At 35.4% G+C, this 144,179-nt stretch overlaps 4 protein-coding genes across 7 annotated transcripts; 3 read left to right on the forward strand and 1 right to left on the reverse strand.

Annotated features, from left to right (window-relative positions):
- Positions 1 to 25,357: 25,357 nt before the first annotated feature.
- On the reverse strand, positions 25,358 to 31,000 carry LOC126720688 (CRM-domain containing factor CFM3A, chloroplastic/mitochondrial). The gene is made up of 9 exons (XM_050423436.1): positions 29,903 to 31,000; positions 28,530 to 29,022; positions 28,321 to 28,451; positions 27,652 to 28,002; positions 27,169 to 27,325; positions 26,749 to 27,041; positions 26,086 to 26,145; positions 25,876 to 25,962; positions 25,358 to 25,774 (listed from the first exon to the last, which is right to left on the reverse strand). Exons 1-9 carry the CDS (start codon positions 30,791 to 30,793, stop codon positions 25,532 to 25,534), a joined length of 2,706 nt encoding a protein of 901 aa, XP_050279393.1. The 5' UTR covers positions 30,794 to 31,000; the 3' UTR covers positions 25,358 to 25,531.
- Positions 31,001 to 56,051: 25,051 nt separating this feature from the next.
- LOC126720689 (molybdenum cofactor sulfurase) lies at positions 56,052 to 92,261 on the forward strand. 4 transcript variants are annotated; one of them, XM_050423438.1, is made up of 22 exons: positions 56,055 to 56,371; positions 58,000 to 58,098; positions 58,775 to 58,833; positions 59,114 to 59,274; positions 59,467 to 59,621; positions 60,439 to 60,565; positions 62,169 to 62,271; positions 62,366 to 62,411; positions 62,947 to 62,985; positions 63,061 to 63,217; positions 64,560 to 64,662; positions 66,647 to 66,763; positions 71,037 to 71,114; positions 71,243 to 71,344; positions 71,856 to 71,955; positions 77,141 to 77,248; positions 78,935 to 78,999; positions 80,374 to 80,525; positions 89,714 to 89,946; positions 90,478 to 90,617; positions 91,417 to 91,527; positions 91,617 to 92,261. In XM_050423438.1, exons 1-22 carry the CDS (start codon positions 56,260 to 56,262, stop codon positions 91,728 to 91,730), a joined length of 2,481 nt encoding a protein of 826 aa, XP_050279395.1. In that variant the 5' UTR covers positions 56,055 to 56,259; the 3' UTR covers positions 91,731 to 92,261. The 4 variants fall into 4 exon arrangements, with proteins under 4 accessions (XP_050279398.1, XP_050279397.1, XP_050279395.1 ...); XM_050423439.1 differs by having other exon boundaries at positions 90,481 to 90,617; XM_050423440.1 differs by lacking the exons at positions 91,417 to 91,527; positions 91,617 to 92,261 and adding an exon at positions 91,024 to 91,261 and having other exon boundaries at positions 56,053 to 56,371.
- A 22,238-nt stretch (positions 92,262 to 114,499) lies between these two features.
- LOC126721457 (zinc finger BED domain-containing protein RICESLEEPER 2-like) lies at positions 114,500 to 118,707 on the forward strand. Its single transcript, XM_050424493.1, has 6 exons — positions 114,500 to 114,677; positions 114,908 to 114,984; positions 116,146 to 116,329; positions 116,428 to 117,117; positions 117,209 to 118,506; positions 118,607 to 118,707. Exons 3-6 carry the CDS (start codon positions 116,160 to 116,162, stop codon positions 118,705 to 118,707), a joined length of 2,259 nt encoding a protein of 752 aa, XP_050280450.1. The 5' UTR covers positions 114,500 to 114,677; positions 114,908 to 114,984; positions 116,146 to 116,159.
- An 8,496-nt stretch (positions 118,708 to 127,203) lies between these two features.
- LOC126720690 (transcription factor JUNGBRUNNEN 1) lies at positions 127,204 to 130,226 on the forward strand. The gene is made up of 3 exons (XM_050423442.1): positions 127,204 to 127,496; positions 128,373 to 128,692; positions 129,396 to 130,226. The coding sequence occupies exons 1-3, from the start codon at positions 127,313 to 127,315 to the stop codon at positions 129,843 to 129,845; spliced, it is 954 nt and encodes a 317-aa protein (XP_050279399.1). The 5' UTR covers positions 127,204 to 127,312; the 3' UTR covers positions 129,846 to 130,226.
- The last annotated feature ends 13,953 nt before the right edge of the window (positions 130,227 to 144,179 follow it).

A 144,179-nucleotide genomic window follows, 5' to 3' on the forward strand; every position in this document is an offset into this window, starting at 1 on the left:
ATATCCGTCACCCAGGTTGCCCCAAACGCCTGGAGGACTTTTATAGGAGCTGAAATCCTGTGGGGCAGCTTTAGTGGAGGGCACCGTCAGCTTACACTCGGAGAATTTTTTTATTGCTATAGGCCTCATCACATTGCCTCGTCTAAGGGGACTTATCATTTTAATGCCCGAGAGAAAGGGCTACGGTTAGTGTCAGATATGCCTGACTCAAATAGGAATTGGAAGAGTAGGTATTTTTTCGTTGAAGGGACGGACTGGGTGTGCCGTCAGGAGGAGTGGGCGACGATGCCCAGTGGTTACTTTGACAATACCTGGGCCTTTGTCAAGGATTCAGGTTAATCCCGTCACCCATGAGGCTCGTGCGTTTTTTGAAGTGACGGTGCTAACACTTGTTATTTTTTTTCTTTTTCCAGCTTATACCCGTCCGCATATAACTGACGAGCAGGAGGAGTTCATCCATCGGATTCTAGAAATTCCTTTGGAGGACCGTAAGTGCAGGGATTTGATTACCCTTGACACCCTCCACCTATACTGTGGGGGCCCAAATCCGTCAGCGGAAGCTCGTAGGTTGGAGGAGTTTGCGCGACGTCGTAAGTAGACTTTTATTTTTCCGTCAGTTTCATTGTTTCCGTCACTTTTCCTAAAGTGTTTTTTTTTTTGTGTTGTAGAGATGGATTCTGCGAAGCAAAGGATACGGGCTGCCGCAGCTCGTCAGAAGGAGGAGAGGAAGGCCAAGGAAGCAGGGGGGGAGGCCTCGTCAACCCCCACGGCCGTCGCCAAAGTGGCGAAGAGGAAACCTGACGGGAGTGACAGCCGTCCCTCAAAAAAGCCTGCCGTCACTCCGTCAGTCGAACCATTGAAGGAAAAGTCCCCTCCGACGTCTGGCCATGGTGCGCGAAAGGGGGTGATGACTTCCGCTGGTCTCGTCACTGAGGGTCCGTACCGTCTCCTAACCCACAAAGAATATGCCGTCGGGGAGGTTGAGTCCCTGATAAAACCAACGGACATGGAGCCCTGTGATCAAGTAGGGACGGAGGATTTAGGGGCGTCGGCCCTCTTTGATCTCTCCAGGGTAAGTTTCTCACATTTTTGGGTTGAACATACCGTATCTTGTTTTGGCGTACTTTTTATCTGACGGATATGCTCTTTCAGGCCTTGGTTCGTGTCAAAGCCCTCCGTGACCGTTGCGTGGCGAAGGAGGGGGTCGTCAGTCGAGTTCGCAGCCATAACAAGAACTTGCTGAATCAGCAGGCTCAGTATAAGGAAGCCGTCCGTCTCCTTAACCAGGAGCTGCAGGAAGTCAAGGAGAAACTGACGACGGTCAGTGGCGAGAACGTCAAGCTCCAAGGAGAGGTGACGGCTCTGGAGGAGAAGTTACAGACGGCGGGGGCTGACGCGATTGGACACTTCAAAACGTCGCAGTCATTCATCGACTCATGTGGTCAATATTACGGCACTGGGTTCGATGACTGCCTTCGACAGGTCGCGTCGGCCTTCCCGGAGCTGGACTTATCTGGGATTTCAATGGATGATGGAGACGACGTCTCTCTTCAGCCAGAACCCACTCCGGAACGTGACGGCTTGGTAGTCCTGGCTCAGCCTGCTGCTAATCCTACAGCTTCAGATTCTCCAACCGTTATCGTGGATGTTGAAGATCATCAGGCTGACGGAAATCCTGCTGACGCTCCTCCTGCTTAACCATGGCTATGTAAAATTTTTTGAAAATAGTTGTAATCTTTAGACGGTTTTTTGGAGAACAGTTGTAATTTTTTAAACAGATGTAGTTTTAACCAGTTGTAATTTTAAACAATTGTAGTTTTAAACAATTGTAATGTTTAAGTGCCCTTGACGTTTATGCATAGTTGTACGTATTTCATTTCCGTCGCTTTTATCTCTATCTCAGACAAATGTTGGAAATTCCCGTCTGTTTTTAATACGTCGGCTTTTTAAACTGTTTGAATTGCCGTCAGCTTTACGATCGTCGGTTTACAAGTGTTGTCTTTTGACATCTTTGTTGGTCCGTCAGTTTTGAGGACCTTGCCTCTAAGATGGTTATTCCACCTTATCGGACCGTCAGCTCTTAGGCTGTTAGTCTTTTTGGGCCGTCACCTTCTTGGCCTTGGCCCTGATGTCATTTGACATCCCTTTGGTCCGTCAGTTTTGAGGACTTTGTCCCTACGATTGTTAGACCGTCAGTATTTTGGCTTTTAGCCTTTTTGGGCCGTCACCTTCTTGGCTTTGGCCTTGACGTCATTTGACCTCGTTTTGGCCCGTCAGCTTTTTAGGTGTTGATGTCTTTTGACATCATTGTCGATCCGTCGGCTTTTTAGCCTTTTCGGACCACTGTTTTCTTGGCTTTTTTAGCCTTGATGCCTTGACATCTTTCATTAGTCCGTCAACTATTAAGGCCTGGGTCCTGTGATGGTTACTCCATCTTATTGGACCGTCGGCTTTTTCTTTAGTCCGTGTGTTATGGACTTAGTCGTTTTTTGGGCTGCAAACTTAGTGGACCGTCGGAAGGAAAATACACTTCAACAATTTCTGAATAAAACTCCTCTTATTGCCATGCATTTAAATAAAAGTAATTAAAACCAAGTCCTGCCCCTTGGGCTAAAAAAGTTGTTGCAAAAAAAAACTAAAATAAACGATAAATCTGAGGAGTTAAACTATAATGTGCTGAAAAAATATAAAAGGAGTTGGTCTTCATGCTGCTGCTCCTATTGGTAGTACTTCCGTAGGTGCTCGGTGTTCCATGGATGTGGTAGTTTCTGTCCCTCCAATGTTTCAAGGTGGTAAGTACCTTTTCTCTGCCACGACGAAACTCGGTAAGGACCTTCCCAATTGGGGCCGAGTTTCCCTTGGGTAGGGTCCCTAGCGGCGCCCATGACTTTTCTAAGAACAAGGTCTCCGACTTGGAAGTCTCTGTGTCGGACCCGAGAGTTGTAGCATTTGGCCATGCGATCCTGGTACCTAGCGAGCCTTTGTTCTGTTGCTGCCCTGATCTCGTCCACTAGGTCGAGCTGTAGTCGCATAGCCTCGTCGTTTCTGCTCTCATCGTGGTTGTGTACCCTGTAGCTTGCGAGTCCAACTTCGGCCGGGATGACTGCTTCGCTTCCGTACGTCAGGCGGAACGGAGTCTCTCCTGTGGGTGTTCTTGCCGTCGTCCTGTACGCCCATAGTACACTTGGCAATTCTTCGGGCCATATACCTTTTGCCCCCTCGAGCCGAGTCTTGATGATCTTTAGCAAGGATCGGTTCGTGACTTCGACCTATCCATTAGCTTGAGGGTGGGCGGGGGAGGAGTAGTGGTTCTTTATTCCCAACTGTGAGCAAAAGTCCCGGAAGTGATCGTTGTCGAACTGTCTCCCGTTATCCGAGACAAAGACTCTAGGAATGCCAAACCTGCATACGATGCATCTCCAGACGAAGCTCCGAACGTTTTTCTCCGTAATCGTGGCTAAAGCTTCAGCTTCCACCCATTTCGTGAAATAGTCGATGCCTACTACCAGGAATTTCAGCTGCCGTATAGCTGTAGGGAATGGTCCCATAATGTCTAATCCCCATTGTGCGAACGGCCATGGGGCTGTCATTGGGGTCAGCTCTTCGGTCGGTTGTCTGATGATATTGCTGAACCGTTGGCATTTGTCGCAGATCCTGACATAGGCTTCGGCGTCCTTCTGCATGGTGGGCCAATAATACCCTGCTCGTACAAGCTTGTGTACCAATGATCTGGACCCTGAGTGGTTTCCGCAGATTCCTTCATGTACTTCTCTCATGATGTAGTCTGCTTCTTCCGCACCCAAGCACCTCAGATACGGTCGGGAGAAACCTCTCTTGTATAGGACGTCTTTTATCAGGACGAACCTTGCCGCCTGGACTTTAAGTTTCCTTGCGGCGTCCTTCTCGTCTGGTAAGACCCCGTCTTTTAAGTACGAAACTAACGGTGCTGCCCAGCTGCTGTCGGAACATATTTCCTGCATGTTGCTGAGATCTATTAGCAGGGAAAGCTGTACAAAAGAGAGTACATTACCAGGGATGACCATTTGTTCAGCTGAAGCGGCCTTCGCGAGACGGTCGGCTCTCTGGTTTTCTTCTCTGGGAATCTGGACGACTTTGGCTTCTAGGTCTCCCACCCTTGTCTTTACTTCGCCAAGGTACCTTTTCATCTTTTCGCCCTTGCAATCGTAGTCTCCGTTTATTTGGTTAGTGATGACCTGTGAGTCGCAGTAGATGACTACCCTGGCGGCTCCTGCTGCTTTGGCAAGGTCAAGTCCTGCTATCAGAGCCTCATACTCTGATTCATTGTTGGTGGCAGGGAAGTCGAAACGGACCATACATTCGATGGTGTCTCCCTCGGGCGATAGCAGCACGATGCCGGCCCCTGCGGCTTGTCTGTTGGACGATCCGTCCGTATATATGCTCCATTGGGGGGACTCTGCTGCCCCCTCATCTTCCCCATGGGTGAACTCAGCTATAAAGTCGGCGACGATCTGTCCCTTGATGGCGGTCCGCGGGCGATATTGAATGTCAAATTCGCTTAGTTCTATGGCCCAGAGTGCTAATCGTCCCGCCGTCTCAGGGCTGCTCATCGCCCGTCGTAAGGGCTTGTCCGTTAGGACGTTTATAGTATGAGCTTGGAAGTATGGCTTGAGTTTACGGGCTGCCGTAATCAATGCGAAGGCAAGTTTCTCCATGGGCGGGTATCTCTCTTCGGCACCGTGAAGCGCTCGGCTTGCGTAGTACACGGGTTTCTGCACCTTCTCTTCCTCTCTGACCAAGGCCGCGCTAACGGCTGCGGGGGAGACGGCTAGATAGAGGAAAAGTTCCTCTCCTGGCTGCGACGGGCTTAGCAGTGGTGGGGAGGAGAGGTAAGCCTTCAATCTTTCGAACGCTTGTTGGCACTCGTCAGTCCACTCGAAGGATTTCTTCAATGTTCGGAAGAAGGGCAAGCATTTGTCCGTCGCCCTTGACACGAACCTATTCAGTGCCGCTATCTTTCCATTGAGGCTTTGCACCTCCTTCACATTTCTTGGTGGTGCCATATCCATAATGGCCCGGATCTTGTCCGGGTTTGCCTCGATCCCTCTTTGAGACACCATGAATCCCAAGAATTTTCCTGCCGTCACTCCAAAGGCACATTTCCCCGGATTGAGTTTCATGTTGTAAGAGCGAAGGGTGTCGAATGTTTCTTTGAGATCTCCTAGATGATCTTCCTCCCTTCGGCTTTTGACTAGCATGTCGTCTACGTAGACCTGGACATTCCTCCCAATTTGTTGCGCGAACATTTTGTTCATGAGCCTTTGGTATGTTGCGCCCGCGTTCTTTAGGCCGAAGGGCATGACCTTGTAGCAGAATAGGCCTTGGCTGGTCACGAACGACGTTTTCTCCTGGTCGGCTTCGTGCATCCGGATTTGGTTGTATCCTGAGAAAGCGTCCATGAAGCTCAGCAACTGATGTCGGGCCGTAGAGTCTACTAGGACATCGACCCTGGGAAGGGGGTAGCTGTCCTTGGGGCAGGCCTTGTTAAGGTCGGTGAAGTCCACACACATTCGCCATTTTCCGCTCGCTTTCTTCACCATCACTACATTTGCCAACCAGTCGGGATAGTACACTTCCCTGATGAAGTTTGCATCCCGTAGTTTTCTGACTTCCTCTGCTATGGCTCGGTCCCGCTCCGGGGCAAACACCCTCTTCTTTTGTCTGACGGGTGAAAAGGCGGGCGACACATTTAGCTTATGCACCATGATTGAAGGATCTATTCCTGGCATATCTTCATGACCCCATGCGAATACGTCTTGGTTTTGCCTAAGGAATGTTATGAGCTCTTGACGGGTCGTGATGTTAGCGAGTGTTCCAATTCTGGTCGTTCGGCCAGGATCGGAACTGTCAAGGGGTATTTCTTCTAGCTTCTCAACCGGCTCCGTTACCGTCCGGTGCTCTTCTATACTTAAAGTCTGAACCTGATCCTCCATTTCCACCATGGCTATGTAACATTCGCGCGCGGCCATCTGATTCCCGCGCAACTCCCCTACTCCGTAGTCAGTTGGGAACTTAATCATCAGGTGGTAGGTGGAGGTTACTGCCTTCCATGAGTTGAGTGTGGGTCGCCCGAGGATAGCGTTGTAGGCTGATGAGCAATCAACAACCAAGAATGTCACGTCCCTGGCTATCTGTTGGGGGTAATCACCCACAACTACGGATAAGGTAACTGCGCCCAGTGGGAATACTCGGCTCCCACCGAAGCCGACAAGCGGGGCATTTGTTGGGATCAGTCGCCCCCTGTCGATCCTCATCTGCTGGAACGCGGTGTAGTATAAGATATCTGCTGAACTGCCGTTGTCGACGAGCACCCGGTGCATATTGTAATCTCCTACACGCAAGCTGACGACGAGTGCGTCGTCATGTGGATGGTGAAGGCGTCGTGCGTCTTCTTCTGAGAATCCGATCACGGGACCTTCTCTTCTTGCTATCTTCGGCACGGCTCCCGTCAGTTGAACATTCTGTATCAGCCGGAGATAGGTCTTACGGGCCTTCTTGGATGACCCGGCAGCGGTTATCCCTCCTACGATCATCCTTATATCCCCAATTGGGGGCCTTGGTCGCTCATTGTCCCGTCGGGGGTGCTGGTCTTGTGCGGGGGGATCCGCCCTCTCCTTGCTAACGAATCTCTGCAGCTTTCCTTGTCTAATAAGGGCTTCAATCTGCTGCTTGAGGTCATAGCAATCTGCTGTGTCGTGGCCGTGGTCGCGGTGGAATCGGCAGTACTTATCCCGTGAACGTTTGTTGGGGTCACTCTTCAGCTTCCCTGGGAACGTCAGCGATTCCTCGTCCTTGATCTGCATAAGGACTTGATCTATCGGGGCTGTTAGCGGAGTGAAGCTTGTGAACCTTCCCCCCAGGGGCTTAGGGCGTCTTTCGTCCCTTCGGTCCGCGGTTCTTGCCTTCTTTCGGCTTTGGTCCTGCCGACCGTCTTCCTGCCGTTCTCTTTTTCTAGGCCTCTCTTCCCGAGCTAAGAGTGCATCTTCAGCGTTCATATATTTTGTGGCACGATAAAGTACTTCTGACATGGTTTTTGGGTCGTTTTTGTATATGGAAAACAAAAACTTGCCCTTCTTCAAACCATTTGTAAATGCCGCGACAAGTATCTTGTCGTCCGCTTCGTCGATTGAGAGCGCCTCTTTATTGAAACAGGAGATGTAGGCTCTTAGAGTTTCGTCTTCTCGCTGCTTCATACTCATCAAGCAAGCCGTAGACTTCTTGTACCGATGGCCTCCAATAAAGTGTGCGGTAAACTGAGCGCTGAGTTCCTTGAAGGTGCTGATGGAGTTTGGGGTCAGTCGACTGAACCAAATTCTTGCCGCGCCCTTTAGCGTTGTAGGGAAGGCCCTACACAGGATGGCGTCCGCTACTCCTTGAAGGTGCATTAAGGTTTTGAAGGTCTCCAGGTGGTCCAGTGGGTCCTTGACCCCGTCATAACTGTCTATCTGCGGCATGCGGAACTTGCTCGGCAACGGGTAGGAGTTGACGGTAGGGGTGAACGGTGAGTCCGTTCGGTTGACAAGGTCGTCAAGGTCGCTCGATACTCGTCCCTTAAGAGCATTCATCATAACCTCCATTTGTTCCTTCATGGCTTGCATCTCCGCGAGAACGAGGGGCGGAGTGGTTTCCGCGAGGGAGGGGATGCTCGTGTTCTGTCGTTCAGGTTTGCTCGGGGCGTTGCTGGCCTGGGGTCCTTCCTGGTTTCTCCTGTCAGCGCTGGTTCCTTCCTGCTCTGCTCCTTGGTTATTGGGAGCTGCATTCTTCTGTCTCAGTTGCTCTTCTAGGTCGTGATTTTGCTTTGTGAGGCGCTCTACGGCGGCGGCGAGCGTTCTCACTTGTCTTTCAAGCGCGGTTGTAGGGGTTTCTTCTTCCTGAATGTCGTTGTTGGTCGCCATTGAGCGAGTGAGTACCATGTAACTCTCTTGTCTTGAAAGCGAGAACGTGCTAAAGCGAGTTCCCACAGACGGCGCCAACTGATGATACCGAAAACAATACCACCAATGAGTCACACGTTCCTCGTACGATCACTAATGGCACCTGCACAACGAAAACGAATAACCTAGCGGGGAGTACCGGTGTGGTACCGGCCAAGTACCCTCCGAAGGTCAAATTAGAATTATTCTCGCTGCTCTAGAGTGCTAGAAAGGGTAAATTACGCGTACCTTGGTTTGTGAGAGTGCTTGGGTTTTTATAATAGAGAGGGTTGACCCTCTTTTCCTTGGAGTAGAAGTCTTTTCCTTATCGGAGTCTTCCTGGGCGTATTTTACGGGATCCTTTCCATATAGGAGTCCTTAGGTTCCATGAAACGTGGGGAGCAAGTTGTTTATTTGTACATGTAAATATGTAGAATAGGCGTTTCATAGACTGACGCCGTCAGTCTATGTATCCCGTCAGTCTACACATCCTGTGATCTTCAGGATGTTCGGCTTTGTGTCCTTTTGCCTTAGGTCACCGTCAGCATTGAAGGTATGCTGACGGCAATACCGTCTCGTCACCCTTGCAAGGCATTCACCGTCTCCCTTGTTAAGTATGTGCCGTCATCCCTTTTTAGGTCTCCACCGTCGCTATTATCCGTTATGTACCGTCACGCTGGCCAGCATAATTTTATCCTCATCAACATATTTTCGTGATGACTATATTGAGTAGGAGGATAAGAGAAGAGAGATATTGTGAAAATGTTTTAGGAGTAAACACAGATATGGGAATTCAAAAAATAAGGGATTGTTAGGATACTTTTCTTTTACACCTAACTTTATTTGAGTACCACCTATTCATACCACTATAAATCATTGGGTTTTTCCAAATATTTTTTGGCTCTATTATTATGTTAATCACAAATATTTCATATCTCATTATCTAAATTGAGTCATGATATAAACTATCACAAAAGCCCAAAAAACTCATAATTTATCCAATTTTATTATCATTATTTAGCTAAGCCCAAAACCGACCCTATAAACCCAATACACACATCTTATTCTATTTAAAGCCCAAGAATACTTATGCTTGGCAATATCTAAAAAGCCAATGATTCAAATCCATGGCAAAATAATTTTATCAATGGAATTCAAATCCATAATTAAAGCCCATGGTTTAAAACCCCAATTCTCATTGGCAATATCAAAAGCCCAACTCACGTTGGCACTATTGAAAGCCCAAGCTAACTACTTGGTACTATTTATCGAAAGCCCAAGGTTATCAATACTTGGAAAAATACTATATCATAATTATATCACATAAAAGTCCAAAAATGAACAATACTTTAGATTCTTAAACCCATTACTATAATATTACAAACTCATGAAATTTATGAATTATCTACTCTCAAAACTCATGTCGATCATCTTATAAAAGCCCATGGAAAGTTATGATTATTAGACCCATGACATTTATTTATTTCATATTATAAACTCATGTTCACTATCTATCTTACACCACAACATTCATAATATTTATTACCAAAACTCATGGTAATTATTCATTCTATATGTCCATTATGATTATCTATAGAGAAACTCATGAGAACATCACATTATTTCATTATAGTGGTTGTTACCATATTTATTTAAAACCCATGGTAAATATTATTCTCAAGAAAAAATATTGGAGGTCATTATCATTTACAAAGTAATCCATAGCAAAAATTATGAGAAACTATGCAAGTTGTTATTTACAGCCCATGGAAATTAATACCCAAAATCTATCATAGATATTTATTAAAGCTCATGAATTCATTTTATTTCCACTAACAACTAAAGCCCACGAGGAGTAAAAAACTTATGGCAAAGCATGTCTTTAATGTCCATTTTGTAAGCCCAAGATTCTCATGGAATAAGGAACAAGCCCAAGCAAAGAAAGGGCCATGTGGCCCAACTAAAAGTGTTGAAATGTAACAAAGTTCCAACCCAAAAAGGTCCCCAGCATGAGGCTTGAAAGTGGGTAACTAGCCCTTGTTCATCCCTAACCAAAGTACAACTAGAGACCCCTACAAGAGAACTAAGCCTTTAAGGATGAACTAGGGGTTGTCCCATCAGTTTTCTGCCACCCTCTACCTGACGTGTACAGTGCTAAAGGGCTGTCATATCAGCTGAAGTCTAAAGAATAATGGAACTCCATCATCTTCCTCAAGATTGTACCTCCAGCGAAAGGGAAGCTAAAACCAAATTGTCCAAACCTCAACAAATTGGTGCTATAAATGTTAAAAACATTCAAGACATGATTCATGTGCCAAGCCCATGAATCCTAAAGGGGAAAATTTGGGAACATGTGATTTGGAAGGCATAAAGGGATCTCCAACAGAACCCTCTGAAGTGGTCTTAAAGTTTGACATCTGGCTTAGGGTGTTGAATCCTACTTCCTAAGGTCTAAATCTTAGTTGCAGCACTAGGGTTCTTCCTTAATATTTGCCTTAATCCCATTGGCTGAACACAATCTCAGCAATCTTAGCATTTAATGCAAGATTACACCAAATACTACCCATGTATAACATTGCCCAAAGAAGCAAAATAACCCCAAAAGCAAATCTCTCATTTTTAGGCCAAATCCAGGTTATTAATTCAACTAACCTGCTTCCCTGAATCAGACCTACGTTTTTTTGGATTCTTGTTAACTAATGCTTCTCTAAACTCCATTATAAAAGTATAAGCACCTCAGCCCACAAGGGGACAGCCACTCCCTCTGAAACTCTTGGTTTGTTTACTACTTTGCTCGTGGTTTAGCTTTCCTTAAGCTCACCACTCATCATCTTTAGCCCACACTCATCTAATCTCAGATACTCTTTTCCCCTTTCACACAATCACAGCCCATAAATGTCTCTCAACTAGTCATAAACCGCCCACCACTCACAAAAAGCCTTAACCTTAGTGTTAATCTCATTCCACTCACTCAAAGCAACCCACATTACCTCATTCATGCCTTATGCACACATGGTCACCGAAATCTTAGTTTAATACTTGCTGCTCTAAGCTGGGATCTCTCTCTCCCTTCATTCCATCCTATTTTTCCTCTTTTATTTGTAACTATAAAGCCTTTAAGCCTCGTTTATTATTATTATTATGAAGGCCATAATGTTTTGGATACTATGAAAGTTTTCTCTTATGTTGATTTAATAATAATAAGGAAAACATATGATTTTTATCATGTAAACACATTTATTAACCTGAAATTACCCTACTGCTGGAGATAATACCGTATCGCTAAAAGACTGATTTGGACTATGATGCTGTAAAAGGACTAATAATATAACAAACTAACAACAGTAACTTGTTTATTGTACTTTATTGTTGTCTTCTTATTAGGGTGCAGCCTCTATCTCTTACTTGGGCGGACTTACACAACACCGAAAGCCTTTGGGCTTTATTTCAAGGGCCCATCGTCAAGTTTCAACTTGGCTATCCCATATTCTATTTGGGAAGATCAAAATTTTCCCCTCAACAGGGATAATAAATGATATGGTAATCAACATTAATGGATTCATATTTTTGACCGTTAGATATACTTAAATCTAACGGTGTAGAAAGAGTGTAACTCTAAAAAGTTACACCATATGTAACTTGAACCTATCTCAGAAATGGGTTCAAGTTACACTTGGTGCAACTTCACAAGAGTTACACATTTTTTGGACCATTGATTACTATATATACATATGAAGTTATACTAGGTGTAACTTGAACTCATCTCTCTCTCTCTCTCTCTCTCTCTCTCTATATATATATATATATATATTTGACTTCAAATCATTGTTATTTTACTGCAAGTGATCTCCCTGATTCTAATTTTAAATTACAATTTTGTTACAAAAACAAAAAAAAATTCACAAACTTGTTAAAATGGCAAGTTATGAGTAGTTAACAATCATAGTCATATAGATTCACCACTAGCCCAATAACACCACTTTTATTCTCCACTATTCACGATCTGCTACTTCAACAAGTTGTAGTAAAATTTGTGTCATTGAACCTATTCTTTATGTTAAAGAGTAAAGACAATGGTAAAGATTAAGCAAATCCACAATTTTATTTATATGAAATTCAGACCATATATTATAAAGTAATTGCCAATGACTTTAGGTGATCTAAATGGCATATTCTAATGTGTGTTCAACAAAGACATCTAAATTCAAATCCTCCCTCTCCCATGCTAATGATACATCAAACAAAAATTTTATAAAATTATTGTATTTCTCTAAATAAAATTTTTTATTAGTCCTTTTGTCAATTAAAGTTAGTGTTAATACCTACGTAATAATGACATGTATCTCTTTAAGTGATGTATCATTTTTTTATTAAAAAATTACAAAACTGAATTGACAATTTTTTATTAGTCCTTTTGTCAATTATAGTTAGTGTTAATACCTACGTAATAATGACATGTATCTCTTTAAGTGATGTATCATTTTTTTATTAAAAAATTACAAAACTGAATTGACACATTATAAACTCGTAATCCACCTAACCTACTTCTCAATGGGTAATACAAAGTCAAATATAAAATCCCCAATCTGAAACGCGTAAGGATTAAGAGAGAGAGAGAGAGATGAATAATATGTCAATGTCATCCTAATTAGATTTCACATACTCTAATTTTATGTTAAGGCTAGGGTCTCTCCAATTTTTTTTTTTTTTTTTTTTTTTTTTGAGAAAGAATGATCTCTCCAGTTTAAACAATTTTTTTTTTCTTTTTTGGGTAATATTTTAAAACTATTTATAGTGTAATATCCATCACGCTCCATAAAATGGTATCAAAACAATATCTTACTGTTTTTCAAAAAATAAAATAAAATCTTACTCGTAAGTGGGACCAGGGCACACATGTTTAGATTATAAATTCTGAGCACCCCTTCCCTATTTGGGCTAGCCTTGTTGAGCTTTGAGAGTCCATTTTAAATTACTTCAACCCATTTATAACTACTCTCAACCCATTCAAAATTAATCATAATTTCTTACCGAAACTGATTATTAATTCAATTATAAACTTCAATAATAATACAATTACAAAAAAATGGTTGTTCCTATTCAAAAAATTTTCATAATTTATTTGAAAAAAAATGGAAACACTAAACAGATTAGTCACGTCAAATTATGTTAAGAAAAAAAATAAGTACTAAGTTGCACCACTGTGTGTTTCTGCTTTTCATTAATTTCATAAATTTACTTATTTAAGACAGAAAAAGGAAAACAACAACAACCAATAATAGACTACAACCCTTCAACTATTAAAACCTAGATAAGTCTTGTATCAGAAAGAGAACTTTGGTACTGAGAGGAGAAATTCAGTGAGGAGATTAGAGAAACCTTGCCTCACTAGTCACTACCTTCAACAATCCAACACCTTTCACATGAAATTAAAGACAAACTTAACCAGCTGGATAGCTGTAATCTAAAATTGTAAGTGTGAAAAGTAGTACTTTCAGCAAGAAAATTTTGAAAAATAATTTAAAATGAGAAGAAGAATAAATGAACTATATATATCATGGCATTATATAGAAAAAGAAGTAACAAATTTCTGGCACTTGAAAGCAACTTCACATCTTATTCAACATTTGTGAGATGATCATAGTATCATACATTATAAATGGAGAAATCTTTTAAACCACCATGATATAATATTTTTTAAAAATTATCAATCTTTCAGCATCAAATGCTTACCATTTCAGGTAATGAGAGCACCAAGTCCAGTTGGATGGTCAAATGGCTTTACAAAAGCAATATGGAGACAAAGAAATAAATAGCCAAAGGTAGTTGTTTCTCAGGATACTTATGGTAGAATAGAGCATTCATACCGTCGGATCCTGGAGCTTTTGTTGGTCCCATTTGGAACAATGCCGCTTTTGTGGGTGACAATATGGTTAATGCAGTCTTAGAATTTTTGAATACGGGATATATGGAACCTGATCTTAACTACACTCATATAGTCCTTATTCCTAAAATAAAATCACCGGAGAAAATGTATGATTTTAGGCGAATAAGCCTATGTAATGTCATCTATAAAATTATCTCTAAGGTCCTTGCAAATAGGCTGAAGCTAATTCTCCCACAGTTGATTGCTCCTTCCCAAAGGATACTTATGGTAGGAAATGACAAAAATATCCGCGGGATTCTTTAATAAATCTTGCGGTTCTAATGTTCCACATCCTTTTGCCATATCAACCAATACCTTCTTTTTTTTTCTTTTTCTTTTTAAAGTTCATCCTAGTGCCCTTTGTCATCAAACTAATTCACTAATTGGTTTTTGGTGTAGACGGGGATTGAATCTCAGATCCTTTACCAATCGAGCTAATTGGCTAGTAGTGAAAGGAGACATATAAACCAATACTTTATATATATACACACACACATTAATATTTAAGGGGTCTTCCCTGTTTGGGATCTTCATTTTTTTGGTTCAAAAAAGCCCCTACACCCTTATGTTACTAAAAGACAATCTTGTAAAAATACAACTTTAACTCCTACTAAAACATTACCTAAAAAATAGATTCACTTTCCTGTTGATTTTCAAATTACTTTATCCACTTATAAATTAGATTCTCAAAATAAAAATTATATATAAAAAATAAAAACATAGGTTTTTTTTTTTTTTGGCCACAAAATAGGACCACTAAACCCAACGTTTTCACTTTTTTTTCTCCCCTTCTCCTTTTTTCCCCCCTTTATATCTATATATCTCTTCATATCTGTATATATTATCTGTATATATTAAGAGGATTCAAAAAGTTAGTTATTGCTTTTTTTCCTATCAAAAATACCCTTAAATTAATTAACTAACAACTTAAAAATGGGGTTAAAATAGTAAATTGGAAAAAGAAAGTTAGTTATTGCTTTTTTTACTAACAAAAATATCCCTACCTAAAACTAAAAAATGGGGTTAAAATAGTAAATTGACAAAAATAATAAATTTCTACTTCTATGTTGAAATGCTTTCCTACTTCTAAAAACTCCTACTTTTACGTTGATTTAAATTCCTACTTCTACTCATTAACTTCCTACAAAATATGATTACTCTTTTGTTAGTTTTAAAACTTCTCCAATCTACAAAACTCACCCAACGTTTTTTTTTTTTTTTTTTTTTGCCTTCATCACAATGTATTTGTTTCTTTACCCAAAAAATGAAAATTATTAATAAATGTAAATTATTAATCTTTACTCAAAAAATAGAAGAGCCTCTGAGCACGCGTATGAGCGCGTGCTTAGAGGCTAGTATATATTAAGATTATTCAGAAAGTTAGTTATTGTTTTTTTTACTTCCAAAATTACCCCTAATTTAATTAACTTATCTTTATTCCTAAAACATAAAAAATGAGGATAAAACCGTAAATTGGAAAGGAAAAAAATTTTAATTGACAAATAAAAACAAAAAATAAAAAATAAAAACTAACAGATAAATCTCTCTATGTCCTAAACAGATACAAACTTCCCTCTAAAATGCAGGAAAACTTGCCACCCCACGTCTCACAAGTTACAACTTCTCAAATCTCCCATCCCACATATCAACGTATCACAAGTCAAACTACCACATCTCACAAACTTCCCACTAAAACCAAAAAAATCAACAGCCTTCTAATACTTTTTAATCATAGCCACTGCAATCTGTCTATTGATGAGATTTTCACAATTGGTTTTTGTTGAATTTGGTACATTACTCTGCATTTTCTTCATTATTTCTAAAAGCTTACATTACTCTGTTGAATTTGGTAAGTTTGCTTTTCTTTGCTACAAGGAGGGAACCTACAACAAATTATGTTTTCTTTTCTTTTTATGAGTTGCCCTTCTATATTCGTTTTCTTGTATTTGGTTTCCTTACTTTGTTATCATTATCCTTTCCATATTATTCTTTTTTCTATTCTTTTTTGTTTTTTTTTTTGGTCTATTTGATTGATTCCATTATTTTCCTATCACTCACATGTGGTTTGAACCAATGGAGGTATGTGCCACCCACATTCTCTCTCCAATTGTTTCATATGCTCTTTCTTCCCCCTATTTTTTTTCTTCTTGATGTTTGTTGTTTTTCTTATATTTAAGCCTTATTCTTTATTTTTTGTCTTTTTTTTAGGGTGACATATCAACAATTTTGTTAAATTGCATAGCAGACACATTGGATGAATTTAGTGAGAGACTTTACAAAAATTATTGTATGATTCAAGGCTCACTTAAAATGGTAGTCAATCTATCAAGCGGTTGTTAAAGATCATTTTTTGTAAATATCCTACTTTTGCCTATATTTATCAATTTGTGTAACACTAAGTTTTCAATTAATTGAAACTGCTAAACTTTAGCTTCATTTTTCTCAACCTCATCTCTTTCATATGAAATTTAATATTGTCCTTTGTTGTGCCTTTCATGCTTTCACTACAATTTTTTTATAAAGAAAATACTCTTTTTTTTATTATTATTAAAGGATTTATTGTTGATTTAATAGTAGATGCTAACATTGAGAGACTTTCTTAGTGTTTTTTTGTGGCTTTTTAAGCATCCTAAACTTTAGCTATGGATGTGTATTAAGAGTCTATCTTTTAGAATACTTTATAACTACATACCTACCTTTAAAATAAAAAAATAAAAAATGACTACGCGTGAGTTTTTAGCATTTTAAACTTTAGTTTTGGTTGTGTACGTAGTAAGTGGCTACCATTAAATATAACTTCATAAGAATCATAACTACCATTTAAAAAAATTAAAAATAAAAATAAAATAAAAACTGTTGTCAACGTGATAGCCTAGCCTTTTTAGCATTTGAAATTTTTGGATGTGCACTGACTGACTCCTTTTAGGACTAAATAGCTACCTTTTAGGATTTTTTTTTTTTTTTTTTTTTTTTTTTTTTTTAAGAAAACCTTGATAACTCATAACTCTCATTTAAAAAAAAATGATAATTGTGAGACTCTTTCCTACAATTATGGTTAGTTTCCTACAATTTCTGTTTAGTGAATCCCACAAGATGTATGAGCTGTGTATCTTTTCTGTCATTAGAAAGTTCACAATCTAAGAGGAATAATTTTCATTCATTAAACTTTTGGGCTTGGGTTCAAAAATATAATAGATGGACCAAATAAAATTGCGTCGTTTGATATTAAACTTAGAGAATAGGTGAACTTCTCAAATGGTATTTTTGGTGTTTTAAAAAATTAATACTATTTTTCTGTTATAAAAAAAATTAATAATTTTTTTTTAATTCAACTAAGCCTTAATCCTATTTCCAGTATGAGTTTATAGATGTCCAGATTTCAAAATAAATCTACAGCTTTGTGAAAATTAAATTTGATTATCTACGACAACGAAAACCACAACAAAAAATAATCTAATTATCAAGTAGTGAAGAACAACACAACCATGCAACAATAAATAATCCACGCGTCCAAACTCTTGACAGATACGTGCCACTGATGCATAAAACCCCGAATTCTAAAAAACCTCTTAATACCCGAGACTATAAATTGTGGTAATATCCAAGTACTCAACCTAATAATAAGAAACAACTATCAAAACCCATGCAATTAAATTCTAAAAAATAAGTAATGTGAACTAGCTTCTGAACACGCGCTTATGCGTGTGTTCAGGGCTCTTCTATTTTTTGGATAAAAGTTAATATTTTACATCTATTATAATCTAGGATTACTACATTTTCCAATCACAAAAAAAAAAAAAAAAAAAAAAAAAAAAAAAAAACCTAGGGTGTAATGAGTATTATGCATTTGTACGTAGGTGAAATAATTTTTTCATCACATCCCTAGGTATTTTGTAATTGGAAAATAGAGTAATCTCAAATTATAATGGATACAAATTATTAACATTTACCCAAAAATAGAAGAGCCTCTAAGCACGCACATGAGCGCATGTTTAGATGCTAATATAATAAAAGTTGGTTTATATCTGATTTAAATTTTTATTTTAGTGGTTAAAAAAAATATTTAAAAATATTATATATAAAAAAAAATGAAAAATAAAAGTTTTGGTTAGGTCATGAACCCTCTAAATTGAACCTATATAGCTGCACCCCTAGTTACATTTCTCAATTAAACTCTAACACATAGTAGTATTAAATTTAATTATCCTCGAAAAATATAATACTATTTGTATTTTATTGATCAGTACAAATATGTTTAAATTTAATTGTAGAAACTAATATACAATACTTAAGGAATTGCAGTAAATATATTTGAATTGTGAAGTTAAGACTTAAGATTTAGATTGACTCAGCAAAGGTTGGCTTGAAAAAAGAGAGGAATTGATGAGTCCTTAGTCAAAAATACAATATATTTGAATTGTGAAGTTAAGACTTAAGATTGAGATTAACTCAGTAAAGGTTGGCTTGAAAAAAGAGAGGAATTGATGAGTCCTTAGTCACAAACACGAGCATAGGAGTACAGAACAGACCCAAAATAAATTCCTTAGTACAGTCAACAACATGACATGAGCGTAGAACACACCATAACAATACCAACAAACACCACTCATCAAGTCATCATCTATCATTCACCAAACTAGAGACAAGGTTGAAAACTTGAAAGTATGTCGCTTGGTTGGAAGTTAGTGTTTTGAAAATTCATCGATTTAGTCATAATTTTCCATTAAAAAATATTTGTCAATAATATTGAAAAATTCGGGCCATTATTGTCAATGATTTAGTCATAATTTTCTATTAAAAAAAATTAGTCAATAATATTGAAAAATTAGGGCCAATATTGTCAATGATTTAGTCATAATTTTCCATTAAAAAAAAAATTAGTCAATAATATTGAAAAATTTGGGCCAATATTGTCAATGACATATGATTAATTTCCTTTTCCAAATTCAATGCAAAATACGTCATTGAGTTGTTAAAAATGATACTCCATGTATATATTCGACTCCAAATCAATTTTATTTTTGTGCAAGTGATCTCCCTAACAGTGACTTGCATATCTTTAAGTGATGTGACATTTTTTTTAATTAAAAATTTTCAAAACTAATTGACACATTAGACACTCATGACCCCATACCTAACCCGCTTCCTAATGGGTAATACCAAATCAAACATAAAATCTCCAATCTGAAATGCGTTAGGTGAGAGAGAGAGAGAGAGAGATGATTATGCCAAACGTCATCCTAATTAACCTTCACGTGCTCTAATTTTATGTTAAGGTAAGGGTCTCTCCAATTTAAACTTTTGCTTCTTCTTTTTTTTTTTTTTTTTTTTTAAGATAATTACAACATATTGCTAACTCCCCAAAACCCCCAAACACTTTGTATATAGAAATGTATCAATTCAGCTAAACCCCCTAAACATAGCTTTTTATTTTTTGAGTGTAATATTTTATAACTATTTCCAGTGTAATGTTCATCACGCTTCATAAATGGTTTCAAAACAATATCTTACTCACGGGTGGGACCACACACGCTCACAAAGTCACACATGTATGGGAAATGATGAAATAACATACGGACTTAACTTTGTTTCCTTTCAACGTTAATGTTTTTTAGAAAATGAGTAGCTTTCCAAAAAGGTATTTTCTATAAATGAGTTGAAAAAAAAAATTTTAACTTCCCTTATTCAGCTTACCGTAAGAGAGTTGTTTTCCAAAAAAATATTAATTGAAAACAATCTCTACAAAAATAAGTCATACTTCATTTATTAATCAAAGATAATTTTTATTCGGCTCAGTTTTTCTAATGTTACCAAACACTAGATAAAGTCGAAAACTATCTTCGCACAAGGTTTTTTTATCTAAACAAATAGAGAACTTCTGAGCATCTCTTTCCGATCGAGCTAGCCCTTTTGAGCTTTAAGAGTCCATTTAAAATTACTTCGACCCATTTAAAACTACTCCCAACCCATTCGAAAATATTCATAATTTCTTACAAAACTGATTATTAATTCAAATATAAACTTATTCAATGAAAGTGTTGCGCCACTGTTTGTTTCTGCTTTTCATTGATTTTATAGATTTACTTACTTGAAAAAGAAAAGGGAAATCAAGAACTAACATTGTGAAATTTTAAAGTACTTACAAGTGTACGAATCGTACCAAAGTATAGTTTGATAAGAACAAGATCGAACCCACAAGGACTTATATGAATGTAAGAAAATTAATCAAATCTTAACCAAATTAACCCTAATCTAGTTTAATAAAAATTGGTTTTTTTGAAATTAAATAAACTAAACAAATAATTAAACTAAGCAAAGATATAATATAAAGCAATAAAGAGATGTAAATAGACTACAATTACAATCTTTCAATAATTAAAACCTCTACGACAAGCCTTGTAGGGTTATGAACTGACATATTGTGTCAAAAGGAGTACCAAACGATACAAAGAGATTAGAAAGCTTGCCCTTTACTACCTTCAACAATACAACACCTTTTAGATGAAATTAAAGACAAACTTAACCAGCTTGATAGCCATAATCTAAAATTGTGAGTCAAGTATTACTTTCAGCAAGAAAATTTTAAAAAGAAAACAATAATAAATGAACTATATATATCATGACATTAAATTGATACAAATTTTTGGCACTTGAAAGCAACTTCACATATCTGGGAGATGATCATACATTATAAATGGAGAAACCTATTAAACCACCATCACATAATATTTTCAGAGTATCAATCTTTCAGAATCAAATGCTTATCATTTCAGGTGATGAGAGCTCCAGGTCCAGTTGGATAGCCGAATGGCTTTACAAAAGCAATATGGAGACAAAGAAACAAATATGAAATACCCAAAGACAGTAGTTTCTCACAGGTGAATTTTCAATACACACACCCTATGGGAGGAAAAGACAGACAAAATCCGCTGGATACTTTTGATAAATCCAGCGGTTCTAATGTTCCACATCCTTTTCACATATCAACCAATACCAACCAGTGCCCACTGTCATGAAATAAGAGAGAATTTGAATTCATAGAGTGATATTCCAAATTATTAAAATCATTACCTTGAGGAACCAATAAAGTAGCAAAGTGCCATCCCCCCTATCATCAGATGCACCAACAATAACAATAAAAATATGACAACAATCGGGTATGACATTTCTAACTTAAGTTTCATGCCTTTCTTGGCATTGCCACCTTTATCAAAGATTCTGCAAAAGGGGTTAACTTGTGGCTATACCAGAAGTTTTTGTTTCCCTCACATTACACATACCCCCTGCAAGCCAAATCATCTCCTTTTCTTATCTTTAGCATTTAAAGTAATTTCACTATTTTAGACGTTTAAGAATTTCTGTCAACCAAAAGAAAAGGTCAAGAAATTAATTATACATATTTTCTAGTCACTATGGCAGCCCTATAAACACAGACAGCAATATTCCATATATGTGATGGGAATCATTTAGAAAAGCTTTTTTTTTTTAAATAGAAGAATGGAATATTCCAAAATCCTCAGTATAAATGTAAACATTCTGCATTCTGGTTTGCAGATATAAAAGCATCATATGCATAGAACTTGAAAAGGTTCACAAAATATAGCCATGCACAATATCTCACAATAAATAATATAGTCTGCCAGTAAATTGTTCAACTAAGAAAAAGAACAATATATATACATGGGTGATTATAGAGAGAGAGTAAGACATGCTATGCTGCCCAAAACGTTAGAATGGGGCACAGACTCAACCACCAGTGCTGCAAAAACGTGCTTGTCCTTACGTATGTTATTAGTTATATCAGTTTTATCATATACTTCTTTACCAGAAACAAGCCATGGACACGTCAAGGACATAGTATACTTTATATTATATTATATTATATTATATTATATATATATATAGTTTCATTAAAAATGCACCAGAAGGGGCACATTCCTAGTACACAGAAAGTTAATAGGAAGTGTTTAAAAATAAAATATGGTATGCTAAAATACTTATAAATCACGTACAAGCAGCAGTAACTTCATCCATCAAAAGCTACACCCAAATCAGTTCATATTGCTCGAACACAAGTTATCATGTTAAGAACATCATAATTGAAAATTTTCTGATTACATCAATTAAAATGTGTATCATTTATTCAAACTAAACTAGTACATCAATGTTATGAGTTATGTAGTTGCAAAATGGAGTTCCTTCCAAATCTTTCTAACTAATCTTCACCAAGTGAGAGCTGAATCTCAAACCTGTTGAATTGCACTCCTGAGGGAAAGGCAAATAAGTTATATGCATCACCTGCATCAGATGAAGTACATGATAAACTAAAGTGAGATGGTGTCAAATCTACGTTTAAGCAACAACCGACCTTCAAATTCACCTATCATCATATGTTCTACAGATCCAACATCATGAAAAGGAGTTGCTTTTCTGCATACATAATCTTCATCCACAAAATTACCTTCTCATCTAGCTGCTCAGCTAAAGTTAGACTTCAATCTTTTCTTCTCTTTCAAGTTTTACAATCTAATTTGTCATGAAGCAGACAAGCAATTTTATTTTGAAAAACTTTAATCCCATTTAATCCTATCTAATTTAAACAGCAACACCCATTTAATCCTAGACAAGATTTGAAAATAGGCTTAGGTATTAAGCGGTGAAACAATTAATTAATTAATCCCTAAACCTATATTCAAATCTTTCTGTATGTTTATTCTTCTCTCCCTTCTTCCATATATTAAAACTCAACTAGCACAATGAGATCAGGATTTACTTCGATTTTCCATTGAAGCTTAAGTTTTTAGATGGAAACACCATGAAAACCTTGTTAAGGCGTTAAATTAAGCAAAACCCTAGAGTTCTCAAGAGAGAACTAGAAAAACCAAAGTCCTTAGGTAATTTTTTTTTTTATAAGTAATTAATATTTTATTGAAAAATAGAATTACTTTATGTTCGCGATGATGAACACAAAGTATATTAAAAAAATTAAAAAATAAAATAAAAACTCAAATTGAAATCTAAGAGAATTGTGAAACTCAAGAATGGAAGTACAATGTGTAAAACCCCATGCCCTAAACCACTCAAACAAAGTATGTATCAATAAGGATTTCAATTGATCTAGAGATCTCTCAATATCCTTGAACGTAAGAGAGTGGCGTTCCTTCCACACTAACCACATCAAACATCGTAGCCCCATATTCTAAATCTCAAAATATTGTTTCCCAAACCAATTCCTCCACCCAAATAAAAAAGATGTTACTGTAATAGGCATCATCCATTGAACTCCAAACATGTTAAAAACTTCACACCACAAGGCATAAGTAACATCATAATGAAGCAATAAATGGTTCACCATTTCCCCACCACAATGACACAAGCAGCACCATCCTACTTAATAAAACCTTCTTAATAAGGTTATCAATAGTTAGAATTTTACCCCAAGATGCGGTCCACAAAAAGAAAGCCTCCCTCTTATGGGCTTGACACACCATATACTCTTCCAAGGGAACATATTTCCATTGGCACCACAGATGACCTTGTAGTAGGATCAAATATCAAACTGCCACTCCCTTCTAAACACCATCTCATCCTATCACCCCCCTAGGCACTTGAGAGTAAATGGCTTAAGAAGGAATTCACAATCTCCACCTCCCAATCATGTAAATCCCTGAGAATGAGAATCTTCCAGCTCATAGCCTCCCCATCCAACCAATACTCCAATAACTGAGACTGAGGCTTTCCTATCAACTAAGCAGACTAACTCATCCTATCACCCCCCTAGGCACTTGAGAGTAAATGGCTTAAGAAGGAATTCACAATCTCCACCTCCCAATCATGTAAATCCCTGAGAATGAGAACCTTCCAGCTCATAACCTCCCCATCCAACTAATACTCCAATAACTGAGAGACTGAGGCTTTCCTATCAACTAAGCAGACTAACAGATCAGGATACAAATCCTTCAAAGGAGTCGTTAGATAGTTTTATACAATTCACCTAAGTCTGAAACCAGTGTAACAACTAACAAGAGCACTCTTTGGTTTGGATGTCTGTTAAAGACCCTAAGAAGCACTAATAATCATTACATTCAAATCACAACCCATTAAAGGCCATGAAAATTGTTACAATTAAGTAAAAATTATATGCTGATGGTGTATTTTTGACATGGAACACCAAACGTGTCCATAAAGAACTTTAGAGTTACCTGTCGACTCTTCCTTAAGGAAACTTTTTTCATTTCTCCTTTGTATTTGATGCTGGGATAACCTGACAGCTGTTGCAATGCCTTCTGATACTCCATCATGTACAGCCTCTTCAATATCTACTGCAAAGGATGCAGCTCCTTGACCCAGAGCATATCTAAACATTAAAAAGGATTGTATAGACATGGAATTATAAGGAAAAAAGAAAGAATTGTAATGAGTTCAGACACTACAGTATGTTTATTAAAAATTTCACCTACAAATGGGACAGATCTGAGGATTTACTTGAAACTAAAGAGAATGCAGAAACACATGATCCATGAGCAGAATTACCATATCAGCAAAATATTTAAGGTCATATGTAATATTAGCATACCGTGGTCTAACATCATTTAGAAATGGCTCAAGTGAGCGGTCCTACAAAACTGTTCATGTACAATTCTTAACATCAACTTCGTGATTGTGACTGAAATGTAAAATATGACAAACCCTTTCATATTCTACAAATATATCACACTGCACCACATGAACATCTAGAACAAAACAAAATGGCTGTCCAAGAATAAATTTCCTTCAATTTTAGAATTCATGAGTTGTGAGAATTGCAGTCATGTACCAACATAAACCCAGAGACGCCAACACCCTTCTAATTCAAATGAAGAAAAACTCACAGATCATAAATATATACCTCTAACTTTATATACCTAGATACATGCATATATACATTACATAAATATGTATTTTATACATATATGTATATACATGGGTATGTATGCTTGTGTGCATGCATCATATTCCTTTTTATCATTTCTTTTCTCTTTTTTTTTTTCAACAGCCATTATAACATGCTCACAAATAATATGCAAATAAAATTACAACAAATGGTAGCATGAATCTTCACATTAGCCAATCCATAGATACCACTCTATTCAGAATATATTTTTTAATTAAATGAACCATCCAATTCTATGCACTAAAAATCAAAATAATCAATGCCAATAAAAAATTCTGTCACAAGGTCAAAGCATTGAATACATCCATTGGTCTTAATTTAAACTTTGTAACCTGCAGTAGAGTCAGAATGCTTACCATTAAAACCATTTATGTTTCTATAGTGCTTGTTAAATAAAATCAATTTACAATTTTCAGATTCTGAGTACATTGTTTGAAAATTAGCAAGCCATCTTGGTTATGAGCTCTAACTCCTCCCAGAAATGAAGTAAAAATTCATCTGCCGTATGAAAAATGTGCAACTAAAGAATTTAGAAATGAGAAGAGATGAGACCAAGACACCAACTTGAATTCTGAGAAGACAAAAATAATGTATCTACAAATGGTCTTGCTAATATGATTTGTACAGAGTGACAGTCTATCTGGAAAATTATGATTTTTTTTTACATAACTCCTTGACAATGTCATAGTTCTGTCTCACCAACTGATATTCTTATCTGTTTCATTGACTCAATCTAGTTAATCTATTGTCTTCTTCCTCTACTTCATCAGATTCAACACACAATGAATCGGGCACTGCATACTCATGTGGCTCAGGAACCTCAGATTTTGTTTCAGACTCTAGATTTTGGAAATCATAAGAAAAAATTGTCTCAGACTGGGGGTTGCGAATTGAGCTTCTTCTGCCATCTCCAACATCATTTTCACTGTAATAAGTCTCTAGATAAGCCTCATCTCCTTCCTCCTATAGCGGGGTGAAAAAGGGATGATATACAATGTTAGACTGGCTCTTATTTAAGAGAAAAATTAGCATTTCTAGAAAATAAAACAAAAAATAATATAGACCTCTGTGTCATCATCAGTAGAATATGCAGAATCTAGTTTGTCATACAAAGCTTCATCTCCATGGTCTTTCACAACCTCCATTTGTTCCTATAAATGTAAAACATGAACCAAATCAGATTTTATTGCAAACATGAGGGTTATGCATATTTCTCAGCCAAATTAGATGATTCACTTTCAATAAAAAGAAGTCTAATATATAAGAGGCCATACAATCTCAGATCTTATTCTGTCCACTTTTCTCTGAAGAGCTGAAATATGGATTAGGAGAGCCTGTTTGACAAAATAAAGACAAAAATTAGCCATTGATCTCCGCGTGTATGTCAAGTAATAATTTAAAAGACCTTCTACATATAAAAGGAGTCCATCAATGAGGCATAAAAGACCTTTATGCTTACATATGTTTGCATGTACATATGTATACTGAACATGATAAGGTTCACCACCAGGACCAATCAGCTGCCATGCCAGAAATGGCAACAGGCAAGGCCCACTCCAGTTTTTTTTTTTTTTTTTTTTTTTTTGGGGGGATAATTTGATAGTTGCAATAACAGGCAGGGGGGACTTGAACCCTAGTTATCTCTATTGGAAACATCCAGAAAGTGCCAGTTAAGCTATAAGGCTCTTGGCAACTACTCCAGTTTTTACACAATTGTAGCTTGAGGAGCCCAAAAATCCAATTACAAAGGGGCGCTGACATCCACATCTGCTGGCACAGATCAGACCCCTACCCAGAACTACTCAGGGCTAGACTACTTATTGGTGAACTTCAGAGATTTAAACAAAATCTCAAAATGCACATGAGACATTTTTTTTAGCTCCATGTCTGAAAAGGCAGTAGATTTGGGTAAAAAATATACAAATTTGTTGACATACCTCACGTCTTTGTAGCTCAATTGAACGTGCCAAAGCCTTCCTCTTTGTCAAAAGATTCTTTGGCCTCAACATAGCAGGTCGCTTATATTTATTTCCCCGGAATACAATAATTGCATATCCTTTGGAAACTTTATCTACTGAAACCAACACACCTCCGCTCTCAGCTTCTAGTGCCAATGCAATTTTTTTTACATGGTCAAAAGTTTTAGCCTTCACCAAGACCTTAACCAATTCGCGGTACTTCCAATGCAGGTGCATGTTCTCCACCGTACCATCAAATACTCCACGTCTACCTGAAAGATGAAATCACATTTCCATAAATTTTGCTCTCTCTCTCTCTCTCTCTCTCTCTCTCTCACACACACACACAGATTGTATACTCTGCAATAAAATCTTGATAAATATGATAGAGTGTTTTACCAAGAAGTAAGAAAGCTTTCATCCGCAAACCTAATTTGCGAAACATAAACCTCTCCTCGTCAGTTAAGCTCTCTGGGTCAGCTTGCTGCTCTGCTGGTTTTAAAGACTCCTCTACTTTAGAAAGGGCTCTCTCTGCTCTCGCTACCTTTCGTTCAGCCTGACAGACAAAAGTCCTAAGAGTTTTATTGAAGGAGACTAGAAAGGGACTATGTGATATAATGTTATTTGGTTTTTGAACTACTATGAATTACTCTTACAACATAATATCAATAGAAGGTAACATAAAACATGTAGCAAAGCTTGGGCATCAATAACACACATCACAATTCATATTTATACAAATTGCAAATTAAAGAAGAAATTCAGAGTGAAATTTTTTTTTTTTACAAATAAATTCACAGTGACTAAGAACTGAAAATCACGGCATCCAGTCATGAGATATCTGATATTAAAACCATTGAGCCTGAGTTTTAAGGAACTCACAGCAGTGAGCTTGTGTTCAAGCTTTCTAACAAGGTCGGCGTGCCTTATTACTTCTGCTTCCTTCATCATTTTTTTCTCATGATGATCATCCAGAGTCCTACCCCACCTAGCATCTGCATCCAAAGTTTCCCCAAGTGTACCAGCAATTCCAGATTGCTCAGTTATTTCAACTCTTGGTATGATCAAGGCCGAAGCTCTCAACCGTGCCTGCTCCTCTTCATCTTGCAGTGACTTTGCCAATGTCTCCCTTTCTAGTAAGGCTTCAGTGACATCTGGTGACAAAAAATTCTTTCCTCTATAGAAAACCAAGAAGTCCTTGTTTCTTGACAGCAGAATGCCTCCTGTCAATTTCTGCAGCCAAGGATCAAGATATTACTACCGATCACTCTACAAGGCATGACTACATAACTAATATGGAATAAATGCATATAATCTGAGAAAGTTACTAGTAACTGTCTACATAATCAAGCCATGTGTGCATTTGATCTTAGGTGGAAATAATTAGTTAAGGATCTACATCTGACTGGTCAGATTTCTCATATTAGTATACAAAATATGAGTCCAAAACTCTCAAAAAAAAAAAAAAAAAACAGAAGTGAGCTAACAGGTGCATATTAGGGAAGAAGTACTTCCTAAAGTCAGAAAGGTTGACTAGGTATATTTTATTACCTTGATCTCTTCAGCCATCCTCTCACTAGTAGTCAGTTGTACACCACGCTTAAGTGCAATCTTTGCAATTGAACTTCTTTCCCACAATTTAATCATAGCCATAGCTAGACCTTGGAGCTGCCTGTTTCTACCTGGAGACAGAATATTTCATACACAATTAAAAGAACATTTTCAATTTGATGTTAAGGAAAGCAAGAAAAGAGGCAAACCTAATGCAAAATGTGGAGGAAGAACCCTGGCAAGCCTTCGTAAATTTGTTGCATCCTTTGCTCCAAGCGTTGATCTCACTCCATAAGGAAGTACTCTGAATGGAGGTTGGTAACCAGAAACAACTGCTGGGAGCATATCTGCATCTACGGGTAATGGATCACACCCAGGCCAATCTGTGTACCTAGGACCCAGACCATCTAAAAGTTTGTCTACTTCATCCTCATACTTCACTTCTGGCAACGGTTCCCTGACTTTCTTCTCTACAGCTGTTGAATTTGAATTTGCTTTAGGTGCATGCACGTTACCATCAGTACCAAATTCAGAAGGACCCCTAGTAGTTTTTTCAGTTGCTGTTGGTAAGGAATTAGAAGGAAACTCTTTTTTCTTAAGTATTCGTTTGTTCAATTTCACCTCAGGAACCTCAAAGCTCACTCCTCTATACAGAGAAAGGGAAGTGCCAGACCTCCAAATCACCAGCCCACCAGTCTTTCTCTGCAACATGAAAAAGAAAATTGTTCCAGGAATTTTTTTTAATGAAATATGCAAATGACGATAATTCTTGCAATGAATAATTCTAGTATGTCTTAATTATTTTTCTAAAATTTTTTGTATGATATATACACAAAAAATAATTGTAATACTAGCAAGGTAGCTGAGCAAACATAAATAAAAGAACACACAAAAGGAAGTTTTAAATATTTGAATTAAACTATATATGAATATGCAACTACTCTAACACCAGTGCTTAAAAATAAAAAAGTAAAAAATCTGGTATAGGACCTATACCTTTATCATTTACAAAACCATAACAATTTCCTAGCATCAATCAATATTTAACCAACTTCAAAGCAGGGCATAGGGAAAGACCCTCTAAAAAATCTCTTAAATCAAATTGTCATGTCATGTCCAGTATGGCCTTCTTTCACTGCATGTCTATTTTGAGTAAATGTTTTTTTTTTTGCGGGGGTGGAGGGAGAAAGTCCTTGAGTGACTATTTAACTATAACAGAGCTTGAATTATAAGGTACATCTTCTTCTCAACAGAATGTAACATAAGCACTTCTATTTTCTACTTTTGATATGCTTCAATTCAACCTATAAGGGTTTGTGAGGCACACAGTTCTTGCCAGACTATACCTATCAAAAAAAAAAAAAAGTTCTTGCCAGACTATGATTCTATGAAGAGCAAGGCAGGAAAAGCCTTGAACTTTGGTCTCTTTACTCTTCCTTTTCTCTTTTCATTTTCCCCAAAAAGTTAAAATGGAAACAATTTTTTTATAATTAAAATAGAAACAGTATTCTTAAAAATAAAAAAAAAGAGAAGATGAAATTATAAGAACACAAACTTATAAGAAAATTTACAAGAAGCAAACCTCCAATATCTCATGCATTCTCTTCATATTCAGTGCAGCCGCACCTTCAAATTTCAGCCTTACAATCTCTGATGTCTTCCACCTCTCACGAATCATGTCCACGACCTCTTGAGTAACACCGGCACCCCCAATCCTTGTCTTGTGCTTCTTCTGAAATGTCAAAATCCTCAGCCTCCTCAACTCTGACTCTGGCAGAGTCAATTCAGCCAATGAAGTCCTACTCTTTCTCCTCGCCATAATCCCACCTTCCTCTTCCTTCTCCTTCTCCTTCGGCTTTTCCCACGGAAACCTTACCTCTCCATCACCTCCAAACATACTCTCAACCCCCAATGGAGATTCTGGCGAAAACCCACCTCTCGAATTCGGCAACATTCCTTCCTCAACATAAAATATATCCTCCACAGACCCTTTTTCAATAACTCTCTCATGACCCTTCTCTTTACCCTCATTACCATCATCAATGTACCCAAATTTCTTCAACTTTTCCACAATCTTCTCCATTGTACTACTACTACCACCACTACTACCATCACTCTTCACAGAGCTTGAATTCAACACATTGCCACTCACACTCCCACTCCCACTCCCACTACTACTACGATAATTCAACACGTCCCGGGGCTGTTTCGGTCCATTTTGTTTGTGGGTTTCATTCCATTTATCTATCCAACTACTACTATTGCTAGAAACGGGTCGGTCTGTGCTTAAAATATGTGATTTCCTATGTGGGTCTTGTACAGAATTTGCATGGAAAGTGTGCTTTTTGTAAGGAATGGAGGAACTGTACCTGAAGAACTGGATAGAGGTGCCATGGAATTTGGAGAAGGAGCTCTGAAACGAGTCAAAGAAACTTGTTGCTGGGTGGAATTGACGACCAGGTGCAAGAGCCATAGCAGCAGCACCTTAGAACTATTACATCAATCAAAGCAGCAAAACCCAAGTAGTTGATTTGTGAGCTTTTTCAGATTTTTTTTGGAGGCGTTTTGATATAATAAAGCAAAACCCAACTGATAAATATATTTCTTAAGTTTCTCTCTCAGCTTCTTGATTATTATCCATGGCGGGGGAGGAGTAATATCTAGAGTCACGTTTGGCTGCGTGGGAATCCACACTCCATGCGTTTTAGGACATCCTCACACCAGCATAAAATCTTTTCCTTCTTGTTTGGCAGCATTAGAGCATTCACATCAGATCATCTAAAGTCTTCTAAAATAGATCTACAGTGCAAATTTTACACATTTTGGGCCAAAAAACATCCACATCAGTGGATGTAAAAATGTGTAAAATTGTGTATATATTTCCATGAGCTTCAGTACCCGTGTAAATATACACGGGTACTGTAGCTCGTTTATAATTATTTTATTAATATCTTCTCTCTCTCCTGCATCTGACTCTCTCATCTCAACTCTCTCTTTCTCATTTCATCACTTTTCTCTCATCTCAAGTTCTCAACTCTGCAAAGCCGATTCCCATAAAAAAAAAAAGAAAAACCTCTGCAAAGCCGATCAGCTTCTCCTTCTACTTCAAAATCTCAAGCTTCGAAGACGAAACGACGCTAGCTCTCAACTCTGCAAAGCCGATTCCCATCAAAAAAAAAAAAAAAACCTTTGCAAAGCCGATCAACTTCTCCTTCTGCTTCAAAATCTCAGGCTTCGAAGACGAAGACGACGCTAGCTCGGCGGAGATCTCGCGTGGCACGGACTGAGTCCGATCGGCGAGTTTGGGCGGCAAGTGAGTTGGGAACGCCGATCAGCCTCTCCGATCCAACAATCCGTTTGGAAACGAAGACGGTGACGGAGAATTGATCGGACATGGAGGGTGAGTGGGTCAAATTTGTTGTGATTGTGTCGTTGTTGTTGTGATTGTTGTTGTGGAAGATCGGTGAATCATTGTTGTTGTGATTGTTGTTGTGTCGTTGTTGTTGTGATTGTTGTTGTGGAAGATCGGTGAATCAATGGCCGGATTTTGTTGAAGGGTAGCTGGCTGGGTGTGGGTGTGGACGGAGAAGACGAGGTGATAAGTCTGTGACGAGGTGATGAGTCTGTGCCAGAGAGGAGAGGGAATGAAATAATAAAAAATGTAAAAAAAAATGAATATTTTATTAAATAAATGTGTAGAATAGATAAACTGATGTGGGTATTTTATAAAAGTAGATGTGTAAAATAGAAAAAGTAGGTTTTTTCTTGCAAAATAGACAGAAAATTTGCACAAGCTGATGTGGTTGCTCTTACACTTTCTTTTTTATTTAATATTTGAAATTACACTGTTTTTACCGTAAAAAAAATTGAAAAATAGACTCTTTTTTTTAGGCAAACTACAAATTTTTTACTCTAAACTATCACTCAAATTACATTTAATATTTGTGTTAAAAAAAATTACATTTAATATTTGTAAATTCCAAATACCTCAACTAGTAAAGTCTTTAATGGCTGAATAAGAAATCTGGAGTTCAATCCCTACCTACATCAAAAACCGATTAGTATCTTGGTTTGATGATAAAAAGTATCATAAAAAACGGACACTATAAGTTGAAACTCTCTCAAAAAAAAATTACATTTAATATTTGGCACAATTGACATTTCAAATTTATAACTTTGTTTCAATGTCCACATTGTCATTTGTCATGGTGTTATGTTTAAAATTTTAACATTGAAATATTAATTTACCTCTCTCTTCAAAATAGACATTTGATGTGTAAATTGGTCTTTCATGCTAAATGTTATCATACTTAGTAGCAAAATAGATAACAACGAATTGTGTAACTTATTTTTGAAATTGAAGGGTTTGTAATACATTTCGATAGTTCAAAAGGTTAAGTGTAATTACTAATTAAGGTGATAATTTAGGGTGAAAATGTAATACCCCATATTTGATTATGTATTCATTGAGTGTGTGTTGTATAGGTGTGTGATGAGTCTCACATAGGGGTATATATTGGGTTAATATGGGCTTTGTGACCAACGTTTTTCCTTAGGTTTTTACCCAAAAAAAAAAGTGTAATTTGCCCTTTTAAAAAGCTCACTTTTTTTTAATACACTTCTTTTTTTTTCTTTTTCTGTTTTTGCAAACATTACTTTTTCAAAGACAAAATGAAGTTGTTGTTTAAAGGGGTTTATATATATATATATATATATATATATATGACCAACTTAGAGTTCATTATACATTTTTTCAAAATCGCATTTTCAAAGACAAAATAAATTTGTCTTTGAAATTTTTTTTATAAATATGATATGATGAACTTAGTGTTAGAATTAGTAACCTTAAATCCTATTGTATGATATTATGTATGACATTATGTATAACTTAATGTTGTAATTAATAAAGTTATTATATTATTATCTAAAATAACGGTAACATGAATATTTGGACATTATCATATAGTCTATTAGATGCATAATATGTGATTTAGTCACAGAAGATATAAGTCACAAGTTCTTTGTAAACTCATAATTTTAATTCGTAGTCGGTAATGAAATTGGGCATTTCATCTGCGAAGACTATAACATATCAACTAAGATGCTTTGTCTTGATCATGGAAATGAAGACTTCTAGTTGGTATATTGATATGTTTTAAGAGTTAAAACATATTAAACTAAACCGCTGTAATATTTATTATTCTCCTAACGATTATTAAATGAATAATAAATCTCACGACTTCTATTTACATGAACTCTTAATCGTGAGAGAATAATGGACCTGATCGTGAAGTGTAGGTTACTTTTATATATCAAGAGTGAGATTTAAAGTTACGATCAAAATCTCAGTATGTTAGGCAGTCACATTTAGTGTTGATGGAACATATATTCTCAAGATGGAATTCATTATCTCTTAACAGAGATATAAAATATTCCCTTGAGATAAATTTAATAGGTTCGGTTATTTAGATTGTTACGCCTAACCACTTTAGTAAGGAATTACTAAAGTATATATTTATGAAATTGGATTTCATAAATATATGATGAATAACTTAAAGGATTAAACCGGGTACTCAAGTGTGATATCCCAATTTGATTGATTGTGTAATGTGTGTGGGTGTGTGATGAGTCCCACATCGGGTATTTACTAGGTAGATCTGGGCTTTATTAACAACTACAAGGAGTCTCAATTGTGACTAGTCCTTTTGAGGTATAATGCAAATGTAGCTAACGCTTTTCCTTGGGTCATTACATATGGTATCAAAGTCGGGCCAGTAATCCCATGTAGGCTCAAAGACATTACCCCACAAAATGAGCCCTAATGAGGACGTTAGGGAATTAAATGGGGGAGATTATGATACCCCAATTTGATTGATTGTGTGATGTGTGTGGGTGTGTAATAAGTCCCACATCGGGTATTTATTAAGTAGATCTGGGTTTTATTAATAACTATAAGGAGTCTTAATTGTGACTAGTCCTTTTGAGGTATAGCGTAGATGTAGCTAGTGCTTTTCCTTATGTCGTTATATCAAGGATTAAGATGTAGTAATCTTCAAAATGGCAGCCTACATTCATGACTTTGTAATTTAGAGGTGTGCGTAGTTCAATCAGCTCGGTTTTTTCTCAAATTTGTTACCAAACCAATAAGGGTTGGTTTTCTCATAATTAAAACCGATGCATACCGCTTAGGGTCGGTTTTCCGACCTTTAGCGGTGCGGTTTTTTGCAATCGGTTTAATCAGTATGGTCGGTTTTTTGTGCTTGTTCTTTTTATATTTTGGCTAGCACTTGAACCAATCTACAAGACCAGTCAAAGAAGTAAAGATAAAGAGCTCAATTCTAGTTTGTTTGTACTTCATAATTTTTTTAACTTATAGAAAATAAATAAATAAAAATGATTGAAGAGTGAGAGAACTCTCTCAATCTCAGTCTCCCCTCCCTAACAATCAAAGTGCAAAAAAAACCAAAACACAAAACATGAAAAGTGAAAACACTACTGAATTAGTGAAAGAAACAGAACGAAACAAACTAATATCACCATATCGGTTGGTTTGGTAACCAACTCGGTTTGGAGTTGCAGTTCCAACGACAACACCGCATCGATATCGGAGCGGGATTCTCCATCTAATCGCCTGCCTCAGCTCAGTCAGTCGGTGCTAGAGGCAGTATGGTTGGGTCGGCGCCGATCGGTTGGATCGGCTCTGGTATCACTCTGCTTACCCTTACTTTGTATTACTACAGATATTTTATGAAGAGTCTGCATGTACAATAAAGTTTTGGGATATAATTTATTAATAAGGCCTAGAGTGAAATTATATTTATATAGTGATATTAAATATAATTAATGGTAATTTTGGACTTTTCAAAAGTTAACAGAAAAGCCCAAGGCTCATTGTAGCTAGAGTCTTATTTGTTCCCTTTTGGTCTCACTCCAAGCCATATACTAAAACCCAATTGGAATGGTCCAAAAGACTAGCCCAATTAGATAATCAATTATAAGGAGAAAAACATATAGAATTTTATAAGAGTATGAAATTGTTTGTATGTAAGTGTTGGACACTTTCTTATTCTCTCTTGAACGCATTCATATAAACTGATTGAGAGACCACACTTATTGGGTATTAAGTGGAATTGGAGTGAAGATTAAAAGTGTTCCCAAGTACTTCTAATATTTGGGTTTGAATTTCACCGCACCAAGATACACTTTCTTGTTCTGAAATTTACATAGTACATGTTATTAATTGCGAATGAAGTAGATCCGTTAATTTTTCGTTGCGTATGTTTTGTATACGATATAAACATGTGTTTTTCCAACACTTAGCGTTTATGATGTGTGCTAATTCATTAGTTCTTACCACTAAATCAAACACTATAAAACCCTTTATTATCAAGGCAAAACAATAATGGCTATTTTTATTTTTGTAAGCTAACCAAATTTTTGAGTCCTTAGAGTATTTGCAACAGGCTCAACAAAGAGCCTACTTCACCAAAATATAGCAAATTTTCTTTAAAACACTCACACATCAGCCTCACCAAAACTAACAACCAAATTAGTTTTTGAGCAGTGGCTCATTGCTTGGAGCGAGCACACTATAGCTTGTTACACCAAATTAATTATGTTTTTAATCTCTCTCTCTCTCTTCATGCTAGAATACACGGAGGTCGCACTTTCTTAAGCTCAATTGTAATGAAATTAGGAAAACTGTCTTGAGTTGATTGATTTCACCATTGATGTCATCGTTGGCCTTCTAAAGGGTTGATCATTCGATGGTGGGGGTGGAGTATTCAAGCTAGCTGGGTTACGATCTGCGAGGAGGAGGTGGTTGGGCGTGTCTCACCATCGTGGGTTGTTAGGTCACACCAGTGTTGTGTCCTCATTGTGGTCATCGTTGAGGGTTCGTGTGGTTTTTTTTTTTTTTTTTTTGGGTTTGTTTGATTTGTGGTTGGGTTGATCTATGTTTCTTTTGTTTTGGTTTGGTTTGGTTTGTTGATGTTGTATTCTAAAGCTTCGTTTGGGTAGTGAGCGTTCGCGTCTGTGTTTAGAGTAGTTGCGTCCTTTTTTTTTTTTTTTTTTTTTAAGTCCAACGCCTGTCCCATGAACAGTGCAATCAGGCCAATGAACAGTAAATTCATTAATGAATTGTAACCAAAATATTTTTTTTTTATTGTTTTCAGTTTTCAGCAAAATAAGCAGTATCCAAACGCACATTAATTGTTTGATTTGGGTATGAGGCATGGTTGAGATTTTTTTTATTTACCATAGCAAGGATGGAGGAAGGGGGGGGGGGGGGCTAAGAGGGGCCATGGCCCCTTTGACTTTTCAAAAATCCTCCTTCCCTCTTGTATTTTTTGTTAAAAAAAAATAATTTTGGACATAAATTTCAATATTGGCCCCCCTAAATTTTTACTAAAAACATGTAAAATATTTATATAGTTGACTACTGTTTTTTTTCTTTTTCTTTTTTATTCCCTCTAAATGCTCATATATCATACATAACTCATTATATAAAAGTGTATTTAACGTATACCATATATAATTTAATTATATTTTATTTTTATTAAATTGATTTGTATTTTTTTAGAAATGTCATGACTTACGTTTTTTCTGCAAAGATGTTGTAAGGTTGAATTTAATCAACCATCGTATTGGCTTTATTCCGTGCCAAATTTGCTTGTATTTCAGCATTTAGTAACCCTGTATTTAGGTGGGTTTGTTGTAAGGGTAGAGAGTGAGATAGAGTGTTGATTGCTCAAGAGTGTGCAAGAAAACAGAGACTCGCGGCTTGATCTCGCGGGTGACTCGCAACTGCAAGCCGCCAGATGCAGCACATGTGCCAAGCATGCTAGAAGGTGAACAGTCATGCTAGCTGGAGCACTACAGGACAAAACAGGACAACTAGCCATATGGTTATCTCGCAACTAGATCTCGTGACTCAGTAAAGTCGCGAGGCCAAGCCGCGAGCCACCTCTGTTTTGAAAAACCTGACGTTTCACATTCTCCTCTCACCTTAGTATAAATACCCCTTATACCCACAAATGAAAGAGAGGTTCCAGAGAGAATTTTGAGAGGGAAACCCTAGAGTAAAACCAGATTGATTCACCTACAATCTATACATTAGAGTCTCTTCAAATTCCTCAACTCTCTTCCTCTCCATTGTCAAACCCTTGAGAGGCTTTTTACCAAAACCTTGTTCTCACCATATTCATTACTGTGAGAGGGCTATTTGGTGTTCTGGGAAGCAGTTAGGAAGGAACCAATCTACATTGGTTGATGCTATGGTCTAATAGCGGAATCCGGGAAGCTAGAAAAGAAAAAGGTTCGGCGCAACCTCGTTGGAGCAAGAAACTTGGAGGGCTTAGGTGCACTGGGTAGATTAGGCTTGGAGGGTCTATTGCTGTCCATGTATCCTAACTACATTTTCTAGTGGATTGTTTACCGCTTGGAGGGCGACAGAAAGGTTTTACGCCGAGAGTTTCGGTTTCCTCTTCGATAACATATCGCGTGTTGTCTTAGTATTTGCATCTTCCTTCCCTTTTATCTTTGCCTTTTATTATCTACTGTGGGTTGTGATTTTAATTTGGCTTAGATAGTTTTTCCAATTCTATATTATAGCTTTTGTTCATTTTCCGCACACTAATAATTTGACATAAAGCTTGAATTGGTTAATTTGTAAATTGGGGGTCTAAACGTTTGTGAGAGTGTCTTTTTCGGGATACTCAGGCCCAAGGATCCCGAGCCTGAGTGAAAAGGAAAGGATTTGGTGGACCGGGCCTTGACTCACCGCAGCTAACAAGCTGTTTAAGAATCAAGTGAATACAGAGAATACTCCTGACAACATACAGAAAAAAATGACAAACAAGGATATCGAAAAGTGCCAAAAATTAACAACGTAAGTTCAAAAAGAAAGAAAGACAGGATTAGCAAGACGATAAAAAAGAGTGCTGTGGGGATCCTGGGAGTTATGAAACGGTATTTCATTAAGACATTATCTGTTTGATTACAGAAAGCTCACTAGGACGTGATACAAGGTCCAATCAAGCTCAAAAATTGCAGCCTTGAATGGCTATTTCAGCCTTCAAAACTTGCGAAGTTTGATTCTCGTTGGATCCGAGTATGTGCCATAGTGGCCTTTACAGGATATCGGGAAGCAGTATTTGTTTTCCCTTAGTATTTTCTTTCTGCACAGATTTTTCTGATAGTTTTTCATGGAGAATTTCTTCTTTCTTGTGTTTCTTTCTTTTTTCTCGCTGCCTTCTTCACAACCTATCCCCTCCTTTTATAGTGGAGTTTTCTGGGCGTCCCGGGGAACCGTTGGTTCCCCTGTTTTGTTCTTTTGCAAACAGAGCATGCTCTGTCTCCATCGCCTCGGTAAGTCCTTTTTCCGTTTTCTCTCATTCTTTCCTTCTCTTGGTTCTGATTCCTTCGAAAGCTTTTGGTTGGCCATCCTCTTTGGGACGTGCTGAGGTATGCCCTTCTCGGCATCCCCATTTCTAGCGTCTTCCTCTTTTCCCTTTCTTTCCTTTTTGGGCGGAATCCTATTCTGCCATTTTTGAAAGTCATTTGTTACCATTCTTCTTCCCTATCCTGGTTCCCCGAGGTCCTTTTCTGTCTGTGCCATTGAGAGGTCGCTCGCGTCTTTTATTTCTTGTTTTTCTTCTTCTGTCTTCTTTCTATCGATTTGTCCCAGTCTTTCTTTTTATTTGTGCTTGAAGGGATCTGCGCTTATTGAGGATCCTTGCTTCTTTACACTCTGCCGTGTTTTTTTTTTTTTTTTGGACGCTTCTTTCTTTTCTGGGCTCCAGGATCCTCTGGGCCTTCCTTTTATTCCCCCATGAGTCATCCGTATCTATTGCTTTGGGCTTAGCCTGAATTTTTTCTTTTGGGCTTGACTTGTTCTTCTGTTTTGGGCTTATTTTATTATGGCCCTTTCTTTTTCGGACCTCAACAACGTTCAAGGGTGTTTTTACACTATTTGAACTTTCAAATGTAAACACTTATTTGATGTAATTTTTGTTTATATAATAAAATATCATATGTTAAATCAAAATTACAAACATTCCATGTATAAGTAATAAATAAATATTATACATATATATATATATATATATTTATTTATTTATAGCTTCCCTCCCCCCCCCCCCCCCCCCCCAAAAAAAATTCTAGCTCCACCACTGCTATAATGATTTGGAAAGAAATGGGTTTGATGCAAAAAAAAAAAAAAAAAAAAAAAAAAAAAAAAAAATTCTAATGTAGAGTTTTTTTTTTTACAAAGAAAGGTATCCAAACCTTCTCAAATATCTTATTATGACATTATATTTTACTCGTGAATTAATGCAAACTCATTAGATGAACTTATTTTAATGGTATGTAATCCATCAAATTTCCATTTTAAACAATGGTAATTGAAAGAATAGTTAGTAACTATACGTCTAGATGGAAGAGGTAAAGGAAGGGTTAACACAAAATATTGTGACTGATAATGCAAAAAATCTTCAGTAAGTCAAACGGTCCTCACGTGCTCTTGATGGGACTTGCGAAACAAAAACACAGAAAAGACCTTACAAAGAGTACCGATGTGGCACCGGCCAAATACCCTCCCAAAGTTAAGTTAAAAAGAAAATTTCTACAACTCTAGAGTGCCAGAGCTAGGGAATCATGCATACCTCGATTTATGAGGTCTTTAGGATTTTTATAGTAGTATAGAGCTGACCTCCACTTCTTGGTGGAGAAGGTATTTCCTTGTAGAGAAGATTCTTATTAATACTCGTATTTTATGAGATCCTTTCCTTGTAGAGATTCCTCTGATTATGGTTGGGCGTAGAATGCAAGGTATTTCCATACTAGGATTCTTGGAGACCACTCATGCCACGTAAGTGCCACGTGGTTTCAACAAACCGTCTCCCTTGGATCCATCTACTTTAAGGAGTCCATCTGTCGCCCTGCCTCTTTGTCCAGGTGATGAACCCGTCTACTAGTTCTTTGGTTAGTAGAATAACTAGGCCATCTCTTTTGGCGACTCCGTTACTTATGATCGCCTCCGTTAATTGAATCCATCTGCTTTGGGATTTATCCCTATCAGTGACCATAATGAAATTGCTTGCAAAGGCTATAAACATGAAATTTAGGATTTACGTTTTTAAATGGTTTTAGATAAATTATTCAAATACTATAACGCACAAGTCACAACTTTAGTAAAGGAGATTCAAAGTTGGAGACCTAGCATTTTGAGAAATAAACCAAGCCACCAAGGTTCTAAGAAAAGAAAAGTATGACCAAACTTGAAAGGATCACACTGAGTGGTAAGGTGAAACCGACTAAGCACATGGTATCTTGAAACGATAGAAAGAAAGACACTCCCACATCTATGAAACTCCCTACACGTCATGAGATATTATTAGTAAACTATCCCAAACTCCAAAGTAATGAATCCATTTCATCCAAAAAAAAAAATGAATTCATCTTTTTGTGATTTTTTTTTTCCTTGTAAACATAATATTATGTAAAAAAAAAAAAAAAATGTATGCAGGAAAGATTGAATATCTAAAGTCCTTTAAAAATGGCTTATCAAACCATAAGATTCACAAGGGATCTTCATTAAGTCTTGATACTATAACTCAATCTAAAGTCCTTTAAAAAATGGCTTATCGTACCATAAGATTGAACCACTAGATTATAAAAATGACCCCAAGGTAAAAAATCTCTAAGGCCTTAAAGTAAAATTCACCAGAGATCTTCATTAATTCTTGATACAATAACTCTCTGCATAGGGTGGCAAAATTTGACACGACCAATAAACCCGACATGACACATAAACCAAACATGACACGACACAAAATTAGCAAGTTATGAGTTAAGACTTAACGAGTTCGTATCATATTTGAATTAACACAATTGACCCATTAAATAAATGTATCGGGTTCGTGTCCAACCCATAGAACACACTTGACCTGTTTGACCCATTTAATTAAATGACATTTTACCAATATACCCTTCAAACCTTTGGTATATAAACTTATTAGTTGTTGTGGTTTATTAACATATTGTGATTGATTATTTGTGATATTAAGATATTCTTTGGTTTTGAATCATTATTTGTAGTGCAGTTACTCGTTAGTTCTGAATTTTATATTACAAAAATTCATCTGTTTGGTTTTTCCTAGTTTAGATCAATTTGGTTAATACTAAAATAGCGAAAATGCACTTTTGGTCCCTACATTTTGGGCCTATTTACATTATGGTCCCTAATTTGATTTTGCATCTATCTCACTTCCTAAAAATGAAAAATCACATCCATTTTGGTTCCTGCCATCAACCCACTAACAGAAGTTGCTTATGTGGCACACGAAGTGTTCAATTAGGCTTTGCAATTAAAAAAATAAATAATTGATCCTACATGTCATCAGCCCCACATCCACGTCAGCAAAATATGACACGTCAAAAAACAAAATAATGAACTTATAATTTAAAAATAATTAATTAATTTTTTTTTCATGTCATTAGTTTTTTGCAAGAACATGTTCTTGTTCATGTTTTTGTGTTCTTCCTCATTGCTGTTCAAGTTCTTCATGTTCTTTCCCAAGAACTTGGTTGCCCAGAAAATTAAAAAATAAATCATGATTTGATTTTTTTTTTACTTGCATTTTCTTAGTGTGGGGACTATGGCCCAAAATAATGTATTGGGCCTTGGGCCTTGGGCCTTGTCCAAGGACACTAACAAGTCCGAGGAGAGAAACATGACTTAGGTGATCTACTGTACAAGCCTCATCATTGGGAGACAAATGGAAGAAAGTCCGAGGAGGAACTTCTCCTCGGACACGGCAAACCCAGACCAAGTGTATATTCAAGCGATTGAAGTATGCTCCCTAAACACGTGAAAGAGAAGAAAACTCAAAAGATCTAAGGAAAGGCTGCCAGCACCACATTAAATGCATTGCAGCTGCTTTTCTAACCGCATTAATGTGAAGAAGACCCCTGAACAGTGTTGCCTTGGCTGCCGCAACTCACAAAGGACTGAAAGGGGTGTCTGATAGGATGGGTGCTCAAGTGGAGGTCCAGATGATCAACAAGTGTAAGGCCCAGATGATCAAAAAGAGCCTATATAATGTAAAGAAGCCCCCATGAAGTAGTGGCGGAAAAAGAAAGAGGATAATACTGTAGCATGCAAAAGAACTCTAATGTGGTGATCTGTACTCATAAATAAAATCCCAAGTCTCCTCGGATAGAGGTCCTTGGACCATAATAGCTTTATTCTTGTCTGTTTGTTCCTCACTTCCATGCAAGCCATTGCTTAACTCATCTAAACTAAGTTCTTTGACCCATACTCTACAAAATTCATTGTATTGGGCTTTTTGGACCAGGATTCCGTGCAGTTCGGGCCTGGGCTCCAAACTTTATCCTTACAATTGGAGACGTCTGTAGGGAGAACTTGGGTGTTAGTGAGTGCGACGGTTAAACATGGTAGGGTTAAGTCCACACCAAGAAAACCCATGCCAAACCGATCCCCAGCGGACAGAACCCATTGGGCCTCAGCGGCAAAGTAATCCTCCTAACCTTGAGCAAAATCAGGGCAATGAAAGGAATCGAGAGGGGAGTGTACATACTACCCAGATGAGCCAAAGCCATTCCCAAGTAAGTAGTCGCATATCCCAAAGACAAAACAATTATCAGGCCATGCAGCGAGAGATCAATGACTTGAAAAGGAGATTGCGCCATGCACAACAAAGGCGGTCCCCTACTAGTTCTGACATATCCTTTAATGAGAAGGAGGACGTCAGTTACAGGCGGAGATCAAGAACTCCCCCAAGCGAAACCTTCTCTTATGAAACAAAGCTGCGTCATGAATGGAGACATAAGAGCCCATCTGGTAAGGGCTTGGGTAATGATGCCATGAATAAAACTCTGGATCAGATCTCTAAGTCACCCTTCACGTACAAGATAGAAGGGGCTAGACTACCCCGGCATTTCCACCAACCTACGTTCACCATTTATAATGGCCGAACAAACCCTGTGGAGCATGTGAGCCAGTTTAACCAAAGAATGGTCATCCATTCTCAAAACGAGGCTTTGATGTGCAAAGTTTTCCCGGCCAGTCTAGGACCCGTGGCGATGAGGTGGTTCAACAGCTTGAAAACGAACTCCATAGATTCCTACAAGCAACTCACCCAAGCTTTTGGCTCTCGTTTCATTACGAACAGTAGGGTTCCTCGGCCTCTGAGTTCATTGTTGTCATTGTCCATGCACGAAAAGGAAACTTTAAAAGCGTACTCAGACAGATATTAGGAAATGTACAACGAGATGGATGGTAACTACGACGACGTCGCCATCAGTACGTTTAAAAGCGGTCTCCCTACCGAGCATTGTTTAAGGAAATCCCTAACTGGTAAACCTGTTACCAGCGTTCATCAACTTATGGACCGGATTGACAAATACAAAAAGGTGGAAGAGGACCAACTACAAGGGAAAGGAAATGAGAAGATCATCCCTCACAAGAGGAATGATTTCAGGTCGGAACGATACAACAATAACCATCCGAGAAGAGATTTTGCGAGGCAATCTGGATCAACTAACACGCAAGCGGTTAACGCCGTATTCAGAGAACCGATACAACAGGTTTTGGAGAAGGTCAAGAATGAGCCATTCTTCAAATGGCCTGGCCGGAGACTCCTCAAAGCGCAATCAGAGTCTATATTGTCAGTACCACCAAGACCACGGACATACCACCGAAGACTGTAGGAACCTATGGAACCACCTGGATCAGTTGGTCCGAGAAGGAAAATTGCAGCACCTGTTACATCCTTCCAGCAGTCATCCGGGTTAGGCAAACCAAGAACCCCGTAGAGACATATCTCTAAGACCTCCCATGGGTACGATAAATGTTATCCTTGCCGCTTCGGGAAGAACCGGCTCTTTTCCCTTCAGGGTAATGTCTGTGGCTTGACTATCCGCCGAGGACAATGATAGGGAGTCCAAAAGCTCTAAGAAGGGAGCTACACCTGTGCTGGGATTCTCGGATGTGGATAAGATTGGAACCGTCCAACCCCATGATGATGCTTTAGTAGTTACACTTAGGATTGGAGGCTTTGACGTGAAGAGAGTACTGGTAGACCAGGGCAGTGCTGTGGAAGTAATGTACCCTGATCTGTACAAGGGGCTAAACCTAAAGCCTGAGGACCTAACAGCATATAACTCCCCTTTGGTAAGTTTCGAAGGGAAGGCTGTTACACCAAAAGGACAAATCAGACTGCCCATACAGACTGGTTCAGACGTGGTGGAGGTGGATTTCATCGTGGTTGATGCCTACTTACCGTACACAGCCATAGTGGCCAAACCTTGGCTCCACGCCCTAGGAGCCGTTTCTTCTACACTTCACCAAAAGGTGAAATACCTGTCAGAGGGATAAGTAGAGGAGATTGTAGGAAATCAAGCCATGGCTAGACAATGCATGGTGGCTGCCATCTCACGCCAATCCAATGTAAAACCCTCGGCTTCTGTAAGAAAGGACTTATAGCAATCAGCCACCTCGACAATACCCGTCGATAAGCCAACCGAGGAGATAAAATGCGAAAGTCTAGAAAGGGTTACTGTTGACAACGACCTAGAGAGATTCTTTCAAGTCAGCTCGGAACTACCCCTCCAAGAGAGAGAGGAGTTGATTGGGTTTCTGAGAGAAAATGTTGACGTATTTGCATAGGACGCCTACGATGCCCCAGAGGTTGATCCGAATCTCATTTGCCACTACCTAAACGTTAACCCATCCTCTATTCCCAAAAAGCAACCACCCCGACACCCGTCAAAAGAACATGCCAACGTTGTTAAGGACGAAATGACAAAGCTGAAAAAGGCAGGTGCTATCAAAGAAATCTTTTACCCTGAGTGGTTGGCGAATATAGTGGTGGTAAAAAAGAAGACTGGGAAGTGGCGAGTCTGCGTGGATTTCACAGACTTGAACAAGGCGTGCCCAAAAGACCCGTTTTCAATGCCTCGAATAGACCGGTTGGTAGACACAACTGTAGGCCACCCTCGAATGAGCTTCTTAGATGCCTTCTAGGGTTATCATCAAATACCACTGGCCCCGAGAGATCAAGAAAAAACAGCATTCATAACTCCTGTCGGAAACTACCACTACAAAGTAATGCCTTTCGGTTTAAAGAATGCAGGGTCTACCTACCAAAGGATGATGACCAGAATGTTTGAACCACAATTAGGCAAGAGTATTAAAGTCTACATAGACGATATGGTAGTAAAGAGTAAAGTGGTATTCGAGCATGTGAGAGATCTCGAAGTCATCTTTGGCATCTTAAGAAAACAGAAACTGCGTCTCAATGCCTCTAAGTGCTTATTCGGTGTCGGGTCCGACAAATTTTTGGGCTATATGGTAACTCACAGGGGAATAGAGGTGAGCCCAGATCAAATCAAAGCAATTCATAACTTACAAGCTCCTCGGAACCCAAAAGAAGTCCAGAAACTCACTAGAATGATCGCGACATTTAATCGGTTTATCTCCCGATCTGCAAACTGATGCCATCCTTTCTACCTCCTAACGAACAAGTGGAAAGGATTTGAGTGGTCCGAGGACTGTGCCTTAGCCTTCCAGTAACTTAAAGAGTACCTATCGCGGCCGCCCATCATGTCTAGCCCTGAGGCCGACGAAGTTCTATTCGCCTACATAGCAGTGGCCCCTCACGCTGTGAGCTTGGTGTTAATATGGGTTGACAACGGCATACAACGACCAGTTTACTATGTGAGTAAATCGTTACATGAAGTCAAGGTGCATTACTTACCATTGGAGAAGGCAATTCTTGCAGTAATGCATGCTACACAGAAACTCCCCCACTACTTCCAGGCACACACAGTCGTTGTCCTAACTCAACTTCCCCTCAGGTCGGTACTCCGGAGCGCCGATTACATAGGAAGAATTGCCATGTGGAGCACGCTCCTAGGGGCTTTCGATATTAAATACATGCCTCGGACCTCCGTCAAGGGCCAAGTTCTCGTTGATTTAATAGCCGAATTTACTAAACCCCTAGTAGAAGCTATAGCAAAGGAGGAAAACATGGATGGAAAATTGGTTTGCACAATCTTTACACAAGGAGTCTCACGGTGGAAAGTCTACGTTGATGGCGCGGCAAACCAAAAGGGATCCAGGGTAGGGTTGGTTTTAATATCCCCCGAGAGGATTACCATCAAAAAGTCATTGAGACTAGGGTTCTCGACTACAAACAATGAAGCCGAGTATGAAGCTTTATTGCAGGGAATGGCCATGGTGCAGAAAATGGGGGGGAAGGCCTTAGAAGTGTTCTCGGATTCCAGACTGGTTGTAGGCTAGGTGAAGGGTGAGTTGGAAGCTAGGGATATAAGAATGCAGGAATACCTTGGACAAGTCAAGCGCTTGCAGTCGGACTTTGAATTTTTCAACGATAAAAAAAGGACATGGTTCGAATCCATCAAGTCAGAGTAAGTCCGAGCTGGATGGATCCCCTAGTGAGCTTTCTCAAGGATGATAAATTGCCCGAAGAGAAATTGGAAGCCGAGAAAATACGAAGAAAAACTCCTTGGTTCTGGCTGTCAGGGGATCACAAGTTGTACAAGTGCTACTATTCAGGGCTATATCTATTATGTGTGCACCCAGAAGCATCAGAGATGTTACTCAAAGAATTGCATAAGGGAATTTGTGGTAGCCACACAGGAGGAAGGTCGCTGGCACACAGAGCCCTCACTCAAGGGTACTGGTGGCCGGGCATGAAGAAAGAGGTCCAAGAATATGTCAAGAAGTGCGACCAATGCCAAAGGTTTGCCCTAAGTATCCACCAACCAGGAGGGGTCCTTAATCCCCTCTCCAGTCCTTGGTCGTTCGCTCAATGGGGTCTGGATATTGTGGGCCATTTCCCGAAAGCAGCAGGAAACAAGCGATACTTGATGGTCGGCACAGATTACTTCACCAAATGGGTCGAAGCTGAGCCTCTAGCCAACATCAGGGACGTGGATGCAAAGAAATTCATCTGGAAAAATATCATTACACGCTTCGGAATTCCTCGTACCCTCATCTCGGATAACGGCCTTCAATTTGATAGTAAGACTTTCAGGAAATACTGCTGCAACCTGGGAATTACGAACTGATATTCCACTCCAGCCTATCCTCAAGGAAACGGGCAAGCCGAGGCTGTAAATAAGATCATAGTTAATGGGATAAAGAAGAGATTGGATGATACAACAGGAAGATGGGTGGAAGAACTGCCACACATCCTATGGATCTATCGGACTATGCCACAACGGTCAACGGGAGAGACTCCTTTTTCTATGACTTACGAGGCTAAGGCTATACTCCCCTTAGAAACTAGCTTTCCAATATTGAAAGCAGGCACCTTTACCCCAAGCAACAACGACGAACTACTAGAAAGAAGTTTAGACTTAATTGAGGAGAAAAGAAAAAAGGCAATGATCCAACTGGCCTATTACCACCAGAAGCTCAAGTAGGGGTATGATGCCAATGTAAGATTGCGGCCACTAGGGCCAGGAAACCTAGTGCTGAGAAAAATTTTGGGTAACGCCAAGAACCCATCATGGGGAAAGCTGGGACCTAACTGGGAAGGCCCGTACCGCATCACTTCAGTGGCAGGAATAGGTGTATATTATTTGGAAGACTTAGATGAGAGAGTTGTACCCCGCCCATGGAATGTAAATAACCTAAGAATGTATTATTATTAATAAAAGTGGTTTTGCCTACACTATATTTCATGATAACTGCACGTCTTCCGGCTCATTACTATCTAAGTTTTAAACAGAACCTAAGTCCTGCATGGCTCCTCGGAACATAGGCTTAGGGGAAATTAATAACTTACGGAATCTATCCAAGTTTTAAACAGAACCTAAGTCCTGCATGGCTCCTCAGACCACAGGCTTAAGGGGAAATTAATAACTTACGGCATCTATCCAAGTTTTAAATAGAATCTAAGTCCTGCATGGTTCCTCGAACCACAGGCTTAGGGAAAATTAATAACTTACGACATCTATCCAAGTTTTAAACAGAACCTAAGTCCTGCATGGCTCCTCGGACCACAAGTTTAGAGGAAATTAATAACTTATGACATCTATCCAAGATTTAAACATAACCTAAGTCCTGCATGGCTCCTCGGACCACAGGCTTAGGGGAAATTAATAACTTATGGCATCTATCCAAGTTTTAAACAGAACCTAAGTCTTGCATGGCTCCTCAGACCACAAGCTTAGGTTAAATTAATAACTTAGGGCATCTATCCAATTTTAAACAAAATCAAAGTCTTGCACGGCAGCCTTTACTACCTAAAGTTCATTGCACAGTCCTACTCTTATCACTTGATTATATCGGTAAAATGTTGTTGTAATACAATACAATAAAATCTCATCAACATCAAACAAAAAAATAAAGAATGAGAGAAAGAGCATTTATATTAATAAACGGAAATAATACAATACTGTTGGATGAGAAGTCTTTGAAAACAAAAATATAATACAACTTCTCTTCAAAATGATACAAAAAAAAGAAAAAAAAAAAAGAGAAAAACCCTAGGTGTTAAGCCTCAGCAGGGGGGTCTTCTTTTTGCTCTGGCTAAGGAGGAGGAACATCCTTGGTTTTTGGGTCAACCCCATAACCCTCGGCCTCAATAACTGTCTCCTTAGAGGGATCCTTAGACTTGGAGGAGGGCTTCTTCCCTTTGCCCTTACCTTTGCCCTTCTCCCCCTCAGCATCCTCATTTTGGACGGTGACCTGGCTAGAGCCCTTAGTAGTTTCGGCTATGGGGATGGCCTCAAGGATAGCCGCAGGTTGCTTAGAAGCTTCAGGGGCATCGGCAGGGACCTCCCGGATCTCTGGAGGGTAGAAGACGTTTTCGAGTAGCCTCCAAGCGGAATCTGCAGGGACACCCGCAGCATTGAGAGCCTGACCCCATGTAATGCTGCAGTAGTCCCTGCATACTTCTGACAATTCCTCAGTGAGCCTTGCTTCCGTCTCCTTCACTCCAAGCTGGTAAACAGCTTTCTTCTCGACTTCGGCTGCTTCCTTGGCTAGTTGTACCTCTTCCTTAGCTTTCTGCAATGCGGTTTTAAGATACAGAACAACCTGCTTTTTAGTGGCAAGTTTGGTCTCAGTCACGTACAGCAGCGGGCGTCACGACACCACTCCTCGGCCACAAAGACCTGCTGAGTAATCTGCCCAAAAATCACAAAATGACATGAGTTAGAATATAGTATGGCTCAATAATTATGCCTGTAAAAGGATAAGTTGCCTTACCATCGCAAGATCCTTCTTTAGAGACAGGAAGAGTTTATTCTGCAAAAAGCGCCTGTAAGCTTCCATTTCCTAGGAAGGAGCATGGGCTGCTCCAAGGCTTCAGCGATGTACCCTACTCGGCCCCTCTAGTACTCTCGGACTGAGGCATTATAAGCAATTGCTGCTCCGTCCACCTCGAGCTGAGGGCTCCAAGTACGCGGAGGGATGTACACTCCAGCCCTTTCCAGCTTATCTCGGCTCTCCACCGATGAAGCCCTTTTGTCCTGAGGCTCTTGGGTCACTTTTTGTTGTTTTGCGCCCTGGCAAGGACCCACCTCGCCTTCCTCAAGGGACTCGACCAGCCTTTTCTTCTTCAGGTCAGGGTTGACTTTCAGGCTGAGGTCGGCGGGGACTTATGGAGGAGCATGAGGAAGGTTGGAGGGAGTCTGGGACTTATTGGGTGCCTTCGAGGTTTGCCCCTTACCCCGAACAGCCATGAGCTCTCGTAAACTCTTATTGCCTTTGTTTGAGGCTATGTTGTCTGCCTCTTCGTCAGAGGAATCGTCCGGGTAGGAAATAATAAAAGGAGGAACACAAATTGCCAAGTTTCTATCAGGCTCACCCTCGGCGTCCGAGAGTTCAATTAGGGGAGCTTTTGGGTTATCCTCCTCAAAATAGAACTCGTCTATCTCCTCCTCTAATGAAAGACGAGATGATTTGGTCTCCTCTTCAACAAGTGCTGCAGCTTCGGGATTGTCTTGTAGAGGTAGTTGTACAGCTGGTTGAGGATTCTGAGGAATGGGTAGGGTAACCGGTGGAAGGTCCCTTCGAGCCAAGAATCCTGGCTTTGACACGTCAATCCAGAATAATCTTGTACTACCCGCTCTTATTGATTGGCCGACGTCCAAAAAAGCGCGGGATAAGGGCTCGTAACCCAAGATCAAGTGGGCGGCACGCAATTATCTGTCCTCGTGAACAAAGATCTCCGACCTCAGGAGATAGTTGAGGGCTTGAACGTTTGTATGGCTTAGCCAAGGAGCAATGTGGGTTCTATCTGCAAAACAGTCGAGAATGAAATTGAAGTCAGATTGTTAAAAGGACATTTTCTAAATTAAAAAAAAAAGAGAAAAAAAGAAAAGAAAAGAAAAGTTTGAATTTCCAAGCGAAAGGAATAAAACTAAAGGGTTAAATCCCATTCTCAAGGGATTGATCCTAGAGGTACCGCACCTGGATCTCCTGCCCAAGTTGGACAATGAAGACCGTCGCTCCATTCCCCCGAGGCAATCAAGTAGTCATCCTTCATACCCTTATTGGACTTAGGAAGACAAGAGATTAGCCTAACGACCTCGGACCGAGATTTAAGATAGTATCCCGCCTTGGCAAGATGGTGACACTAGTACATGTGAACCATGTCGTGCCATGTGAGACCTAAGCCCATTTGCTCGTTCGGGGCATCTATGCTGCCCAAGACCCTAAATAGGTTAGGGGTGCACTGGTGAGGTGTCAATCTATGGTTAAGCAAATAATCTCAGGTGATCCTACGCATGGGAAGCGTCATTTCTCCCTCTATGAAAGCAATCATGGGAATGACAACTTCACCCACATCTCTATCGGTCAGTACTCGGTCCTTGGGACAATACGTCAAAACCACCCCCTGCGGGATGCGGTACCTAGCTCTAAAAGCCTCCATGGCAGCTGGTGTATCTACTAAACGCTGGAATTTACCCATCTAGATGAATTGAAGGGCCGAGGAGGAATGTCGAGATGAAAATGGGGAAATGTAAAAGAATGAGAACTTACGGGTATTCGTACAATAATCTCTGAAGCCTTCAGAGATCCTCTCAAGGAAAAACTTCTTATAGGAATGACTATGGGAACTCAAAGGTCTGGTGCGTTTTAGGAAGACTGGACGCTGAAGTTCTCTAAAGTTCTTGGATGTTCGTAAAAAAGAAAGGGAAAAGAGTTTCTTCAAGGCTTTATATAGCAGGAAGGGAGGGGAAAGGTTGCTCCCTAAACACGTGAAAGAGAAGAAAACTCAAAATATCTAAGGAAAGGTTGCCAGCACCACATTAAATGCATTGCAGCTGTTTTTCTGGCCACATTAATGTGGAGAAGACCCCTGAACAATGTTGCCTTGGCTGCCGCAACTCACAAAGGACTGAAAGGAGTGTCTGATGGGATGGGTGCTCAAGTGGAGGTCTAGATGATCAACAAGTATAAGACCCAAATGATCAGAAAGAGCCTATATAATGTAAAGAAGCCCTCATGAAGTAGTGGCGGAAAAAGAAAGAGGATAATACTGTAGCATGCAAAAGAACCCTAATGTGGTGATCTGTACTCATAAATAAAATCTCAAGTCTCCTCGGACAGAGGTCCTTGGACCATAATAGCTTTATTCTTGTCTGTTTGTTCCTCACTTCCATGCAAGCCATTGTTCAACTCATCTAAACCAAGTTCTTTGACCCATACTCTACAAAATTCATTGTATTGGGCTTTTTGGACTAGGATTCCGTGCAGTTCGGGTCTGGGCTCCAAACTTTATCCTTACACTTAGCAACCAACCTACAAAAACATATAAATCTAAAAAAAGCTCATAAATCTTAAAGAACAAACCAAGAACCCAAAAACACAAAAAACCGAGCAAGAATTGGAAATTAACATTGTTTTCCAAACAATATAGTTAGTAGACATTGTTTTCCAACCATATATATTACTAACATCTCGAGTTTGAAAGACTCGATTTAGAGCTATAAATCGAGTCTCAAAAACTCAGTTTTCATGGTTTGATCACGTCTGATGTAACGTTTTTTCCATGTGGCATCCATTTGGAAATCGAGTCTCTAAGACTCGATTTATAAGTGGACCTCTTTTTTTTTTTTTTTGACCGAAACAAGGTAGAATATTATATTTAAATAAAACATACGAAAGGTGTAAGGAAGGGTCCTGAGCCATGCAGACCTACCCAATAGCATGGGCACAAGGACAAGGACAAACTACCCATTGCCAAAAGCAAAAAAAAAAAAGAAAGTATAAAATACAAAACAAAAGTTGGGTAGTCACAAAAAAATGTATAAATACAACTAAAAGTTGAGTAGTCACAATCATATCATAATTAATTTAATAATTATTTAAAATATAAATAAATATAATAAATTAGTAAAAATTGGAAATTTAACTAAACTAGTTCAAATAAATATAGAAATTTATTTTGCAAATGAACATTTTCAACTTAAGATTTATGGTGAATTTATTATAGAATTAACGTTTTTTTAAATATTAATTCGATATAAGAATTTATTTTAAAAATATTATAAAAATATTGTCTAAAAATATCTTAATTTCTAACCCAAACAAATTTAAAACCTTTTTCTTTTTATTCCCTTCATTCACCTGACAGCATCACGTTTGGTCTCATCATGACATCGACTTCACCCTTTTTTATTTTTATTTCCCCAAGGCTTCCATTTCCCAAAGTTTACTCTTGTACCACACCTTTTAAAACAATCTCTACAATAAGTCATCCATTTTTACTTCTAGTCTTCTTCCTATCTTTTTCTTCTTTCATCTAAGTTTCCTTCGTTTCTCCCGTCACTCCAACTTTTCACACTTTTTTTTTTTTTTTACCTTTCTTAAGTTTTCTTAAACCAGTTCAATTTCTATATTTATTTGAACTATTTTAGTTAAATTTTCAATTTTTACTAATTTATTATATTTAAATAATTATTAAATTAATTATGACATGATTGTGACTACTCAACTTTTAGTTGTATTTTATACATTTTTCTGTGACTACCCAACTTTTGTTTTGTATTTTATACATATTTTTTTGCTTTTGGCAGTGGGTAGTCTATCCTTGTTCTTGTGCCCAGGCTATTGGGTAGGCCTGCATGGCTTATAACCCTTCTTTACACCTTTTGTATTTGTTTTATTTAAATATACTATTCTACCTTGTTTCGGTCATAAATCGAGTCTTAGAGACTCAATTTCCAAGTGGACGTCACGTGGAAAAAACGCCACATTAGACGTGATCAGACCATAGAAACCGAGTTTTTGAGACTTGATTTATAGCCCTAAATCGAGTCTTTTAAACTTGAGATTTTAGTAATATATATAGTTTGAAAATAGTGCCTACTAATTATATAGTTTGAAAATAGTGCCTACTAATTATATTGTTTGATAAACAGTGCTAATTTCCAATTTTGGTCCAAAAAACCCAAGAACTCAAAAATCCCATAAATCTCAAAGAATAAACCCAACCAACAATTGGCAGATCAGACCATCATCAACCATCGTGACAGATCAAACCCCTACAACAATCAAAAGTGCGAAAAAAACCCAACCGACCACTGTGACCTACATCAACAACAAATCCAACTGACCACCATGACCCACACTAGCAAAAAACCCAATTGACCCATCTTGAATCACCCAAGCCTCTGTTCCTAAATCACGCCAAGTCGTTGATTTGTGTGTTCACAACACCCTCCAACAACTGATTGCAACTTGCAAATCCAAACCGATCCAAAACCACCATTGATCTGGGGTTTCACAACAACATACAACACCCACCAACAATCGATACATAACCTATAAATCCAAACCGACCGACCACCCAAACCAATCATGTCGCCTTCACTGATCCATAAAAGCTCCATGGTCAAGCTTGAGAACTCGATTGACCAAGCTCCATGGTTGAGCTTAAGAACTCGAGTTAGACCAAGCCACCATCTAAGGTGTTGGTTGTCGTGGAGAAGCTCCAGGTTGTCATCTCCCTTGTCGAGAGAGTGAGATCGAGAGGTAGAGATAGAGGTTTAGAGAGATTTGATGGGGACCATGGAATAGCTCAAAGAGAGAAGAAGAGATTTTTTATTTTTTATTTTTATTTTAAGAGGAGAAGAGAAATTAATATAAGACTTGGGGAAGATGCTTAAGGCCAAATTTGTATTTTCAGTTTAAATTAAAATTTTAAATATTTTATAATTAAAATGCTGACATGGCATTTAAAAATGCCAAATAATTTTTATTTTATTTTATTAGTCACGTCAACATTTACAGTGCCAATTGGGCACTTCGTGTGCCATGTAAGCAACTTCCATTAATGGGTTGACAGGAGGAATCAAAATGGATGTGATTTTCCATTTTTTGGGAATGAGGTAGGTGCAAAATCAAATTAAGGACCAAAATGAGAATATGCCCAAAATGTAGGGATCAAAAGTGCATTTTTGCCTACTAAAATTTGTATTATTATTATTATTATTATTATTATTATTATTACTTTGACGAAATCTGATAAACATGTTGACACGACTGACCCATTTAATAAACATTTCGTGTTAGGATTGAGGAATCACGACCCGTTTAATAAACGTGTCGAGTTAGTGTTCCCTTATATAGTCGAATACTCATAAATTGGCACGACATAAACTTGACACGTGAATACGAATTACCACTCCTATCTCTATGGTTGCAACATGACAACACCCAAAAAACTTTTCCCTTAAAAAAAAAAATCTAAAAATTATCATTTTTCATGTATGTCTCACAATTAAAGAATGAACCACTGGTTTTTTTTATTTATTTATTTATTTTCATCATTGTTTTTTCTCTCTTCTGTCCCTCACAATTTTTTTTTTTTTTTTTTAACCCTAACCTACTATTTTCTTAACACAGGCAGGTATTGCTTAGGATTGAATGTACTCTTTTTTAATTTGTCTATTTTAGTATAAGAATCTACTTTTATTTTTATTTTTTTATATACTCATTTTTTAAAATACTCTACATCAGATTATCTATTTTACATTATATTTTATTAAAATATAAAATTTTCTTGATTTTATCAACTATTTTTTTCAACCCTCTTTTTCTTCATTCTTAGGACCCGTTTGGTGAATATGTTTAAAAACTAAAAATTGTTATTTAAAAATACGTGGAAATACATATTATTAAAAAAGTGTGTGAAAATACGTGTAATATCATTTAAAAACTAAAAATTGTTATTTGAAAACACAAACCAAACACCTCCTTAGTCTCGGGATCGTAAAGTAAGAAATGCAAAATACAAATTTTGGACTCAATTGGCTAAGACTTGCTTTATCTCTTTTAACTTTTTGATTTCACTTCAAAATCAATTAAAGCACCATCCAGTATCCACTCACACGTTTTATAACCCTTTTTTCTTTTTTGCTGCAAAAAGAAAACTACATGTGTTATAACTAAAAACGTAGGTTCACCCAATATCATACTAAACAAAAAAGGAAAAAAGAAAAAAAATGGTATTTGATACCTTATTTGGACTGCATGGTCTTAAATTGTGGGTTTTATTTTCTCAATTGATAAAATTTTTAATATTTAAATAAAAAATTTTGGGTTCAATCTACGCATACACCTTAAGAAAAAAAAAATTCACTTTTTATTTTATTTTATTTTAAATTTTATTTTATTTTAAAGAGAAAAGAGTTTGAATTAAGTCTAGTTCTCCGGTGCACTTAACCCTGTCGGATGCTGACCTGAGTGAAAACTGCCCAAAAAAAAGACAGCCTCACATTCATTCGGCTCACGAACACAAAAAAAGAAAAAAAGTAGTCCTACCGTCCTACGTTATTTCAATTCCCACTTCTCACGTTCACACGTGATTCTCGTTCTCTCTTTCTCTAGCGCGCGCTTTCGCAGTCGTAGAAAATATCTACACCAAAAAAATGGACCCAGAAAAGGAAGAGTTTCTCAAGGAATTTGGCGCCGATTATGGGTACCCCAGTGGCCCCAAGTCTATTGATCAAATCCGAGCTACTGAGTTCAAAAGATTAGATGGTCAGATTTTCTCTCTCTCTTTTCAAAGAAGATTTCAATACTTTTTATTTATTTCTTTATTATTATTATTATTATTTTTTTGGTTTTAGTCAAACTTTCTGTTTGGCTGCTGAGAAAGTTAAAGAAAACTATTGCTGTAAATGAATCTAGCTGTTCATAAACAGGTTGCTTATCTGCTAAATGAGCCAAGTTCAGCATAAGTTTAGGCTCCGAGTGTTAAACGAGTCGAGTTTTAAAATATAATAATATGTTTGTGAACAAGATCGTTGCTTGAGGCTTGATTAAAGTATGTATAACATTATATGTTTATAGCTAGAATGTACTTTTGTAGATAGGAGATTAGATTATGTAAGTTTGTAAGCAATTTCATTGAAAAAAAAAAATTAGATATGGGTGGGCCCACACGTGAGACCCACCATAGGGCCCATCCCTATATGAGAGCTCGCACTACTTTAGAGAACTACCTAAGAATTTCGCATAAGTGCGTGCTTGGCATTGATTATTTTTGCCAGCTTATTTTACTATTCAACTTATTTTTCCTACTATGAATCTTATTGCCTTTTAAAGTACTATTCATAGGTCCAACTGGACTATTTCAGCTAACTTTTACTTTTACTTTCAGCAAAAAGTTTTCAGTTTCAGCTAAATAAGTTATTTCCAAATGGACACAAAGTTCATAAGATATAAGATTTTTTTTTTTTAATAAGTTCATAAGATATAAGATATCAAATTCTTATTATTAACTTATTGAAAATACTATCCAATACAAGGTTTAGAATCTAATTTTTATAAGTTCATAACTGAGGATCTTTCTATCTAGTAATTAGCATATATTTGTAAACATGTAAACAATTTTAGTTGTAGGTTTTATTGAGTAAGTTGAACTCCTTACTTTTGTTTGTGTCTTTTCCCCCATACCCGGGGTGCCTTAGCGGTGAGGGAGAGTGCTTGGACTAACTGGAAAGCCAAAAGTCTCTTATTATACTCCTAGTTGAGGCATTTTGCGATTTATCTGATGCCTGCTCAATGGGGATGTGTAGGCATCTTGGGTTTGTCCCTCTGGCTCATATCCACGGGGGGGGGGGGGGGGGGGGGGGTTCCTTTTTTTTAAAAAGAATAAGTTTTGCTCAAATTTGTTTAACAATAAAATGAACCAAGTTTGAACATATACTCTAGTTTGGTGATGAGGTTGAACTCGGCTTGTGTTCAAAATAAAATTAAATGAAAAATCTTGAACTTTCAATCTTTAGCTCAACTTGACTTGTTTACATTCCCAAAGAAAACATAAAAGGAAGTTAAGAAAGGATCTGATTTGTGTTTTTCATATCGTTTTTGGCATCGAGAAATGATGAATTTAGATTGATTAAAGTACTTGCTCTTTGTTTGGTTGCTGAGAAAAGTGAAGGGAAATGAATTTAGCTTGATCAAGGTACTTGCTGAGGAGTTGAAAGGAAATGAAAGAAACTATATAAGTATTTCATTGTGTCATTTTGGTTTTTTTTTGGTAAACAAAGAAAAAAAAAAATCAATGTTTAAGGGGGAAAAAAGACTTGCTCTATATGTGTGCTGAGAAAGTTAGAGCGAACACTAAAGGAACTTAAGATAGTATTTGATTTTTGTAATGTTAGGTCTTGTATACTTGGATCATGCTGGGTCAACTTTGTACTCTGAGTTGCAGATGGAAGCAGTCTTTAGAGATCTCACCACTAATGTTTATGGAAATCCTCGTATCCTGTTATGCAAATTAAAATGCTTTTGTATATTTTTGTAAGGTTTGCAATATTAGCTGAATCTTGAATTATTGTGGAATTGCTTAATTGACTTTGTTTTTGTTGAAGTCTTTGGTAGTGTGTTGTTACCTTTTAAAATTGCTTTTGTAGCTTTAGGGGAATTTTGCCTGGAGAAGTAGCTTGAAGTCCCCTTGTTGTTTTACACTACTTAATTTTGATATGGCTATCTGCTTTTAATTTTGTTTCCATGGTTCTGTTTAGAGCCTTCGCAATAATTTGGGTTGCATTGTGATTTGAGAGAGCATACCCTATCTGTTGGGAGGGTTTGACTAACCCAAAAAAGAGAGAGTAATACTTCAGCTCCTACTACGGATTCTGTGTGATCAATATCAAATAAAAAACCAATTGAGAGAGAAGTAGAAGCTCTTCTTCCATCTGTGTCTTCTCTTAACTATTTCAAATTTCATAATTTAATAAAATTTTCATGGTGATGACTTGTATTGCTCCTTCCGTACTATTTTTTATATATAGTGTTTTCTGACCTTTATTTCAAGAATATGGGATGTTCTATTTACCTTTTTGCGTTACCCTCTTGTTACATGCAAAACATATTTGTATATTTGATTGTTCATAATTGCATTTCATCGAGTAAGCTTCCTTAATATAAGCTTAGACAGCCAAAGTGACTCCAGCTCTGCCACTTGTGAAATTGTGAGGGAAGCTCGCCAACAGGTACTATATGTTATCTTAGCAGCCTTTAATACTTTGATATCTGCCCATAAGGTTTTGTGAACATCAGACTTTCAGATTTATCATAGCTATTCTTTAACGGTTTCACAACATTCAATTTCCAAGTTATCTGCAAACATTAATGAATTCTTTGTAGATAATGGTATTTTCTCAATCAGTTTGACTGCTATCTTGTTTCAGTGTTTCATGTGTAAGCAAGTGATACTTTGTTCCAAATTCTAAAATTTCCATCAGTTGTTGAATGACCTGTTGTGAGTATCAGGTCCTTGAATATTTCAATGCATCCCCAAAGGACTACAAATGTATATTCACTTCTGGGGCATCAGCGGCACTGAAGCTGGTTGGGGAGGCCTTTCCATGGAGTCAAAAGAGCTGTTTTATGTATACAATGGAGAATCACAATAGTGTCCTTGGTATTAGAGAGTATCCTACTGTAGTAGCTTCCTTTGGTTGCTATTGAATAGTCACACTTTTTGATGCCTTGAGTATCTTCTGTATATTTTTGCTTCAATTTTTAGCTTATTAATTAATTTCCTGAATGGTCTCATTATAATTTTTTTTTTCTTCTTTCTTCCTTATAATTCCATGGCTATGCAATCCTTATTGAAATTTTAGATATGCTCTCAGTCAAGGGGCTGCAGCCTTTGCAGTAGATATTGAAGAGACTGTGCATCATGGTGTATCAAATGGCATAGCTGCATCTGTCAGTTTATCCCAGCACCAAATACAAAGGAGAAATGAAGAAAAGTTCCTTGAGGAGGAGCTGATAGGTAGCTATGATGTTTATAATATGTTCAGAATTCATTAGAAATATTTTTGCTATTTTAAAATTTTGATTGTGCTGTGCAAAATGGACGTTAGTGTCCCTTGTCATATCTTAGAAGAACTTGTTTATACCTCGTCCAGCATATAAATTTTACATGGTTGCAATAATTTTATGGTCCTTAAAGATTTCTGATATGGATATAATGATTATTAGTGCATCTTAGACCTCTTAAAGTCTCTTCTTTTTGGTACTTTGTTTCTATGGGCTTGTACTTGGGGTTGTACGAGTTGTATTTCATTGTCTGAGTTTTTACCCTCCCTTTCTTTTAGCTCTTGATTTGGTTGTATTTTTTCCTTGTTCAGAGTGTTCACTATCGTGAACATGATGTTCAGTTTCAATAAAAGTTTTATTACCTATAAAAAATAAAAAAAATTTAGTTTTTAAAGGGTCTTGTATTGTACCATAATTTGAGTTCCATTTAGTTAATTGAAGTTATTTGTAAGTTTCCATGTTGTATAAACCATTAAAATTCTTGTAGGTGAATATCCTTAAGGTCTTTTGTGGGATTGAAATTTCTTCTTGCATAAAATTTCTGCCCTCCTATGCAGTGATTATGGCAATGACTGAAAATAAATCATTCCTAACGCTAATACTCTGTTACAAACTCTAATCTTACCTTTATATAATCCTTAGGATATTATATTGTATTTTAGTTAGAAAAATAAACAATTGCAAAATGATATGTGCTTAAGAATTCATGACCATGTACATATATTTGACACTATCTCACTTTCTTTTATCATGTACTTCACTTAATGCAGGTGATGCATATAACTTATTTGCCTTCCCCTCAGAGTGCAATTTCTCAGGTTTGAGATTCAGCCTTGACTTGGTGAAGATTATTAAGGAAGATTCAGAAAAAATTTTGGAAGGCTCCCCGTTTTGCAAGTATATAACCCATATCATGTCATGCATCCTTTAGTTAACTTAGGCCACATTCTACCATTGATATACAGAAATTTTGCAATTATGAAATTCATAACTACATAACTTGTGTATGAACTATATGAACTGATTTGGGTGTAGCTTTTGATGGATGAAGTTACTGCTAGTTTGTATGTGATTTGTGAGTAATTTAGTATACCATGTCAATGCCATGTCCATGGCTTGCTTCTGGTAAAGAGGATCATGATAAAATGGAGACCATGTCCATGAGCATAAAGAAACTAGTAAGTAATAACATGCATGATGACGTGCAAGCATGTGTGTTGTTTGTGCCTTGTTTTGTTGTTTTCGTTTTATGTCCATGTCTTGTCTCTACAAGAGCTCGCAGAATTGGTGGTTGAGTCTGTGCCCATTCTAGTATTTGTACAACATAACATGTCAAATTTTATTGTTGGTCCTTGAAATTTGGGGTAAATTTTACCTGTCAAAAAAAAAAAAAAAATTTGGGGTAAATTTAATTTTGGTCCTTAAAAAGTTTGGATTTATTCCTGAAGTATCAGAAAGGGAACATTTCATCCCTTCGTCTATGGGGTCAGTTTGATTTTGGTCTCATAAATATGGGATGTTCGGTCTCTTAAATATGTTGGTTCAATTTTGTTCCCTTAAATACGTGGTTGGTTTGATTTATTCCCTCGTAAATTGGGTCGGGGGGACCACATTGTCCACTTTTTTGAAATTTCAGGAACCAAATCCTAACTTTTTAAATTTGAGGGACTAAAATCAAACCTAAACGAAATTTCTGGGATGGAAAGATACATACACACATATATATATATATATATATAGAGAGAGAGAGAGAGAGAGAGAGAGAGAGAGAGAGAGAGAGAGAGAGAGAGAGAGAGAGAGAGAGAGAGAGAGAGAGAGATTTTGATCTTAATGATTTTCTGGCGGACAAAATTACTTCTTGTGCAATGTTTGTTACAGTACATGGCTATATTCTATGAACCTACTAAATTTTATGTGTATAATGCTTTTATATCTTCAAACAAGAATCTTTGAATTTATATTATAAAAAAAAAGAATGATTCCCAGTATTTCCTCATATTTTGAATATTTCCATCTAGGTTTATAGTTCTGCCATAATGAATGGAAATATTTATAAATGATTTCTTGACCTTTTCTTTTGATTGACTAGAAAGACTTAAAGCTATCTAAATACCATAAAATTAACTATTTTTTTTTTCCCAAAACTTTTTGTACTGCTTCTGTTTTACTTATCAAAACAAGACTTAAAGGTATCTAAAATAGTGAAATTATTTTAGATGATTTGGCTTTCTGAATGCATGTATAATGTGAAGGAAACAATAACTTCAGGTATATCCACAAGTCAACCCCTTTTGTAGAATCTTTGATCAGGCTGTGCTAGCCAAGAAACTTATGAAACTTAAGTTATAAATGTTACCTGATTGTTAGCAGATTTTATTGTTATTGTTGTTGCATCTGGATGATAGAGGAGATTTCTCTTTGCTGGTTCCTCAAAGTAATGATTTCAATAATTTGTATATCACTCATGAATGCAAATATTGTCTTCTTAATGTCATAACAGTGGGAGATGGATGGTATTGGTTGATGCGGCAAAAGGATGTGCAACAGAACCACCAGATTTATCAAAATATCCTGTGGATTTTGTCGTCATCTCCTTCTATAAGGTGTGCGATGTGTGTGTGTGTAGAAATTTCATCTGTAAGAAACAACTACCTTTGGATGTTGATGTCTTTTTGTCTTCATATTGTTTTTGTGAAGATATTTGGCTATCCAACTGGACTTGGAGCTCTCATCGCTCGAAATGGTAAGCATTTGATTCTGAAAATGTATAATTTTTTGAAATTATTATGTGATTTGTGGTTTGAAAGGTTTCTCCATTTATCATGTGTGATCATCATCCCATATCTATTTAATGGCATGATATGTATTTAGAATTCATTTTTTCTTCTTTTATTTTTCGTTTTATATTTTACTCCTGATTCTTCCTGAAAGTACTACTTTACAGTTACACTTACAATTTGGATAGTTAAGTAGATGATTACAGCTATTCGGGTAATTAATTCTGTCTTTAATTTAAAGTCAAAGGTGTCAGATTATAACAGAATTCCAGCTCTTGTAATTAGTTTTTCAATTGTAACAGAATTTCATTACCAATTTCAGAGCATGGGCTCAGTTATACCCTGATTTCTTGATAAGCTATTCTTGTCTAAACCCTAAGTTTCTCTCTTTCTTCTCCTATCTGAAGGTTTTAAAGATCATAATTTTATTAGGTCTATTGATCTTTGAGGGAAAAAAAAAATTATTTTCCTCATTTTCTTTTTGATTATTTTGTTCTGCAGATGCAGCAAAGTTATTGAAGAAAACCTACTTCAGTGGAGGTTTGTGCTTGGGTGTATAATTGCAACCAGTATTCAATGTGGTTGTTACATTGTTTCACTATAAGAACTTTACAGGCACAGTTGCTGCCTCAATTGCTGACATTGACTTTGTTAAAAGAAGAGAAGGGATTGAGGAACTTTTTGAGGATGGCACTGCTTCATTCTTGAGCATAGCATCAATCTGTCATGGATTCAAAATTCTGAATTCCCTGACTATCTCTGCAATAGGCCGGTATGTGAAATTGGCTTCCTTTATAATGTGAATATTGTTTCTCTTGATGATGATAATGGAATTATCTTTATTTGTTTAACGAATTTCTATGTGTGCTTATTTGGTGTGGTTTATCCTTAGTAGAAAAAGAAAAAGGACATTCATGATCATCATATTTTATTTCAAAAATTTAAATAGTTTTGTTTGTGATCCTTCTCGAAACTTTCTTTTGTTGGAGATATTATAAATACCTTCTTTTATTAAAAAATACATGCAAGTACAATGATGGGATTCCATTCACTTTTTTTCTAGTGTATTGTTGGAATAGATAGCGGGAATGAGAAAGAGACTTTCATTTACAGTTTCCTATAATAAATTCAATGCAATATTTGATAATGAGAAAGTCATTCTCTCTCTCTCTCTATCTATCTATATATATACACATATATAATTTAATGGAAGATTCAAAGTGCATTTCTTGCTTTAACGTATGGGAAGATATACAGGGAAAAAAGAAAGAGGGAAATACACAATAGAGAACACAAAAGAGAATAAAATTGTTGAAGTGTATGGTAATAAAACATATGATACTCTATTAGTTTAATACACAATAAAACTAGAAGAATACATAAAACATTTATTTTCATCAACTCTCACAGATAAAATTAGTTGATGGAATGAGAGGAATATGTTTGATCAACTGGTAGTGAGCAAATTATCAATTGTTTGTTGATCAGTTTTTTTTTTTTTTTTTTTTCAAAGAAGTTATAGCTCATCTATTTAATTGAGACTCATAAGATAATTCACGGTTCATGTGGTTATTCAGACTAGGAAGGAATAAGGAATAACTGAAGTGAGTTCAAAAAGTAACCCTGGTGAGGTTAAGGACCCATAATTTAATGCCTATTGGTTTTCCTTAGTACCTTTTCAATGTCTGTAGAGGAAGATGTGCCTTGGGTTGACAAGGACCCATAATTTAATGCCTATTGGTTTTCCTTAGTACCTTTTCAATGTCTGTAGAGGAAGATGTGCCTTGGGTTGACGTATGGAGCTACTCTTAGTACTTCTGTTGTAAATGCTGCTAGTTCTTGTAACTGGATATTGATAAATAATAATAAAAAAATCGTTATATCCCTCTTATTTAATTTACATGTCTTGTTCCCACATTTGCCGGCAGAGGTTAAGAAAAAAATGTGTGCCAACTTTTGTATTATTTTGTAATGTGCACACATAAGATTTCATGTTAGTCAGGAAAATTTATGTTCTCCTTGCCGTTTATACTCTTTCTTTTCCTTGCTCTTTTAATTGAACATTCACGCTTTAGATTAATATGCAATGTTCTAAAGTGCATATCACCTTTCAGGCATACAGCAGCGCTTGCTACATATCTGAGGAAGATGCTTTTGGCCTTAAGGCATGAAAATGGAGCCAGTGTGTGCAAAGTTTACAAAAGTGACAGTTTGAAGGTTAGTTTTGTTTTGCTTTTTTTTTTTGTTTTTGTTTTTGTAAGTAAAGAAAATGGAGAAAAAGTTAGTTTGTTATTGAAGTTAATTGCTAATTTTATTCAGAGAAGATGCCTCATTCTGCACCTTCTCATTTACTACAACCAAGAATGCTTCACAATTTCAGTGCTTATGATACTCTAGCTTCATATTTATATTAAGTAAAAAAGTTGGCTTGAGGATTTTGTGGGTATTATGTATCAGGTTGGGTCAGTTCTGTGGGTCTTAAGGGTTTGCTTTTGGGTCCAAGCGTTTTGATTCAGAAAACTTGGTGTGTGAGTTTGGTTGGTAGCATATTGATTCTAGTTCCTTTTGTCTTCTTCCTTCTATCTTTTTTGTTAGTATTTTCCAGCCTGCAAGTGCAACCCAGAGTCTCATTGTTTAGCCTTATCCTGATCATTTCCCTTCAGAACAGCCTCAGTCCACAAGCTCATTGCTTTCCTGGTTCGTTGGTGATGAATGTGAAGGCCCTGCACCAGATTTGATATCAGAGGCATCAAGTTTTGTCTGAGTTGCGGTCCTTCATCAGTTTTGATCTTAGAGCTGTCCTATGTCTATTATAGTGTCTTTTTGATTGTTAGAGTTATTGTTATTTTTCTATTCCCCTGATGTATTATATCAGCATAGGGGTAGTCTTGTATTCTTGCTGTATCCCTATAATATAAATATGTGCTCAGGTTAGGGACTGATTGATCAAGCCCTAAACCTTTTTTACCTTTCTTCTCTGTGTCTCCCTCTCAATTCTTCTCTCTTAACCCTAATTTTTTATACTTTATAACTCTTAACTGTGATGTATTCATGCTTCAAAGTGTATTGTGTCATAGTGATAGTAATTATTTAAGGCTGTCTATTTTCAAAATCTGGGTCCAAATTTATTAATAGGATGTTGTGAATATGATGCAGGAGGCAGTGAGAAGACAGATTTCCTATATTTTATTTGATTTTATGTATCAAGGGCAATTTTGTAATTTCATAATATTATGGAATGGGCTGTGCTAACAGTCTATTAGATCTTCTTTTGGGCTTTATTTTAAGTTTGTTTATTTACTTGGGCTTAGTAGTAAAAGCCTAAGGATTTCTTAGGCTTTTAAGAAATCCTAGTTCAACTAGGATTAGGTATTAGTCTTCTATTTAAAGAGTTGTAATACTTTCTATTGAGGTAGAGATCAATGAATGTTTTTAGAATTTAAGAGCTATGCTTTCTTTTATGGTTTGTGTGATGCAACCTTCTCCGAGGTGTGATGCCAAGGAACCCTAGGAGTGATGCTTAGGAAGTCTAGGTGTGATTCCTAGAGTTTATCTATTTTCTTTAAATTTACCATTCACGGTTACTATTCACATCACTGTTTACAGTAACCCAAATCTTGATTTTTACCTTTGTTTTCATTCCAAAACCCTATTAATCCTTGTCCCCTTTGAAAGCCCTATAATCCCTATTATTTTCTAGCCTATTCCCCACCAAAACCTAACCCTAATTCTTCAAAATCCAAGCTATACCGGATCTGCCCCTGGTGTTCTAAATCAGATTTTGTTGTTCCCCCTTGTCCTACTTCAGAATATGGTTGGGTCAAGGCCAAAAACACAATTCTCTTGGCGGAACAACTAACAAGGATGCCTTATTTTACAGAATGCATGTTTTCTTCCTTTTTTTTGGTTTTGTTTGTTGACATTCTTGTGAGAAGTGAAAACTAGATATCATATTCCATTTTAGCTTAAGCCAATTATACAAATTGGATTAAGATTCTTTTGGAGCTCCTAAATGATATTATGTATGTAAAGTGATCACTTTGGAATGCCTGCCTTTAGGCGAGTCACATCATGCTAAGACATGTACTTATCTCAAAAACAAAAAAAATTACGATAACATATGCATAGGCATGTTCTTTTCTAACTTATTCCAGAATCTGTTGAAAAAGATCTGACAAGTGTTATGGTATTTCTCCCCTAGGTATTATGTCGTGAATGGGGTCCTATTGTCTCATTCAACTTGAAAAGGCCTGATGGTTCTTGGTTTGGATACCGTGAAGTGGAAAAACTGTCATCCTTATCTGGAATTCAGTTACGGGTAAATTTTTTGAAATAAACATGCATATTTATGTTTTATTCTTGTACATTACATCATATTTTAAATATATTTTTGTTACTTTGTTTTTATGATTGAATTTTTCTGCATAATAAATGGCTGAATTGATGTTTTCACTCCATAAAGATTGGGAAGATTCATTTTATTTGAGTTGCAAAAGCATATAATTGATTTCTTGAAGTAGCTTCTATCTCAAGTCGAGAACTTTTTATTTTTTATTTTTATAAGTAATAAAATTATTATTGATATAAAAAAAGGTCACCCAAGAATACAGGGATCAAACAATCAATTGCATAAATTACATAAATCTATTAAATTAACAACAAAAAATAAAGTGTGACTTTGCCCAGCTGACAACCAATCCAATAGGGTTCTTAAAAAGTATAACTTAAGATCAGGGATGATTCTTTCTGTATCTTCAAAGCTCCTATTATTTCTTTCCCTCCAAAGGCACCACATCAAACAATAGGGCATAGCCATCCATATATCACCCTTCCTATGGTGACCAAATCTACCTTGCCAGCAAGCTAACAACTCAATAGCAGACCTTGCCATCACCCAATGCACTCCAAACAAACCCAATACCATGGACCACAAATCAGTAGCAATAGAGCAATGAAGTAACAGGTGATTGACCGATTCCCCATTTCATTTGCACGTATAACACCAATCTGAAATTCAAACCTTTTTCCTCAAATTATCAATCATCAGAATTTTCCCCAAAGCTGCCGTCAATACAAAGAAAGTAACTCTAGGAGAGATTTTTGGTTTCCAAATGCTTTTCCAAAGGAATGGCTGATCACTAGGACCAATCAAGAGATGATAGTAACCTTGCAGCAGATCTGCAGATCATAACCCACCAATTTCTCTTTAAAATGACTAAATGTCTTCAAAATCGACAATATTATTTAGTTCTTGAAAAAACACAATTTCTTAGAAATACTCCTAGAATTTATTGATTGTACTACTAATAATTTTATTCTCAATAGTTTCCACCAATTCAGGTAGGATTTTGATTATAGTCTCTCCTATTAGTATTGTGTTAATGTAAATTTCCATGCATATAGTAGCAGTACTAAGCAAAAATCAAGATGTCATTTCCACACAGTTTTCCAAGAAGAAGACATGAGAAGGGGATGGTAAGACTTTATTTTTTTTTATAGGTAATAAAGATTATATTCAAAAACACTATCTTATGCAAAAAAAACGTAAGGCAGAGAGAAAAATACATAGGGAAAAGAAAGAGAGAAAAGAAAAAGAAAAGGAAAGATACTAAGTACAAAGGAGGGAGCTAAGGAATATAGGAAGAGAATCACTAGAGGTGAGTCCCCACGCCCTAGACCAGTCAAACAAAGTGCCATTGAAAGAGGCCAATAGCTGGTCATCTGAGCTATCCATGTCCTCAAACGTCCTCCTATTTCGCTCCCTCCAAAGACACCACGTCAAGCATAATGGAGCTAAATTCCAAATGTTAGACGAATACTTTCCAAGCCAATTCCACCAACCAAAAAGAGTATCCGCAATCGATTTTGGCAGACCCAAGAGAACCCAAAGGATCTAAACACCAAAGTCCACAACTGATAAGCCTTTTCATAATGTGGTAACAAATGATCCACCGTCTCCCCATTACTGCGGCACATGATACACCAGTCGACAAAATCCAACCTTCTACCCCTCAAATTATCACCTGTAAGGATCCTATCCCATACAACAGTCCACACAAAGAAGGAAACACGCCGAGAAGCCTTAACCTTCCAAACACCTTTCCAAGGAAAAATAATGGGCAAGGGGCTTCTTAACTTATTGTAGAACGATCGAATATCAAAGACCCCATTCTTTGTCAACTTCCATCACATACGATCTCCGTTCTCAGTGGGAGGAAGATTTGAGCCCAAGGTACGGAGAAAATCATCCACACCACCCATTTCCCAATCATTTGGTCTCCGAGAAAAATGAACATCCCAGCTTCTCCGCTCCTCTATCCCCAACCGTTCAAGAGAAGAGGCCACCGATGCCCCTTTATCGGAGACCATCCCATACACAATCGGAAAAATCAATTGAAGAGGAGAATTTCCACACCATAGATCTGTTCAAAGCTTCACTCTATCCCCCACCCCTACCTCAAAACGAATATTCTTGCTAAAATCCTCCCATCCCATGCGAATACTTCTCCACAAGCCACATCCATGAACCCCTCTACCTAGCTTGGAAGTCCATCCCCCCCATTCTTCCCCAAACTTGAGAGCTACAACCCTTCTCCAAGCCTTGTCTCCTCAATCCCAAACCTCCATAACCACTTCCCTAGTAAGACTTTATTAAATGTAGTTAATTTCCTTACTCCTAACCCACAATTTTCCAAAGGTGCACACACCTTATCCCATCCCACCAAGTGTAGCTTGGAATCCCCCCACAAGAAATCCCTTTGCAACCTCTCAATTTTATTGGCCACATGCGTAGGGATGGTAAAAAGAGACAAGAAATAAATGTGGGCGATCTGATTGTTGCTCGTCCACATTTATTTATTTATATTTTTTGGTAAGACTTTATAATAGGATCTAACTTCAAACACCCCCTGGGATGATAGTTTCCAGCACAACTTGTCCACTCCATCCCCCCTCCACACTCCAAAATATAGTAATTCCATAAAAGAGAAAACCGATTCCAACTTCCAATCTTGAACCGCTTGGTTAAAACTGATATTCCAATGGTAGCTATCCCCTGAGAAAGATAAAAGCTCTGCATAGAATCATCTTTATTATGTTCAATACTATATAATTCTGGCAGTTCTCCTTTGGAGGATGTCCCCCACACCAATGATCTTGCCAAAATTTAATAGAAGAACCATCCCCCGCCTTAAAGTTAACAAAGCAATGAAAAGTATCCCACCCCTTCCTTATACTCTTCCACAGGAAAACCTCATAAGGGTCCTGTATGATATTAGAGCACCAGCCCCACCATATACTACCATATTTGTGTCAATAACCCTTCTCCTCAAAGCTTCTCTCTCCAAAGCATACCGCCGCAACCACTTCCCCATCAATGCCTGATTAAGAAAATCAAATTTCGTATACCTAAACCCCCATTATGAAGTGGTACAGAAACATTCCTCTAGCCAACCAAGTGATACTTAAATTCATCTCCTATCCCTCCCCACAAAAAAAATCCCTCTGTACTTTTGCAATACATCTAGCAACACTCATAGGAACAAGAAAAAATAATAATCACTTAACCATTATTCTAGCACTTTCCCTCACATGGGGTCAAATTCCTTCTTACTAAGTGGGGTTCCACATGTTAGAGACAAGGCTCAAACGCAAGACCACTTGTTTTAGTACCATGATAAATTACTATTTGTCCCAAAAGCTTTATCTATTAGGAAATTGTGGATATAATCACTCCAAATATTCCATATCAAGCATGATGAACTATGTTCCATACCCTATTTCTGAAAGAATTGAGTCTACATTGCCAACATTGAAGCACTCCCACACACCATCTTCAGCACCATCCATTTAACTTGAAACACTAAAAACACAAACCCCCATAACTCCCTTGCTATTGGGCAATGCAATAGCAAATGATCAACAATCTCACCCTGTTATACACATACAATAAAAATTCACTATAAATTTACCCCGTTTAATGAGATTTCCTATATCGCGTATCTTCTTCCATGATGCTGTCCACAAGAAAAAGTACTCTTGAAGGAGCCTTCACCCTCCATATTGCCATCCAAGGAAAATATGATATAGTGGACCCTCTTAATGCCTTATAGTATGAATGGACGTTATACAATCATTTTTATTTAATTTCCAGCAATTGATGATCCAATTTTTTAATTATATATATACACACACACACTCTCACACACACTTTTCTTAGCTTTGGTATGTATTTTACTTTTTGGTAATTTTCTTTTCATATTCTTCTTTTTCATCATAGAATGCAACCAAGGTGATGATTAGTTACTAGAATACGTGTAAAATGCTATCTTTTGTTGCTTACAATGGCAACACTTAAGCATGCTCTGTTGGACATTTTCACTGTCCCTAACAATGCACGTGCACTTTACATTGCTGTATTTTTTTGATGTCTTTGTATCGTTTACAAGTTTGATTGTATGATTTGATGTCTTCTAATACACATCTAGTTCTTGATGACATGGGAGGAGCAGAATGAAATAAATGGTTCAACTTCTTAATTTTTGATAGGATGCTGATTGGTATGGTATCTCTTTGCCTGCTTTCTTGTGTAGACAGGATGCTTTTGCAATCCTGGAGCATGTGCAAAATATCTTGGCTTGTCTCACTTGGATCTTCGTTCAAATATGGAGGTATTTCTTATTTTATGGCTGATACTTGCCCACCTTTATATGACAATAATTGCTTTGTATCTGTTTCTTTGGTTTCCGCAAGTCGAATGTCTGCAATACATCCTTGACAATTGCACATTTGAGTTTAGGCTGGCCATGTTTGCTGGGATGACTATGATGTACTTAATGGAAAACCAACGGGAGCTGTTAGAGTGTCCTTTGGTTATATGTCATCATATGAAGATGCCAAGGTAGATTTTCTTTTTGCTACTGTTCAAATTTTGAGGGATAAAAAACTCTTTTTTATGGTTCTGCAGTTTATTGCATTTTCAGCATGAGTGTGACAACATATTTTAGGTAAAAATATACTGAGATAATTTCAAGATTCATCTAATTAAAGAATTTCTTTTGAAAATATGTTGATGGCTCTCTTAATTTTAATTGGGAAATGTTAATGGGTGCCCTAAGGGTATTGGTTTAGGAAATATTTAGAAAAATTTTATGGGAAAAGAAAAATGTAATTGATTTTTTTAACAGCTTTTTATATTTCCCATAAAAGTGGTATCAAAACTTTCCTAAAATGACCAATTAATAAATGTCCTAAGGGCACCCATTAACAGAACCCTTCTTTTTTTAATGAATTTTCAGTTGATGGCTTATTTATTGTAGATGTAAGGGGTTGCAACTAAGAATAAATTTTTTTAAAAATTTTGTTGTGCCTTTCTTTTCAGTCTTATTTTTCTTTCTTGTTATAATATGCAGAAATTTATTGACTTCGTGAAAAGTTCCTTTGTATCATTGCCAAATCAAACTGGACTTGGGTATCACTTGAGAGAAAGGTCCATCCCCTTTCCAGACAAAGGTCACCCCTCTTTGCTGCTTAATACAATATTATTATAGATGGTCTTGGAACTTCTCAACATGCTATAGCACTAACAGGAAAAAAATATTTCTTTGTGTCTCTCTCTTAAACAGTTCTTACACATCAAGCACTAGTTTTGTATATGCTTCATTTTATAAGACGTAATTAACTTCGGTTAGGAAATTGGCAGTTAGAGAAAAATGTGCTCTCTGAGAGGCCTGACTACCTCAAATTAGTCAGAAATATTGTTTTCGGTTATTTTTTACATTTGTCTTGGATCGGTATGGGTGGATTTTGCATTTTTTTATTGAGGAAGGGGGGAATTTTTTCTCCCTTAAGATTTTTGAATAGGGAAAGTATTTCATGCAATCAGTTTTTATGGGTAAGAATGCAGCACGTTGGTTAATGCATAGCTTGGAACACATTGTGATTGGGGTCAACCCCAAGCACTTTTTCACGCTCAAGGAAGGAGATGCTGCTTACACGTTGCAACGGGGTTCTAATTTGTTTGGCCAATATTTATCAGTGACAGAGCTCAAAGTAGGCGGGATGAGGAGATCTTTCATTATTCCTGCAGGCAAGGTACAACAAGGTTGGAGGGCCTTGGGATTGAATAAAGGAGAATGTTGGAACCTTCTCATTATGCGTTGGGTGGTCCAAAATTTTTACCATACAAGCCTAAGCAGTTTTCAGAGAATCATTCTTCTAGGTCCTTTGTTGAAACGATAAAAGCTCTTGTGTAGGCAAGGAAGCACTCACAACAGCCCTCCGTTAGAGAGAAGGAGAAGAATTGAGTAGTGGAGAATAAAGTGGAGCCTTTGAGAGACAAATCTTGTATAGAGGTGGTGGTTTTTGAAGCTCCAGCTGAAAACGCTATCTCGACAGCCATGGGTGGTGTGGAGTGTAGAAACCGTGGTATTAATGGGCAGAATAAGATTAAGGAGAAAATTTTGGAACGAAATAAATTCAGATTTCCTTTAAATAATTTAAATTCAAAAGATGTTGATTTTGGAATGGAGTGACAATTAGGAGGTCACGTTGGCTAGGGATTGTGGAAGTGAATGATTTTGGAAAGGGTATCTTGGGATTGTTATAAGTGTGATAAGCAAGCTGTTAATTGGGTAGCACGGGAGGCCAAATTTGCTCAAATTGATATTATGGGAATGGGCCCTTGGCCTTTGGAAGCCCATGCACCTCTATTGAGTAATTATAAGAGTTACTCAGGCCCAATTTTGACAAGCCCAAGTAACTTTGAGGCAGGCGACTGTTCCAAGCATACCTAGGCGGGAGTGGCTATGGCGGTCAGTTGAGTCCGAGTGGCGATGGATAAGGATGAGGAATCTGTGGGTTCGGAGGTAATGGTTACAATACATGAGTCTTCTGATTTTAAGGGGGTACATCACTCTTGTCCCACTATTATTGACTTGGTTGGAGATTTGGATAAATCATGGGGTAACTCCAAAGAGTGGATGTTACAATTGCATGATGGTTGGCAAATAGTGCTTCCTCTGTCTCTATATTGATCTCTAGAGAGCGTGTCGGATTACTCAGTCATGGAGGGAGAAGTTGTAACAGGTAATGATTCTCTTGTCAATGAAGGTCAGATGGTTAGTTGGGCAGATGAATGTGATGGGTTAGTAGATTCTTTGTCTGTTGTTATTGGGTTAAAGGATGAGATTTGGGAATTTGATGAGAGGTCGATGACTTGGGAGAGAGGTGGCGAGCCTCTAGTTGTGGTACTTTTGGCCATAGAAGTTCCCTTGGAGTTGGAGTATAGTTTTGTGAAGGAGTTTGGGTGTAAGGAGAATGTTGATAGCAATCAGTTATCACAATGGGTAACCAATCGGATTTAGGCTTTTAGAAAATCGGTGGGAACTTCATTGGAAGGTTTTGAGGAGCAAATTACAGGATTGTTGTTAGCTATAAAGGCCAGGAAAAAGAATAAACAGCATCATGTAGTAGGTGATCAAATGAAACAGGTCAAGTCGGGGCAAAAAGGTTAGCAGGAGTTGAAAAATTTATTGACCTCTATGAATGTTGAGTATGGTTCAACTAAACTAAGCAGTGCAAGGAAGGAGCAGGCTGTTATGTTTCATCAATGAATTTGAAGATTATTTCTTGGAATGTTAGAGGGTTGAATGAGTAGGATAAAAGGCTGCGGGTTAGAAATTTGGTTAGGAAATGGGGGCCAGATGTTGTTTTTCTTCAAGAAACTAAAATGGAGTTGATAACTAGAGTTGTGATTTGCAGTTTGTGGGGTGGTCAACATGTTGATTGGTCTTACTTAGGCTCTTATGGAGCTTCTAGAGGGGTGTTAATGACGTGGGACACACACACGTTGTGAATAAAGTGGAGGAAGCAATGGAGCGATTTTCAATTTCTTGCAAATTTACAAGTGTGTCAAATCAGTTTGTTTGGGCGTTTATTGGTGTTTATGGTCCTAATTCATTGAGAGATAGAAGGTTCTTATGGGAGGAATTATTTGATTTGAGCAGTTGGTGGAATGTTCCATGGTGTGTGGGTGGTGACTTTAATGTGGTTAGGTTTCCTTCTGAATGCTCTGGTTCTACTTCTTTTACTGCTGCTATGCGGGAATTCTCTAATTTTATTTCTAAGCAAGGCCTCTTTGATCTTCCGTTACAAGGGGGATCTTTCACTTGGTTGAATTCTTGCGAAGTTGCTTTGAAGGCTAGGCTGGACAGATTTTTGTTTTCTCCAGATTGAGAGGATAATTTTTCAACTATTTCTCAACGACGGATGTCTAGGTTGTTATTTGATCACTTTTCGATTGTCCTTGAGGGGTTTAGATTTGAGAATATGTGGCTTGCGGATGAGGGTTTCGTGGCGAATCTAAATTACACTCGGTTAATTGGGCTGAGGTTTGTAAGCCGTTGCAGGTTGGGGGGTTAGGTATTAGACGATTGAGGAGTTTTAATTTTGCCTTGTTAGGAAAATGGTTGTGGAGGTATGGTATAGAGATTGATGCTTTATGGAGGAGGGTTATAGAGGCGAAATATGGGAATGTTTGGGGTGGTGATTGCACAAAAAAGGTGACAAGTACTTATGGTGTTAGCTTGTGGAGATTCATTAGAAGTGGTTTGCTGAATTTTTCTGAACTCCTTTTGTATGATGTGGGGGATGGTACTAGAGTGAAGTTTTGGAAGCATGTGTGGTGTGGAGATCGTTTTCTCTAAGAGGCTTTTCCAAAACTTTATTGTATTAGTAGGACAAAGGATTCTTCATTAGCGGAGGTTATGTGTTGGTCTTGTGGGAGGATTCATTGAGATGCTAAATTTCATCGTCCACCACAAGATTGGGAACAAAAATCTTTTGATCTGTTTGTGGATATGGTCTACTCTTCGACTGCACAGGGGTTGGGTCTTGATAAGGTTTGTTGGAAGCCAACAAGGAGTAGAGGTTTCGAGGTTAGAGGATTCTATCTTCCCTTGGAGAATGACATGGCAATCGATGGTTCCTCCAAGGGTAGCTTTCTTTTCATGTTCTGCTTCCTTAGGTAAGATTTTAACAACAGATAACCTTCGCAAAAGACGTGTGCTAGTTCTTGATTGGTGCTATATGTGTAAAAGTTGTGGGGAGTTAGTGGATCATCTTCTGCTTCATTGTCCCATGGCTTGTGAGTTGTGGTCGTTGGTGTTCTGTTTGTTAGGAATCCATTGGGTTATGACTCACAAGGTTATTGAGTTGTTTGAGTCTTGGTAGGGTAAGTTTGGACAACATCGCAACTTAGATTTTTGGAGACTTGTGCCTCATTGCTTGTTATGATGTATTTGGTGTGAAAGGAATGCTAGAAGTTTTGAGGGATGTGAACGTTCTATGCCAGAGATTAAGTCCTTTTTTTTTTTGCACATTCTCCTTTATTGGAGTGTGGTTTTTTGTCATCTTTCTTGTTCTTCCCTTATTGTTTTACTTGATTGTTGTAATTTTGATTCCTGATTTGTTCCTCCATAGTACATTCCCAATATACTCGGGTTGGCTATTTTCTTTTATTTAATAAAATTTTACGGTACCTATCAAAAAAAAATTAACTTCGGTTAGTTCCCTAAATTTGGCTGTACATCTTCTGGCACCACAATGCATCGTAATGAAATTGGCCTAACATTTTTCCAATCACTCTTAACTTTAGTACTCATGGTGGATAAAATGCATATTGCCATATTACAAGAGAATGTGTTTCTAGAGGAAAAACTCATATTGCTTGTCACAAAAAAATTTATATCTAGAATTAGTAAAGGTTATAAAGCAAAGAGGCACCCACACTTTTTCCTGTGAACAGTTGCCATGCCCTTGAAAACACCTAAAACCTTTTCTAATCAATAAAGTTCTTGAAAATGTATAAAAGGGAAGCTGACAGGTAAACAAGTACATTGATATCAATGATTATAACCATAATGAAATTTTGAATCTCCCCTTCCCCTCCCCTAGGTGCCAAAACTTTCTTATAAAAAAAAAAGCAGATAAAGAAATTGCTTATGACACATTCAATGCAAAAGGGATTAGGCAGCTCACATCTTTTGTGAATTTTTAAACTATTGAACCCTTAAGTTTATATTTCTGAGTGAGTAGATTGGATCGGAGGACCTAACAAATTAATTTTTGTGCTTGTGTATGCTTTGAGATGTTTGGAATTCCATGAGGACAATGAAGCCATCAGTCATTAATGTTGCTCTCTCCCCCTCCCCTTTTCTCAAAAAGTAGACTTAGTAAATGGGTTCTTTGCAATATTTGGCAAATTGATAAGGCTTGATGAAATGGTGTAAGTTCCAGTGAAGCTCACATGAGATTCCAGTGTAATTGAGATATTGCTTGAAAGGGACGCATCTGCCACTTGAAAAAGGGACTAATATTGTTGAACATGGGATATGTATTTAGTTGTCTTGATTCATACTTATTTTAATTTTTAAATGTTAAAACACTGAAAACGTTCTTTGTTGTCACTTCTTAGTGCCATTTTCATATTTACATCATAGATTCTTTATCATCAATTTTGCTTCTCAATTATGTCACTGGTATTTATTAAAACTGCTGCAATCTTTCCCTGTTAAAACTATTAATAACCATACAGCATTATTTTTCACTCTCAATTGTGCTTTTAGTAGACACAATCATTAAATTACTTAATGCATTATCTATTTTATCCAGCATCTTGCCTGTTAATAAATTGCAGGTCTTGAAAGCAGATTCACTTCTAGTTTCTTTCTCAAGTCCATTATCATCTACCCAATAAAATCATGTGCAGGATTCAGTACAGAAAAGTGGCCTCTGAGCATATCTGGTATTGCTATTTGGACATTATAAGTATTACTTTTTTGATGAAGTATGTGTGATACATCATTAATTTCTTCATCTTAATACTAGGTTTGACTGACAGAGCTGTGATTTTATTAGTTTTGTTGTAGTATGGTAGCCATTTGTGGTTTGCACATTGCATGTTCTTGTGCTTGGATGAATATGTGACACGTCATTAATTTATTTGGGATACTAATGGAGCATTGTATACATCAAAGGTGAAATGCCAAATAACATATCAGTGATAATATGATTTTATTTCCAGTTGTATGTCAATTATATTTAAAGGTTATTTAAGGCCTACTAGGAATCACGCAGTTTGGAACTTCTGTTTAGATTAGCGACAACAGAAAATGCCATAGAAAATTGATTTTTACTTCCTTTGTTTTGTGCTTTTTCCCCTGGATAAATAAATAATTTCATTGGAAAGGAAAAGGGAAGCCTAAGCTCATGTTTAAAAACTTGTAAGGAGTGATCTAAAGCAAACATAAGTAATAGGTAGTCTAGAAGCAATTGCAGTTGAAATAGAGTAGGCTAGTTTATAAATAATTTCCTAAGTCAACTGGTAATTGTGAATGACTTCTCTAGCATGGATTTCCATGTGAAATGTAAACTTTTAAGGAAGTTTCCATGAAAGCTCTCTATTTATTTTCTTTCTCTTTATGTGTAATTCCGCTTCCCTCATTTTGTTGCTTCCATTCCATTCTAGAGGCACATGAATAGGTGGTTTTGCCAACATTTTCGGTGAGGCTATAACTCGATGAGATAGAATGTGATCCAAATTTTATATTTGTCTACAAGGTAATAGTGGAAAAGGGAAAAATCAAAAGGTTGTTTACTATCTTTACTGACTAATATCTATTTGACCTCATTCCAGAACTCTAAAGAGTATTAAATACTTTTCAGAATAGCCCTCAAAATCCTTCATGATTTGAAGTTGCAAGCGGCCTAGGATTTGACCTAATACAATAAATAAATAATATAGTTCTGCAGATTTATTCAGTCAGAATCTTATTTTATTTTAAAACCAAACGATTATTTAAATACAATTTCAGCAACTTCTTCCCATTCTTTTACAGGTGCAATGTCTCCTGATCACTACATGTGAATTTTATCTACAACTGTATACTTCCCTATGACATTGGACAAACCAAACTTTGCAACAATGAAATTAAACAATAGGAAAAATAAAGATAGAACCTAGGAGTTAGCACCTAAACTTGTTTGGAGTATGCATCAAGCAAGGAAAAACCAAATTCTAACACAGCATACTAAACCTTAATTCTAATTGACATTGGAAACTCTAATTTGCTAATTACAAAAATAACCTTGCTTCTGAAAATTAAAATACTAATAATCTAATAAACTACTAGGACCATTTACTAAAAAAAAAACCTACCACGAACAAGAATAAAAATATACATGGCCAATAAAAATACAATTGATTGGCAAAATAAAATAGAACTAAATTCAAATAAAAAATTTCTCTTCCTGCATCACTGTGTGTGTGTGTATGAGTACTCTGTTTGAGATGCAGGAAATTAAGTTTTTTTTTTTTAGTTATCTGAAATCTAAGTGGCATGTGTTCTCTGATACTCTTTGATAATATTTGATAGTTGTCTTGCATCAGATATTTCAAAATACTAATTATATATCTGTGAATTTTGAACAGGTCTGATATACGATCATGAGTGGCTTCTTAAAAGCCTAACTGGTGAAATTCTTACCCAAAAGAAGGTGAAATTTTTCTTTAAATAAGTAAACTTTTTTTTTTTTTGTTTATAGCAGGCTTTGTTTTAAATTTCTATGATGTTTCACAAGGGGGCTATGCATTAGTGACTAAAGACAACAGGAATTATGTCTTGTTTTTGAGGAAAATTTTATAGTCCAAATCTTCTGACAAGCCAACATTCTCTTAATTCTTAATTGCCTTAAACCTCCTTCAATGTATCTTAAGAATCATAATTGTTGACAACAATTATATTTATGCTGTAATAGTTGTTAATTTTTTTTATGTATTTGCTAAGAGTGTCTTAGGGAGGTTCTTTCACTATTTTGTTATGGAAAGCTAGCAAATTGACAAAAAAGAGATCACTTAAAATTTATTTCTACGTTTTGGGGGGTAAGCTTAGAAAAAATCTGAGTCAGAGAAATGACATGACCCCCCCCCCCCCCCACCACATTCTTGGGTCTTTATGATCTATGTACTGAATTTGTTGTTAGGTCTTCCTGTTCCATCAATAGGTTTGTCTTTTGTTTCCCAAGATTATTATGCCATAGCTATTACACTTAAGTTCATTTTTTTATTTTATAAGTAATAATGATATATATTGAAGAACACTACCTTATGCAAAAAAACATAAGACAGAGAGAAAATACAAGAAAGAACAAAGAAAAGAAAGATACTAGTGACACAAGAGAGAACTAAGAAAACTAGGGAGAGAATCACAGGTGAGTCCCCAAGCCCTAGACCAGTCAAACAGAGAACCACTAAAGGAAGCCAATAGTTGGTCATCCGAACTATCCAAATCCTCAAAAGTCCTCTTGTTTCGCTCCCTCCAAAGACACCGCATTAAGCATAAAGGAGCTAAATTCCAAATGCTAGACAAGTGTTTTCCAAGCCAATTCCACCAACCAAAAAGAGTACTTGCAACCGATCTTGGCAAGACCCAAGAGATCCCAAAAGATCTAAACACCAAACTCCATGATCTAAACACCGATCATGGAGAGGCTGTATTTCATCTTTATGCTTATTCCACTTATCTGCTAAAATTATTGACCTAGTTTTAGACGAAAGATTTTATTTTTGTTTGATATTGTATCTGGGTTGAGTTTGTTTCTACATATTCTTTCCATTTTTGGAGTGTTTAGTAGCCATACTCTTACTCATTTCTTGTCATGTCGACATGGGTATGTGAGGGTAAAGTTAAAGGTCTGGGTAACATAAATTATGCTATTATGTATGTAAGTGTTATGTGGGAATAACTGTCATTTGACATGTGTCAATTACTTAAATAAACAGATAATGATTTGTTAGATAAACATATCATCATTCTTCATTCTTCATTGTTTAATATTTTAATTTTTAATTGGAATGACTTGATTTTGTAGCTGCCTGAAATGTGCCTTATCAGTACTTCCATTGACCTCCATCGGGGAATAATGTTCGTTGAGTCACCACGTTGCAAAGAGGGACTGCAGATCAACCTTAAATCAGACTTACAAAGTGGTGGTAGAGAAGAAGTTGATTTATGTGGCCAGAGGTGAGATAAGGTATCCATGCTAATTATCTTCATTCAGCTATCAAAGAAAAATAAAATCTTTCCTTGGGTTGGTCAGAAATAAAACTGATTTAAATTGGTTGGACTATTTTTTTTTTTGATAAGTAAGAAAAGAATATTATTAATAAAAAGTAGCAAAAAAACACAAAGGGTTCACGGTAGTGAACAAAGGAAAAAGAACTAAAAAGACAGGAGCAGTCCCTAATCTATTCTAATAGATGAAAGAAAATCCAAAAGGGTAGAACAATCCGAATAACCCCAACATCTAGACCAATCAAAGAGTGTCCGCTGGCAAAACTCTAATAACTGAACCACAGTTTTCTCCTCATCCTCAAAAGACCGCCGATTCCGTTCAGCCCAAATAGTTCACATTAAACAACCTGGAACCAATCCCAAATATCAGAGCTATGCTTCCCAAGCCAATGATACCAGCAAAATAATAAGTCCACAACTGAACCTGGCATGACCCATTCGATCTCAAACAACCGAAGCATATACATCCACAAAGAATGAGCTATTGGACAGAACAGTAACAGGTGGTCCACAGATTCCGCGTTGCTACAACACAAACAACAACGATTTGCCAAAGGGCGACCATGAAGCATAAGATTATCCAAAGTTAGAATCTGCCCATGGGCTGCAGTCCACATAAAAAAAGCCACTATCATTCCTGCCTATACCAGTTAGCATAAGATAAGGGTCATAACTCAAGCGACAATAATGTTGATGAGGATGATGACAACTATGAACAATATGTCTATGGAACCATTGCTGAAAAATAAGTTGGCAACAATACCTAGCATAGGATTAATGATATGTTAGGCAACTTGGAATAAACATGAAAAGCTTGGTCACTTTTTTGATTTCCTGTTTGCGGTAACCTCAAATATTGCGCATCTAGATATTAGTAAGTTTTACTATTGTGAGAGATATCTAGTTTTACACACACATACACACACATACACACACAAAAGTAAGTAACCAGCATGTGCTTTGTTACCAATTTATACATTTGACAACATTATTTAAGAAATGATTTTTAATGGCTTAAATTGCGATTTTTTTTTTCCAAATAACCTTAAATATCAAAGAATTTAGTTAGTTGTCACATTTCAAAATAATGCAGGAAACTAGCATCTCGAGTGCCTAAAACTCGAGTTTCTAATTCTCGATTTGTTAGTGACCGCATCTGATGTGGAAAAAAATCCACGTGGAACTCAAGTTTTTAAGATTTGAGTTTCACCATTTTATTTTCCTTCATCTTCAGACCCAGCATTCTGCATTCCTTCTTCTTCCTCGCGTTCTTCTTTGTGCAGATTTGAAGGTCCAATCGTTCAATCAGATCTCCAGCGTTCTTCGTTCTTCCTCTGTTCATCATTCCTCTTCAGATCTGTTCATTGTCTCCGATTGAACGATTGAACCTAGCATTCTGCATTCCTTCTTCTTCCTTGCGTTCTTCAGACCTAGCATTCTTCTTCCTGCAGATTTGAAGGTCCAATCATTCAATCGGATCTCCAGCGTTCTTCGTTCCTCTTTAGATCTGTTCTTCGTCAGATTGTTCTTCCTGTTCTTCTTCAGGTCTGCGTTCAATTGTCCAATCGGAGTTCCAGCACTCTTCGTTCTTTGTTCTTCGTTCTTCCTCTGTTCATCGTTCAGGTCTGTTTTTCTTCAAGTACCAAAATCAAGTCTCAGAGACTTGGTTTTGCTTTTTAGAACTCGAGTTTATAAGACTCGAGATCTATCTGGCATCATATTTCTAACTCACCAAGTGGGAATTGAGTCTTTAACTATCGAGTTTTAGACTGAAATCAAGTCTATGAAACTCGAGATGTTAGTTTGCAATTTTCTTCCAACCGCATGTTGACTTATGATATACTTTCTCCTCACTATGCTAGTCTGCAAATTCCCTCCTTAAATTGCCAGTTGTACCTAACCTGACTAGGTCTTTTAAAGGACAGTGATGATTTCCTGATAATCCTAGTCAAGAGAAAGGCTTCTTGAGTGAGCTGGTTTGAGTTCTGTATTTGAGCCAATTTGAAAATGTCTACCACATTAAAATAACAAAGTCCAAAACTAATCCTAGTTTTTCTCTACTATTTTCTTTTTACTTTTATTACAACTAGTTTTTAACCCATGCAAATGCACGGGATTTTTATTAAATTTTTTTTTTATAATTTTGTTATTGTATTTTTATAGCATCTCAAAAGTATTTTTCTTTCTTATTTAACATCATCAAAAGTAAATCAAATCATACTTCATCTTAGTAACATATTTTTTTTTTTGATAAGTAAGAAGAAAATATTATTAATAAGCTGGGATGCACGGACGCGGCTCCCAGGCCGGCGTACCCGCGTCCGACGCGGCGGGACGCGGCGACGCGGGAGGGACGCCGCAGACCGCGCGTCCGTCCCGCGTCGTGCCGCGTCGCGCCACGTGGCGGATCCCGACTCGGGCCGACGCGGGTCGACGCGGCCAAAGTCGGCGCCGACGCGGCCGAAATCGGTGCCGACTCGGTCCGTATCAGCCTGTATCGGCCGAAACGGCCGAGTCAGGCCGAAATTCAAAAAAAAAAAAAAAAAAAAAAAGGTGCAAACGCACCGTTTATAAATTATTAGTAAAATATTTGTTTATAAATATTTGGTTAAATATTTGTTTATAAATATTTGTTTATAAATATTTGGTTAAATATTAGTTTATAAATATTTGGTTAAATATTTGGTTAAATATTTGTTTATAAATATTTGTTTATAAATATTTGGTTAAGTATTAGTAAAATATTTGTTTATAAATATTAGTAAAATATTTGTTTATAAATTATTAGTAAAATATTTGTTTATATAATGTGAAAAAGTAAAAGTATGCTTAGCAATATATTAAACATATATTATAAAAATATTTTTAATAATTTTTTAATCGCCGAGTCCTGCCGCACCCGCACCCACCTTTTTCAAAAATTGCCGAGTCCCGCACCCGCACCCGCACCCGAGTCCCGAAACGCACCCGTGCTTCATAGTTAATAAGCGAAAAGCATTAAAATACAAAGGGTTCACGGTAGTGAACAAAAAGACACAAACAGCCACTAAGAAAAACTAAGAAAAGCTAATAGACGAAAGGAATTCCATAAGGGTAAAACAATCCGAAAAACCCCAACACCAAGACCAATCAAAGAGGGTCCGTTGGCACAAATCTACTAACTGAACCACAGTTTTCCCTTTATTCTCAAAAGAACGCCGATTCCGTTCAGTCCAAATAATCCACAGTAAACAGCTTGGAACTAGATTCCAAATATCGGAGCTATGCTTCCTAAGCCAATGGTACCAACAAAATAATAAGTCCGCTACTGAACCTGGCATGACCCACTCGATCCCAAACAACTGAAGCATATGAGTCCACAAAGAATGAGCTATCGGACAGAAAAGTAATAGGTGATTCACAGATTCCTCATTACAACAGCATATACAACAACGATTCACCAAAGGGCGACCACGAAGCATAAGGTTATCCAAGGTAAGGATTTGACCATGAGCTGCTGTCCACATAAAAAATGCCACCCTTTTAGGAACCTTGACTTTCCAAATGCCCTTCCAAGGGAAAGTGGAAGGAGTTGCATTTCGAATTTTATGATAAAAAGACCGAGTGTCAAACTTCCCATTTCCATTAAGACCCCAATGAAGCCTGTCACCCCCATTACCCCTAGGGATCCGGGTTTGGATGAGATGAAGAAGGGAATAAGAAGCCGCTAACTCCCAATCATTGAAATCCCTAAAAAAGCTTAAACTCCACACTTTGTCGTTATCACCCACTAAAGGGCTTAACACTTCAGAAACAAAAGCTTCTTTATTAGCAGAACACAAATATAACTGGGGATAAAGAATTTTAAGAGGGGCATCTCCAGTCCATTTGTCATGCCAAAAAAGAATACGGGAACCATTCCCCACTACAAAAGACAAATGCTTAGCAAAACTTTCCCACCCTTCACTAATACTCCGCCATAAACCACAACCATGAGCCCTTCTGCAAACTCTAGAGCACCAACCCCCTTTCCCCTCCCCATGTTTCATGGCTATGACCCTCCGCCATAGATGAGTGATTTCATGGCCATACCTCCAAAACCATTTCCCTAATAGGGCCTGATTAAAATACACCAAATTCCGAATTCCTAGACCTCCCAACTCGTGCGGAAGGCATACCTTTTCCCAAGCCACCAAAGGATATTTGAAACACTCAACTGAAGAACCCCATAAAAAATTCCTCTGAATACATTCCAATCTAGTCGCCACAGCTTTAGGGATAGTAAAAAGGGAAAGGTAATAAGTCGGAAGGCTTGAAAGGGTACTTTTCAACAATGTGAGTCTACCACCCTTTGACAGGTAAAGCCTCTTCCAGCCTGAAAGCTTCTTTTCCAAACTCTCAAGAATCGGATTCCAGATAGCAGCTGTCTTATACAAAGAACCCAGTGGCATACCCAAGTAAATCATAGGCAAACTGCCCACCCTGTACTGAAGAATATTAGCCAATGACTGGATGTTGCTCACCTCCCCAATAGGGACCATCTCACTTTTCCCCACATTCACCTTCAATCCAGTAAAAGCTTGAAAACAGGTCAAAACCAGCCTAATGGAAAAGATTTGCTCTCTTGAAGCATCGCAAAAAAGAATAGTATCATCAGCAAATAAAATGTGAGAAATACGAATACCAGTATGATTATTTGGACCCACATGAAAACCCTGAATGAGACCACCTTCCTCAGTTTTCTTCAGGATACGACTTAAAACCTCAATGATCAAAAGAAAGAGGGAGGAGACAATGGGTCTCCTTGTCTTAGACCTCTAGAGCTACCAAAGAAACCAGTAGGAGATCCATTAACCAAAACTGAGAATCGATCGGTAGTGATACAAGTCTTCAGCCAACTCCTCCATCTACCCCCAAAACCCATCCTCTCTAACAGATAAAACAAGGAGTCCCAATTCACATGATCATAAGCTTTCTCGATATCTAACTTACAAACCACCCCTGGAGCACGACACTTCAGTCTACTGTCCAAACATTCGTTAGCAATAAGCACTGAGTCCAAAATCTGCCTACCACCAACAAAAGAATTCTGCGACTCCGAAATGAGTTTATCCAACACCAACCTCAATCTGTTAGCCAAAACTTTAGACAATAGCTTATACACACTGCCCACTAAGCTGATAGGCCGAAAATCTTTGATATTCAAGGCATTATTCTGTTTGGGAATCAAAGAAAGAAAAAAAGCATTCAGAGACCATTCAAACTCTGAGCTTCTATGAAAATGATCAAAAGAAGCCATAACATTTGATTCCACTACATTCCAGCATTTTTGGAAAAATGTCATAGTGAAACCGTCAGGACCTGGGGCTTTACCGCCCTCCATCTCTTGAAGAACCTTAACTACTTCCTCCTTAGAAAAATCCCTCTCTAGAATAAGCCTCTCATCCTCCTCAATACAAGCAAACTCTAAGCCGTCCATAGAAGGGCGCTAAGTATCTGACTCAGAGTACAAACTTTGATAAAACTGAACCACCTTAGACCGCACCACTTTCTCATCCTCATAAAGAACACCATCCACCTTTATACCCCGAATATGGTTAGTTCTTCTATGGGAATTAGCAACCCGATGGAAAAAACGAGTATTATTGTCCCCCTCCTTCACAAATAATATCCGGGACTTTTGTCTCCAAGAGATCTCCTCCAAAGAAGCAAGATGTGCAACCTCACTTTTAATCTGACATCGCCTAGTTTGATCCTCCTGAGAAAGGCCTAACAAGTCCTCCCTAGCATCCAAACCCAACAGTTCAGATAAAAGACATTTCTTCCTAAAGACCAAATCCCCGAATTCCTCCTTATTCCACTTTTTCAAATCTTCTTTTAGAGCTTTTAATTTTCGAGCCAGAATAAAGCTTGGAGAACCCACAAAGCAATACCCATTCCACCATTGCCGAATCCTCTCTACAAAACCCTCTTCTTTCAACCACATATTCTCAAACTTAAAGGCACTACGACCTTTATTAACACTACCGGCCACCACCAATAGAGGGCAATGGTCAGAAACAACACGAGGGAGAACCCTTTGAGACACATTCCCAAAATGATCTACCCAATCCACCGATGCCAAGGTTCTATCGATTCTTGACATACATTCTATCCCTGAATCTCTAAACCAAGTATATTAACACACTTTAAATAAGGGGAAAAAATTAAACTTATAGTAGTGGAAAAACAAATACCTTTCTTCAAAACATCATACAAATTTAGATTTATAGCTCAAAATAACATTTATAATCTAAAATAAACCAAAAGTCAAATAGTTTAACCCCTTGTTTATGGACTTCCTTTCTCTCTTAAAAGTCTTATCGGTCCAATGTTGTGAGCATGCAAGCCATCGATGATCTTTTTGCATACCTGGACATATCAGAAGTTTCAAAAAAAAAATATGTTAAATTGATTCCAAACGAATAACACATACAAATGCAAAATTAGTTCTACCATCTAAAATCTAAATCACATGAATCAGTGTTAGATAGGTTATCATTTCTTTTTCCTTTAAACCCGTCTAGTAAAAATCTCTAAATCGAAAAAAAAAAAAAAAAAAAAAATCTTTTTATGGTAAGCATTAAATGTAGCTTGTAATCATTTTCTTGCCCACTTATCCAATCTGACAATAGGTAAATTATCACGTTTTATATTTCCCAAATATCATTATGATTTTAATTGCCTCATTTGCAACAAACAAATGTCCCAACACCCCCAACAAACCAATGTCCTAACACCCAAACACAAACCCACAACTACCCAAAATATACCAACCACAAACCAACATAAATTCATTGGAAAAATGTTTAAAATAATACTCTAATAATAATAGTCAAAGAAAAACTCACCTTTGGACTATAACCGGCTTAAGTAACATCTAGGATTGTTTTGGGGAGGGGGGGAGAGCCAAGAGATGGAGAGTGTGGTGGTAGGCAGTCTTAAGATTTCTCTCTCTCTCTCTCTCTAAATGTCTGCCTTAAGGGGTTTCTCTTTGCAATCTTGGTGGTAAGAAGGTGGCAGGAAACTGGACGTTGGTAGAAAGCTGACTCAACAGTGGTGGTGGCACTATATCCACAACTATCTCAAATAATATCATGGTCCCTCTGCAGCCAAGGCTTCCACGACTTCAAAGCTGTTAGGAAATACAATTTTCTGGCTCATTGGAATTCAGCCAGATATGCCAATGAGCTTAAGGAACAAAACAATAATTATTAGAATAATATTGTACCTATTCTGTATAAAAGAAGTACATATATAGAGCATCTTTGTAGTTTTTTTTTTTTTAATGTAAACTATCAGAAAATTTTGATTATGATTGAATGTATTCTATAGTGTGAACCTCAAAGAATAGGAGGTGCCCTCCAACCGAACATGGTCTACTAAATGAATTACATGCAAACCTGCAAACTTAATAACAACCACTCATTGTTAGTTTTGTTAATACAATTCACACACCAGCAACCATAAAAGTACAATAACAAAACACATTGTCCGCAATTGTCTGCCATTAAAACAAAAGTTTAAAGTACCTAATCCTGGTTATTATGCAAATAGAGTGAAAGGCAATAAAAAATTTTAATAGAAAATATGAAAGAAAAGCCAATTGGCAGTAACAAAAACTTATTCTAAAAGAGAACCAAGTAATAGCATTAAAGAGGGGGCTGACAAACAAACATTTACCACCTCCAAGACTTTTACTATATTAAACAAAAATGAAACACAACTTCTCCCATAAATCTAAGTTGCATTTCTTTCCATTCGAGTTTCACTGATTTTTTGCAAATAAATTTTGGCTCTAGGGATTATTTTTTCTATTAATGAAGCAGTCCTATCGAGTAAGTTCTCTGCTAATCTTCCTTTTGAAGATAAATATATTCCTTTCTCAAAAGATAGATTTGTGTTAACTCTCACAATTAGTCTTAAACCACATCCACTTAAAGCAAAGTAGCCACAAAAGGTAAAAAATCAATCCTCTTGGGACTTGGGAATATGGATATTAGTATTACACATTTGTGGTGTATGATTAGAATACAAATTGATCACAAAGTTTCATAATTTAAATACATATCTTACACAGTCATGAAGCCATATTTAAGGTAAGACATTTTTTTTTTTTTTTCTATATTACCAAGATTGTACCATCAAAGTGAATAGTGCAAATGAGAAATAATATAGGCTCAGATGATGCATGTGATGTCTTAAAACTCGGAATTCAAAGTACCATGAATGAAAAGTGAAATAGTTATAGTGTGGAATTATGGCCATTAGATAAACTCAAATAGACAATTAGTTATCATGCAGTCTAAACCTAAGAGAATGCATCAATCCATTTTTCTAAAACACATTAAAACACAAATGTACAACTGCAAACTTCCCCAATAATGGTGAATTTAATGGCTGTCTCTAAGAGAATACGTCAATCTCAAATCAATATTTTTTTCAAACACATTTAAAGTTAAAACACATACATGTACAATCTGCAAAATTCCAGATTTAAGTTTAAGTGTTAACATGTTCAGGTTTAAATATTTGTCTAATTTCACCTATTTGAAGGCTAAATCGGCTCCAATGAAAAATGTTGTTTACGAATTGTCAAAAATTTACACATAAGATCATTATAATATGAAAAATATAAATATTAAGAACTAATATATTACAGTAATCATAACATGCTTTTATATTTGGTTTAAGTGGACTTTTATTTTTGGTTTTGGAGACGGATAAGAAATGGTGGTTTTGGGACGTTGAAGATGCAGATTTGTGTAAGGATTTTTGTGGGTACGATTTAATTTTGGATCCGAAACACAAAGATATAATTCTTGAAGCAGATTGGCATCAGTGGAGGAAGAGGCAAAGAAGAAGAAAAGGTTTATTGGGAGAGGGTAGGTTTTGGGTTTTATGTGTAAATCGGGCTTTCAATTTTCAAATGTTGTAATGATCTGGATTTTGGTTGGATTAAACTGTAAGCATGGCAGAATCAATGCAAAGTTCATCGTCTTTCTCTGTTTTGAAAATATATTTCTGAAACTAGTATTGAAAATTTCTTTTAGTCTTTATACATCCTTTTCATCATGTTTAGCTCCCAAGGTTGCAACTAATTGTTATTTGTTGGTTAGATATGAAGCCCAGGGTTATACCAATGAAGTCAACAATTGGTTTAGCCTTGCCATTGGTCGAACTTGCTGTTTGCTACGGTATTCAATGTCCAATGATTACTTGCTCTTGAATAAGTGTAAAAATGGGGGAATGCGTAGAGATATGCAGAGCAGAGTGACTTTTGCCAATGAAGCTCAGTTCTTATTAATATCTGAGGAGAGCGTATCTGACCTCAATAACAGAATAAGCTCAAGTATGTCCTTGTACTGTGTTCACTTATGAATAAGTTACTGAAATTTGTTAATTTCCAGTTCTGTTTGAAAATGCTACTTTCTTTTTAGGCTACACATTTGGTACTCAAAATATATTTGAAGATGTGTAATAATACTTGGACCTTCCCTTAGCAATATTATGTCAGTTGTTTAATTAAAAAACACTGCACCTTGACCTTTATAGAGCATCAAACGTCTTAATATAATTAAAAGGTATACCAATACCTTAATTGTTGGTTAGGACCCAGCCAAGAGGTCAGTTATTGAGGGCTTGTTTTAGTCAAAAGTTGGCTTACCAGAAAACATATTTTGATGCAGTGAAACAAGTTTTATATTAGCCAAGTTCACATCATTCCTTTAAAGTAAATAAAATAAGATAAATATAAATATTTGAGCCATAGAAATTTTTTTCATAGCTGGACTGTTTTCCCCTTTGGCTATCATTCCAAGTTTTGTACATATGGTGGTTGGGAATCTTTTTGAATTGTATGTAAACGATTAATTTATTGTAGCAGATGTACAGAAGGGCGCTTTTGAAATGCCAGTTCAAATCAATCCAATGAGATTTCGACCTAACCTTGTCATATCTGGAGGCGAACCATATGTGGAAGATGAATGGAGAAATCTTAAAATTGGAAATAAGTATTTTACGGTAAGTTCTCCTAACTTTGAATAGGAATAATAGTGGCTTTTATACTGTGTCAGACAGAGAAGAACAAGAATAGATTATTTTTTACATTACAAGACTGTAACCTCATGATGATGTACATCTCTAGAGCTGTGGTGGCATCTTCCAAAACTTATTCACCTATCACTTTTTTAATTCTTACTGCAGACATCATCACAAAATGTTTACATCTCTTTCAACTGTTATTGTAGATTTGCTGGAATTCTACCATAACCTTTTGACTTCATAATATTTGTTGCATACATCACTGCACAAGATGATACAATCCACTCCTATTGGTTGATGCCCTCATTGTTACAAATTTATGTGAAGCCTTTCAAATGTTATTTGTAGATTATATTACGTCCTGAATTTCTCATTCTTCTAGCAGGAATACAGGCAATGATCGAGGAAGTGTAGATGGTCCTTTTGGTGTTGATTCTTTGAACACTTAATGCATTGACTGTATAAAACCAAGTTTTTGTTACTATAAAACCATTTACTCTCTAGGGGTGGGTCCAGAGGGCCTTACCTTGCTGAGGTTACACATCATAAAAAAGAAAAAAGCCATTTAATGTGCCATAAGGGAAAAATAAATAAATAAATTTAATGCCGACTATATATCATAATTTCTTAAAAGAATATTGAAACTTTATACAGCCAAAATAATTGCATTTAAAATCGAATATACCTTGGTGGCCAAAAAAAATATCTGCATGCACACTGTGTGTGCACTTTTTTGGATAGATCAACTTTACATGGTCATCTCTACTTTCTTTTTCAGTCATTGGGTGGATGCAACCGTTGCCAGATGATCAATGTTGTTCACACAGCTGGAGGAGTGCAGAAGTCAAATGAACCTTTGGCTACTTTAGCATCATATAGAAGATCGAAGGTCAGCCAAAATAGACTTATTTGAAATTTGATACTTTGTTGATTGATTCTGTTGTTAGTGTATGTAACATTGAACTTACATGGAATCAGGGGAAAATTTTATTTGGGATACTTCTGAGATTACATGAGACTGACAATGAAGTAGAGCAGGAAACTGATTCTTGGCTTCAAGTAGGACAAGAAGTACATCCAAATCCCTTTTAGCTTTGAGGAATAAGCATGAAAAGTGTTATCTTTACATCAGGACAATGGAATTAGAGATCTGTTTCTGGCACTTTATAAAGCATACACAAATATCTTTTATTTCTACTAACAAATCTCCCAAAATCAAGGTACCCAGAAAAGTGCAATTACAACTTATTGGACCTCTACAGAATTTTTTCAGATAATACTCATTCTTTCTTAAGCAAGTTGCAGCCTCCCAGAAGAATGGGATAACAAATAATTCTGTGAAATTCCACAGTTCAAGAGCGGCTATAGTTTCATATATGTTTGTACCATAATTCTTCTTGTTTTTGATTGATCCTGTATTATCAAATAAAATAAGTTTGTAAGTTAATCCATGGATGCTCCAATTTTCATTGAGCTTTTATATGTGGAAGGATCCCTCACCCCTCTTTATAGTATGATTTGAACCATTACAGCCAAATTTTTTTGGCAGGCTTCCTTGTACTGAAAAATGATGACAACAGTTATAATTATTATTGATCAAATAAAATTAATTATTTTCTGTAATTTCTGGTCTAATTAGAGGAAATTCAATACCTTTCATCTGACTGCAAAAGCTTGCTGTATTGATGTAATTGACAGCCTAGAGCTTCCTTTCATCCATTTCTTGAGACATTTTGAACTATCAGACATATTTTATTACTGATTGTGTTTTATCAGTTCGGCCTTCTAAATGGTAACTCTTTCAATAACTTAGTGAAAGGTGAAAACTTTGAGATTATCTTTCATGCCATAATCAATAGTAATATAAATTTTTTTTTAAGTTTTAAAATAAATTGAAAATCTGGATAGTAAATTGGTGTCATCTTTCTATTTATTAAATCTATCCCTATTTAATTGTAGAATTAGAAAAAAAAAAAAAAAAAAAAAAAAAAAAAAAAAAAAAAAAAAAAAAAAAAAAAAAAAAAAAAAACAAAAACAACAACAACAACAACAACAACAAAAAAATTAAGAGTTTAAAATGGTAATGTTAACTGATGCTTCCTGCAAACTACTCTCACTACAATTCAATTTCCCAGTGCTAATTAGATCTTTACGCCTCTGTTATTTTTTCTATTTTATGATGTTTCCTACTGCAGTGTAGTATCATATTTCCTGTTGTGTTGGTTTGCCTTTCCTCCATTGCCATAATTGAAACAATGACATTGTTATAGCATTACAGGTATCAACATTGACCAAGCTTTGTTGTTGGTATTTCTGATAAAAGATGTCATTGGTTGTTATCAAGAAGGGAAACTATTAAAAAATTCTAATAGTTTTCTTTATATGATAATTGCTTATATATATATATATATATATATAAAGAAACTTATATTTGGACCTTTCGGAAGCAATATTAATTAATGGTCTCAAGTAAAGTGAAAATGTAAGGGATATTTTCTTTGATGTATGAGTGGCAAGCTAAGATGGTTGATATATATATCTGTTAAGTTTTGTCTAAAATTGAAAAGAACTAGGACTATTCCAAGTGTTATAACGTCTGAGTTTAACAAGTGTTGGGTAATTAACGAGGTCATCACATTACAACATTTACTCATTTTTCAATTGGTAACTTTATCCCATTTATGCTTGAAGAGATGTCTCTTCACTCTTGCAAAAGGGTGTCAAGAAAGAGAAACGCTAAAACTATAATTTTTGTTACAATTTGCTCACGTGACAAGTTGTGAGTGATGGAGTTATGAACCCTCTATAGTGTTCAAGGGTATGATCAACACCCTCAAGGAATTATTTAATTTTTTTTACCAACCATTTTGACCAATTGGGTAACTGTGCATGTATCTCACACAAGGTCTTTCACAAGAATTTGTCTCAACCATCATAATATCATATCATATTGTTTGACGTGGGTGTATATCAGTACATGACCGTGTGGGTGTCGTTCACATTGATCCATTGGAATTTGGGAGAAGATATCTTATGCATTTTGGATACATGCATATTTTCTCTGATAACGTGTGTATTTCATATAACTATGGAGTTTAAAATATGTATATATATTACCATACATCCAATTGCGTGAGATAATTATTACATCAAGGACTCACACAACAAACCAACCGGTTTATTTTACATATGTGAGTAAAAGGAACCTTATACTGGAGAACCGAAAAATGCTAAAATTACAAACGGGTAATTTAGTGGGTGGTTGCAGAAATAAAAATGTGATATTAGTAATAAGCTCAACCGAAAACAAGTAAGAATTTGTTCCATAAACAGTTAGTAAAAATGTGTAAAATAGTATAGAAAATGTTAGAATAACAAATTTTTTTACAAATTGTTGATATGATATGTTGTTATTGTTAAGAAAAAATGTGATGGTAGTGGTGGACCCAGATGAGAACCAGTAAGAATTTATCACTTCAACATTTTGTAAAAATAATCTGCGTAGCTTTTTCCTTTTAACATTACTAGTAGAGAATTTGATCACAATCGTTGGAACAGGTGGCCATCTAGAGGAGCATCTCATCATTCTCATGCATGACACAACCAGAGGCAGCTTGATGCATTTAGGGGTCTTAGGTGAAAACTGAATTGAGGTATTTTATATATTTAAATGTAAATTAAAAAAATTAAATATTAAACCCTATTCTTTTTTTTAGATGCCAAATTACTAACTAACCACGTAGATTTTTTTATTTATTTATTTATTTTTAATTTTTAGTAAGCCTATAGACTCAAAAAATTTGACAAAATTCTCACATCAATTTATGTGGCAACTTAATATTGGTAAATAAAAAAGTAATGGTAGTAGTGGACCTAGATGAGAACTAGAAAAAATTTGTCAATTCAATCGTTGTGAAATTTTTTGTGTATTGCTTTTTTTTTTTTTTTTTTTTTTTTTAAAGTACTACATTTACTACATTTTCATAACAAATATTTTGTATTAAGTTGTTATTAGTTCTAATTTGAATCCACTACTGAAATTACATTTTTGCCCCACCAATAAAAGTTAGTAACAATCTGACACTTATGATTTTTTGTGAAAAATGTCGTTGACATCTCTCTCTTTGTTTTTTGTTTTTTATTTGATAAAAAAATATTATTTTATTTATTGGCTACTATGTGGGACTATCTTAGAGAGAAACAGTGTAAAATATTAATTTTAGAATTTTTAAAATTTGAACAAATTCGGAAAGAGGGAGGATAAAAGTGGATTCAAGTTCAGTGAAACTTTGAACTTGTAAGTAAATTTCCTTACCTGTTACTTTGTAATATTATTGTATGCTAAAAAAAAGATAGATAGACAGGAAAAGGGACATGCGAAACAATACTATCCATTATTTTTATTTCTTATCCTTAGCATATACGGTTAGTATATACCATTAGGAATAGAATAGAAATTAGTTGAGTTCAAAAAAAAAAAAAAAGAATAGAAATTAGTTTAATCATCGTATCAACAGATCAAGCAAGATCTCTTGTCCGGATTGTACTGTTTGGATATTTAACCTTATTTTATTTTATTTTTTGGTAATTAGTACTTTGGAGTTTGGACTGTAATGCAAGCAAGTTTTCCTTCTTCTAATGAATTTCTTACTTGTTACTTTGTGATTGGCTTATTGTATGCTAAAAGTCCTCTTAATTGAAACAATGATGAACCCACATAAACAAAATCACAAAATTTGGTACACAATTTCTGAGTTCTAATGGCTATCTTTTGACATAGTCTTTGTCTTGTTACTACTTAATTAAAAAAATGTATAATTTTTCAACTTGGCATGCAGAACAATTTTGACAAACTCGACTCTCGAATTTGATGTGCACTTCAAACAAATCACATAAAGGGACGACTTTACAACGTGGAAGTAGCTAGTCTTTGTGCTTTAATGTGTTGCATTATGGGACATGAAGGTCTTGACGTTGAACTTCTGTAAAATTATGTAAATATTTAAAGCATGAATACCAACAAGTCTTAATTTCCAATCCCAACCATCCGAAAATTCTAAAACTTTGACCAAAGTAATGAAGAATACGTATGGCTCCAAACCAAGATTAAAGAAAGCAACCAAAAAAAAAAAAATTTATTGACAATGAAGAAAAAAGAAAGAAAACAAAAACAATATTATGATCTATTCTTTTCAGAAAAGGAAGGTTCCAATTAAGACCCATGTCATGCCTCTTAACTGAGGACTTTTTCTGGTCTTCTCTTCATAGATCTTTGGCCATCAGTCTTTTGAGAGAGAGAGAGAGAGAGAGAGAGAGGTCCCAGGGTGATGAAATGAAAATTTATTCAATCCACATGAAAACTAATAAACAAATTTGCAAACATAAAATGGCTGCATACAAATAACTCAATCAAACTAACAATTTCCTGTGATATAAAAAATATTCCAATAGACTGAAAAGGAAGAGAATAATTTAAGAATTATTATTATTATATATATATGGATTGCATAAATTATGCAAGCTGAAAATGAGCTCCATTTATTTATTCATATATATATATATATATATTTTCATTCCTCTCGTGCATTAATCAACTGGTTGACGGAACTCTTCTATATATGCACGTTCTACTTTTCAACCTATAGGCTGATTATGTCAATCAAACTTATCCCAGATTGTTCACTGCACTCTACCTGTGTGTACTCTTAATTGTATCATATTTTTTTCAAAGTCGATCCTAAGACCAGAAAAAATGAGGCTGACCACAGCTTGACAGTCTATATATATGTGTATATATATATATATATATATATAAAACTTGGCTCTTTATTTTGAAAATACATCATATATAATAAAATGTTGGTAAAAATCAGTTAGGGCATTTCCTATAAGCAGTGCTACAGTTGGGTGTAAATGAGCAAGAGTTCTCACATTTTGATGGACAAGTGTAGGTAAGAAGTTATGAGTTCAGAAAATTAGTATGGTAAATGTGTATGCTCCACAAATAAGTTTGGAAGAATCTGTACGTTAAGTAATAATTCTGAGAGGACGTGAATGGATTGATTCAATGGGTATTAAATGAGGAAGAATTTTTATTGAAGGAGACCCTTTTTTTTTTTTTTTTTTTTTGAGAAGCCAAACTCAGTGGCAATTTTGTTAATAAACTGGCAAATCAGCACGTACAAAATGAGACATGTCTGTTGGAACATCTTCCATCTAGACTAATAAAAGAAAAGAAACCTTAGCTCTCAGAGCTAAGGCTTGGGCCACACCATTGCCCTACCTAGCTGCCTCCTTACATGAGAGAAGGAATAGATTTGTAACAAACTTGAAATTGACATAATGTCTTTTACAAGGTATCCTATGCTAGCAAGGGAGAAATTTCCATCTACCAAAGCCTTGATAATGACCTCGGAATCGCCATATTGAAGGAGAACTAAATAGTCATGATGGGAAAAAAAGTGGTATAAATATAATTAGATACCGGACATCAATTTCATTAAGAGAAGATAATGATGGTCTAGCTTTCTAAGCTAAGCATGAGCCACACCATTACCCTGGCTGTCTCCTTACATGAGAGAAGGAATAGATCTTGTAACAAACTTGAAATAGACATAACGTCTTTTACAAGGTATCCTATGCTAGTAAGGGAGAAATTTCCATCTACCAAATCCTTGATAATGACCTCGGAATCGATTTATTAAAGGAGACCTAAATAGTCATGTTGGGTAAAAAAGTGATATAAATATAATTAGATACCCGACATCAATTTCATTAAGAAAAGATAATGATGGTTTTAAAAAGTTCGTAGAGACCAAGGCTCAAGAGTATAGACAAAACAATAAGGAAAAAATAAGGAGATATTATCATAGACTTAACAAGTTAACAACAACATATGAATTGATATTAACGAGCACTTGGTTGAACAAGAGTGATTCACGCTCAACTACTTTCAACAAAATGGTTACTCAAATAGATTTTATTCTTATTCAAAAAGCTGATAATAGATATAATATATAAAGATTGTAAGTTGATACCAGGAGAAAGCGTAACCAATCAACATAGGTCGGTGATATTAGATATTTGTATTAGGAGGAGATATTAAATAGAGGAACCCCATGAATTAAGTGGTGGATTTAAAGGGAAAATGATCAAGTGGGTTCTAGACAAAGATAGTGATAAGATGTGGGATGAAATGGCTAGTTATATTAAATGAGTGGATAAAGAAATATTTGGATAGTCTAAATGGTCTGGGTAATCAACATATGAGACTTCGTGGTGGGAAGATGAGGTTGAAGCAATAGTTAGCTAGATTACACACACACAGGGAGAAGCTGCCCCAGATGCAGAGATAATTCTACTTATGTAAATTTTAAAGTGGACAAGAGGGAATTAAAAAAGGCTAACCAATATATTTTAATCTTATGATGAATTATATAACAAGTTGAGAATGAATATTATAACTTATTAATTAAGATATGAGAGATGGAAACAAGAGACTTGAACTGTGTTATATGTCAAAATTTTTGAAAGACACTTATAGTGCTACATGAACAATTCAATAGGCATAAAGCTCTAAGTGTAGGGAATTTAACCGAAATCCTAACCTGTGAGAAATAAAAAAATAGAGAAAACACACGCCAAAGAAAAAAAAAACAATCACACGCACAAGACAATATTTACGCGGTTCGGCAATTTGCCAACGTCCACGGAACTGCAAAGATTTCACTATTATCAGGGAAAAGTACAAAGTGCGGCTACAGATATTCTCACTCTCAAAAACACGACAACAACACCTCAAAAACCCTAATCACCAAAGTTGGTTTCTATATACAAAACGGGCCAAAAAAAAACCTATCGGCCCAAGCCTCCACTCCATGGACTAAGCCTCAAAAAATCTCCCATTAAAAACCACGCAATATTATTCGGGTCAAGTCGAGTTGTCGAACCGGATCAAACAAAACTAGACTCCACAAAGCCCAACACTAAGAATCCAAGTTCCACTTGGATTCTAAGGGTGCACCATGACGCTAAGCGGACTCTGTTGGCCTTTTTTAAAAATAAAAAAGAGAAAAAAAAAATTCTAAAGGGCATTTTCTTGGTTGTTTTCTTAATAAAGAGTTCAAGCAGTAACACACAACTTTGTTTCTCTTAGTGAAACTTTATATTTGACACCACCCATGGACATAAACCTAAAGTCAAACTACATAAATCTTAGGTTCTGTTTGGTTAGAGGGGTGGAAAAGTGGGAGGACAGAAAATGATGAGATGATGGCAAAAGTGGGAGGATAGACAAGATTTTAATTTTCTTCCTTTTTGTTTGGTTGAGAGTGGAAAAATGGAAGGATGGAATAAGTGAGTTTATATAAATTTACACATATACCCTTATTAAAAAAATGATGCCCAATTAAAACCCAAAAAGTGATAAAAAACTAAAAAAAAAAAAAAAAAAAAAAAAGAAGAAAGAAAGAAAGAAAGAAAGAAAACTAGACAAGTTGCCCAGTAAATCAAAAGAAAAAAAGAAAAAAAGAGGTAGGCAATGTAAGGGAAAAAAAAAGTGTGAAGAAAAGCAACGTGAGTGAAGTTGCAATTGTACATGGGCATTTTTGTCCAAAAATGATGCCCAATTTCTCTCTTCAGTTTTCTCTCCATTTTGGAAAGAAAACTTTTTGGTGGGTCAGGGCAGAAAACACCTAGGCCTCACCATTTATTTTCCTTCCCACCCAACCAAACACACTTCAAAAAAGTTTTCCTTCTCATTTTCTCTCCAAAGTTTTCCATTTACTCTATTTCACCTCCAAACAAACACACCCTTAATGTTTCGTGTGTGATCATTTCTTATATTTTTCTATTTCTATTTTGCATAAATCCACTATTTGTGAATACAAATACAACAAATAAGTAGGTATCAAATGTTATGGTATCTCAACAAATTGTCATTTGCATTAAAGATGGAGATCAAAGACCGTTATTAAGGAAGAGGAGATTGAAGAGAGATGATAAAACTATTTTAATAAACTTTTTATTTGAAGACATACAAAGGAAATTGAGTAGTCCAATCAATGATGGTAATGGTAGGTTTGTTCAAAGTATTAGGATGACCAAGGTAAATGATTGATTAAGAAGGTTGAAAATGGTAAAAGCAGTGGGACTTGATGAATTTCCAATGAAATTTGGAAGTGCTTTGGTGATAATGGAGTAGGATAGTTGACAAACCTTTTCAATAAGATCTTAAGTAGTGTTAACAAAATGACTAGTAAGTGGAGGAGTAACACTCTAACACCTATATAGAAGAACAAAATTGTTTGTTTGTTTAGACCCTTTAAAAATAGAGTAGTTTAACCTAATGAATTAGCCAAGTATTTACTTACGTTAATTATGAGATCTAGGTTAAACACATGCAAACATATTACTTGGTGTAGAAAAGTAAAGAAGAAAGTAATATGATGACCTAGAAAAACCAATGAAACCAACCGTTTCAGGGTAAAAACTTAGGGAGGATTTAACCTAGCTATCCTCTAGGTAAACAAATCCACTATGATAAAATGGAAGATTACAATAGATTTAAACCCTAAATCTAAAACTACCTCATGCAGAACTTACTAACACAATCATGTACAGCTCCAACTCCATTGACTCTACTATCTTGGATTTGCTGAACACAAACTCTCCGTTTATGACTTTGAGATTTCACTTAAAGGTTTCAGATCACCGTCAGTAGTAGATCTTTTGTAGCAACTTGGTTCCACCAGTTCTTGATCTGGTAGATGCTTGTTGAGTTAAAAGGTACAAAATCTCTCAGATTTCACAGAAGTAGCTCACAAGACTTTCAAAACCTCTAAAACGTAATTAGGGTTTTCCTTTTATACCAAGCTATGTTTCACTTGAAACCCTAAATTTTTTTGTAGTGTTTGGAAAAATAGAATTTTGCAGAAAAATCATGTCTGTGATTTTCAATCGGTCGAGGCTTAATTTCAATCGGTCGAACCTCACTAAAATTAAATTCTTCTTTCTATATCATCAATGTTCTTGAATCTTGACTTGTACTATCATGAGCAATGTCTAATACATAATCTAGACGTATTTTGATCTCGGTTTGCCAACATACATAAAAATAGAAATCTAAATATTTAAACCTAAACATTTAGAATCTAACAATCTCCCCTTTTGACAATCCGTGACAAAACATACATACAAAATGAAATGCTCAAATACAAGAACAAACATAATACAATAAAATGCCCAAATACATCACAAATTCCAATTTATTACTTCTAACCCAAAAGTTGCACCACTGCGCATCTTTGGTGCGGTGGTCATTCCAGAAGTATAAGTGCTTGTGGGATGTGGGGGGTAAGGGTCGGGGTTCAAGTCTCCAAGAGTGAGTTTTACACAAATATACACTTAGATTAGGCTAAAGTAGAAATTCTAACTTATATATATATATATATATATATAAACCCAAAGTTGGGTTTTTTTTTTTTTTTTTTTTTTTTTTTGATATAGGAGAAAGAAGGTCTTGATCAAAATGTACCTGTCTTTTTTAAAACACTCAAAAGAGCACATCAACGCATGTGTGGAAATATAGGCAGATAAACAATAAATAAATAAAAAATGCAAACTAACTCTCCCCCTAAGTTAGATACATCAAAAAAAACTTTTATTTTCTCCCCCTTTCAAAAACAATTTTATCTCCCCCTAAATAAAAACAATTCAATTTTTTTTTCCAAATTTCATCTATTTCTCCCCCTTTTTGTCACGTATTGACAAAGACAACCCAAACAGAAGGTAGACAGTAAACATACACAACAAAAGAGAAGAGAAAATAGAGAATTAAAGAAACACAAAAGAATCCAACTCTATAGAAAATAGAGGCAACTCCCCCTATGAAGAGCAACAACTACCCTTATGAACAGTACAGGTTTTAAAAACAACTTTCTCCCCCCTATAAAATAGAAAAAACACAACAAGTTTTGGGAAAAAAAAAGGGGAAAATTTAGGAGGTGGGGAAAACTAAAAAGACACAAACCTAACTTAAAAACTAAGTAGAGGATACACATGAAGAAAAATATTCTCTCTTTCCATATATGCAAACTTTACACTATATATGTGACCCATAAACAAATGCAAAAAAATTCCAGGCACAGTCAATTAAGACTATAAAAAATAGATCTCAATGATATAAAAATTTAATATGCAATGTGTTTTAGAGAAAATATTTGCACATTTATTATCCACCATATCATCCACCATATCTCTAAAAATTTCCAATTTTCAACAGTTCATCACACATCAAGGAAAAATAACATATACTAAAATGAACAGAACTCAAATTAATTAATCAATTTTTAGATCAAGTTGAGTACCTAATTTAGCAAAGTTTATGTGTGTTGTGTGTGAAATCAATGAGAGATATGACTGCAAAAATGCAAGATGGATAAAGAAAACAATGGAATGCATGTGAATCCAATCATAAATGATGCATGAAAAGACAAATTGGTCAAGAACTTAAAAAAAAAAAAAAAAAAATTTCAAAGTTCGATCAGTGTAAAGGAATTGAGCATCAATCGAAAAATTTCTAGAAATTTTCGATCGGTCAGGCATTGATCGGATATCAATCGAATTAGGCAGAGAGTTTTTGCTTTAAAACCTGAGCATTTTCAATCGGTCAAGGGTAATCTTCGCTTGGTCGAAACAGTGAAAATTTTTAAAACTTAAAAATCTAGAAATTTTATGCAGAAAAACAACTTGAAAGTAGTTTTTATGACTCAATGCAGATGAACATGATCCAAAACAGTTTTAAAAACATGATGCCTCTTAAATGCAAATATAAAAACCAATCAAGAAGTTAAAAACAAAGATTTTAAACTTCTAAACACATTTTCTTCAAATTCCCAACCAAAACAAAAATTTACATATACATATCAGTTCATATGCAATTAAAGATGGCCAGTTTAATACACAATTATATATATAGAATTTAGCAAAGATTTGTGTGTAGTTTGTGCAACTAATATTTGTGCAAAGCACAAAATAGGTGATATGTAGATAGAAATCAAACAAATTTTCTACATCATTAATCACATTGGTTTGAAATTATCTATCACCTAAAAAGTTACATCATATAACTCTCACGTCTCCTGCATAGAAAACACACTTGTAATCATGTCAAAACATTTTGATTCTTTTTGCTTTTTCTTTTTCTTTTGTGCACAATCACAGAAATCATGCATAGGCATATAGAAGATGGAAAAGAAAATACCCTTGTTACACTTTTTCTTTTGACAATAACACCTCGATTAATCATGTTGTGCAAGTGCTACACCTTACCGAGCACGTTTTTTATAATTTGCACATAGGTGTTCATGATTGACGAGTAATAGTGGTGAGATAGTTATTTATGCATTTCACCTAGGATTTTCTAGTTCTTACGATCAAAATATGTGACATCAAAATCAAGATCGTTTGTTTAAAAACTATAAACAACTCACACAAATAAGCACTACTGTAGACACTCGATTTTGCATCCATAATTTAATCAAGGAAGATGGCTAGAGTGACCATTCATATACTCGACATTTAGAGTTGCATTACATGCATTAATTCATTCATTGCATATCATAAAAATGATCTTGAGGTTCTAACGGTCGCAACAGTATGTCCGATATCCAAATCAGACCGTCAAATCGAAAGATATCACATGATCAAGTTTGCACGGTCTACATGCATTTTGTTTGGGTGGAACCAACCATGTATGGTTAATTTAAATTAATTCTGATTGACTAAACAATTAAAATTAATTAAATAATTTTGTGATTGGTTGTTGGTCAGTGTCAAAAATAAACTTACTTGCATGGGAATAAAGTAGATAATCAGATAACAAAGAAATTGTGGATAATCAAGACTTTTTGGAATATTTATTTATAAGATAATTATCACTTTAAATACTTGAATATCTAGAAAAAGTGATTAAAAATGCGTCTAAGTACAATTCTTGTCTCAAAAATCCTCAAAAAAGGAGTCCAAATTGGACCAAAATTCAAACGCGAGCTTGGCACCTAGGAGAGCCATTCGGCACTCCCTAAGTGCCGATTGGCACAAATTCATGGCTCGGCCCAAGGACTCCTGAATTGAGATAAACCTTACCTTTTTCGATTTTTTAGACATAAGGACGTGTTCCAATTCGTATTTGATCATTCAGCTAATTTTTCGAAGCATTCCAACCTCTATAAATAGGGGATGCTTCTCAAAATTCAGCACACTTTTTGACCCCCCCCCCCCCTCTTTCTGGCTCTTCTCTTCTGACTTTTCAATTCCCTTTACATTAAAGACATTCTAGAGGCTTTTGCTTTAGGAATTTCTTTTTTGTAAGTAAAGTATTTTAGGCTTCAAAGAGGTGAACAAATTTCTTTGAATCCTAAAATATTCCTTCATTAGAAGAGCACGCTCATGCAAGATGTATTCTGTTTTTCTTCTTTCTTTTCTTCTTTCATTAAGTTTGGTTATTGTTTGATGCATGAATATGTTTAGCATATTTTTATTATGTTCTAATCTTGATATGGTTACCATGCTTAAATACGTTGCTAGAATTTTCTTTAACATGTGCTTAGGTGATTGTTTATTGTAACTCTTTTTCTTAAGTTTCAAAATTTGCAATGGCTAACAAAAATTCTTTTATGAAAACCAAAAATTGATCTGTATTTTTCAGATCTGATTTTTTTAGTTTAAAAACTAATTTGTATTTTTAGATATGATTTTCTCTAAACACAAAAGCTTATCTGTATTTTTCAGATATGATTTTCTCAAAACCAAAAACTTATATGTATTTTTCAGATCTGATTTTTTTAGTTCAAAAATTGATCTGTATTTTTTAGATCTGATTTTTTAGTTCAAAAATTGATCTGTATTTTTCAGATCTGATTTTTTTAGTTCAAAAACTTATTTGTATTTTTCAAATCTGATTTTTTAAGCACAAAAACTTATATGTATTTTCATTAAATACAGATTTGACTTTTTTAACACAAAAACTTATCTGTATTTTCATTAAATACAGATATGATTTTTTTTAGAAAAAAATTTTCTTTGTTACAAAATTGCAGAGTTTGAAATTTAAAAGAAGGAATTGAAAGTTAGGTTGAAGTCTTGTCTTTTTTTATGATGCATGTATAATAAATTTACCTCATAAAAGTGGATCCTCTTTCAAAAAGTCTTTTTTATTTATTTCTTTTACATAAAAAAAAAAAAAAAAACAGATATGATTTTCCTTGATAAAATCACTTTTTTCTTTTTTTAACTTTACACAAAACAAATCTGATACTTTTTAACGAAAATCGTATTCTTTCTTTCACATAAAATCATATATGATTTTCTTTACAAATCTTTTTTTTTTATTCACAAAACAGATCTGAATTTTCTTGAAAAAGAGGGCACATCCATAAGGAAAATTTATTTAAATTAATTTCGTCAAGTGTGCGTCATGTATGTTCAACATATCATTTAATATCATGCAAAAAAGGGGTATATTGGTCATTAGAGTGTAGAAGACCAGACTCTGTCTGGGCGGAATGGGTGCCTAACACCTTCGCATTCTGTAATCTAGCCCTGAGCTTAGGGTTTTTTGATAGGTAGATTAGTGTTTTGCCTATTTAATTTTGGTAGATTGTAACTAGAACCAAAACTTTGTATTCTTTTGCATAGATTGTAACTAGGACCCAAAGCCTTGTAAGGCTTAATTTACCAAAATTGTAATTGTCTTTATTCAATCAATGACATTCTAAAAATTTTGATCATGTAATTTGTATTTATTTTTTCTTATTTTTTTGTATAAAAAATTAGTGGACGCCACTTACCCAAAAAGAGATGTGCTCTTAAAAGCACCCAAATCTCTTTTTTGAGATGACCCAATTTTTTTATCTCTCACAACTACATAGCACAAACTAGCAAAGTGCAGAAAATAGCTCATCAAAGCTAAACAAGGTACACAGTCATGAAATGCATATTTCATTGGCCAACCTCAATTATACACTTGGTGGTGTGCAATACAAATAATAAAAATAAAAATCTTTTTGGATTTTCAAAATTTTTATGACTAAAAACAAAAAGCACATATTATGCTAAATGAATAAAATGCAACAACAATGCATGACAATGATGAACTAAGCTATAGAGGATACACAAACAAGAAATATCAATTTCTTAATTAACCCATGAGTACATGTTCTAAATCAAGAGAGGGATATTATAATTCATGTAATTCTCAAGAAAAATAAAACTAGACACAAAATAAAATACTTTTGTCTTTTTGGAAATTTTCAATGTTTTTGGATTTTTATTTAATAATTAAAACAACCTAAGAAAATAAAATAACAAAAAACTGAAAGAAAACATGCCCATAAATAATTGAAAGAATTATATCAAGGACTAGTAAATAGCACTCATCTTAGCAAGTCTTTTCTCAACCATATAGCACGAGTCTTTGGCTTTGTAGGTGATAAACCATGAGAAGCAAAGTGTATTTGAGGGATTACACAATTCTTCTAAGAAAGGATGAAATCCTGCAATTTCCTTTCACATGCCAACAACCTTGAATTTTTCAAAAGCATATGAAAAAGTTTATCTGGACTTATGGTAGGAGAAATATCATCACATATCCTAGGCTGAAAAAGAGAATGCTTAAATTACAATTTATGATAGTTATGATGAATGTGACCAAAAACACCACAAAAGTGACAAACATGAACAAATTTAGGAACATTAGTATTCCTAACAGCAGATTTAGTCTCAGAATTTGGTTTTTTCCTCAACAATGAACAATTTGGTCTAATGCAACCAACAACCCCACAAAGGTGATAGGCAAGCACAAAAACATATTTCTTATGCACTCTAACAGAAGGTTAAGACACAGGTTTAGAAACTTCAGCGTCTATATCAGAACTTTTACCTTTGTCTAACCTAGCAATATAAGCCTTTTCTTTATGATTCCTCTTGAAATGAGGAATATAAATTTTGTCTTTAGGCTTAACAGGAACAAGAACAAGAACAGAAATAGAAACAGATCTATTATCAACAGCAAGTTTGGTATTAGACAAATTTTCAAGTTTAGCTTCAGTCTCAGCTAACTTTTATTCCAAACTTTTTTATCTTTTCATCTTGAGAGGACAATTGGTTTATTAAAAATTCATTCTTTTTATTAGATTCATCCAATCTCACAATCAATTCTTCTTTTTCAAGTTTAGCCATTTTTAACTCTTCCTTGAGTTTCTTAGCAATTTTCATAGATTTAGTTAATTCCCTACGGAGAGTTTCATAGGCATCAATAAGATCAACAGAAACAATATCATCTTCTTTATTCAAATTTTCACAAACATGAGCAAAAAGACACTTAAAATTATCCATGATAGCAGGGATCAAGGAACTCACTCAGGACGTTAATCCAATTAGAGTGAACCCACTTTGATACCACTTATTTGTTTGTTTAGACGCCTTAAAAGCATATTAGTTTAACCTAATGAATTAGCGAAGTATTTACTTAGGTTAATTATGAGATCTAGGTTAAACACATGCAAACATATTACTTGGTGCGGAAAAGTAAAGAAGACAGTAATATGATGACTTAGAAAAACCAATGAAACCAACCTTTTCAAGATAAAAACCTAGGGAGAATTTAACCTAGCTATCTTCAAGGTAAACAAATCCATTATGATAGAATGGAAGACTACAATAGATTTAAATCCTAAATTTAAAACTATCTCATGTAGAACTTATTAACACGACTACGTGCAGTTTTGACTCCACAGACTCTTTTATATTGGATTTGCTGAACACAAACTCCTCGTTTGTGACTTTGAAATCCTACTCAAAAGTTTCAGATCATCGTCAGTAGTAGATCTTTTGCAACAACTTGGTTCCACCAGTTCTTGATTGTAGATCTCTTGATTCGGCATATGCTTGTTGAGTTAGAAGGTACAGATCTCTCAAATCTCATAAGAGTAACTCATAAGACTTTCAAAATCTCTAAAATGTAGTTATGGTTTTCCTTTTATACCAAGCTATGTTTCACTTGAAACCCTAAACGTTTTTGTAGTGTTTGGACTGAAATAGAATTCTGCAAAAAAATCGTGTCTGCAGTTTTCGATCGGTCAAACCTCACTGAAATTAAATTCTTCTTTCTATAGCATCAATGTTCTTGAATCCTGGCTTGTACTATCATGAGCAATGTCTAATACATAATCTAGACATGTTTTGATCTCGGTTTGCTAACATACATAAAAATAGAAATCTAAATATTTAAACCTAATCATTTAGAACCTAACAAAAATAAATATTCAAAATTGTACAAGTTACTGGTATTGTAGAGTTAAGCTTATGAGTCATACTATGAAAGTTTTGGAAAGAGTGATTGAACAAAGGTTAAGACATAAATTAACAATATCAGAGAATCAATTTGGTCTTATTCCAGGATGATCTACCATGTAAACTATTTTTTTACTTAGATGTCTAATGAAAAAATATGGAGAAGGACGTAACAGCGGCAGAGCCACGTTGGAACCGAAGGGGGCCTTGGCCCCCCAAAATTTTTGGAAAAAATTAGTAGATATATAGATTTTGGAGTTATCCTAACCAATTTGAAAATTTTTGAGGAACGTTTACCCTTTTGACCCCCCAATCCCCATACCCGGTTAATATATACCATCCAATTAGTGATAAATAAATACGTCAAAAAATTACAATAATTAGACACAATTATCTCAACAAATAAGGGAAAAAACTCTAATTTTCCTCCTATCAATTGTGTCTCAACAAATAAAAGGAAAAAAAAAAATCTAATTTTCCTCCAACCACTTCTAGGGCTTACTGGATGGCGCCACACCACACAGTTGCAGCATTCCGCTCATCAAAGGTTCTCTTTGGCGTCTCAACTGAGCAGTGAAGTGTCGAACCGGGTATGGTTAGAATCTGTTATTCCTTCTTTTTCCTTCTAATTTGCTGCGTCTACCTTCTTTTTCTTTCCTCTAGTTCTTCTGTTATTTACAAGGTAACTAAGCAAAGCGTGACTGATAATTGTAGACCAACTTGATTTATTAATCCTCCACTTGATGAACATGTGTATGGTTAGAATCTAATCTCCCAAAGTAAGCGTAGCCATGTAGGCTGTGTAGCATTCCCAGGTATTGCTCCAAAAATAATATAACATATATTTGTTTGTAGTTTATCGTATTTTTTTAATGTATTAAAATTTGAATGATTGTTTGTCTATTATTTAGTCATTTTTAAATTATTAGTATTTTTTATAATCTTAGTCATTCAACTTAATGGGTGATAAGTTAATTTGAAAAATCTAGGTCCTTGGGCAAGTTTTGGACTACTGACTCATTCTTTAGGAAAATAATATACTTTTGGATTATGGTGTTGAGCATCCTTCCAAATCTCCAAGGATTTAACCTGAAAAAACATCATTCTAGACCAAAATTCATTTGAATTTTTCACCACTTACCTCCAATGAAGTTAATGTTAGAACTTTAAAACAAGATCCATGATTATGCACTCAATTGTGAAACTATTCGGCCAAAAGTAAATTTCTAGCTACACCACTGGCACGTAAAGATCTTCATAAGGTTTTTATTGACCTAAAGAAAGCATATGATAGAGTACCTAGAGAGGTTATGTGATGAGTTGTAGAAAAGAAATGTGTCCCTCTAAAGTATATCAAGTTTATTAAAGATATTTATGATGGAGCTATAACTAATGTGAGAAAAAGTGGAGACATTACAAGTGAGTTTTCTCGTATTACAGGTTTCTATTAAGGATCAATATTAAGTCCATGTATCTTTGCTTTTGTTATTGATGAGCTCACTAGATCAATTCAAGATAAATTCCCATGGTGCATGCATTTGCAGATGATATAGTTCTAGTGGATGTAATTGGACATGGAATTAATATCAAATTAGAAATTTGGAGAGATGTTTTAGAATCTAAAGATTTTCAACTAAGTTGGGAAAAAACAAAGAACATGAAGTTTAGTAATAGTAGAAACAAAAATTAAGGGTCATAAGACTTTAGTTACTAGATGTCAAAGAGCGAGTGTTTATGATATCTTGGATCTATATTTCATAAGAGGATTGAGAGATTGAAGAGAATTAAGCCTAGGATAAAAGAGGGGTGAATAAAGTGGAATAAAAACACATAGGAAATATTGTGTGATTGTAAAATACCTATAAAGTTAAGAAAAGATTTTTGTAAAATTACTACAAGACCAGCTATGCTCTGTAGCATTAAATATTGGGTTATTAAAAATTAAAGTAACATGTTCAATTAATAAGAATAACTAAAAATGAAAAAAAGATTAAAATGAATAAGTGAATATACAATAAAAGATAAGATTCAAAATGGAAAAATATGCTTAAAAATATGTGGCCCCTATTGATAAATAGATTTTTTTTTGGGGGGGGGGGGGGAGGAAGTTAAGGAGGATAATGAAAAATATGATTTTGGATCGCGATAAAACTGTGGAAAAAAATATTATCCATATTCAACCCTAAAATTAAAGGACAAAGATTTAATTGTTGTAGTAGTATTAGCAGCAGTAGTGTGCAATATAATCTAATCTTATAAAGTGTAAATAATTTTTATTTCCATCAGGTCTGCTGGCCAACCAACTGCCAAGTACTTGTTTAATTAAGTGCAAATCCAAAAAGAATAATGATGAAATATAAAAAGCAAGTGAGAGCTTTATGCACTTGGCACTACATTTTTTTTTTGTTTTGTTTTGTTTTTTAATGATGAGCAAAATATTACCATTAGAACCCATTCAAGTACAATAGAACTTGCATTCAACAATGTTCTCTGACCCAGAAAAAGAAAAAGAAAAACATGGTTTTATCCACTTGCATGCTAGATTCGTTCATGACTGAGGGCTGGCTATATGTTGACCTGACTAGGTTTTTCTTTTCCTCTTGACCTACTTTTTCGCTGAATACTTTTGACTTAGCAAATATGGAATGAGTCTTTCATGTTATAATCAACAAACCTGATGTTTTTTTTTCAATTTTCAAAGTCAAGGAACAAGTGACTGGTCTTATCTGTTGACCTGGCTCGTGGCTGAGTCTACTCGAATACAAAGTATTTCTTTTTTCTTTTTAAACAAAAAACAAAGAGTAGTGCTTTTCTTACTTTTCTTTTGGAACTTTTTTTTATTTCAAAGTGATGTTTTTCTCTTGGTCTTAATTTTTTGTTCTAAAGAATAGGTCTCTTGGTTTTTTTCTGTTAGGTCTTTGTTACTGTATACCTACTTGTGTCAACTATAGTATGCTTACAATTTAAGGTTCAATTTATCATGATGCAAATTGGTGGGGGTTAAGAGCTGTTTTGTCATTATGGAAACAGGCCAGTCAAGCATGACTTTATAGTTTTATTCATACATGATTCTTCTCACCAAACAAGAAAACTGAAATAACAGCCAATATCTAATAGATATAATCTGAGGCACACCCTCTACATGACTAAATTGATTAGTATTCTCCAAAAGTTTCTCGAAGCATCAGATTCACTTAATTGCCTTAATATCTACTATCTATAACTTGGTCATTGTTGTTTATTATCCGAGCCATTTGATCAATTTATTTTAAGAAATCAGCTGTGTCCTCCACGTCACATATTAAACTCTCTTCTTCTTTTTTTACCTTATTTGTTTACATAAAACTTTTCATAAGTCTCTTTTCTTTTTCTTTTTTCTTTTTTTTTTTAAAGTACAATGGTATGTTTACACAAATTTTCATGTAAACAAAATAAACAAATGAAAATATATAAGTTCATCTAACTTAAGTTCTATACACACTGGTTTCGTTTAGAAGTTTGAATGAAATAAGTAAATTATAAAGAAATGAAAAAAAAAAAAATATATATATATATATATAATTAGTATAAGAAATGGAATGAAACAAAGTTAGTTTATTTGAATGTTAATATTTTTTAAGAGTGAGATAGATAAAGAAACGAGCTTAGTTGAATTGTACCTATACGTTGAGTGTTCAGAAGACATTATTTTATTATTATTATTATTATTTTGAGAAAGAAGTACTTGCTGCATTTATTTATTTAAAGGTAAATCCAACAAAACAATAGAAGTAATATCTGAAGGAACAGACTCAATCCAGTGACGGCTCTAGAATTTTTTTTAGGGAGGTCAGCAGTGGTGGAGCTAGAAATTTATCATGAGGGCAAATAAATAATAATAATCAATTTTTTTTTTTCATGTGCAACTTCAATATTAGGTACATTATACAATAATCTAAAATAGTATTCTAAATATAATTTAGTATAAATAAGGTAAGAAAACAACCATTAAATGCACAAACAAATATAATTAAATAACTAATAATACACGTTTTCAGTCTCTTGGAGTCAAACTAACGGTAAATGTGAAACTAAGAAGAAAAAATTAGTAACTAATATAAGTTTTAACTTTTGAAGTATATGACTTCTTAATCATACACATGATCAGTCTCTTAAAATTGGAACAACCACTAAAAGACTTTTTGGATTTGGAAATCTATAGAGCAATATTTATCAAATTACTTTATCAAATAGAGAGAAAAACTAAGAAAACATAGAATGGAAAAAGAAAGATAGAGAGAATGAGAAAAAAATCACAGATATAGATACAAATTTATTGGTTGTAACAATGGTGTACTTTTTGGTTGATGAAGAAGAAAAATACAAGGAAAAGCAACCTTTTTCTGCTGTCAATGGAAAAGTAATAAGCCAAAGTCTTGGAAAAAAGTTTTTTTTGTTAACGAATGAGAAAAAATTTGAAACATTTTTTTTTCTTATAAAATTAAAATATTTTAAGAGTAAGTGCTATTTACAACAAAACCTATGTAGCAAGTTGTTAAAGGTAGGAAAAAAGTAATGTTAGTTGTGGGTTCTGATAAAAACCAGTTACAACTTGTCACTTAACATTTATTATTAAATTATCGTGAAAATATTGTAAAAGTAGCATTAAAATTATCATATTCAAACTTATATCAGCTGAGTTTAAACAAAATTTAGGGTTACGGGGTTCAAAATATTAATTTAGAGGCTAAAAAAAATTTATTAAAAATTATATATATAGATAGATATATAATTATGGCCAGGTCAGGGGGGGTTCATTTGAACGTAAAGCCGCCCCTGACTCCATCCAGACTTGTAAAAGTTAGAAAAGTATATAAATGCATGAGGCAGTTAGTGAAATGTTCAGTTATTATCAACATTTTGGACCCAAAAAAAATAAATAAATAAATCCATGCATGGTTTGAACTTAGAAACTTGTCCAAGCTTAATAAGGTTTGGTAAAAACTGTCATTAAAATTTCCTTTTTCAAAGTCGTTGAGAAAGTATTTCATAAAGCAATAAAGTCTCTCTTCTGATGACAACAATGTGGAATAGTTCATGAAAAAGATTGAGTTGTAATAAACTTGGACTCTCAACCATGAATGTGCACATCTGGTCCCGCTTTCAATACCCAAAAAATCAAGATTGGCGTCCAAGGTAAATAGTAATAACTCGATTCAACATAATGTGAATAAAGTACAATAAATGTAATGAGTCTCTGCACACACAAAGGATTTCAAAAAACAGATCACAAATATCAAGTGGCAATATGGAATTGGTTATGAGAATGAAAAGACAACATATGGAGACGTGCATTGATTTTGATTTACATTTACAAAGTCAAAAGGTAGAAAATGAAAAGTCCTAGCTAATTTTATATATTTAGAATCATTTAAGAGGGAATGACAAGACTATCATAGAGACCTTTTTGTCTTCTTCTTCTTCTTTTTTGGTTAAGTGAAAGAGATCCCTTGCCTTAAGATAATAACCTGCTAACTAGTCCAACTTAGAAATAATAGCGTCTCTTATAGTCTTATGCAACCATGCAAGCAAGGTCATGTGATACATGTATATGGGGATATTTAAAATACGGCTTATTTTCCTTTAATATTTCAGAAATCATTTAAAAAATATATATGAGTTATGGTTTTATTTTGTTTACGAAGTTGAGAGTAAATTCATTAAAGACCTAGTATAAACCCCCTCTTTTATACCTTCAAATTATACTTAATTAGTAAGTTGTCCGTGTAATGCACGGATAATATTATAATGTTTTATGTAAGAGGATTTTGAAGAATGTTGTGTGTGTATATATATATATATATATATATATTACATAATAATTGTTATAGAATTTTGTTAATAATGAATTCATCTCAAAAAGCAACAACAACAAAAAATTGCCCATAAGGGGTTTTGGCGGTCTGGTGGTGGTGGGAGGCCAACATAATGATGGTGGCTGCTCCTCAAATTCCTCTCTTTTTTTCTCTTACAAATGCTTTGTTAATATTAGGTATTTTATTTTGGTAATGGTGAATAGGGATGGCAATTTCGGCCCGACCCGCGGGTACCCGGTCTGGCCCGACCCTAATGGGCCGGGTTTTACCCGGTCCGATTAAGGATAGGGTCGGGTATGGATTTTAAAAAAAAAACCCGAAGCGGGTCCAGGTTGGGTTTGGGTTTTATTGAAAAAACCCGAAACCCGACCCGAAACCCAGCCCGAAACCCGCCCCGTTTAAAACCCGGTACCCTAAATTACTAAAATGCCCTTTATATATATAAACCTATAATTCTAACCTAAATCCCTAACCCGGTAATCCCCAAATCTGAAATCACTCAGCCTCCAGCCCTCCCTCACGCAGCTCTCCCTCACTCCCTCACGCAGCACGCAGCTCTCCCTCACTCCCTCACGCAGCTCTCCCTCACTCCCTCACGCAGCACGCAGCTCTCCCTCACTCCCTCACTGGCTCTCTTTTACTCCGTCGCCATCTCCAGTCACCGGCTCTCCCAGTCTCCCTCACATCGCAACTCATCTCCAGGTTTGTGTCACCGGTTCTTTTTTTTGGTTGTTGTAATGTGGCTGACCGTCGACCCACAGGTCCGGCTCTCCCTCACTCGGCAGCTCATCTCCAGTCACCGGCTCTCCCTCACTCCGCAGCTCATCTCCAAGTTTATGTCACCGGTTCTTTTTTTTTTTTCTTTTTTTTGTAATGTTGTTGAGCTTCATTGTTTTTGTATTTTTAATTTTAAGTTTATGGGAGTTCAAAATAAATAATAATATGAACTGGGTTTTATTATTATTATTTTTAATCAGCTTGGAGTTCAATAGGGTTTGGATTTTTTAAAAATGGGTTTTATGTTGGCTAACGTTTCTTGTCTCTATTGTTTTCTCTGTACAGATTTGTGTTGGTTAGTGTGGACTGAGGCTGCTTGTGGTTTTGGGATTCCAATTAAATCCATTCTTTCTTCACATAAGGTAAGGAAGCTGAATCAAAATTTTGTTTTATTTTGTCTTCACATATGTTGGTTCTATTTATTTCACTTTTTGCTTCTTTGCTTGCATTGGTTATATTGGTTCTGTCTTTACCTGGATGCAAATTTCTACTTAGTATGAACCGGATTTACGAAACACAAAAGATTGAATCTTGTCGGATTTATATTGGTTATATTGATTAGCATTAAATGATTGATGGGAAATCTGGTTTTTATCAAAATAGTAGAAGAGACCATTTTAACTTTTAATGGTTGTTGGATCCCAAATTTATTTTCCAAGGAAACTGAGGTTACTACCTTTTGCTTTGCTGGTATTAAGTTTCGATTTGCTTCTCAAATGTGTTGCAATTGTTGCTTATTACTATGATCTCGATTGTTTATGTCATTGGGAGTAGGAGATAATCATAATGCATAAGACAACATAATATGACTTGTTGGCTAGATTATCAGTGGCTTTTAAGGTAATTCTTTGATGCTTTGATTTCTAGCTCTTCAGGCAAAGGTTTCAGACTTACTCTGTCACATAGGGTGTGTTGTGTAGTTAATGAAAAGGCTGATAAAATTTTGCAAGGAAATGATTCAAGAGAGAGGGATTATTTTGAGCAGTATAACAACAACAACAGGGCCCTAATCTTGGAACTTTGGAGTCAGCTATGGATCCTCAACAAACTATTCATATGTATTTATAGACTGGTGCATAAGGCAAAATACTGCCTTAGGTTCCCTTCTCAAATTTTTTCCATCTGTTTAGTTAAATAACCATTCAAATGGCATTAAAACACTATATAGAATTACTTGAAGGCCATCTTGATGCTATTTGGAAATACATGGTGAATTCCTAAACTTTTTTGCTTGGAGAGAACAATGAGGTGAGGAGATTACTGAGGTGGTTGCAATGAGTAGGGGATTGGGATTGGGTTTGGATTGGGTTTGGTTGCTTTTTGGTGTTATTTACTTTTGGAGCTAAAATTTAGTAATTTACATGAATTGTTGTTGCTTTGAGGAGCAAGAAAGTGTTTCAAAGGGTCAATGCCATAGGGTTTTGTGACTTTGTTTCATGTGATAACTTTGGTGTTTTCTTCATTTCTGCATAGTTTGTTTAATGGAAGAAATTGTTTGTTTTTTGTGTTTGTTGGGAATGCAGATCCTAAAACGGAGATGGAAGACACAAACACAGACACAAACAAATCTGGTTCTTCCTCGCCAAGTGGTTCTCCCTTGAGAACCGGACGTTGTCCCTTGCCGACTTTGCGGTCTCCTTCTCCATTTTCACGGTCACCCTCACCATTGTCACCTGGCAGTTCACCCTCAGGATCACCATTAAATGAGTAAGTGTTTGAATTTGTAGTTAATCAATGAGTATGTGTAATAACAAATTTGTGATAGTTTGTTTTGATTCTAACTCCCAAACTTTTGAACCAACTAGGAATCCGAAATCTCCGACGGTGGACTTAGTAGGAGAAGACTTAGAGGTAGAGGAACAAGAAGGGACAGAGAGAGAGCAAGAGCCTACAAATGAGGACTTGGATACAAGTAGAAAAAGAAAGACTACCTCAGATGTTTGGTCTCACTTTACAAGGAAGAAAGTTGACGGAAAAGTTAAAACCCAATGCCATCATTGTAACAAACTTTACTTGGGTGAGTCTAGCCAAGGTACAACTCATTTACGTAATCATTTAGCAAGATGTCCACGGATGAAATTTAAAGATATAAGGGATATGAGACAACAAGTTTTGATCAAACAACAAAATAAGGTGGATGGAACCATGAGTTTAAGTACTTATCAATTTGATCAAGTTAGAGTGAGGAATAAGCTTGCCCGTATGGTCATCCTACATGAATATCCTCTTTCAATGGTTGACCATATTGGGTTTAAAGAATTTGTGGCCGATCTTCAACCTATGTTTAAACTTGTCACAAGAAATACTTTGAAGAGTGACATTTTTAAGATCTATGATAATGAGAGGGAGAAAGCTTTGAAGATGACGGACAAGAATGAAAGTAAGATGGCCATTACAACCGATATGTGGACTTCAAGTAACAAAAAGAGAGGGTTTATGGTCATTACCGCTCATTTCATTGATTATACTTGGATGTTGCAAAGCCGGGTTCTAAGGTAATTTTTTTATCTATAAATTGAATGTTAAAGACTTTACATTTAGAATGATTTTTGAATTATATTATAATTATTCATATTATTTTTCTAGGTTTGTTTATGTTCCTTCTCCACACACAAAAGAAGTTCTTGCTGAAGTCCTTGTTGATTGTTTTTTAGAGTGGAACATTGATAGGAAGTTGTCTACAATTACTGTTGATAATTGTAGTACTAATGATGCCATGATTAGACTTCTTTTGAATAAGCTTGATACTAGTTCTCTTATGTTGGGTGGGTCTATGTTGCATATGAGGTGTGCTGCACATATTTTGAATTTGATTGTTCAAGATGGGTTGTCTCTTATTGGTGATGGTATTGAGAGGATTCGTGATAGTGTGATTTATTGGACTGGATCACCAAAAAGAAGGCAAAATTTTGAAGAAAATGCACGTCAATTGCGTGTTCAATGCACCAAAGAGTTAGTCTTAGATTGTAAAACTCGTTGGAATTCAACTTACTTAATGCTTTCTACTGCATTGATTTATAAAGATGTTTTCTCACGTTTGGCTAAACGTGAAATATCTTATACTTGTTTACCATATGATTATGATTGGGAGTTAGCCAAAGATATTTGTGGGAGGTTGGAGTTGTTTCATAGTGCGACTGAGTTTTTCTCTGGTCGTAAGTACCCCACAACTAATATGTATTTTAATGTGGTGTGTGAGTTGAAAATTGCATTGAATGAATGGAGTGTGTATTCAAATGAGATGATAAGTACGATGGCGGAAAGTATGCTTGCTAAGTTTAATTCTTATTGGGCTAATGTTAGTGTTGTTATGGCTATTGCTGCTATCTTAGATCCAAGATATAAGATGAAGTTATTAGAATTTTATTATCCTAACATTTATGGTGATAATTCTAATTTGGAGATTGAAAAAATTAAGAATCTTTGTTATGATTTACTTGATGAGTATGGAGATATAAATGAGTCCTCTGTAGATAATGAAGGAAGTTCCCATATTCCTGCTAGTACTTCAAGCCCTATGGCACAAATGAAATTTAGGTTGAGTGGGGTAATGTCATCTTTTGATGAGTTTGTGAATAATAGTTCAAGTAGTTCAAAGAAACATGGGAGTGCTAGAATGGAATTTGATCATTTCATTGATGAGGGAGTGTTGAAGAGGAGTGAAGATTTTGATATTTTGGGATGGTGGAAAAGTAATGGTTTAAAGTATCCTACTTTACAAAGGATTGCAAGAGATATTTTAGCCATTCCTGTTACAACTGTTGCTTCAGAATCGGCCTTTAGCACTAGTGGGAGACTTTTAAGTCCACACCGTAGTAGGCTACATCCCAAGACTATAGAGGCAATGATGTGTGCTCAGAATTGGTTATGGAGTGAAATCAACAGTTAGTAATTGTCTAATTTCTATTTATAAAATTAAAATTGTAGTTTTATATTTGCTAGTTACAATTTGATATTTCATTCTTTAATTCATTGTTATTGTAGGTTCTTCAACTATGTCCGGAGATTGTACCGTTCAAACAATTCTTGATGATGGGGAGCCCAATGAAGAGGATGGGAGTTGTGTCACAATTATGGATGATTAGACATTTTGTATTAATTTAGTAGCCTTTTTAATTTCTTAAACTTGTTGGATTAATTTGTTGGTTTGTAATTATTTTAAGCCTTTTTAGCATTTTGTAATTTTTTAGCCTTTTTAATTTGTTGGTTTGTGGAGGATAAGACATTTTGTAATTTCTTACACTTGTAGGATTTGTTTTGTAACTTTTTATTTTTGAATTTCTTGAACTTGTTGGACTTTTGATACTTAGTTCTTGGACTTATTGGATTTATTTTATTTTTATGTTTAGTTGGTGATTTTAGTTATGATTTATTGATTTATAGATGTATTGATGTTTGGTGATTTATTGATTTATAGTTATGATTTATTGGCTGCCCAATGAATGGGCTTGAATTGGCTGCCTTATTGATGTTTGGTGATTTATTGATTTATAGTTATGATTTATTGGCTGCCCAAGGAATGGGCTTGAATTGGCTGCTGGCTGCCCAATGAATGGGCTTGAATTGGCTGCCTTATTGATGTTTGGTGATTTATTGATTTATAGTTATGATTTATTGGCTGCCCAATGAATGGGCTTGAATTGGCTGCCTAATAATGCCTTGAATGGGCTTAAATTGGCTGCCCAATGAATGGGCTTGAATGGGCTGCCTAATAATGCCTTGAATGGGCTTGAATTGGCTGCCTAATAATGCCTTGAATGGGCTTAAATTGGTTGCCCAATGAATGGGCTTCAATCTGGCAAAAAACAACTCAATGGGCTTTAAAAAAAAAATAGTTGGGCCAGATTTGGGCCCAACAGGTTAAACGGGGCCCCGCGGGGCGGGTCTGGGCCTCGAAAAAAAAAACCCGATTATTATTCGGGCCGGGGCCGGGTCCGGGTTTAGGGTCTTGGCCCGCGGGTCGAGCCCGGGTATGCAAAAATCCGGCCCGAACCCGACCCGTTACCATCCCTAATGGTGAAACAGTGCGTTACATTTAACAATTCACAACATTTTAGTCCTTAGTCTTTTTTTTTAATACTAAAATGGTGGGTATGCTAAAAGACATGAAGAAGAGAGAAAGGTGAAGTGAAATTTCAAGAAATTAATGAAATAACAGTAAAAATAAATTAATGTGATCTTTTGGGATAACAGTAAAAAAATCTTAATAAAAAATGTATAAAAAAAAAAAAAAACTAAATGCAAAATTAGAACGTCATCTGGCATAACCTCATACACTTCCGCATAAGGTCTTTCCTTTTATGTATATATTGACTATATTATCACTCTTCGCAATCAAAAGACTCACTCAAATATTCAATCAAAAGACTCACTCAAATATAAACATCCCTCTCAACATTTATATTAACTAGTTTGATCCTCTCAAAGATAACACAATCAAGTACCTTAGGGCTCATTAGTTGATTCTTCCTTTCTTCTATTTCTATGGCCAACCAAAGGCCTTGTAGCTGAATTGGCATCTCCTCATATACAAAGTGCTTAGGAGTCTAGGGGGAAAAAGGTTCGATCTACGAAGTTAGCAGTATGTTGTAATTATTTCTAAAAAAAAAAAAAAAAAAAAAAATCTCTATGGCCAAATTTAGTATATATGAAGAGAATATTTATGGACGCAACTTTTGTTACAATTCTAATGTGGTATAATGTGATAGTGGACAAAAAAATGGTGGGTTTATATAAAAGTGATAAACAACCACTCATAATTTTTTATATCGATTAGAGTTGTAATAGCATAAAAGTTGTTGTTATAGAATAATTCTTATTAAAAAAAAAAAAACACATAAGGAATTCCATAGTCCTTGAAAATGATTGTCATATAACTCCTCCCCTATTGTTGATGATGCATGAAGTGGAGGCAAGAAATGCATGCGAAGTCAAGTTTTTGATGTCCACCTATCAACTGGGACTATTTAAGCCTGTCTTCAAAACGATAATGTTTATTTTTTCTTTAATAATGAACCATAATAATTTAAAAGGGCTAATCATTGGGTTTTACTAATAATAAAAAATCTAATAGAAGGGTCGTTAATCTGTAATAATCATTATTAGTATGTCGTTGATTTTTTTTTTTTTTTTTTTTTTTTTTTATAATTCAGTAGATGGGGGGTGAAGAAATTTAAACCCTATGTCTCTAGTTGAGTTACAACATTCTTGGCCTTATGTGCAATAATTAATTGTTCAATTTTTTTTTTTGTTGAGAAAATCAATTAATTGTGTTCAAATTGATGATTCAAATATGTTATATTAAAAAAAAAAAAAAACACTAAGGGCTAATTATGCAAATAAAAAATCTAGGAATCAAATTGGCCCCATGTCAAATTCCAAAGGTACTATTTGTAAAAATCCCAAATAAGTTCAACAAAATTATATTCCAATAATTCTACAACCAATGTACATTACTAATATGCTAAAAAACATTTTATTTCAATTCTGATAATTCAAATCTCTCTCTCTCTCTCTCTCTCTCTCTCTCTCTCTCTCTCTCTCTCTCTAAAATAGTGAAACCCTAAAATTCCAAACAATTATGCGTCTGGTAAAACAATCCAAATCATTAACTGAAAACAGAGCTATTTACAAACTACCTTTTTTGTAAATATACTTTTTTTTTTTAATCAGAATAATATGCAATTTTACACAGGTAAAAGCATGATGGAAATGGGGGTGGGAAAAAATAGAAGACCCTAGTCAGTTTTGTGATGCCATGATCTGTAAAATGTTTAAATTAATAAGAAAATGTTAAGAGAGAAATTAAGCTAGAAAAAACAGAAACAAGAAAATTAACGTAGTACTTCTATCTGATGGTCTACATCCATACTGTAAAATCTTTTGATGTTCTAAATTGTATATTATAATCAACATAATATAGAGTGTATATAAAAATACATTAAGCTTAGTGTGATCACTTTAAAACCATATAAACCTATGGTAGTAATTACAAAATCACAACTCTAGTATTTTACAATTTACAAAGCCAATCTACTTATCAATGGGAGTATCTTAATATATTCTAATAATTTTTTTTATGCCTAGTCTATAATAGTTTCCATTTTATAATCCTCTTTTATTTTGATTTAAGATGGTAAATATACATCCCCTCTCTGGTACATGTGCGTATTTTTGTTTCCAATATATATATAAAAAAAAAAAAGTAATTATCCTACGTTTTGCTTTAAAAAGCGTATTGTGTACATGTCTCCTTTAAAAAGTGTATTGTGTGTAGTATAATTTGCTTCATTCTTCCTTAAAATCGGTCATAACTTTTGAGTGAAATTTGTATATGTCTTTGTGTTAAAATCTCGTTTATTTCTTAAATAAAAAAATATATTATTATTTCACATTGCTTAAAAGAGAGTATTGTGTGTAGTATAACTTACTCTACTATTCTTTAAAAGTTACCATGGCTTTGAAGTGTAGTTTATAATGTGGCTTTTGTATTAGAATTTCATTCTCTCTCTATTGAGTGTTTGTTTCTCTCTCAAAAAAAAAAAATAGAGATATGCAATTAGTATATTTACCCTTCATTAAATTTTTATCAAGGGAGATAAACTAAATAAATTTTTTTAACTCTTACATATATATTTGAATTCGATAGTTACAACTTACAATAATGGAAATAGATTTGCACCTGGACGATTATATTGGAATCGCTTAGAAATGCTGGTTCCAACTCTAAAAAAAAATGTTATCAGTAAGTGAATATATTTTTCAAGTGATGCTACAAGCACTGAAGAAATCACATAATTTTTCACTCTATTTTGACAAGCAATCAAATTACTTAGGTCCCATTGTAATACACATAAGTAATTTTAGGACCACACATTTTATCACACCATTTTTTACAAACTATTGATTGTAATTGGTTGTTTGTTATTTTCATATAAACCCATGCCATATCAAAACTATTGCAAAGTTATAGTACAAAAAGATGTATTCCTACTTCCTAGATTTTTTCTAAAAATATTAATTACTCATAGATTTTCAATGCCTATGGCATTTTTCCTACTCTACTTTTCTTTTAATTTTTTGTTGTTTCTTTCCTTAAAATAAATAAAAAGAAAAAAGAAAATAAACTTTAATATCACATAAATATTATAGATTTTGCCACAATTATTTTATGCATCAAACTGTGATTGGCTACTTTTTTTTCTCACATGAACGCGTTATTTTTTTATTTTTTATTTTTTCCATTATTCATAGTCTACCATGTAAATAGTTGTTGCACACGTGGTGATGAAAAATATGGTCCTAAAATTTTAGAAAACAAAAAAAGAGTTCGGTGTTCTTGTCCAAATTACTGTGATGCCAGAATGACATCATGCCCACGCTTTGTGGATCACAAATGACAATGGTTAAATTCAACTTTTTCAACTTTTTTTTTTTTTTTTTGGGAAAAATGGTCAATTCAACGTGGTACAGCTATTGTCCTTCAAAAATAGGTGGATATGGGTCCATTTAGTATGTGTGTTTAAATAACAAATTTTAATTTTTTTGAAAATATGTGTAGGTAAAAAAGTGTGTAAAAATACTTGTAATATTGTTTAAAAATTAAAAACATGTGTTTAAACTCTCATACCAAACGGAGCCTATATCACTGTGACTCTATGAGTTTTTTCTTTTGAGAAAAATGACTATGAGTTAATGCTAGTGATGTTGTAACTTCTTGTTATTGTTAATTTTGTATGAACATAGTTTAGTTACAAAATTAGAGTTTACTTAATATCTTTTTATTTTTGTTTTTTGAGAAGGAAATCATTGAATTGCATTTTTTTTATGTTCTTAATATTTAATATTTTTTTTATTGAAAATGAATTTTGACAAATTTATTGTTAAATTACATTTTCTTTTTACATTCTTCATACTTGCAAAATTTCTATAAAATTAAAGATCAATAACTATGTCATCAATAAATTGTTTAAATTGCAAGTTTTTGTAATTTAAAATTATGTATAAAATGTAAACTTATAGATCATATAATAAATAATATCCAATTAACACAAAATTTGATATGTGTATTAAGAACATAAAGAACATGTAATTCAACAGTTAGATTTTTAAAATATGTAGTAATATGAATGATATTGAGTAAGGTTGTAACCTTAGGTTACAACTAATTTTGTAGCTAAATTTTGTATTTTCTATATTTATTATTATTATTTATTCATAGGTTGTATTATAAGAAATGATTTTTAAATTCTGGATGTTTATGCTAAAAATACTAAAAATATCAACTAATTAAAGGACATGATTCTTCATAATTATGCTAAAGCTAGTGTCAACACTATCCATTTATTTTTATTATACTTTTTCATAATATTGTCTTTTGAGATAGGAGTAGTATCATTTTTATTTGGCACATTACACATTTTTATCATGAACAGTAGGGTAGTTAAAATTTGTGAAAAATATTGCCTCGAAATCTTTTTTTCTCTATAAAATTTATTGTTTTACCTATTAATTTTTTTTGTTGAGGTTGAGAATGAAATTAAGTATTAACCTCCAGCAATATTAGAGGTAAATTTTTTTTACAATTGACTAAAGTGGTATATAAGTTAATTTGATCGTAATAGCATTATTTTCATGTAAATATATTATTAGTATAAATTTTATTATGCATTAATCATAACTCAAAAAATGCTATGTCTTTAATTTAATTGGTTTTTTTTTTTTTTGGGGGGGGGGGGGGGGGGATAACTTATTGTTTTACTATTAGTTCATTCCATTTTTTTTCTTAGCTATTAGTTCATTTCATTGTTAAGGTAGAGATAAGTATTGGTATTGAAGATTTTTTTTATTCATTTATTTTTTATAACTCCATAATTGGGAGAGGGAGCAGAATTTGAAATATATACTAAAAATTAAATTACAAAACTCTTGACAACTTTAAAGGATATTATAAATCCAATATTTTTCTCAATTTTGCTTTACAGATAGACTAAATGGTATAGGTTTTGAACGTAATAATATTATTATCAATTTTTCATATAATAAATATATTATTAGTATACATTTTATCATATATTAATCATAATGCACAACGTTATAAAAACGTTGAAATCTAATCACATATTAACAAATGAATAAATGGTGTCAAAATCCGGCAAAACAATTGTCTAATGTCCATAGCAGGGCTAGTCTAAGTCCTGGCAAAAGGATGGAAAACCCACATCAATTCTGACAAAAGTCAAAAGCTAGTAGTTCATCCAAAGAAGATAATTCAAAAACTTGAAATTAACAGGCAGCAGTGCAGCACATCTTGGAATAATATTTGACAATTCTTTCCTTTGAATCGGGAGATTATTTTATTATTTATTATTTCCTTTATTGACAGGAAGAGCTGCCTTGCCCGATTAGTGATTACCTCCACCGGTCAAATATATCATGCACTTTCTAGAAAGTTGTACGTCTTTTTTTTTTTTTGAGAAACGAAAGTTGTACGTCTTGATTGTACAAATGTGTGATAATCCTAAAAGAAATACAATTAATTATTCTCCCAAATTAAAAATACTATTAATTCAAATTACCCCTGAAAAGGGAAAGCAATATAATTGGTGCCTTTAATCAGTGAATTTTGGAATTCAACTCCTTGATATACATCAGTAAACTTTTTTTTATTTTTTTTTTGCATGGCACGTGGTTGACCCTAGTGAGATATTTTTTTTTTTGTCAATATTCATGGTTTGCTGCGATGATTGAATCACCACAGAGCTGAAAAAAATGAATATATTATTTCATAAAACTGTCAAAATTCTAGGATTTTTTAGGATAAAATTTAGTTATAAAATTGGTTGTAACTTAAAATTACAATCTTACTCAATAAAATAAATATTACAAAATATTTTGAAAATCTAACTGTTAAATTATATGTTCTTTACATTTTTAATATATATATGTCAAATTTTGTGTCAATTGGATATTATTAACTATATGATCTATATAAGTTTGTATTTTATGTATAATTTTAAATTACAAAAACTTGTAATTTAAATAATTTATTGATGATATAGCTATAAATCTTTAATTTTCTAGAAATTTTGTAAGTATAGAGGATATAAAATAAAGATATAATCTAATGATGAATTTGTCAAAATTGACTACTAATAAAAATATATTGAGTGAATTTTATCCTCTTTTTTTTTTTTTTTTTTTTTTTTTTTTTTTTTACTTTTGTCTGCAGCAATGACGTGGTTATGCTCTAGTAGACTTACTCTTGATTCTAGAAAGCAGAATTTTCTTTTTCAAAATAAAGTTAATTACAATATATAAAATGAATAATTTTAAATACCACGCATTAATAGCCCTGTACCCCCAAATTGCAAATTCAAATCTTTCCACATCGTCATAACTCATGATAAAAAGGACTTGGACTTTATCTTTCGTCAATTCGTCCAATATGGCAATATCATCCCAGTTCCGGTTTGAGAAAGAAAGCCATTACTGAACAAAACCATACTGGTCATGTTTGACCATAAGGCCACTGTTTATTCCTAATTGAAGGTGAGTTACACATCCCGGTAATTTTCGATGGCTTAGCAATAAGTTACATTTATTTTGTAGGTTTAAGTTAGTTTAATTAATAAATTTTTTTCCTCATCAAATCAAAGGTAATGTTCGAAGTTTGAATCCTTCCTATATAAAAAATTAATTAATGTCTTGACCTAATAACAAAAACATGGAGCAAATGTTGTAAGTTGAAATCCTATAAAAAAAAAAATTAAGCTTATTTTTAACGTTAATAAATTTAGTTTATTTCGACAAATATGATACAAATGGCAAAAAAATATAAGTAGAACTAATTTAGCTAAACGAATTCTAACTAAGATCTTATATGATGGATTCTTCTCCCATGTAGTAATTGAGGGGTTTGATAACATTGTAAGGACATTCTGGTAATCAAATTAATCTTTCAATATAAATGTTTCATGGGGTTTGGCTTCTCTTTGTTACGGAAAAGGTAATAAAGCTACAATTGCTTTTACAAAAGTTATGCATAATTCAAATGGAATATATAAAACTAACCATGCATTTTTGTGACTAATGTGGTTGAAATCAAATCTCGTGATATCATTAATTATTTTAATTAAGATGATTTTTGTATAATAAATTAGGTGAGACTTACATTTTGTTGAATGGTACCTCCTTAATTAAATGTTGACATGAAAAATGCATAAATCTTGTTATTGAGATCCAAACTCATAATTGTACATGGATTCCAGTTAGTTCAATTGGTAAAGTCTATGATAATTGAAAAGAGATCTGAGGTTCAATACCTACCTATACAAAAAATTAATTGATATTTTGATCTGATGATAAAGAACTACCACATGTCCCCGCCCATTTTCCGTCCCTTTTCTATCCCATTACCATCCTTAATTGTGAGAGTTTTTTACACGGAATACTTTCTCCTAATTAATTGAATGACAATAAGACTCTTTCTTACTTTGTGTCCTCTATGCCATCATAGTCAGCCCTCATCATGACTTGACCTTTTAAAAACCTACTCCTACGACTCAGATCCTCATAATATATATATGTAAAAGCCAGAAGATTCTTTTCCATATTCGAAGTCTCATAAGGTTGTCTCCTACCAAGGAAGGTAAGAGATCGATCGTGATCTCGTGTGTGTGTGAGGAGAAGATGAGTAACCAAGGTACTAGTCAGCTGGAGGATGAAGTTGATCAATTGCCCGGATTTCGATTTCATCCGACAGATGAAGAACTCGTCGCGTTTTATCTTCGCCGGAAAGTTGACAAGAAAACAATCAGCATGGAGCTCATCAAACAGATTGATATCTACAAACACGATCCATGGGATCTTCCAAGTATGGGTTAATTAATTAGTTTTTAGTCTCTTAATCATTTCATCTCTTTTGTTTCTCCTTGAATATACTGCTTTTTGTCCTTGATAGAAAAAGAACTTATTCATAATAGATGTTTAAAAAGGTTACAGATTCAATACTTTCCGAAGAAATTTTTTCAAGCTAATATAATTTTCTTATATCTATGGTGCCTCGTTTTGAAAATGCTTTTTTTTTTTTGACTTTGTATTAATAGCTTTTATAACAAGTCCAGTCATCAAAGATTACCTTGAAATTTCCGATGATCATTTCTAGGGTTTATCTAAAATGAGAAACCTCCACCCCACAATTTTTTTGTAATTTTTTTATTCGTTTTTGGGCTGAAGTTATTCCAAAGGATAGATTTCTCCCCTTTTATATATATGCAATCATAATAAAGTAACTAAACTTTACATTAACTGAAACCCTCAATAATTTGATGTCCATTAAAAAATAAAGACTTTGAGCATGTTCTTCCTCTTTTTCTGATTCATTATTTATGTACTTTTGTATGCAAACCGCGCACTAGATTTAGATGTTATTGTTGCTTATGAGAAGAAAAGACTTAGTCTTGACAGCTTCTTGTTGTGCATATATAAGTGGTAAACAATCTAAAAGCCCTTTCTACCTTGCAACAGCCTTATGCAAAAAATAGGAGGAATTACGTTAATAATATTGAATAGCAAACATCTGTAATAGTTTTAAGTTTCCCAGGTGCAATTACCCCATAAATTGTTTTCTCCTCTTTTGCTGAATAGGGTATTACACTATAAAACTTCTACTATTAGTAAGTGCAACCCCAGTTTTATTATTTGACATTTCTCTCTCTCTTTCTCATTTGGTATGTAAATTTTTTTGCAGAAGCAAGTGGTAGCACTGTGAAAGACACAGAATGGTACTTCTTTTGCAGAAGAGGAAGAAAGTATAGGAACAGCATAAGACCCAACAGAGTCACAGGGTCTGGATTTTGGAAGGCAACCGGGATTGACAAACCAGTATACTCAATGGGAGGAGAAGGCCGCGATTGCATAGGACTCAAGAAGACATTGGTATACTACCGTGGAACTGCAGGGAAAGGCAGCAAAACTGATTGGATGATGCATGAATTTCGCCTTCCTGCACCCAGTGACACCAACACTAACACCAAGCTTGACAATGCTAAGAGTACTGCCCAAGAAGCTGTAAGAAAAACATAAATTGTGTAATCTAAATATTAAACCAGCTTTGTTATGCGTCAAACCCCCAACCCCACCCCCCCCCCCCCCCCCCCCAACACATCTCATTAGTTTAAGTTGCACCCATTATAATATGTTATATATTTAGATTTTTTTCAATTTAAAAATTTTGGTTATTTTATAAGGAAAAATTAAATGTGTAATAAGTTGTGATTGGTGGAGCATAAAATATATTATTTAATTAGATTTTGATAAAAATATTTTTATTCATTGTTATGCAAACATTTGGGCTTTGAGTTTGATTGATATAGAAAAGTGAGAATAAATGCACTTCTATGCATTTATAATATATTCCTTATAGACATTTTAATTTTTTGTTCTCAAAAAATTATTAAGTATTATAGTAAGTGGTACTCCCTCTCACATATTAATGATCATGAAGGGAATGTGCCGTCGTTATACTTAATATTGAATGTTTACTTGTATATCTACCAACATTTCATTTCATCCAAAATAAATATTATCTTTTAACTCTTCCCATGAGAAGTGCATAATAGAAATTTGTTTTAATTCACTCATGAAGAACTTCTTTTCTAGCCAAACTTGCATAACAGCCGATTGGAGTCTGATTGGAAAATATATGATGACTATCTGTAGAGGTCTTACTGTATAATTTCTGATGTATCTTCTTGTTTTCATGTGGCTACAGGAAATTTGGACTCTGTGTCGAATTTTCAAGCGAAACTTGTCGCATAGGAAGTACACACCAGACTGGAGAGAATTATCTACTAAACGCCATGCTGACACAAGATCTAAAGCATGCAGTGGAGAGAGCTCCAACAATCGAGAAAGTTATATTAACTTTGGTGCTCCATTCATATTTCAAAATGAGAATTATAATGAGATAAAGACTGTTAATCATATTAATAATGAGAGCAACCAGCTGCATGTAGGCCAGTTGAGCAGCTCGATAGCTCAACCTCCACCATCATCCTCCATAGCTCAACCTCCGTCATCATCCTCCATAACTAAACTTCCATCATCCTCCTCAAGCTTTCCAATTAATCCAGTACCAGATGCGAATGAGTTCTTCGCATATGAGAATTGGGATGAGCTCAGATCAGTTGTAGAGTTTGCTTATGATCCATCACTTATGTAAATATTTGTCTAATTATAGTCATGTCACATATGGATTGTACTAGTTATGCAGTGTTTTTTAAATCACTTTATTAACTTAATGCTTTGGAGTGGAAGAAGCTGATCTGCCATGGTGTTCATAAGTCCTGACTGAAGCTACAGACTCTATGTTTGCAATTCCATGGTCAAAAGTTCTATTCCTTAACAGGTGCAAGTTTTACTTAAAAGAAGTTAGAATTCTCTTTGACTTGATAAATATTATCTTATTATTGTCTCTGTATTCTCTTTTCAAGGTAAGCTTTATTTCCTTTGACCAAGAATCAACGTGGATTGGAACCATTTATATGATACTATCTACACTTTGCTTATATCTAAAAGAATCATTGGTACAATATTTTTGCTACCCCCATTGAATTTGAAGTAATGAATATACTTTATAATATATGTTGAAGATTTGTTTGCAGTTGTTTCATTTCATACCCGTACTCATTTTTTAGTGTGAAAATGATATGGCCCAGTGTAATGTATTATGATCTGTTTTGAATAATTAAATATTCAACTTTTTTTTGTGAAATTATTAATAAATTTTTTTAGTATTATATATTTGTGTATAGAAATAGGTGGACTTGCTTAATTTGTAGAATGAGGTTTTCATTGATCTTGTGTATATTCTTTATTTGACCATATTTATCAATGAGACAAAACTTAGGTACAGTATCTTAGGTATTATTCTTTTAAGTTCCCTTCTTAGGATTTAGCTATGTAATTACTTAACTAAAAAATACACTTCTATCTTATAAGAAAAATTTAAATGATAAAATCTTAAAAAGAGAACTTAAGGAACAGCATCTAAGTACTGTACATAAGTCTTGCTCTTATCAATAATATAGTCTATAGGTGAATGGTTGAACCACCAAGGAAGGAGGTGCAAATACTTTAATCTATTACGTATAAAAGACTAATCTTTCATAATTAATGCATAATAGTAATGATCAATCTTTCCATAATGAGATTTTGTATATGCTGTATATTTGCGGTAGTAACCTTATTGTGTCATTACTTGTTACTTTACAATAATTAAAGTGTATGCATACCTATAATAGAGGCGAAGAGGGAGGGGGTGGGGGCTAGAGGGGACCATGGCCGCCCTTGACCTTCTAAAAATCCATCCTCCCTCTTCTATTTTTAGTGAAAAATATAAATTTATAAATTATTAACACACTATATTTTTCTTCTAATTACTCTTACACCATCAGGAGTGGCTCGGCATAGGGTTCAAGGCGGTCATATAAAAATAATTTTTTTCCAAGTCAATGTGGTCCTATATAGAAAATTTTAAAAAATTTATGATTTTTAATCTTTAAAAAAAATTGTGACTGCCCTTAATTTTTTTTAGGCCCAACATAATTACACTTTGGAATTTGGACAAAGTTTGGCAATAAATTTTTTTTTTTTTTTTTTTTTTTTGGAGAAACAAACACACACACACACAAGGAAAAGAGAAATGAGTTTTAACACAAAGGTACACCACAAACTCTACTCAAAAGCCATGGTAACTTGATTGTAGACTAAGGCTACAACTCCACTCAATATTTTTTTATTGAATGTGAATTTTGACAAATTTATCATTGGATTATATTTTCTTCTTATATCTTTCATACTTACAAAATTTTAAGAAAATTAAAGATCAATGGCTATATCATCAAACAAATTTTAAAATTTCGAGTTTTTATAATCTAAAATTATACATAAAAAAATAAGTTTATAGATTGAATAGTAAATAACATCCGATTGATATAAAATTTGACATATGTTTTAAGAACATAAATTATATACAATACAATGGTTAGTATCCAAAATATGCAATCATATTTATTTGTTTAATGAGAGTTGTAGGTTTAAGCTACAACTAAGTTTATAGTTAAACTTTGGTCTCTTGACAATATATTAGATCCTTACAAACAAAAATAAAAAAGCCCCAAGAAAAAATTTATTTAACTAAAAATTTGAAAAATATAGCTTGCAACATTTTGATAATAAGGTTATCATACAATGATTTCAAAATTTTTATAAAAAATTTTCGTAAAAGAAAATTGTAAGATTTTATGTTTTTTTTTTTTTGGTCTATATATGAAAAAAATTCTTGAAGCCGCCATTGTACACCATAATAGTTAATTGAACCAAAAAATATTTAGAAGACATCCGAGAAATATATAAGTAAACCCTTTTAATAAAAACCTTCTTTATTTATTTATCTATTTATTTTTATAGAAAGTTAGAGATATGGATAGACAATTGGGTCAATATAAAAACAACCCCAAATTTTAAGGGTCAAAAGTATAGTTTAGATTTTTTTTTTTAATTTTATGCTTATGCTCTGTTTGTTTCAATGGAAGATCTAGAATAAAGATATTTTTCCGTATTTCTAGTGTTTGGTAACATTAGAAAAAATGAGTCAAAAGAAAATTATCTTTGATCAACAAAAAAACTATGGCTTATTTTTAGAAATTGTTTTCCACTAATTTTTTTGGAAAACAACTTTATCTCACAACAAGCTAAATAAGGGAAGTTTGAATTTTTTTTTCAACTCATTTAAGGTTGCTACCAAATATAAGAAGATGAGATAATTTTATATAAAATACTTTTTGAAAAATAATTCATTTTCTAGAAAATATTATCGTCAAAAAAAATAGACCGTTAAAGATTTTTGCTCAAATACAAATAATAAGGTCATATTGTAAACTTCAACTCTTTTTTTTTTTTTTTAAGAAGAATAAACTTCAACCTCTTAATTAGAGGTATTGTCAAGGTCCACTACCTATTTATGGTTGGTGATATACTCTCTAGTACTTTTAAGAGAGAGAGAGAGAGAAAGAAGGTTATTCTTAATCCTAATAAGTTAAGGAGAGCATCCTAATTGTTTGAGTGGTTCTTGAATAACATATACGTTTCAAAACTTTCTCACATCATACTTAATATAAATTTTTTTATTTAAAATTTTATTTCTTTATTTCTTAAAAAAACCAAGTTTAACTTCATTTCATGTTTTTTCATGATATATAGTTGTCAGTTCTTGTAATCTTTATATTTATTTCTCTTAAATTAATTTTTTAAAATACAATACCAACAGCTTTATAGTCCATGCAATGCACAATAAAATGTTAACATAAAATTTAGACACTTTATTCTGTTTCTCAAGTATGATGCATGCCCTTTTGGGCGTGCATTCCTCCCCAATAATAAACAAAAGACATGGGACTAGACTCTCAAATCCCCTTCACATTTGTCATTTTAATTCAATTTTTAACCTTAGCTTCATTTATGGCTTTTAGTCTTTATTTCAACTACATTAAAAATTGTACCCTTTAATTTACTAGTTTCTTTATCCTTGGCCAAAAGTACATTGTTGATCCTTTACGTTTCAAAATCATTTTAGCCCTTCAAATTGAATAATGTTTTTATATATTCGCTTTTTATGTTTCAATTTTTTCAATGTTTGATTCAGTTTTCTAATTAGGCCTGACCTCTTCATGAAAATAAAAAATTTTAAACTTAAATGATCAAAATGAAAATGATCCCAAACTTTCAAAACCAAAACTTAAATAAAAGAAAAAGAGAGAAAAAAAAGATCAGTACAACCCTCATGCACTGCACTGTCTACTTTGCTGTTCTTACCAGTGCAATAGTGCCGTTGGAAGTCAGACAGAAAAAGAACAACACAACGGCTAGACTCTCTCGAGTGCGTGAAAGGAAAAATTATAATAGAAAAAACTCAGTCTCTAGTGCATGTGCATTGAAAATCGTAGAGAGAGAGTCTCAAAGTACCATTTTTATCCACCAAATCCCAACATACAAAAAAACTATATAACCCATCAGCTTCAAGACCCACAAAGAAAACCCCACACCTCAGCTTTTATAAAAGAGAAAACTCAAGTCTCCGGGAGCATATATCTCTGCACCAAACTCATCCAAGGAAGGGCTGATTGGGTATTGTTAATGTATATTATGTTATGGGCTTTAGGCCCAATTAGGTTACTTGTATAGCACACTTGTACTTGTACTACATTCTACTTGTACTGCACACATATGCCTCCTATATAAAGACAGTGATGTATATTCTTTTATTTATGAAATACAATACAATTATTCTGTATTTCTAACATGGTATCAGAGCCACTGCTCTGATCCTTTGGTGTGCCGCTTTTAAGCAGTCTTGTCTTCTTGGGTGTCCTCTGTAGCCGTTTTTTTGTGAGCAGCACCGCTGCCTTCACCGCGACTCCAGTACATCAAAGACCACTGCCTTGCCGCCATCACTGCTTTCGCTTCTCCGATCAGACCATAGATAGCATCATTGGAAAGTAGTCTCTCCGATTTGCCGTTCTGTGAAAATTTCGTCTTCATCGGACCTCCCACGCGCCCCCACGCGCCGCCAGAATTCTCGGCGTCACAGCCACGCGCTGCCACGCGCCTCCACGCGCGGCCTGTCTCTGTCACGCGCTTCCACGCGCCGGATCTGTCCGCTGACGTCATCACCTGTGCCACGTCAGCCCTAGCTGCGTCAGCATCCACTGATCTGCTGACGTCATCGCCACGTCATCCTGTGACGTCATCTGCCGACCGTTGACCGTTGACTTTGACCAGGTTGACCGTTGACCGTTGACTTTTGACCAGAGTTGACTTTTTGCAGTCCGGGTCCTCCTTACCCAGTTTTTTGCGTAGATTTCATTTTTGCCCTCCATTTTTGCATATTTTGCTTCAAAATGAAGAATAAGGACAAGTCTTCTACCTCTTGCAACAATCGTCGCCGACAATCCAACAAACGTTTTTGCAATTTTTGCAAACGTTTTGGCCATAATATTGAGACTTGCTATCAACACAACAAATCAGCTGTTTCCATTTCTGCTGCTACTGTTGCTAACACTGAGAGTGTCCAACCTATGGCTCCCGTCTCTGCAAAGTCTCAGTCTTCTGGATCCACTTTCACCATTTCCAGAGATGACCTTATAAATATCATCGCCAATGTCATTCGTACGGTTGGTAATGCATCTTATTCCTCTTCTCTCTCAGCTTTATTTGGTATGTCTCCTACCTCTTGGCTTATGGATTCTGCTTGTTGCAATCACATGACACCTCACTCGTCCTTATTTTCTGACCTTAAACCTGCACCGCACCCTCTTAATATTCGCACAGCAAATGGTTCCACAATGTCTGGTCATAATATAGGTTCCGTTGTGACCTCCAATCTCTCGGTTCCTGGAGTCTTTAATATTCCTGACCTTTCTTATAATTTATTTTCTGTTGGACAATTAGCTGAGTTGGGTTATCGCATTATCTTTGATTATTCTGGGTGTATTGTGCAGGATCCGAGGACGGGACAGGAGCTTGGGACTGGTCCCAGAGTTGGGCGTATGTTTCCCGTGGACAACCTTCGTCTTCCACTTATTGCTCCTGTTTCTGTTGCTGCAGCTGCTACAGCTTCTTCAATTCCTTCCCTTGCACTTTGGCATGCTCGACTTGGTCATGCATCCTCCTCTCGGGTACAACAATTAGCTTCTAGAGGTTTGTTAGGTTCAGTGTCTACAAAAAATTTTGATTGTGTTTCGTGCCAATTAGGAAAACAACCAGCTTTGCCCTTCAATACTAGTGAATCAATATCCACTGATATCTTTGACCTTATTCATTCTGATGTTTGGGGCCCTTCTTCTGTCTCTAGTATTGGTGGGTCTCGATATGTTGTTGTCTTTGTTGATGATTACTCTCGCTATAACTGGATTTTTAATATGAAACATCGTTCTGAATTATTGCAAGTATATTCTAATTTTGCAAAAATGGTTGAAACTCAATTTTCCAAACGCATCAAAATTTTTCGATCTGATAATGCTCTTGAATATACTCAATATGCTTTCCAAGCTGTTTTGCATTCTTATGGCACTGTTCATCAACTAACTTGTCCAGGTACCTCTCAGCAAAATGGTAGAGCCGAACGGAAACTTCGTCATATTCTTGACACTGTTCGTGCTCTTCTTCTCTCTGCCAAAGTTCCTGCTCCTTTTTGGGGCGAAGCTGCTCTTCATGCTGTTCATACTATTAATCGCATTCCGAGTCCGGTTATCCAAAATCAAACTCCATATGAGCGCCTTTTTGGGTCATCTCCAGACTATCACCACCTTCGCTCCTTTGGTTCTGCTTGTTTCGTTCTTCTTCAGCCACATGAGCATAACAAACTTGAGCCTCGGTCAAGGCTTTGTTGTTTTCTTGGCTATGGCGAAACTCAAAAGGGGTATCGGTGTTATGACCCTGTCTCTCATCGTCTTCGTGTTTCCCGCAATGTTGTCTTTTGGGAACATCGCCTCTTTGTCGAGCTCTCTCACTTTCGTGCCTCCCTATCTTCCTCCTCTGTTTTAGATCTTTTTCCAGATGAGGAACATATTCTTTCTGTAGCTGCTCCTGATCCTCCTGTAGTTGCTCCTGATTCTCTTGTAGACTTCTCTGTCCAACCACCAGATATCACTGATCCCTTTCCTAGTTCACCCTTTAATGAACAGGTGGAAGATGAACAGGTTGAAGACGAGCTACCCAACCCCAACCCTGAGCTTGGGTCCCCTGCTCCTGCTCCGCCTGAAGATCTTGCACAAGACATTCCACCTCGTCACTCAACTCGAGTAAGATCTATTCCTACACATTTACTTGACTATCATTGTTACACTGCTCTTGCTACATTACATGAGCCTCACACCTATCGTGAGGCTTCCACTGACCCTTTATGGCAGATTGCAATGAAAGAGGAACTTGATGCATTATCTAAAAACCATACTTGGGATTTGGTGACACTCCCTCCCGGGAAATCTGTGGTTGGTTGTAAGTGGATCTACAAGATTAAGACTCGCTCTGATGGGTCCATTGAGCGCTACAAAGCTCGTCTTGTTGCAAAAGGTTTTACACAGGAGTATGGGATTGATTATGAAGAGACCTTTGCTCCGGTTGCTCGTATCTCATCTGTCCGTGCCCTCTTAGCTGTTGCTGCTGCCCGTAAATGGGATCTTTTTCAGATGGATGTCAAAAATGCATTCCTTAATGGGGATTTACATGAAGAAGTTTATATGCAACCTCCTCCTGGTCTCTCTGTTGACTCAAATAAGGTTTGTTACCTTCGACGTGCACTTTATGGCCTTAAACAAGCTCCACGAGCTTGGTTTGCCAAATTCAGCTCTACCATCTCTCATTTGGGTTACATGGCCAGTCATTATGATTCTGCCTTATTTCTTCGTCGCACTGACAAAGGCACTATTTTACTTCTCCTGTATGTGGATGATATGATCATAACTGGTGATGACCTCAGTGGCATTCAAGAACTTAAGAATTTTCTCAGTCAGCAATTTGAGATGAAAGATCTTGGACATCTCAGCTACTTCTTGGGTCTTGAAATCACTCATTCTACTGATGGACTTTATTTTACTCAAGCTAAATATGCTTCTGAACTCTTGTCTCGAGCTGGACTCACTGATAGCAAGACTGTTGACACTCCAGTTGAGCTTAATGCGCATCTGACTCCCTCAGGGGGGAAACCATTGTCTAATCCCTCTCTTTACAGACGATTGGTTGGCAGCCTAGTTTATCTCACAGTTACTCGTCCAGACATCTCCTATGCTGTTCATCAGGTGAGCCAGTATCTGTCTGCTCCACGATCAACTCACTATGCTGCTGTTCTGCGCATTCTTCGATACTTGAAGGGCACCCTCTTTCATGGCCTTTTCTACTCAGCTCAGTCTCCTCTTGTACTCCGTGCATTCTCTGATGCTGATTGGGCAGGAGATCCTACTGATCGCAGGTCTACTACAGGTTACTGTTTTCTCCTTGGTTCTTCTTTGATTTCTTGGCGAAGTAAGAAACAAACTTTTGTGGCCCGCTCCAATACTGAAGCAGAGTATCGTGCTCTTGCTGATACCACATCTGAGCTCCTTTGGTTACGATGGCTCCTTAAGGATTTGGGTGTGTCCACCTCCTCTGCTACTCCCCTTTATTGTGACAACCAGAGTGCCATTCATATTGCTCATAATGATGTCTTTCATGAACGGACTAAACACATCGAGATTGATTGTCATTTTATCCGTTATCATCTTGTCCATGGTGCTCTTAAGCTTTTCTCCGTCTCCTCCAAAGATCAACTTGCCGATATCTTCACCAAGTCACTTCCTAAGGGACGCACTCGTGATTTGGTTGACAATCTCAAGTTGGTCTCACATCCACCTTGAGTTTGAGGGGGGCTGTTAATGTATATTATGTTATGGGCTTTAGGCCCAATTAGGTTACTTGTATAGCACACTTGTACTTGTACTACATTCTACTTGTACTGCACACATATGCCTCCTATATAAAGGCAGTGATGTATATTCTTTTATTTATGAAATACAATACAATTATTCTGTATTTCTAACAGGTATATTTATAAACTCTCACAAATCTATCTTAATTCATTTCTAATTTATCGGTTGATTCTTGGATTGAAATGGCTAATTAAAGATCGAAACTTTACGTTGATAAATAATAATAATAATAATAATAAAAGGTCCCCATGCCCATGGGTTAAACTTGGGGTGCCTCTATTCTATAAACATAAATATTAGGTTTTAAAGAGAGGTTAAAACTTGTTGCTCACACAGTTTCACAATATGTACATACATACATGCAAAAAACAATTGAAAACCAATTCATGATTATAGTAGTTTTTTGCGCGTGTATATGGACGTATGTGAAATTGTGTGTAATTAACACTCCCCTTAAAAGAAAATGATCTATAAATAATAATAATAATTTAAAGAAAAATGATGGACTTTTTGTCCATTGCAAATGTGAGCCTTACGTTTAATCCCCCAAGAGTTCAAGTGGGCCTTTAGGCTAGCCATATATGTTGTATAAGTTGTTTTGATCCACTTCCATATTCAACCGGCCTCCATGTTTTGCAAAGAAAAATGTTCCATCTTTTCTCACTTGGACCAAAACTAATTAAGTTAATGGACTTGGGATGATCCAATTTTTTTTTAGAGCATTTTTTATTACACAGCAAACACTGCCCCATTAATATTACACACAAATACACACATTTCAGTTTTTGAATTAAAATCATGACTTGTAGTCACGATTTCAATTCAAAAATAATTTCTATATTGTGTGTGTATGTAAGAAACATCCCTTTAAAAAATAAGCTCATCTATTATTGCTTGAATTGCTGCATGATTTAGTTTTAAGCCACTATGCCTTAAAAACCATTACTTTGTTGAATCGTTGTGATAAATTTGAATAATTATTACGTGGGTGCTTTTTATCTCACGGTGTAACTCAACCATTGAACTCATCCTCAGTGGAATACAAACAAATATTCTTATCCATTGAGTCAACTAAATAATAAAGGGTTTTCGTTCTTACTTTAATTTCCCTGTAAGAAAATATATAAAATAAGTAGTGATTCCCAAATTTAAAAATTTAAAAATTAAAAAAAAAAAAAAAAAAAAAAACCTCATGATTCCTAACAATTACTTCAAAACCTTTAGGGGTGTTTGGTACATGCACTTAAAAATATGTGTTTTGTTATTTGAAAACATGTGTGAAAATAAGTGTGGGTGAAAAAGTGTGTAAAAATGCGTGTGATTTAATTTGAAAACTGAAAACATGTGTTTGAAATTATATACCAAACAGCCCCTTATTTTCTAAAACCCTTCAATTTTAATTAACTAGATTAGAGAGATTACTACGTACCCTTAGCACGTACCCTTAGCATGATGGTCATTCACTCCATAAATGTAAGTACTTTGTGAAGTGTGGGGGGTAAGGGACGGGGTTCAAGTTTTCAGGAGGAAACATTACACATATATAACTTAGATTAAGATAGAGTAAATTTTCTATCTTGGATCAACAAAAAGAAAAAACTAGATTAGAGAGAGAGAGAGAGAGAGTTTTAACAAAAAAATAAATTAAAAGAATATAGGAATTTGATTCTCAATTAAAAAAAAAAATACATGTAATCACAATAACGGGTTTTTTAGTTTAAAAAAAGATAGTTGAGCATCTCTAGTAGCTTCTCCAAATTTTTGTATTGTTTGGAGAGTAAACAATTACATTTAACTTTGGAAAATTTTTTGTTGCATAATGGGTTATGTGGCAGTAAAAACAAAGTAGCATATGTCTAAGGGTCAATGTGCAATGCACATAATCGTATATGCAACTAAACTTTTCCCTACCTTTTACCTACATACTTTTTCAAATACATTTTCCAGCAAATTCTTTATCATTTCTCTATTTCATTTAAATATTATTTCTTCATTCTTTTTTTATTCTTTCTTTAATCTTTTTTTATTCTTTTTTTAATCTTTCTTTATTCTTCATCTATTCATTCTCAACGACTGTATTTTTTAAATCTCATAATGACAACATTCTCAAAATTTCCAATAGTCATATTTCTCAAAAGCCTTTTATTTTATTTAAAGGGTCATATTTTTCAAATAGTCATGTTTAACATCAATCATATTTTTCAAATGATCATACATTTTCAGTATAAATAAGATTGATGTCACCCTAAAACTAAACAACATCTATGAAATTAATTGATATATATATATATATATATATAATCTTCTATTGGAAAGTTTGAATGACAATAGCATCAAATCTCTATCAACTACTTGCAATAATAAAAATGTTGTAATACATCAAATAATAGTAGATAACAACTACTATCATTAGTCAGTGAGATCACATTGCAGCCAAAAAGAAAAAAAAGAAAAAGAAAAAAGTTACCCCATATATTCTAGCCAATTTGATAACATTGCAACAAAACAAGTTTAAAGTGTTCTTCTAATAATACAAAATAAAAGAACCCTATGTCAAGCTAATTCCTTCACTTTTCAAGGATTTCCTTTTGACGTTGATGAATATATCTTTGTTGCATTAGAGGCAACACTGTTGCATCCATTATCATAATATCTTTCTTCCTTCATCTATTCCAATCTCAATGTTTTCATTTCCATATCCCCTTTCATTTTTTCCATTTCCAATTCCATTTTCGTTTTCATCTGTGCCGTTGTAAGTTTTTTATCCTCAAGATGAATTCGTGTCATCTCTTCCTTATGGACTGCAAGACGACCTTTCTCAATAGTGGCTATTTTCATCTCATTTATGTCTCTTCTTTCTTCCATCATGACATTTAATAAGTCTTCCATATTTGAAGTTGTACCTTCTTTTCTCTTTTGTTTCTTCAATCGTTCTTTTTCAGCCTTCTTGTCTAGTGGTCTTTCCAATACATTGGGAACATGTGGGATATCTTCATCCTTTAAATTTATTGGCTTTAGATTAGAAGATGAAGATGTTTTCTAAAATCTCCCTATTTTTGGTCTGTGCTCTTGAATAGTACGTAACCATTTTGGTGAGTGTTTCAAAAGATTCCAACAATGTTCATATGGAAATGTGGAACCATGGAATACTTTATACTGTTGTCTTACCTTATTAAGCTGAAAAATTAACAAATATAATATAATTAATATCTTGAAATAGTTAGAACAAATTATCAAACCAACACAAATTTCTTTGTAAGATATACCTTGTCTTCCTTAGTCAAACAACTTTAATTTGTTGAATTAATTTGTGACAAATACCCATAAAACTTATTGGTGCATTGTTGAATTGTGTAGTGGGCCTTTTTGGTTATATTGGGCTAGGCTGCCTCCTGCGATACTGGGTCCAAATATTCTGAGTAAGGGAATTGAAACTGGTCCAACTGCAACTCAATTTGGTCCGGCTTATGCACAAACTATGTTTCGTTCGCCAAGAGCACACTTACAGCAAGCAGAGTAATTTTAGATGAGTCATGGCAGGCAGATATGATAATAATAAAACAAAATAAAGTACTTTGACTTTTTAATTAAAGTGAATAGATAATCCCTAATCAAGAAAAGATAATCACAGTTTAACAACAATTACTTATATAAAGAAAGCAAGGGAAATAAGTGGGTAGTATATGGGTTAATCAAAAGAAGAAAAAAATCAGATAAATCTGATTTGCAAGACCAAAACCAGAGAGGGAAGGACGTCTCTTTTCAACGTGAATAATCCCTTAGGGAAATCCTGCCTTGGAAATTAATCACTTTGAGGGAAACAGACCTGAATGGTTGGTGCACAAGAGAATTCTTTGTTTCTGGCAAAGATCAAGACTTTGAGAGGGAGAGAGGGAATCAACCTATTGGTGCATGCCTGTTGCTCTAACTCTTTATCTTTTTCTTTCCTTCTCTTCTAATATTCCTCTTTCTTATCTTTTTTTTTTCTTCTTCTCTTTTTCTCAATACTTGTTTTCTATTCCTCGTTTTTTTTCAAGTTCCTATCCTGTGGTCCTGGTTTCCTGTACACGGCAAGGGCCTCTTTTTATAGTGCCTGCCGTGACCAGGTTTTACTATTTTAGCCCTTAATCACCTTTGTCTGGTTTGGGTGTACTTGCCGACCACCACTGGTCCGTCTGTATGTCACTCCCCATCACTAGACAAAGAAAAACTATTTTGTTTGTTTGTCTGCCGTGGCACCCTTCCCTGTTATGGTGTGGGTGCCTTCTCTCTCCCTATCCCTCATGGCATGCATCTAGTGGTTTCAACTTAGCTTTGTTTCTTTTGGGTGGTATGTCATCCTAGTAGGACACTTCCCCCAAAAGAGCCCAGACAGGAATCTCAGAATAGGTTTTTCCCCTCTTCCCACCGCCAAACCATGCCCTCTTACCTCTGACCCATAATCTCACCGTGTCCTGTATTGGCTGGATACAGGTTGGTGATGTCTGGCCTTGTGCGTGCCTCTCTTCCATGTATGCCCAAAATATGTCTACTGCTCATGCGTTCACCGTGGTTGGCCTGCACAGTCTGCCGTCCGTTTTTTTACTAGTTTCTAGTTTCCCTTTGTTTTATGGCTTGCCCTACTTAGGGGTTGGGCCTTGCTTGACAATGGGCTTTGCCTTTCTTCAGCCCACCCTTTTTTCTGCTACCATCTCTTGCCATACCACTCTATTATTTCTGCTGCGAAATTGTTTGCCCCAATCCTGCTGGGCCTCTTTGGGCCTGCCGTTTATTCTTTTCCCAATAGCCTAGTATGGCCATTGGTTCTTTTATTACATCACTGGCGGGCTCCTATGTCCCATTTGTTTTCTCTTGGGCGTCCCTGGCCCATTTGCTTTCCTTGGGCTTCCTTGGCCATTTTCTTAACTTTGCATTCCCATGGGCTTTTATTGAGTTCTTTAGGCTTCCCCAGCCCAATTACATTATCCCTCATCCTTGGAGCTCATAGGCTTGCTAGCAACCTCTTACTTTCTTTGCTTTCATTACTTTGGGCTTGCCGTGGCCCATTCTCACTTTTCCACAACATATACTACCCATGGTTTGCTTTTTTTCTCTCTTTTCGGGCTCCTTTAAGCCCATTTGCCTTCTCAAGGCCCATTTGTTTATCTCATGGGCTTGTGATCCATTATTCCTACTGCTTGGGCTTAATGAGTTTTTTATCCATTTACCAATTATTTTTTGTCCACGTTGCTGGGCTTCTCCTTTCCACTTGGACTTCCAAAATGGCCATCAACAAATTGTTGACCACCAATTCATTAGAGAAGTCCGAGTATGCGTAGACTCAAAGGTTTTCTACTTGGGATAGTACTCCGAAATTCTATTCCACTAAGTTTTTTTTTTTTTTTTTTTTGGTTAGTACTTTGCACTACATCTTGATTAACATTGAGAAATGCAAACACAAGAAGATTGTCTTCTTGGATGGAGAAGTTGGCACCACGTTGTGTTTTCTTAACCGTGGATTCAACCTGGGGTGGAGACATTTGGCTGAATACTTGAGCTTGTGTAACATTATCTTCACCACTTATATGTGAAAATCTTATCATATATTCATTATAAGGATCTTTTAAAAGATTAGTGAAAATTATGTCTCCAGAATATGCAGTTCCATCCTTGGTACACCTATTTTAATATTTCAAAGCAAAATAGTAGCTCATTAGCAACAAGAATGACAACACATATTATGCAGTGTTAACAATCCTTATGTTGGAACAAGTAATGCAAACCTTGAGAAAGCAACCATGATGCGTACATCGCACAAATATAATACTAGTTTCTTAAAAAGATTTACTCAACTAAGAAAAGTTTAATTTAAAACTAAAATGGAGACAATAAACTTTAGAAATAGTCTAAACCCATAGGTAATTCACAAGTAGGCCATAATATTACTAACAATCATTTAGAATATTTAAAATCACAAAATATGCAAGTCAATAACTACATTAAACAAAACATATTTTCCCATTAACATGTAATCAGGAGAGCATATACCACCC

The sequence above is a fragment of the Quercus robur genome, chromosome 4, assembly GCF_932294415.1.
Source record: "Quercus robur chromosome 4, dhQueRobu3.1, whole genome shotgun sequence".
In the NCBI taxonomy this organism is placed as follows: Eukaryota; Viridiplantae; Streptophyta; class Magnoliopsida; order Fagales; family Fagaceae; genus Quercus; species Quercus robur.

What these genes read in the sequence shown, in the direction of transcription:
- LOC126721457 (XM_050424493.1), top strand. Translation starts at nt 116,160, where the DNA reads ATGGAAGACACAAACACAGACACAAACAAATCTGGTTCTTCCTCGCCA. An exon ending in TCAGGATCACCATTAAATGA is followed by an intron (nt 116,330 to 116,427) that starts GTAAGTGTTTGA and finishes TGAACCAACTAG; the next exon opens with GAATCCGAAATCTCCGACGG. An exon ending in TTGCAAAGCCGGGTTCTAAG is followed by an intron (nt 117,118 to 117,208) that starts GTAATTTTTTTA and finishes TTATTTTTCTAG; the next exon opens with GTTTGTTTATGTTCCTTCTC.
- LOC126720689 (XM_050423438.1), top strand. Translation starts at nt 56,260, where the DNA reads ATGGACCCAGAAAAGGAAGAGTTTCTCAAGGAATTTGGCGCCGATTAT. An exon ending in TATCTGGAATTCAGTTACGG is followed by an intron (nt 66,764 to 71,036) that starts GTAAATTTTTTG and finishes TTTCTTGTGTAG; the next exon opens with ACAGGATGCTTTTGCAATCC. An exon ending in TTGGAAATAAGTATTTTACG is followed by an intron (nt 90,618 to 91,416) that starts GTAAGTTCTCCT and finishes TTTCTTTTTCAG; the next exon opens with TCATTGGGTGGATGCAACCG.
- LOC126720690 (XM_050423442.1), top strand. Translation starts at nt 127,313, where the DNA reads ATGAGTAACCAAGGTACTAGTCAGCTGGAGGATGAAGTTGATCAATTG. An exon ending in CGATCCATGGGATCTTCCAA is followed by an intron (nt 127,497 to 128,372) that starts GTATGGGTTAAT and finishes ATTTTTTTGCAG; the next exon opens with AAGCAAGTGGTAGCACTGTG. An exon ending in AGAGTACTGCCCAAGAAGCT is followed by an intron (nt 128,693 to 129,395) that starts GTAAGAAAAACA and finishes ATGTGGCTACAG; the next exon opens with GAAATTTGGACTCTGTGTCG.
- LOC126720688 (XM_050423436.1), bottom strand. Translation starts at nt 30,793, where the DNA reads ATGGCTCTTGCACCTGGTCGTCAATTCCACCCAGCAACAAGTTTCTTT. An exon ending in GAATGCATGAGATATTGGAG is followed by an intron (nt 29,023 to 29,902) that starts GTTTGCTTCTTG and finishes TTCATGTTGCAG; the next exon opens with AGAAAGACTGGTGGGCTGGT. An exon ending in GAAAGCTTTCTTACTTCTTG is followed by an intron (nt 27,042 to 27,168) that starts GTAAAACACTCT and finishes TTCATCTTTCAG; the next exon opens with GTAGACGTGGAGTATTTGAT.